This window comes from Cynocephalus volans, chromosome 5, assembly GCF_027409185.1.
Source record: "Cynocephalus volans isolate mCynVol1 chromosome 5, mCynVol1.pri, whole genome shotgun sequence".
Classification (NCBI taxonomy): Eukaryota; Metazoa; Chordata; class Mammalia; order Dermoptera; family Cynocephalidae; genus Cynocephalus; species Cynocephalus volans.
The window spans coordinates 9,289,245-9,433,423 of NC_084464.1; the positions used below are offsets into that span (position 1 = coordinate 9,289,245).

Sequence of the window (144,179 nt, forward strand, 5' to 3'; positions counted from 1 at the left end):
GGATGAGAGGAGTGATGAGGAACTCCAGGTCAAAATGAAAACCAGAGCAAGAAAATCATGGCCTGAATATGAAGCAAATGCACTAGGATGCCTCATAAAGATGAATAAACTGGGTCCAAACAATAGATAGAATGTGCAAGAAGCTGGAAGATAAAGGAAAACATTCACACATGGAAGAGTAAAATATTTATATAATAAATTCATGGTGCAAAAGTATAGCATCTTGGTCCATTTTGTGTTGCTGTATCAGAATACCACAGACTGGGTAATTTACAATGAACAGAAAATTATTCAGCTCATAGTTCTGGAGGCTGGAAAGTCCAAGAGCATGGAGTTGAAGAACACTACTTGGCACAATGATCAATATTTACACCATCAAACGATGTAAATATTATTAGTTGGTTCTTTAACTTATGGAATCAACCTGTATACAAACACTGAAAACTTTATTTAGGCATGTAAAAAATTTAAAGGTTCTGAACCCTGACAATATAAAAGTAAGGATTTGGCTACAACATTGAGAAGTGGAGGGAAGGATATAGATGACAAGATAGTTACTTTACAGAGGGTGGAATAAAGAAAACTAATAGAAGGGCCAATATTAGTGATGCAGATCTGCTAGCGAGGGAGGGAAGAAGAGAAAGCATTACAGATAAACTAGATCATCATCAAGCAGTGATGGAGTCAACAGATAAAATCTGAAGCAGAATATTCAAAAACGAGCTGTATAAATGTAACAGAGGCTTCTAGTTAACTATTTAATATTCATCCCCCTTTTTATACAATAAAAATGAATCAGGGCACATGGCCACCTAGCTAAAACCACATTTTCCTCGCAGCTAAGTATGGCCAACAAGGATGGGAGCTGAAGAAAAGTGTTCGAACTTCAGATCAGGTCCTTAAAATATGAAAAGCATGGCGCTTGCTCTACCTCCCTAGGCTGGAATGCAGCTGAGGCAGAGAGTCTGTTAAGCACGTGGAAAAGGTCCACCTCTCACAGAGGCCAGAGCAGGAAGATAGAAGGAGCCTAGGTCCCAGCACTATCAGAGTGCTCTGAATTGCCTACTAGGGCTATTTGAGAGGAAAATAGCTTCTGCCATGCTAACACCACTATATTTGGGGGGTTGGTGTTAGAATAGCCTGACTTGTATCTGACTCCTACGAGTAATTATCTGGAGACATAAAGGTAAACATGTAAGATTTAAAACAGAAATGATTGAAAGTTTTATTCTGGAAACTAGAATCAGGTGGTGTAGCAGTTGAATAGAAGATAAACATTGCTTTTCATTATAAAGCTATGTTATTTAATTTTTAAGCATGTGCTTGCACTATTTTGATGAAATGAAAGGTAATTTGTTAATTAGAAGAAGATAGGACATATACGGTAGCAAAATGAAAATAGCCCATTCTTTCACCACTATGAGAAAACAACTTGGTGATTTACTTTAAGCTACTTTTCTACACACATTTTTTCTTTGTTTGATTGAAAGTCTACATTTGACATTTAAATTTTTTACCTACATTATTGTACATGTGTTATTTTATTTATTTACTTATTTTTTTGGTGGCTGGCCTTTATAGGTATTGAACCCTGGCCCTTGGTGTTATCAGTACCATGCTCAAGCCAACTGAGCTAACCAGACAGCCCCCATATATATTATTTCAAGTGAACTCCGGATCCTGTGTGGAGATTGGACTCTAGGAGGCAAGATGAAAAGGAAGTTATTGTAGCTGTCCTGGCAGGAATTAATGGTGGCTTGTACTTGGATAATAATAATAATAGAAATGATGAAGGAGTTAGGATTCTGGATACAGTATGAAGTTTGGTTCCAAAAGAGTTTGTGCGTGGATAGCAGGTGGGGCATGAGGAAAGGGAAGAGCTATTGGGTGACTGGGAAGGGAATGATGCTAAATAGTAAGGGAGGAATAGATTTCAGGTAGGAAATCAAGAATTCTGTTTTAGATACATTAAGTGTCAAATACCTATTACACATCTAAGTGAAAATATTGAATATCAGTTGTATATAATAAATCTAAGCTCCAGAAGAGCTTAGAATTTGATGCGTACACACACACACACACACACACACACACGCACACACACACACAATACAGAATATATTTCAAAGATCCTCGGTCTATTAAAAAAGATCCTATATATGTATACATGTACGTTTATTTTTTATTTTATTTTTTTCCCCAAAGATCCATACCAGGTCGTTCACCTTTTGGGAACATTCTAAAAGCCATTAATTCTCCTCTGTACTGGAACATCTACACAAGGTTTTCTTAACCAGACTCAGAAAAACGCCTCTTTTCCTCATTTCCCTGCACTCACATTAGGCGACAGGTAGTTTTTTTTTTTTTTTTTCATTTTCTTTTCTGTGGCGGGTAAGGGGATCGCAACCCTTGGCTTGGTGTCGCACGCACCGCGCTCACCCAGTGAGCGCACCGGCCATCCGCATATAGGATTCGAACCCGCGGCTGCAGCGCCACCGCGCTCCCAGTCGCCGCTCTCTCCCGAGCCAGCCACGGGCCGACCCAAGCAGGTAGGTAATTTAAATCACGTAGTAAAAGAGGGTGGAATCAAAACGCTGTGATCCACAACAAATGGGACGTCAAGTCGGTTCACCGTTGGTAAATGGGGGCGTTTAAATAACTTAATGAAGAAAAAACAAGTTCTCAAAAAGAGGCCGACCCCGACTCGGTGGGAAGTCGCCCGAAGGCAGGGGGAGGGGCCTGCGCCCGCCCCGCCCCTCTCCTGGGGACGCGGGACGTTTACGCTCATGACAGCGCCGGCGCGGAGGAGGAGCGGGAGCCGTTGGAGGAGGAGCGGGAGCCGTTGGAGGAGGAGCGGGAGCCGTTGGAGGAGGAGCGGGAGCCGTTGGAGGAGGAGCGGGAGCCGTTGGAGGAGGAGCGGGAGCGGTTGGAGGACGCACGCGCCTCCTCGTCGCAGGGTGGGTGCCCGCGCCTGCAGCGTCCGCCGGACCGCGCGGCGGGAGGTGGCCGATCGGCTCCCGGCCTCGCTGCCCAGCCCAGCCCCCGGCCCAGCGGGCCTTTCCGCCGCCGCGCCTGGACGAACCGCCCGCCCGCTCCGGCTCCGTCGCGGGCGGGAGAACGGAAAACTCCCAACTTCCTGGTGAGTCGCTGCCGCCGCGGGCGCGGGCGCCTGGGCCGACTGGCCCCTGCCGGGCGGGGCTGCTTGCGGGAGTCGGGCCGGGAGACGGAGGTCGGGACCACGCGGGGCTGCCTCCAGGATCCCCGCGCCCGGGGGATGTGGGGCGGGGCGCGCCGAGGTCGGGCCGGCTGGGGGTTCGGGTCTGATCGTTGGCAGTGGTTGGCGCGGGCGGCAGGAACCTCATGCCGGGTACGGATTCTGTCGCCCCGAGCCGGTCGTGGGCCCCGCGGCGGTGGCAACAGGTCCTTGCTGTCAGGACCCGAGGAACTTCAGTGAAGTCCCGCCCTCGCGGATTGGTTGAGTCCATCTGTCAGGATTCGGCAGCAGCCAGACTTAGAAAAGTGAAGTTCACTGGGAGAGAGAGAGAGAGAGTGGTGGCAGCCAGGGACATCGGGAGGATCTGAAGTGACTGGAGAAGTACAGAGAGGGTGACAGACCTGCTGGAGAATGACCTTTAGAGAGACTCGGGATTAGAAAATGTCAGAGAGAGGAATTGATTGCGAGTTAATGGCGAACATCCGTGGTGATGGCGGTAATGGAAAAGAAATAAATGGAAGTTGAGGCCAAAGTCAGGGAGAGGAAGGGGACCCAAAGGAAAAAGAAAAGTAAGACCACGTGGCTTCAGAGAAGCGTTAGGCAGCGAACACAAGCTAGAGGATGCGGCAGTGAGGTCTTAGAACTCCCGTTGCCACTCCTTTATGCTATAGACTTTGGGAAACGTATCAATAAATGAATCGTGTTCTCACATAGCTGAAGTCCTTGTTAGGTATAAATACTAAAAATATCTAGGATCCTGCCCTTCTCTGCACGGGTGACCCAGAACCCACGTCAGGAACTCCAGAGGCCTCTGTCCCTGCTCCTTCCCAAGGGTGGCCTGTGCTGCTGGTGTGTGCACCTCTGGCCTGGAAGGCAGCTGACTGCAGGGCGGTGCTTGCAGCTTGGATGTGAGAGCTGCGCTGTTCACGTGGAAACCCAAGAGGATCTTTGACTTGTGGAGTGGAGCCGGGGTGGGAAGAGAAGGGGAGATCGTGTGCGGGCTGTGGTCCTCACAGTATGGCCCAGCCTGGAACTGCAGGGTGTCTAAAACTTCTAAACTTGAAACTGACTTTCCAGGTAATTAGGAAGGAAAGTTGTAGGAGGGAGCAGGACTGAAGCCATGTTGGGAAGTAAAACTGCATGGGTTCTAAAAGATTTGAATAGGACACGGATTTTTTTTTTACCCCCTTGGACTTCACTTCTCTGAGTTCTCTCTTTCCCCATGGTTATTTGATATTTTGAACCTCGGTTATGGGGCAAGATGACATTATTTACATGGACGTGAAGCTGTTCTCCGGTCAGCCTGGAGCTGCAGAATTGCATGTGCTATCCAAGGAAGACTCACTAAAGCTATGCTGATTCCATCCCTCCGGCAGGACCCTGAGATAACAGCAAGGACGGGAGCAGAAACCAGAGGGAGGCTGGCTGAGACTGCACCTGGTTCCTTGCACGTGCCCCTCCCTCCTGCTTTTCATTTCCCGTGCTCCATTCCTTCCGCTCCCCCTTAAACTCTCCTGAAACCCTAAAGTGGTAGACAGTTCTAGTCTGTCTCCTTAGACATCTGATAATGAACTTCCTGCCTCGCACCAACATTTGGGACTCACCAGTCTTTTGTTTCTGATTGGTGAGCAAGCAGTGGGACCTGAATGCCAGTAACATACTTGTAAACGTAGGAGGATAGGACATATTTGATTGAACTATTTGCAACTCAAGATGGGGCTCATAGGACTTCAGCTTGTGTTAGTTGATTGGGGGAGGGTTCAAGGAAGGGGTGGTTTTGTTCTAGACTGGGTGCTGTCAAAAAGCAAGAGCAATTCTATGATTATCTTAATTTGTACTTAGAAGCAGGCAAAATAGTGCAAGAAAGGGAGACATCTGGCCCTTTTGTGGTTTGGACAAAGTTCTTGTTTTTGTCTGTTCTTAGACAATTACAGAATGGTCTTTGTTTTTGTCTTGCTCCGTAAAGGTAACAGAGAGAGTGTTCTGGGACATGGTTTATGTTCAGTAGGAGAACTCCATGGCCTGGCTCAGCTATGGTGGTCAGGGGCTGCTTTTTTCTTTCTCAAAGTTCACATTATAATCAGTAGTTTTGTTACATTTTTTCTTTCTTTCTTTTTTTTAAAAGATGATCGGTAAGGGGATCTTAACCCTTGACTTGGTGTTGTCAGCACCACGCTCACCCAGTGAGCTAACCAGCCATCCCTATATGGGATCTGAACCTGGGGCCTTGGTGTTATCAGCACCACACTCTCCCTACTGAGCCACAGGCCGGCCCTTGTTTTGTTTCTTTTAATCAAATATCTTCTGTGTTAGTTCATTCCTGTTCCTTATAACAAAATACTTGAAAGTGGGTGATTTGTAAAGAAAACAAAATCTATTGCTTACAGTTTCTGAGGCTGGGAAGTCCAAAGTCCATCTGGTGGTGGTGACAGTGACCCCGGGGTCTCACATTCCAAGATGGTGGAAGCTGAGAGAGCAAGACAGAGAAAGACAGACTCTCCTCTTCTTTTTAAGTCCTCAGAACCACAGCCCTGACCACGATTTTTAATCCATTCTCTCCTGCATGGTCCTACAATCCAATCACCTCTTCAAGGCTCCACCTTTCAACTACCATAATAGTCCCACCCTCTTAACAGTCACAGTGGGGGCTAAGTTTCTTTCTTTCTTTCTTTTTTTTTTTTTTTACAGCAACCAGGGATTTAATATAAATACAACCAGCATAGAGAAACTCAAAACTATACATAAGCCAAACCCAGATGCCAAGAAGTGGGGATGAAGGCAGGATTTCTGACCCTTTGGTTCAGCCGGCCCCGCAAATAAAATGCAACCAAAAGAAATCAAGAAAATAACTATGATTCACACGAAGCTGTGGGAGGAAGAGGGGTGAGGGGACAAAGGTAGGTGTGGGTGTCACCATGGGGTCAGGTCTGACCCTGGGCTGGGAGGGGGAGGGCTAGGTCCTCCACCACAATGTAAGCCAAACCCGAGCCGCCCAGGTGCTATGAGGCCCTGCCCTAGCAGGGAGGCTTAGTGACACATGCAGCAGGACCCCGCCCCTCCCCCAATGGGATCAGACAGTGGCCACCCAGGCCTGCTGGGCTGGAGACTGACACAGGCTCTGCCTCCTTGTTTAGGCTGCCTGTGGAGGACGGGGTCACTGCTTCATGATGGCACCTGGCTCAGCCCCAGCAGACCACAAGAAGCCGGCCCCAGACTCACTCAGTGCCTCCAGCAGCTGTGCGGACGCTGCATCCTTGGCTACGTCATGCCCGTCCTGCCCATCTGGGGCCAGCACAACCCAGATAAGGCCGCTGAAAGGCACTGGATGACCAGGGATCACCGCCTGGTACCGGAAGTGGTGCCAACCAGCAGTTCCTGTGCCCAAACACTTGGTGAGGAACACCGGGCTGCCCAGCCTCATTTGTTAGCACAGCAGCTGGAGGGCAGCCCGAGCCCCTTGGGACCCTAGCCTGTCCCTAGCCAAGGCCAATCGGCTGCCCTGCGGCTGTAGGCACCGCAGGGAGGGACCCGCAAGCTGCTGGGGGAGTCACTGCTTCGTGTCTGGCTTGAGCCACTCCACAGCCACCTGCTCTCCACAGAGGCGTGATAGCCCTCACGCTAGGGCCTTTGGGTCCATGGCCGCCGTGGCGGTGCGCTGCGAGCTGAACTTGAGCAGCGCGATCAGCACCGGCGCCGCCGGGGCTGGGCAGCGGCAGCGCCTCCTGCAGGCCGGGCCGGAGGCTGCAGCGCGAGCAGCAGCGGTGGCGGCTCCCGTCGGCAGCGACCGGTCCACGCGCAACTCGCTCTTCTCGCCGCAGCGGGCGGCTGTGCAGCGGGGCCATGGCGGCCTGCGCGCCGCGCCGCGAGCTGCAGCGGGCGTCGGGAAGCCGCGGTTCAGGCCGCGGAAGGTCATCGGCAGGCGGATCTCGCAGGCGGCCCGTGCGCTGCCACTTTGGGATCCCCTGGTGCTCGGAGAGACGCCCTGGGGCAGCCGCCGGAGAACACCTCGGAGCTGGCCAGCGGCGAGCTGCCCACCCGGCCTGGGGCTGGCCCGCCGTCCTTCCTCTGTCCCTCCACCTGCACCAGGCGGACGCCCGTCTCCCTGACCCGCGCCCCCAAAGCCGCCTCGTTCTCTGGATTCACCTGCTCACCCCGGATCTCACACGCCCGCTTGCACTCGTAAGTTTCTACTACAGAAAACCTGGGGAGTACAAGTCAAGCCTCAGTGAGTTTGGGGGGACACAATTCAATCCACTACGCTTTCCCCCTACTTAAAAAAAAAAAATGACTTTTTGAAAACCAGGTCAGTTGTCTTATAAAAATAAAGGTCATATTCTGGAGCAATCTGATTATTTCTTTGTGATGGCATTTAACTTGTTCCAATAAGCTGAATATAGGTCTAACGGCTTAGACAGGTTAAATAAAACTTTTTTTCTAGCAAGAATAATTTCTGGACGATGTTAAGAGGTGAAAACATCCTGGCAAGAGGTACGGAATAGAATAGTAGATTGCCTCAGTGCTAGTGATGTTAAATTTGTTTAATTTATTATTATTTGTTAGTGATGTTAAATTTGATAACCTGGTTCAAGTTGACAGCAAACTTCTTCAGTGTAAAGGGTGGTCAGTGAGCCAGCCATTTGTCTGTGGGTACTTTGGTGCTATGCAAGTATCTGCTTCCCAAGACCCTCTTTCCAGCTTCAATTATCCAAACCTAAGTCGAGACTTTATTGTTCATTCTACATTTATTAGATGGCACTTTTTTCTTTTTTTCTTTTTTGGCTGGCCAGTACCGGGATCTGAACCCATGAACTTGGTGTTACAAGGCTGTGCTCTAAACAACTGAGCTAACCAGCCAGCCCCCTGGGTGTCATTTTTCTATAATCAATTTTTCTCTTCTCATCTGGGGATAAATCGCAGTTCCTCCTAAAACAGGGCATACTTCATCATTTTCCCTTTCAAAGTTGAATTTTTTATGTTTTTTAAATCTTTCTTTTCTTTTCCTTTTTTCAATGCTGGGTTTTAAAGTAAGAATTAGCCATATGAGTCATCTCAAATCATGACAAATAAGTGTTTTGCCCCCTTCGTTTCCAGTATCATTAATGATTCATGGATTTTTTTTTCAATGTTTTATAAAAAGTTATTACTATCCTTTCTTCTTGATGCTCAAATTGTCCGAAATTTGGGCAGTGGGAACTCCTTCAAGTTGGCTATGTAATTGCAGACAAGAGACTTAAGTCTATGACTTGACAGAATCCATCTTTCAGGGCCACAGGTCAGATCCAGCCTCCTGTCTGTTCTGGTAAATAGAGTTTCCTTAGAACACAGCCATGCCCAGTTTATTCACATATTTTCTCTGGCTGCTTTTTACACTCTAAAGGCAACAGAAACCACATGGACCAAAAATCCTAAAACATTTTATATGGGGCCTTTTATAGTAAAAGCTTGCCAACGCCTATTCTAGGGGCAATTGATAACATGATATTCTGTGCAAAGGGCTGTTTGTCAGATTACTCTTGTTATTTAATGATTTAAACTATTTTAAATTTATTTTTCTAATTGTTGCTTATATAGAGAAATACATTTGATTTTTGTATAGATTTTGTAGCCAGGGATTTTCTTAACTGATTTATTCATTCTAATAATTTATCTGTTAATTTTTTTGGATATTATATGATTATGTTATATACATATAATTTTATTTTTTCCCTTCTAATCCTTATACCTTTTACTTTTTATTTATTGCCCTAGCTAGAACCACCAGTACACGTGAAATAGAAGTGCTGAAAACCAGTATCCCGTCTCTTTCATAATATCAGGTAGAAAATTTTAATTACTTTATGTACAAAACTTTCATGGAAATACCTTCGTATATTAAAAGGATACTTAATTCTTGGAAATATTTTCTCTTTAAATAATTTTCTGGGGCTGGCCAATTGGCTCCGTTAGTTAGAGCATTCTGTTGCTAACACCAAGGTTAAGAGTTCGGACCCCAATACGTGCCAGATGCCAAAACAGAAACAAAAACCAACTTTTTGGAGTATAAAATTATGTGTTTTATTATAATATAATCTTTTTTACTTAATATATTCTAAGCATTGTCATTAAGTATTATGTTGTTTTTCTTCTACAAGATTTTAATACCTACGTGGTATTCCGTCACAGGCTTAGTTAGACATTAATCCATTTCATCAATCTCCTATTGGAATTTTCTATTCTCTCTAAGTCTGTGACAAATTAACCACATCCCTATTCTCTCTCTCTCTCTCTCTGCTTTTCCTGTGTCTGGTTAGTACGGGGATTCCAACCCATGCCTTCGCTGGTGTTCTAAGACTGTGCTCTAACCAACTGAGCTAACTGGCCAGCCCTCCTGTTCTTTCACAATGACCACTTCTATTTATAGATACTTAGTATGTAGGAACGATTCTAGGTGTCATCTGGACAACAAAGCTAAGTGAGTCCTCAAGAAGTGTACAGTTTGGTTAGAAAATGTTGATACACAGGGAATAGAAAGGGCAAGGGCAGAGGAAGGGCGGGATTGGCACCTTTTGGAACAGAGAGGAGCTGGGAGGAGTGTAATGTGACCTGTCCTGACAGGGACAGGTCACCCGGGTTTGAAGACCAGGGTAAGGATTTGGGAGTTTATCCCAAGAGCAATTGAGAAGTGGGGGGATGGCAAGACACAACTAGCATTTTAAAAAATGCCTCTTCTTGGCTCCTTTTTAATCTTCAGCTTTCTGTGACCCCTTAATTGATCTATCATACAATGTCACCAGTTAGTCTTTGGCCACCCTACCCTCTCACCTCAAAATTAATCTGCACATAATCACACAGCCCAGGAAGACATACTTCTCACATTAAATCATGAAAGAACGTGTGGAAACTTACTGGAAGTTTCTCAGGAAGGAAGAGGAGAGGCTCACACTGTATGTGGCAGCCAAAACTGAATCTTTGAATGTTCTCCCCTAACCCCTGCCCAAAAGCTCCACTACATACATCAGTGGCCTCAAATCACTTTTTTCTCACCCAAAACTGAAAATGTCCACCATTACTCCTTACCCTGCCCCTCTTATCCCCAGCCTCAATTCTTGCCTTCTGTATCCCTGCAGCCCTTTATGTAGGAGGGATCTTGTCCTCTTGTCAATTTTCCCTGTTTTCAATGTTTGTCTGGGTGGGGGAGAAGGAGAGAGGAAGGTCCACAGAAGGGCAGACAAAGATGTGCTGGGAAGGATAGCGGTGATTCTTGGTTTGCTCTGGGGAATGGTTTATTTTGATTTTCAGATAATATCTGGTGTGGCTATTCATCTTTTGAATTATAAACATGTCGTACTCAGATTACCATCTGATAGTCTTTTTACAATAAAGAAAGTTATTTTTTGGTTTGCTTTTGGCAGCTGGCCGATGTGAGGATCGAAACCCTTGACCTTGGTCTTACAGGTAGGCTTTAACCACCAAGCTAACTGGCCAATGAGAAAGTTATGTTGGATGGTACTTTAAGGACACCCAAGTGAGGCTCCTCTTAAGGTTGAGCAGCATGAGTCTGAGCGCCTTGGTCCACCGCTCCTCTGTGTTCCAAAGGGTGGTGATGGAGCAGCATTCCCTGCTGCCCCCAGCGTCCTCCAGCAGGCCTTTGCCCACGTGGCTCTTGTAGGGCAGGCAGAGGCCCTGCTCACCCTTCCCAGCCTCCTCCTTGAACTGCTGCATGCAGTCCAGGAAGGCCTGCATGGCATGGTCAAATCTGTTACTCAAGGATTCACCCCAACCGCATAACAGAACAGGGGCAGCTCAGTGGAGCCATCTGTTAAGGACTTCAGATAGGAGTGGTTTCTACAGGGGACCAGCCTGTACCTCTGAAACGGGAGCCCAATCTCATTAGAAAGGGCAAGCAGCAGCAATGCCGTCTGTCCCCAGGCAGAATTAATCTCATTCCAGTGCATGGGAACAGTGGGGAGAGAACCAAGTGTAAAGTTACTGATGACGCCCAAGGTGCCCTCCTCCCAGATCTTAAACGTGGCATTGAAGATGTTGGTTTACTTCAGCCAGTGCAGCTGCCCATGGGCATGGCACAGCTCATTCTCCACACTCCACAGCTCATCCTACAGTCCCAGCTATTGCCACTCCAGTGCCCTGCAGTCCCTCTGGACCCACCCCTCCCACTGCTGCAGCTCTGCAGTCTCGGCCTGGGCTGCCTGCAGCTCCACAGCCACCCTTGCAAGGTTCACGTCCACGTCCTCCAGCTCCTGGGCCAGCCTTACCTCCTCCCATTCCAGGTCCCCCAGCTCTGTCTGCAGCTCCTCCTGCCCCACCTGCTCGCTGGTGTCCAGGCAGTGCCTGTTGTCCTGGCTCTCAAGCTGTTTCAGACTTCGGGTTATCCGATGGAATAATGCCCCTTTCTCTGATCATGAAGAATTTTCCAATCTGGGGTTTGTCTTTTAAGCTTTGGACTTTATTCTTCGTTTGTTTTGAGCAGGAAAACTCAGTCTTTTCCTCTGTGGCATCTGGCTCTCCACTCATTCAAAAGTAGTTCCTATTTCAAGATTATGGCAATAATAACTATCGGGGCTTTGTGTCTCTTCATATAGTCTTTGAGTTTTCTGTAAATTTCCTCTTACTAGAAACATAAAATAAAAATTAATCATTTCCTTTTCATATTATTTGGCCAGATACAAAAGGCCACATAACTGTACTGATAGGAACAATCCACGATAGGTAAATTCACACACACAGAAAATGGAGTGGTTGTCAGGGACTAGGAGAGGTGGGATGGGGAGTGACAGCTTAATGGCTACAGAGTTCAAGAAGCTGTTCTCTCACTAGACAGAGGTGAGGGCTGCAGCACATGAGAAATGTACTTCATGCCACTGAATTGTAATTTTGAAAATATTAAAACACTTTATTTTATACAAGGGATATAAGTCAAGAAAAAATGATAAAATTTGGGAGATTCAGGACAAAGAAAAAATGAGGACAAGCACAGTGGCAGGGAAGGCGAAGGACAGCTCTGGAGTGGGGACCGGTGAGGGTGTGTGTGGGAGCTCTGGAGCCAGGGCTCCCCTGGGTGCTGGTGTTTCTTTCACTTCTTTTGATGTTTCAGGGGTGGTTAGGTGAGCTTCCTCTGGCTCAGTCTAGCTCTTGCTCGTGCTCTGGATCAGGCTTGGGCTCTAGATCTTCCTCTGGCTCTGGCTCGGGATCAGGATCGGGCTCTTGCTCTTCCTCTGGCTCTGGCTCGGGATCTTGCTCGTGCTCTTGCTCTGGATCTTGATCCTGCTCTTTCTTTTGCTCTGGCTTAGGCTCTGGATCTTGCTTTCGCTCTGGCTCTGGCAGTGGAGGTGGAGCTGGAGCTGAAGATGGCCTTAGCTCTTGGGACAGTTGTTCTGCCTGGCCAGAAGCTAGAACTGGAGTGACAACAATTGAAAATATCAACATGAGTTTCTATGTCTCTTCCAATGACAGTCTTTCTGAGAAGCCCAAGTCTAGAGACCCAGCCTCAGGAAGTCTCCCCACACTGCAGGACACTGCATGATTGTTCTGAGTACTCAGTGCCCCTGTCGGCAGCCTGCTTCTGGAAACTCTGCTCTGTGTGGCCCAGCCCAGCCCCCTCCCCAAACCCTCACAGACACCCACCCTCTTCCTCCTCACCCTCAGTCTCTGCCTCACTGGGCTCCAGGTGCTCCAGCTTCTCCAGCTGCTCCAGAAGAAGATCAGCCTTACGCTCCACCTCTGAACCCGGCATATTGACAGGGACATAGGCCAGCAGAGACTTCAAACAATGAAATTCAGGAGGCTCGTGGAAATCAATGGAATAGAATTCCAGCCAGATCTCTAGGATGGAGGACATGACACTGGGGGAGAAAGGTGGGCAGCAGCATCAGAGGCCTGGCCTATCCCTCTATGCTGCCCTCCCAGGGCTCTCCTGAGTGAGCTGCAGTCTTGTACCCTGTGCCCCTGCCTGACCATACACCAGCCCCTCCAATGTCCACCCCCAGTATGGCAGCCCCGGCAGAGATGGTCCTGGAAACCAAGGAGGGGCTGGCAAAAGCCTCTGTTGGGAGAGCCTTCCATCACTGGTGTGACCACCTTTCTGTTTTTCAGTTAAACCTGACATCCACCTCTGTCTGGGTCCCTGCCCCATCCCTATTGGAATGACCTGTCCATCAGGGCAGGAGGGTGCTGTCTACTCTGGGCATTACTCGCTGGCACACAGGAGGTGTCCAGGAATATCTGATGAATGAGGAAACAGAGGGAGGCTCTGCTCCCCTGGCCTTCCCAGGGCCCTTGGAAAACCCCAAACTTGAGGTGACATGTGGATGTGCTGCCCAACTGTCCCCATCGAAAGCTGCATCTCCTCTTCCCACTGACACTGATCTCTTGACCCTGACCACACTCTGCACCACCAGCACCAGCAGAGCATCCGCATGGGTGAGCATCCCCGAGTGTGAGCGGGATGCTCTGCACACCTGCTCTGGCTCAGCACGGGCTCTGGGGGTGTGGGCAGGGCTGGATGGGAGGGGTGGGGGCAGGTTCTCTCTGGGCTCACTCTGCTCTCCAGCCTCTCGCACAACCTACAGTGCCTGTGGCCCCATCCCCAGCTCATCTTGACTCCATTTCCTGCAAGAAAGCCTCTGCCCTGGGCCCTGTAGCAGGAATCATAAGATGTGTGGCAGCCAGAGTTCTGCCAGCCCCCCCCATCCACAGGCCCCCACCGACCACACACAGTTCTGTGGAGATGGGAACCCCTCCATCTGCACCCAAACCCCACTCACCATTTTATCTGCTCCAGGGGTCCGCCATCCCCATGACAATTGGAAAGAATGCTTCTGTACCTAGAGGAGACCAGGACGGTGTCACATCTACCATATGGTGGCACTACCTGCTTCTCCTGTATATTTTGGTTGTCTGACCTCTGACTAGAATGGAAGCCCAGGAGGGCAGGGAATGTAGTCTCCTCAGTTCATTGGAATATGGTCAGTGCCCAGAAAGTCACTGCACATAGTGTGACTTCAGATATGTTTGTTGAAGGAATGAATGCCACCCAACTCCTCCCAAGATATCTGGGTGCACCTGAAGCCCCTCTGCCAGCCTCCAGTCTCCCTGCTTTGAATACACCCAGAAGCCTACAGATAGAATCTCAAATGTGAAAAGAGTGAAGCCCAAGTCAACGAGGTCAGTGAGGGTGTGACAGAGACTTCCTCGTGGGTGGGGGCAGGAATCCTGAATGAGGACGACCGTGGCCCCTCCAGCAGAACTTTCCACAGGGCTGGACTCAGGAGCAGCACTTTCCATGGGGGACCCACTGGAGCTTGTTCCTGTTACCACCCACTGAACACAGGTGGAAACTGAGGCTCAGAGGGGTATGGTGACTGTCCCAAGACTCACAGATGGGAGGCAGCCGAGTGACACTGTGTGATCGAGGGTCAGAGTGCTCACCTGAGGAAAAGCAGGTGCAGCGCCTGCTGGGGAGTAGCAAAGTTCCTGTAGCTCAAAAGAAATGTGTGGATGTACGAGTTGTTGCCACGCATGACAGCGGGCACCAGGTGCTCCACCCACTTCTGCCGGGTGCCTGCCGGAACATGCCACAACATGTGGGTGGCATCCAGGCTCAGGAAATACTTGTCTTCACTAAAGGACAGGACAGGGGAGAGATGCACAGTGACAGCACCGTGAACCCCCAGGAGGGAAGGGGCTGGAGGCCAGTCTTAACCCCAGGGAGGACATGAGAAGACAGCCTGAGGGCCCAGGGTTCATGTACAGGGTGGTGGTTGCCACCCCCGCCGTCCACTTTCATCCTCCAGCCCTGATCTGAGGTGTGAACGCACCAGGACCAGTAGGTTTATAAACCCCCCACCCTCTGCCCCATTCCCCTCACACACAGGAGGAGGGTGTGCGGTCACCCAGGGAGGCTCACAGTGCTGGCCTGGCCTGGTCCGCCCTCCCCTGGGACACCTGACATTACCTTTGGGGACCTCCTGCCAAATGGCCACAGCAGTCCAGGGTGAGGGCTGACCCAGTGCCGGAAGCATCAGACAAACCTCTCAGCCGAGGGCTGCCTGGGGCTACTGCCCCGGGACCTCGGGATACAGCACAACATCTCACTCTGCCTGTGGCCAAGTGAGCTGGGGAAGGGGCTGTGTATAGAATGTGGGTGCCAGGTTACCGAGTTCCGAGTTCAGTTGGGGTCTGTTGTCAAGGAAGTGAGGTCACTTCCTAGTACCTCATTTCCTGAACCCCTCCTCTGTGTAGAAGCCTGCAAATGCCCCTCTGGGTACCTGACTGCTGACCCTCCTTCCCCATGAACTTTCTCTATTGCCCCCACTTCCACCAATACTGCCTGACCACACCCCTGTGCAAGGCCTGGGTGCAGCCAGCGTCACAGCTCTAAGGAGATACATGGAGGTTCAGCCCCTGCTCCTCCTTCTTATCACTTATGTGACCCTGGACAAGCCACTGTGACTCTCAGGACCTCCCCAGTCTCCTCTTCTGCACAGTGGTGATCATTCTAGCATATCCTTCCTAAGGATGTCATCAGGCATGTGTGAGCAAACGTCTCTGATACCTATGACCGGTGTCACATGTAGCTAATGAACAAAACTAGAGACAAAATTCATGATGGTGTGTAAGGTAGCATGGAATACGACTAATGACAGGCCTGTTTCCTGTCATATAATCTTGAAAATGTTGCTTTTGCTCTTGGCCTGTTTTCCCTGTCTGCACCATGATTATTATTACCCCATTTTACACATAAGCAAAGACGTACAGAGTCTGAGTGAAAACAGCTGGCTGCAGAGTGGCAGTCTTGTCAGTAACCAGTGACATCAGCTTGCATGATTTTTCTCTCTGGACTTTCTTCTTTCCAGATCCTGTTTGGGTGCATTAATCTGGTACAGGTGACTAATCATACCCATTTGCATTAGGATCTTTCGAAGTTGCACAATCAGGTTTTACAAATGAGGAAACTGACAGATTTAACTAACTTCCTGGGCTCCGGGGGGGCAGGCCCATCATTTGAACCTAGATCTGTGCAATTGAGAGAGAGATGAGGGAGAGGGGTTTGGGGGGCACTCAGCTCCTGGCTGAGGCTTGCCAAATATTATTACCACACCCAAGTCTGGCTGCCTCCCCGTAAATAAAAATAAACCACTCCAAAAGTCAAATGTTGGTGAACATGGAAGTAAGACTTTATTCAGGAATATCAGTGACCTGAGGAGACATGTTGGGCTGACCCATCTCTCTAGAAATCCTGAAGGAGAGTGGCCAGGCTAAAGCCATCTCAGAGACTCAGGTTTACTGAGGTGTTTCTAAAGAGGGGGCGGAGTGAAAGGAATGTGGGTGAAGGAAAAGCAGGAGGGAGGGGACGTGAGCTACAGGAGGCCCGTGCAGGGAGCCAAGTGCACTTTCTCACCAAGTCTGCATCTGGCTTCTGCTCCTGCCCTTGCTGTTACCTCAGGTCCTGCTGGAGGGGTGGAATCCACATAGCTTTACTGATGTCTCCCTTGATTTCTCAGGGTCTGGATAGTATGTGCCTCCCAGCAAGTTTGCAGCTTCAGGCTGGCTGGAAACAACTTTACATTTTTGTAAATGTCACCCCATAACCAAGGCTCAAAATATCAAATAACCATGGGAAAAGAGGGACCTCAGAAATGCATGCGAAGAATAAAAACTGAGTCTTTTAAAAATCTTTTAGAGTCTGTGAGGTTTCAGGTCCCAATATGGCTTCAGTCCTCATCACTCCAACATGATTACAATGCCCTGGCTCTTTCCTGAATGTCTCAACTACCCAAGACAGTGCTGGGCCAAGGTATTTGCTCAAAACATGCTTGTTGAATTGGCTTTACCAGATCTGGAAGTAGGATGGACAGAGCTCAGCCATAATTAGGGCATTTTTCCAACAGGTGGGAGGAGAAGACAGTGGTCATAGGGGGTAGTGTTTGTGCGTGTTGTAACGGTGGGGATGATGGGGGTGACGAGAATAACAAGTGAAATGATTGTCAAGGATAGGGGTAGGTTTATTACTTTTACTTGGAGTTGCACCAAATTTTTGGTTCCTAAGGCCAATGGATCACTTCTATCCTTTAAAGGCAAGAAAGCCATAGTTTTAGGCATGGTCATAAGAATGAGCAGTTCTTGAGGTCTTTCTTGGTAAATAAGGGGTTTTGAGTCTCTGTTGTCAGGTTCACAGCCTAATGTTTTGTTTAAACTGTATTTACAGTATAGGGGCCCTAGAACTGTTTTGGGGTTGAGGGATAGGAGTAGAAGTGGGATAATATGTACGAGTGTCAGGGAGTTCTCTCGCATGAGGGATGGTTTGATGCTGTTGATGTGGTGTGTGAGAGCACCTCGTTGTGTTGTGATTAGTATATATAGGGTGCATAGGGCCATGATTAGCATGTTGAGTCCTATGAGGAGATCATGTAGGCAACAAAGCAACAGAGGATCAGTTAATCTGTCAGATGGAGAGAACAAATCTGTGGTTACTAGAAGCTGGGAAGGAGAGGAGTGGAAGGGGGAAGGAGAGGAGGGGGAGGGGAAGGAGAGGAGGGGGAGGGGAAGGAGAGGAGGGGGATGGGGGAGATTGGGTAAGGGGCATAAAGAATAAGTATGATTTGTAACAATGAGAATGCTAAGAGAAAAAAAAAAAACCTAAATCACATTTCTGGGCATTTTCCCTAAAATCTTGGGCCAGTTCAGCTGACATCATCCTGCAGCAGATGCAGTGAGTGTGCACGCTGCTCAGTGATCTCTACTGCTCAGAAATACACAAAATTCCTCACGGAGTCCAGCCCCCAGTAGAAGCAGATAGGAGTCTGGGTCCAAATTCAGTTTCACCTGTGTTCTATTCGGATGGACGATGGTGCCTCTAAGAATCCAAAAAAGGAAAATACCAAATTCTGGTTTTTGTAGGCCAAATTAAATTAGGTAGTTGTTGTTATATGCTTAACTTTCTAACACTTTCCTTTTCTCTGTTCTTGAACTATTCTATTGCTGTAGATAGAGTATTGTGATGGTTAATTTTATGTGTCAAATTGACTGGGCCACAGTGTACCTAGGTATTTGGTCAAACATTATTCTGGGTGTTTCTGTGGCAGTGCTTTTGGGTGAGATAACTATTTTAATTGATCAGCTGAGTAAAGCAGATTTCTCTCCCTAATGGGGATGAGCTTCATCGCAGGAGTTGAAAGCCTGAAAAGAACAAAAATCTGAACACTAGATTAATTATATCATGTTACAGTTTGCTGTCGGGGCTGTAACCAACTGTTGAGTGTCACATGGAAACTAAAATTGTTCTGGGAAAATAACATGAAAATTGATTAAAATGCTCTTTTAAGAGAAAACCCTATTTGTTTAATATCTTCATAGTGGTTCTCAGGTACCTCGTAGGAGGAGTTTGGGGAAGTCGGGGGGCCTATTTTAATGGCTGAAGGGCTCTAGTGACTGTCAGCAGATGGATGGTCAATGTTTTGTAGAGTGGGGGACAGTCGCTCCCTATGAAGAATGAGCCCATCCATAATGCCAGTGGATCCTCCCTTAAGAAATATTAGCAAGAAACTTTCAGCTGATCGCACTCTCGGTTAACCCAGAATTCAACTTTTTCCATATTCTCTCTGACTTCCTTATCCCTTTGGCAAGTAGATATATTAAATGGAATTGAAACTGTTTTTATATGTGTGTGCATATGACTGTATATGTGTCTCTGTGTTAAAAAAATTGCTCTCTGTTCCACTATGAGGTCAGAATTTGGAATTTTCTAAGGGTACTTTTTTATTTTAAGTTTTACATTAGTTGTTCTGTTGTAATTCCATCTTCTTAAATATTTATATATGAAAATATTTTAATCGTCTGTGGTATGTCAGAAAATGTGGGCTGCCATTTTGCCAGAGACAGCTGTCACCATCATTACCAGACAACACAGCCTGAACAGCTTCTAGGAGTAAAACTGAAGATGAAGTTACAGCTGCTGTATTATATGTCATCCACTAAATGTCTGTTTCCTACTTCAGTGACATGTCTCTCTTCCTTGTGAATAACACTTTTACACTTCTAAAAGAAGAAATATTGTGGGACCACCCATTCTTCTGGGACAATATCTACATGTACTGGAGGAGATAGAACATAGAGATATTCTTTTCAAATAGAATAAGCTAACCTCTCAAAGGTAGAGAAGAAGCAAAACAATAGATTGTGTGAATAGGTAAAAAAAAACTACAGGGTAAAACTTAATTCTAAACCTATATAATAAGAATAAAATGGATATTGTAGGGGTGTTTGAAGTTACCGTCTTTTTCCTGTAGTTGCAAAATGACTTGCATTGTGGTGATACCATAATATCATATGCAGAATGTACCCTGAAACATATTCTTGCCTCCACAATTTATGGAGTGAATTAGTTATACTGCAGACTCTGCTCCCTTTCAAATGCAAGTATGAGTTTAGACATACTAATGTCATGAATAATTGGCAAGCAGCTATTGTGAAGTTTACCAAATATAATGACCCATGGTGGACATAGGGTTATCGAAAGGGATATTATTTGGAGAAACTAATGGAAACAAGATATAGAGCTTTATTTAGGTTGCATCATATTCAACAAACAAAGGAGTCAGGTAAGAAAAAAAAAAGAGTTAAGCATGAGGGCAACCACTGGGAGTAATTTCTCTTTCAGAAAAAAGCAAGTCAGTGGAAGGAATTCATGTTAAAGAGGTGCAAGGTTCTTACACGGCTGTACCATTGGCCCTTCTGCCTCATACGAATGCTTGTTACATCTGTAGCCAAGTAAGAAAGGTGAATGTTTCCCAGGCCAGCAGTTCTGACCACTGTGTTACAATCTCTTCACAAGTGTATTTTCAAATTTTGATCCACAAATATTTTAAAAATATAATTTAGCATATATAATGTTGTAGGAATGACTATCCAAGAGAACGTTTAGCCAGATATATTGCATAACACAATACAGAGACAGGAGCAATTTACTGTAGAAATAAGAATTAAGGAAGTAGCGTCAAGTGCATAGAAATGAAAGGCCAAATATTTGTTTGTTGAAAGAGTGAGAATTCTGCCTCTGTCTAATGGAAGGTAGTCAGGGCAGTAAATAGCTCTACTCAGGTCTCATGACAGTGTTGAAAGGTTACCAAACTGATAGCCTGTGACGTCGGACTATTTTATAAGTTCTGTGAGACACTGTCATTCAGTAGTCAGGACTCCCCTATAATTACCACTTCCAATGTAATTACGTTGTTTAGAGTGATTTGAGTTTTTCCATCCATTACAATTCACTGCTAAAAGCGTTGGTGTCTGAAGGCACGTCTCACTGCAACCACCTAAATATTGTGAACCCTGCCTTAGGGCCTGGATGCCACCAGCAAGCTGCCCAGTGTGTGAAGCCAAGAGGCAAGGGTAAGCCACAAGCATGTGGGACAGGATCTCTTACTGCTAGCGAGAGGCCAAACGTGTATCAGCAGTAACTGTGAGGAAACTTCCAGAGCAGATTATAAAAACCTTTATTAACAGCCTAAGGGTTTAGAAGTATAAGCCTGTTGAAATATCTTTGTATTCAACAAAGGAAGCTGTGGTTCTGCAATTTACTTGTTGGAAGTGAATTTTCCAATATCTTTCTGCACCGCAGTTAACTAGATGGATGGGTGGGCTAAGCTGTGTGTGTGATGTGCTAAGAGGCCACAATGGAGAACAACAGGGAGGAGCAAAGCGGAGACGATGGCTGTCACCATCGAAGGAGAAACTCCTGATCCTCCTGGTGGAAATGAAGGGAAAGCCTGAGCAGTGAGGGCTACCAAGTGAATTTTTTTCCCTAAAAAATTTACTTATTTATTTTTGATTATACATATTTATGGAGAATAGAGTTGACTCTCAGTATTTGTGTGCAGTATGTGATAATCAAATCCATATTATTAGCCTGTTCATCCTCCACAAATTGTAATCACTCTTTGCACCCGTTACCCAGTAACTCCACTACTAACCCCCTCGTCCTCCCCCTTTCCCACCAATAGTAACTGTAGGTCTGTTCTCTCCTTCTAAAAGTTCGGCGTTTTACTGCAGTCATTGTTTCTTTCTTTCTTTCATTTATTTATTTATTTTTCTTAGAACCTAGAGCTAGTCCTTTGTCATAGACTTGTGAAGGGTTTTTTTTAGTGTCATTTCTGTCAAAACAAGAGAATCAAAGATTAATATGCCTTTCTGATTGATGTAGCCAGTGGCCTTATGACCATAGCTTAAAAACAATTTTTTAAAAAAAGCAAAACCACTAACACCTACACTCTTAGAACAACTCATAAATAAATGGAAGATTCCCTTTGTAGCACCATAGCAGGTGCTATTGTGACTGCACTGGTATTTTAATGCCATTTTAAAACAACTTTGCTAGGGAACCTCTTTCGAGTTTCATATATTTTCACCAATGCCACACTTCTTCACTGTACACGCATTTCATGGGCAGGGTTTACCTATCCCATTGTACCAGGACCATGGCTAACTCCCTGTTGAAATGTCATTTTCTCAAAGGGGCCCACTCTGACCACTCAAAATTGTGGCTCCCAACACCCCCTCCCTTCACCTGGCATTTCAATTTCCTTTTATCTTGCTCAATTTATTTATTTTTCTTATTTTTGTTTATTTATTTATTTTTAGTTATAGCACTTATCACTTTTGGAAATACTACATGGTAGCATTTATTATGTGCATCCACCCCACCCCACAGCCCCACCCCAAGATTATAAGTACCCTGAGGACAGGGATCTCTGTTTTGTTTTTATTGAATTTAAATTTTTTCTAAAGTTAAAGAAAGCAAACTATCTCAATTAACCTAGTAAAACTGAACAACTACGCTGCAGTTATAAATGCAAAGCAAAGAAAAAGTTTTAAGTTAAGTTCTTAAGGAGTCAATCAGGAAAATAGCTGAGTAAGAAAATTGTATTGTGGATGTGAAGTAAAATGTAAGTCTTTCTGTGGTCTGTTAATTTTCTGAGGAATGCACTTGGCTAATTAGTGGGGCACTGGGACTACTCATTAGCTAAGTGGAGAGAAATATACCATTAATGTCTAACCCAAGGTCCATAATCTACTTTTTGAGAAGGTGTTTATCTTAATTTTTGAAATCACTTATCAAGATAAAAAAAGGGGGGGGGAATTTTCCTTGATTTCAACACATTGATTATTCAATTTATTATCAAATGCCATTGAAAATCTTATCTGCATCTAATATATTTGATAGAACCTCTCATCTTTCCCTCAAGTAATTAGTTTAGGGAGGGTCCTAGGGAATACATGCAAATGCAACAAACCTTCTCACTACATTCGTATTAAGAAGGTTACTTACCAGAGGGGAAAATAACCTGACAACAAATATAGCAGGCATGATTCCATGAACGGCATGTCTTTTCCCCAACACACATCTCAGAAGCCATAGTCTTCAGAGCAGGAGACTGCATTTGGGCTGCCGGTCTCCAACTCCTCAATCACTTTGGCCTCACACCATATACAGGTAGCCCAGCAGTGCCAGCACCGTCCAGCCTTGCCAAAATTCTCTCTCCTCTCATTTCCCAAAGCATTTCTGTTCCTTCCATATGTACAATCCTATCCTGCTGCTTTGTTCACTTATGTGTCTTCAACACTTCGTATTTTTCACACATGTGATCATACCTGATATGCCACATAGTGGTTCAGAGACCTGACTCTGCTAGCAGAGGCTTAGTTTTTAAATCCCACTCCAGTACTTCATGTTTGATCTCGGGCATTACTTAATCTCTTTGTAGTTCGGCTTCTTCCTCTAGGAAAAACGAGGTAAGAGTAGTACTGAAGAAATTGAGTAGTTTTGAAAGAAAAAAGTAATGCTGTGCGAGAAGCACATAGGACAGTGCCACCACATAACATGCACTCAGAAATATTAGTAATTACTATTATTATTACTATTGTTAAGTCTCACGCCCTATGTGGTAGACAATATTAATGCAAATACACGTATGCCCACACGTGCGCACACACAGCTACAAAAAGGCTCTTAAAGGTTAAATGACTTGTTCAGGGTTGTGCACCTTTAACTGGAAGAGCTTCAATTCACAACTCTTGGACTCAGGTTCAGTGACTCACTGGACAAACCTGGACATAGAACTCAAAGGAAAATGTCTGGACCTCCTGTAGAATTCAATCTGACACAGCCATCCAAGAGTGTAACTCTACTATAATGGGCAACGTTGGTGCTCTTAGCTAAGGTGGGCACCAAGCATGAGGATGTCTTTCTCAAGACAGCCAAGTTAGTTTCAAGTTTTTTTATGTGCCATCTCATCCTGAAAATTGAAAAGGAAAGCACTCAATACACCTTTAACTGAACCAGTTATGCATATGTGTGTTGCTTGTTCTGGCTATATATGTGCAATAAGCCACCTTAAAATTAAGTGGACTGAAACCATGACGATGATTGATTTTGCTCATAAATATGAAATTAGGCAGGGCTCAGTAGGGGAGGCTCATCTTTGCTCCAAGTCACTTCAGTTGGGGCACCTCAAAAGTGGAAGACACACTTTCAAAAATGGATTATTGACTTGCCTGTCAGTTAGAGGTCTGTGCTGAGCTCAGCTGGGGCTATGCCCTGGGAGTCCTCTGCTCCTCTCCTGGGGGCGAGGTGAGGCTCTCCATGTTTCCTGGACGGCCTCACAGCATGGTGGGTGGTTCTAAGGGTAAACATCCTGCAAGAGAGAGACGGGCAACAGTTCTATCACTTTCATGACCTAGCTGCAGAATCTTATAGAGGCACTTCTGCCCTCCTCTTTCGTCAAGGCAATCACAAAGTCCACACCTTTCCAAGAAGGAGGAGCACAAATACTTCCTGTTGGTGGGGAGTGGCAAGATTCTGGAAGAGCACATGGAGCGGGAAGTAGAAGAGATGGGAAATGTGTATATGCATGCACACATATATGAATATGTAAATGTATACATTTCATATCAACTGTGTGCTTCTGTATTTATGTGTACATATTTTATATTCAAATATATACTTCATAGTCATGTGTACATATATATGTATACTCATGTGTACATATATACACTCATACGTATATATACACACAAATATGTATGAACTGTTTGAGCTATGTAAAGTAACAACCCCACCCTGGCACTGCCTATCTCTCTTTATTTTTTTCCCTCAGTAATTATAACCACAAGGCATATTATATATTTATTTGTTTATTATGTCTACCCTCTACTAGAATGAAGCTCCACAGAGGCAGGAACTTTATCATATTTTATTTACTGCTATATCCTTATTACCCAGAACATTTCCTGGCATATGGTAGATGTTCAATCTATTTGTTGAATGAATGAATACATGCATAAATGGATACAACCTCCAACATACAGGACCAAAAATTCACCAGCGCTGAAGACGCTGGCTAAATGAGAGGTTCGTGGTGCTCTGTTCCATATGTAACAAACTTGGCATATGATGGAGAAAGAATGCCGTCAAAGCTCCTGACACCTGCATTTCCAATCCCATGAAAAATATAACTTCTATAACCATTTTTCCTTTCATCAACCAGCCATTGCTAGAAGTCTCAGCAGAGGGAATTTTTGGATGGCAGCTATGGAATACTAAAGAAAAGCAGTGCCAGATGCAAGGATTCTATTTGCCTTCCACAAGTTGGAACGTGTGAAGCCTCATAATGTCATTGTTAATAAGGTGTCTGCTTTGCCTTGAGGTTTTTTTCAGTAGCTCATAATAGCTTTTATTTCAGAAAGTATGGGCGTTGCTACTCACAATATATTTTGGCGCATTAAGGGTCAAATAAAAATGATAAGAAAAGACCATGTTTGGATTTAGAAAAATCAAAAAGCCCTCAAAGCATAAGAAAATATAAAAGATTATTATGTGCCTTTTGTTAGATATAAGGTACATTATAATGAACCCCTTACCAATACCTCCACAGCTTTAGTTGTAAACACATAATATTGAATGTTCACTGTAATATCCAATCAGATCCTTGACACGATTATGTTGTCCCTTCCATAGACATCTTGATTCTGATGAAACACTACTTAATAGTGATAGTGGGAAGAAACAATTAGAAAATTCATGAATTACACAATGTTTCTGTGGTACAGCATTTGAAAAAAATTTGATTTTGATTATGGATGCCAAAAGAATAATATTAGATGCTAACATATGATTTTCAACACTATTCTGGGAAAATCAAACATCTCTATACTCAAGATGTCATAAGCAATATTTTTATTAAAGCCCGAAAAAGATGCTTTCATATGAGAATTGTAACATAGTAATAATTTATGAATTCTCTTAAATTTTTTCTCTTAATGTCAACATTGATCTTTGATCACATGTAATCACATAATATACGATTAAAAATATTTATAAAATAAATGCACAAACAAAGAAGATGCTACTTGTTAAACATCAGTAGGCCATGACCAGTCAGACCATTTTTAAGAAGTAGTTATGGATTTGAATCATTATTTCCAGGAAGTTTGTGAATTAGCAGATAAACAAGAGAAATGTGAAACTTGTTCTAGAGAACATTATTCTTTATATTTGGTTCCAGTGGACATGGTGTGGGAGAACAGCTGAGAGGAATGGAAAGGACTGGCTGGCACCCATGGAAAATAGACACCTTTGGTTAAAACATCAGTAAAGGAGTTCGCTACCACCATCGTTATTATAATCATGATATAAAACATTTATTGAGTATTTTACTATGTGCCAGGAACATTCTAAATGCTATATATAATATGTGTGTAAATGCATTATATATATGCATAAATGTAGTAATAAATGTATAACAAGATTCTTTTGAGACAGGTACTATTCTTTTGAGAATACGTTGATTCTTTTGAAGCCGGTGCTAGTAGTAGCCCATTTTACAGATGAGCAAATGAGGGACAGAAAACTTAAGTGCTTGGCCAAAGTCACTGAGCTAATAGATGGCATAGTCAGGATTTAAACTTGGCTGTTGGCTCTGAAGTTCATACTCTTAATCACACTGCTATGTTTCCTCAAGAAGGCACAACATTGCCTATAAAGAAAAATGTTAAGTTCTAACCGAGGAAGTGATATGACAATGGAAATCAGAATGCAGATGATAATGCTTCTTTCATTACTTGATGAGTATTAAGTGACATCATGTATTTAAATGAGCAGTGCTGTACTGCATTCAAGCACACAACTTTTGAAGACCAACCTAGCTTGAATCTTGGATCAGCTATGTCCCATCTGTGTGAGTAAAGCTGTCTCCCTGAACCCTGTTTCATCACTGATAAAAATGAGGGTAGTAATACAAAGCTGGCGAAAGTTGTCTGAGAATTAAATGTAGGGAGATCACTTAATTTATCATTCAAAGAGGACACTTGGACAATAAAATAGAGTGCTGTTAATGATTAAGTTGTAAAACCAGGCATAAACTGGGACTGCCTCAGGCATGAAATGGGATGTACAGTCACTGGACTTAAAGAAGATCTAAGTTCTTGGAACATTTTGGCTCACAGAAGATGGTCAACAAAGATAGCTTGCAAAAAAATAATCCACTTTGAAATGTGAATGCTGGCACAACACCAGCACCTCAGGCCCGTCTGGGGACCTGAGGCATGGATCCAGGGACCGGACCCCCCTCCCACAACCAGGTACATGGCCAGCACCAAGAAGCATGCCAAAAACATCACCTCCATGTGGTTGGCCCACCACAGCCACCACAATAACCACAGCTGCCACGAAACACCACAACCACCATGCAGATGGCCCACCAGCCACTGGAGTGCATTCACACAAGGAGAGTCACCAGCAGACACCAAAGAAAAGAAGTGGATGTCTCTCTCCACAAAGCCCATTCCAGAGTGACAGAAGAAGCATCTGCTCTACGATAATATTGGGGGACCTGAACACACCTCTCAGCATTGGACAGGTCATCTAGGCAACAAATCAACAGAGTAACCATTATTCTTTCAGAAGGAGAGAAGAAATCTAGGGTAATTAGATGGGGGAGGGGGAGGGAGAGGGGGATAGAGATTAGACAAGGGGTATAAAGAATAAGTATGATTTGTAACAATATATGTGCTAGTAATATAGATTTGATCTACATATGTCGACGTTGAACTCCCAAAATATGTATAACCAATTATGATTCAATAAAAATTAATTTAAAAAAAGAAATGTGAATGCTGGATGACACTTTAGGTTGACTTGTTATCTGACTGGCTCTTATGTGCACCTGTACAGCATGTGATTCAAATCTACCCCGTTATAAAAAGAAAAGAAAAGAAAAGAAACAATGATTAGTTCATTCGACTAACTATTGAATGAACACCTGCATCATCCATAAATATCAGAAGCCTCCAGTAGAAAAATCTGAGAGCAGTAAGGTACAGTAGCAGTGTTTCCCAAGTTGTGCTCCAAGGAACTCATGGAGGGTATTGCATCAAGATAGGGTTCTAAGATCAAGTGTGTTTGGGGAGTGTTCTGTATTTTATTCCATTTTAGAAGAGCATATTATACATCACAACATTGAAAACTAAGTGATCCTGCACTAAAGAAATCTATACAGTTCGAGAAGCACTGGCTTGCATTTTATGTACATGTAAGTTGGCCTCATTTTTCATGGAATGAGGAAAGAAAGACGGGCTAAAGGATGCCTTTAGTGATGCGCTGAGAAGGAGTCAGCAACATGTTTCAATGCGCAACTGTGTCATAATTCGCTGACAATGTGTGCCGTGGATATCGGTGTGGGGGTGAGGAGTGGTGGCATGCATGATGCTTATTTTGCATTTTGCACCTGGCTAGCATAGAGTGAAAGATTGAGTTCTGAATTTTGCAAATAATAAAAGTTATTTTCACTCAGAATAAAGTTAATGCAACAACTATTATTTGTCTTCAAAGAAATGAATTAGTAAACATGTCTCTGGATATGACACTATAATTTCCACTGTATTTATTATGCCTTCACATAACATCAAGCTTGGGTCCACTCCACTGGTTTAAGACCACTCAGAGATGCTGCACATTGAAATGTATCAAACTCTGAATCAGTTTCTGAGTCCATGGAATCCGGTAGGATAATTTTGCTCAGGTTGTTTTTTTGCCCTCTTTAGCAATAGGTGACCCTCAGAGGGAAATTAGCCCTCAGCAAATTAACCATCAATTTCTGATGGACTGTCTCTTTCATTTCTCAAGGTGGAGATGGACGTGCTATATCAACTAAAATAAACGTGCTACAGTTTTGCCCCTAGCACTTTCTCATTTCCTTGTTCAAGTGAAAGAAAAGACAAGGGATGCAGGGAAGTGTGAGCTGATGTTGTTTTAACATTCAGGCCTGGCACTCAAGTGGAAGCATCTGCAGTCACGCCAAGCAGCCTGAGCTCCCTTGCAAGACATTGGCACTTGTCGTAACGTTGTGAAATGAGGTGTTCTGCAAGTCAGAAGTAGCAAGTCATTCCCAGTACCTCTGAGATCTTCTAACTTGGGGAATCCTAGCAGATGACCTGTCATTAACAGTGACATTGAAGGGCATAAGGACCTTAATTATGATCTCCATCTGTTCCCTTCACTTTAGTTTCCATAAACTGTGGCACCTTGACTGAGATATTTGTATACCTTCCATTCGAATTTTGGTCACAGGTGATCTTTCTGGGTTTAACATAAAGAACAATGCAAGAAAATGGCAAAACAGCCCCTCTATCACTATAAAAACAATCTGCTTTCTCACCTTCTTAAAAAGACAGCGGATAAGTAAACATTATGTTTTCCCAACCTATTTCATCAATTAAAAAAGCCAGTGTTTATGAAGATTCTGCTCATGTTTCAGCCTCTGAAATAAGAATGGAACAAATAGCAATCTTCTTTGGAATATGACAAAAAAATTTATTTGGAAAGAAGTTGTTTAGGACCACAAAAAAAATGATGGAGGTAGTGCAATTGGTCCTAAAAAAAGAAAAAATATATATGAAATATTCTACAGAAAGTATAGAGAATAGCATGTATTTCTTATGTATACAGTGTGTATGTATGTAGTAGGACCAATCGTGCTACTTCCATCATTTACATTTGCCATGAACTTATAAAAATTTACAATAAAAATATATTAAATATATTAACATGAACTGTGTAACTCTCTCTATAAAATACAGTCAATAGGAAGACAATTCCCCCACATGCCAGAGGCAGCTGAGCCCATAGGCTTCCAATCAAGTGAAACAGACCACAAATTTCCTCCGGGATCACACCATTGATTCATGTCTACTTAATATAAATTTGTGGAGCACCTGCCGTAGGAGGAAGCATACAGTACTGGTAAATGCTCAGTTAAGATATTTAATTAATGATTGAGCCACAAGTGCCTGGATTCAAATCTCGACTCCAATACTTACTAACCGCGTGACCTTGAAAATATGATTTATCCTCTTTCTGCCTCAGTTTCTTTCTTTCTTTTTTTTTTCTTTTTTCTGTTTTTGTGACCGGTAAGAGGATCGCAACCCTTGGCTTGGTGTCGCCTGCACCGCGCTCTCAGTGAGCGCACCGGTCATCCATACATAGGATCCAAACCCGTGGCGGGAGCGCTGCTGCACTCCCAGTGCCGCACTCTCCCGAGTGAGCCACGGATCTGGCCCTCTGCTTCAGTTTCTAATCTGCAAGTATTAATGGTACCTTTCTCATAGATTATGTGAATAAATTAGGTGAATATGGTGCTCAATGAATGCCCTTTATTACTATAATTATTTGAATTTTTATTAATCTTTGCAGGACCACACACCAGGTGCTAGGGGTGCAAGAATAAAATGCTAAGCCAAAACAGAAACACTTCCTTGCCCTCATGGGGATATTAAAAATAGTAATCACAGTAATAAATGTAAAATTATAGCTGTATTAATAGCTATGAAGAAGAGGACATAGTACTATGAGAGTTATGGAAGTGGGGATTGACCTATCTAGGAAAATCAAAGTAACGGTTTCCTGAGGAAATGACAGTAGAGATGAGATCTGAAGGAAGGATGGAAAGAATGAGTGATAATTGAGACAAAAAGGACAAGAAGAATGTTGTAGGCAGCGAGAACAGCAAGTGCAAAGGCCCTGTGGCAGAAGGAAACAAAAAGTATCTGACAACCTAAGTAAGGCCAGTATGACTAGAACACAGAGAACAAAGGGAAACAGAATATACGGGCAGATCATGCAGGGCAATACTGAGGATTCTGTTTTTTCCAGAAATCAAAGGAAATCATAAATGAGTTTTAAGCAAAGAGGATGTCATATCTGCATTTTTTAAAATAAACACCCTCACTTCACGAGGGAAAAGTGGAAAGAATGTAGCAAACAAGATAGGAATCAATTGTCCAAATACAAGGCCTCACATTTGCTCTTAATGTTGAAGCTACAGGTGTTAGTTTTCTGTGCTGCATAACAAATTGCTACAAAGTTAGCAGCTTAAAATAACACATTTATTGTCTCAAAGTTTCCATGGGTCATGAGTCCAAGCATGGCTTAACTGGGTCTGCTGCTCAGGGTCTCACAAGGCTGCAATCAAAGCCTTGACCAGGCTGAATTTTCATGTTGAGACAATACGGGGGAATAATCTGCTCCAAAGTTCATTCAGGTTGTTGGCAGAATTCATTTCCTTGTGGCCACTGGGCTGAGGGTCTCATATTTTTGATAGCTGGAGGCCAACCCTCAGGTCCTATAGGCCTCATGGAATTACTTGCCACATAGGTCTCCTCAGCATGGTGCCTGCCTCATCAAGACCACGGGAGAGGCCCAGGCCTCCCCAAGGTGATATGACTTTTTATTATTTTAAAATCAACTAATTTGGGACCTTAATTACTTCTGAAAAATCCCTTCACCTTTTCCATATTCTGTCATCAAGAAGCAAATCAAAGGTCCCATCAACACCCAAGGAAGAGAGGTTTACACAAGAGATGATCACCAAGGGGCAGGAATCATGGATGCCATGTTAGAATTTTGTCTACCACACCACCAAACACTTAAATTTTATATTACAAATTTTCAAAAACAAATTCCAGGTATTAATGGGACTTTACTATACAGATCTTATTTTTACAACTTAATAAGAACATTGCTAAGAGAAGAGTCCTTTCCTTGAGATCTCCATAATGTCTTTTTCATATCACCAATCATCTTACTCAATTTCTTATAGCAACCCACCAAGAAATGTGAATACCCTGTAACCCTTTGCTACTTTTTGGTAAATTGAAATATCTCTTCTAATGTTTTCCAGTTCTATTTCCACCTTCATCTGCTTTTACATTTGTATTTAGCTAAGTGGTTTTCTCCAACACTGCAACTCTCTCAATATAGATGCACATTTGGCATCAAAAAGAAAGTAATGGAAACCAAAAATAAATGGCTTGAATAATTTCTCTATGACTTCCTTGAACTTAACCAGTTTCATTACATTTGGCAGTTTGGGGTGCTCAGAATTATTCGGACTCATCATGGAATCTGACACTGCTAGCAACGATACCCAGAAAACAACCCAAAATCCCAGAAAATCAAAATTTCATCTTCTAACTTTTACATCACTGATTACTTCCCTGGTAATCAATGCGATACTTTAAATTCTATTTAATACTTAGAGCACGTTATTTTTAGAGTAGCCCAGTGGCAAAAATCTAGGAGGGAGATACACGTAGATTTAAATCCTCCTTCCCTCCTTCTGACCTCGCCTCTCTCTCCCTCCATCTCATTCTGTCTTTTCGTCTTCCCATTTGCCAGATCAGGCACTGTTTTGAGTGCTGGGATAAAGCATTAAACAATACAGTCAAGGTATGTCCCCTCACACAGCTTACGTTCCAGTAAGGTTTGGGGAGAAGAGATAATAACCAACCTACAAATAATGAATAGAAAATATCATAAAATGGTAAGTGCTATGCAAAAAGGTAAAATGGAGTGATGAGACAGAAATTAACTCAGTGGCTACTCAGTTTAGGTGACAATGGAAGATCACTTTAAGAAGAGACATTCAAGATACCGGCAGAATACAGGTGATCCAGCCATGAGAAGAGGAGAAAGAGCAGCATTCAAGGTGGAGGCTACGAGTACTGCCGATGCCCCAAGGCGGGAAATGAGCTGGGCACTTTCTGCAAACTGAAAGTTTCATTTCATGGTCTGAATTGTGTCCCCTCAAAAAAGTCATGTTGTAGTCCTAACCCCCAATACCTCAGAGTGTGACCCTATTTGGAGATAGGATCTTTGAACGGGTAATTAAGTTAAAATAATGTCATTTGAGTGGGTCTTAATCCAATATGACTGTTGTTCTTATCATAAAAAAGTTTGAACACTGACACATAGAGAGGGAAGATGATGTGAGGACACAGGCAGATGGTGGCCATCTGTAAACCAGGGACAAAGGTCTGGAACAGATCTTTTTCTCAAGTCCCTCAGAAAGAACCAACCCTGTCGGCGTCTTTAACTCCAATTTCTAGCCTCTGGACTATAAGGAAATAAATTGCTGTTGTTGCAGACACCCAATCCGCATTACTTTGTCCTTGTTACAGCAGCCCTGGTAAACTAATACATTGTGATCGGAATGTAGTATGAAGGGGCAGAGAAGAAATTAGTTTGCAGTGGTAAGTCAGAGCAAAACATCATGGAAGAAGTTTTAGATTTTATTCTAGGTACAGTAAGAAGACATTGAGAGGTTTTAAGCAGAAAAATTCACTCTGCAGATGGAGAACAGGTTATGAAGAGTCAAGAGTGGAGGTAAAGTGACCAGTCACGAACGAGTGTGGTATTACAGAGATAGTGATGGCTTGGAGTAGGGTGATCCCAGAGGTGACAGAAGAGGCATATTTTAAACATATTCTGATGATGATGTCAACAGGACTCAATGATGGGTTAGATGTATGGGTAAGAAAAAGAATGTGGATAACGCCTGTATTTCTTGACTTGATCAGTTTACGATGATGGTGTTATTTACTAAGAGGGAGAAGCCAGGAGGGTAAGTATTGATGAGTTGTATCTGACATTGGCCAGGTCAATTAATTTATTCTCCATTTCCTGATTAGTAAAATGGAGCTAATAATAGTGCTACTTCTTTGGGTAGTTGTGAAGATGAATGCTCAAGAAACACTGAATTATTATTATTATTATTATTATTATTATCCTTATCATCATCATCATCATCATCAGTCCGTTCTCATCTGAAGTACAACAAACAATTAGGTAAAGCTGGAGTCAGTGTCGTCAGGGACATTACAACTGAAGTAGTAATATTTCTCTTTGTAATAAACACAGAAGCCAAAATTTTACTTAAAATTAATTTTGTACTGTATGTCTAAAGTCTGTTAATCCATGGGAAACTGTTATCAGATTCTGACAGAGTGAAGCTTTAGCCATTTATGAAGTTGCCTTTGAATGTAGAATAGTTTGAGGAAGATTTCCTGATATTTTTGCTCATCTCTGTAAAAAGACCAGAGACTCTTATGGGTCCTCAAAACAGACTAAGTCTTCTGGGTGTGGATTCAGCATCCATTTGAATTTCCTTCTATGAAGACCCTATATTAAAGGGGCTGGAAGGTTAAAGCGTAGGTTTCTCAGGCTCCCCGGCAGGTCAGGGCTAGATGTGACGTGCATCCCATCAGGGAGAGAGTCTCACGTGAGGAATGAGGGTGGAGGTGTCTGCGGCCGATGGGGTCCACATTCAAGTGTCTGGTCACCAGCTTCCTGCGTTTGAAGCAGTTGTATTGACATCAGTGGTGGCAGTAGGCACAGCTGCTTCCTGACCTCTGGATCTTAGCTACAGCAGTGCTCACCTGAACCAACTCCTCTAGGTCTTTAAAAGATTTTATAATCGCTTAGTTCCACATATTAAATCACTTTTTGATTAAAATATCTAGAGTGATTTCTATTTCCTCAATGGAACTCTAACTGGTACGCTGAGTCACATCAAGATGCTAAAGTTAAGTCAGTTTTTTACTAATTAGAATTTTATCTGATAACATTTTTGTTAACGAAAATTTCCAATCTGTTTACCCTGCTACTTGATTCTCATTTCAGGCATCCTCACCAAAGCAGGTGCTTATTTGGTGTTTGTTAAATGAATAAATATTAGGAGCTTATCTGTTGGGTTACCTAATGCATAAAAATATAACTCATTCCTCCTGACATAAGCCCAGCTTTCAAATCAGTCTAATACAATATTCATCAAGTTATTCAGATGTTTATAATCAATTTTAAATCCTTTTGAACTTTATATAATCATGCATATAATAGCTTATAGCTTAAATGGGAAATTTAAATGCCAATATTAACACAGGTGCAGCCAAAACTTTATTCAATGAATACCTAGTTGTGGAATCAAGATCCTGTTAGTTATTTCTCAAGGATATTTAGTTAAACCAAATGACCTTCATTAAACTCATTTTTCATCAAAATCTAAAAATACCAAATTACCAATTCAGGAAGAATTTCACTTGCATCTATAATCAAGGCATCAGCATTAAATTATTCATTGATTAGTTCTTCCTTTGTTTGCTCTGCTCTTGACATAAATATTTTAGATTGTGTTGAATGTTATTTTTTCCTCCTTAAATATGCTCAGACCCTCCCCTCATTATTAATAACCTTATCATCTGATTTAAACCATCCTTTGATGGTCCAGATTGCAGAAAAGCAAACTTAGAAAACCTGGTACCAAATGAAACATTTATCAGAACTGTGGCTGGAGTATAACTTTCTCAGTTTTGTAATATAGTATATATTCAAAGGGAAAAAAATCAAGGAACTGAATACTAGAAAGTGGCCCCTGGTAGTCTGTGTCACAATATCACATGCTCAGATCTGTTTTCCTTCCTAGACTGGAGGGCTTAGAAGAACAGGACTCCTGGCACTAGCACTTCCAGCAGCGTCTCTTCTGTTGGGGTGCAGTGGTCCAAACAGGAAATTCAATACACTTTCGAATCCATCTGCCTTACCTCATAACTAGATACCAAGTATTTTTTAATGCCCAGGGCTGCTACAGGTTTGAAGAAGAAACAATAGACAGTGGAATTCAGGTTTTCTTGAAATGTTACTAGTTACCTGACAGTCACTGAGCATCATGGTCTGATGTCCCCAGAGAAACGGCATGAACTTACCAGAGTTACCACAAAAATAGATACTAACCACTGGGCACAATGTTTTTTCATTTTGTTCTCCACTTTTTGTGACTGCAGAAAGGGAACAATTTCAGATTGGGCAGTGTGCTTACCATACTTTACTGGAAATGCATTGAACATTTGCCTTTAAAATGTCTATGTTCTTCTTTATGTTCAGGTAGCAATCGCCTCTTAAAAGGATTTACTAAAGGAAGAGACCCCTTTCATTTCAATTAAATTAGTTCATCATGGGCGCTTCTTTAGATTATTCTCACTTGTACCAATGCGCATTTACCCACCCGGGGCAGGCTAGGGCATAACAATCTGATGGAATCTTAATATTCAACCAACGCTACATTAGATTTTAACAAATTTTGCAAACATTCTTATTACATTAACATCAGCCACCAACACAAGACATAAGTAACACAAGCACAGTGGTAATTTAAGGACGGACACTCTATAAATTACTGATTCCACAAACATGTTGCATAGAAAACCACCATAAAACTCCAGTGCTATGACTGTTTGTGGGGGTTCAGTTGATCTCTTCAGATTGCGATGATCTCTTGTGGTTTCCCTCCTGGGACTTCACTCATCTGGGGGTTAGGTAGGTGGCTCTGCTGACCTTGCTGGGGCTCCACTGGCTGTGCTGGTCTAGGATGTCCTGGGGGGGCACTTCACAAGCTAGCTCTGCACACCGTGTCTCCTTCCCACCAGCAGGATAGGCCAGGCACAGTCTCAAGGCAAGCTACGGAGAGCAAGAGAGAGGCAGCAATTGCACAGCACTTTCCAGCCTCTGTTGTGCCACATTTGCCACTTGTCATTGCCCCAAGTAAGTCACGCTGCTGACCCAAAGTCAACGCAGAAGAAAATCAAAGGAACGTGGCAAAGGATGTAGAAACAGGGAGGGGTGAAATATCAATTCATCTACCAAAGACACTTCTTAATGTCACTTTATCCCATTAAAGTGCATACCAAACCACAAAGAAAAAGCTACATAATGAGAAGTAGCAAAACCAAAATTAAAATGATAATGGCACACTGGGAAAAATATTTGCAGCTCTAATATGTAAGGATCACATTCAAATCTATAAGGAAAACATTCAGATTTCAATGGTAAACTCCCAAAAGACAGGAACAAAGAGTTCATTTAAGAAGAAACGCAGGCAGTGAACAAGTATGTGAAACGAATGTTTATCCTCATTTGTGACACAAAAATTAAAGATAACTTAAGATAGAATTTTCACTTAATAAATTAACAGAAGAGCAAATAAAATTGATGAGCTACAACTATTGGAACATAGTGTGGCCACAGACAGAGTATTTACTGCAATGGGATTTTTGCACCTGCCGTCTTGCCTGCATCATTTATTCAGACCCTCAACCTCTAACTTCACTTAAGAATTCTCTCCAAACTTAACCTTCTCAGAAAGGTCTTTCTGACATCCCTACCTAAAACAGCACACCTTTCCCTCCCCTTTTTATTTTTCTCCACAGCACGTATCACCATCTTGTCATCTAGTACATATTTAATTTTTTATATATTTATTGTCTGTCTCCCTCACTAGAATAAAAACTGCATAAAGACAAGAATTTCATCCACCTTTTTCACAACTTTGTCTCCAGACATGAAACAGTAGCCAGCACAGACACTTGAATATTTGGTAAATAAGTGAATGAATGAATAAATGAATGAATAGCTAAATGAAAATGATTGACTACATGAAAATGAATGTTTACACTTTATCAGTGTAATCTTAAGGATAAAAATTTAAAATAAGTAAAAACCTACATGCAGTAAGATGTTCATTAGTATATTAACTGAAATAGCAGAAAAGTAGAATCAATCTAAACATCTAACAGGGTTTTAGACATTCATTAATCCATTATTCAACAAGTGCTTTTTGACTTCTTACTGTCTGTGAGGCACTTCTGCTGATATTTGCCCAGCTACATTGAATTTATATTAGTGGGATAAATAACCATTAAGAAATTAATATATACTATGATGCTAGGCAATGATAAATGCTATGAAAAGATAAAAATCAGGAAACGTTACAGAGTAAGGGAATGGGGGACTCAACCCAGCCTTATTATTATGAGGTTTGTATAGAAAAGTGCTCAGAATACAATATGTGAAATAGAACACAGCACTATATAGTGAACATTTTAATAACTATGTAGAAATACATAGTCATGGTAGCATGAATTAGAAAAACAAAATAATTAGCTTAGGTAGCAAAACTAAGGAATTTTTTTAAAATTTCAAATTCTTTATTATTGCATCATTTCTCCACTTAAAAAAAAAAGAAATATGAAAGGAGAAAAGGAATTTGGAACAAGGAGACCAGGAGTTTTGGAGCACCCTGCTCACAGTGTCCTCTGGAAGAGACTCGCACCTGCACACAAAATAGCTTGGAGGTGGGCTGAGACTCCAGAGTTGTGGATGTCATTTCCCGTATAACCAGGGATATTTTCTGCCTCAATTCTCTTGTTTCAACCAATCCTCTGAGCCATCTAGATTTCCTGGTGGACGCAGAAACATTCGTTTCTATTCAGAATAAACTTTCTACAGGAATTATCTACCGTTCATTTGTGGTTGAGGTCATTCATTACAATGTATTTTGTATTTTAAAACTAAATTTTGTCTTCCATTCATTTGGGGGAATTTCATTTATTTTCTCATGGATCTATGCATATTAAAACCCTCTGTGTGAAACCATCCAGCTTTGAAACGAGTAATAACTATCACTTGCAGGTTGTCTTCTTTTTGCCAGGTGCTATGCAAGCTACTGCGTATATAAAATCTCATATCTTCACAGCAGTCTTAGATGGCTGGCTTTATAGATGTAGAAACAGATTCCTAGGTGTCAACGGTTTGTTACTGGTATTCCTTCCAAGACTGGTGGCCAATGGGTGACTTGGAAGAAGACGAAACCCAACGTAGCTTATTTATGGACCTGAGGATTTTTATAAACCTGGAGAAATTGGTCATTTATTTTGATGACATAGACTTTGCCTTCCTGTACCAGACGTTTGTCTTACTTCGCTCCCCAGTGTCTGAATCCCCCTTCCCTTTCCTTATTGGCACTGCCATCGTCCTTTTGAGAAATTCCCACTGAGTGTAGTTTTGACAAGAAAGCAATTCCATCTGACTCACTCCTACTTCCTACACTGAGAGGGGCAGATTCTTCTTCACGCATCCTTGGCACAGCCAGGTGTCTAAACCTACTCATCCAGATACTCATTCCTGGGATGCTGATTCAACAGTGAAGAACAGATTAATCAAGATGCAGAAGAGAACAGAGGCCAGACTGTTTCTGAAACATGCCTTTGGCTGCAACTTTGCCTGCCATCTCCCAAAGGATCCCTGGTTCCTGTCCATTCTCCTAATTCAACCCTCCAGTCTCCCATCTATTATGTCACTCTGACATCCTCACAATAAATTTGCATTTACTGAGATAGGCAGGGTTGTTCCTGTGCTTGTAACCCACACCCTAGACTGGAGGAATCAAATGTATATGTTATGGGTTGAATTGTGTCCCCCACCCTGCAAAAGATTATTTGAAGTCCTAATCCCCAGTACCTGTGAATGGGACTTATTTTTGGAAATAAGATCTTTGCAGATGTAATCAAGATAAGTTGAAGTCATACTGGAGTAGGGTGGGCCTTTAATCCAATAAGACTGATGGATGTCCTCATAGGAAGAGGAGAGAGGCACACAAGGAGACCACCATGTGAAGACACACACACACGGGTAAGAACGCCATTGCCGTGCTACAGCCGCAAACCAAGGAACACCAAGGAATGCAAACAAACCACGGAAGATAGGAAGAGCCAAGGAAGGATGCCCCCCTGCAGGTTTCAGAGGCAGCATGGCCCTGGCAACACCTTAATTTCAGATTTCTAGCTTCTAGCATTGTGAGAAACAAATTTCTGTTGTTTTAAACCATGCAAGTTTGTGGCACTTTGTTATGGCAGTCCTAGGAAATATCTAATTGAAATTATTCCTAAAAATGGTGGACTAACAGGTACCAAACTATGCCATCTTCTCTAAGTGCATCATTGTGCAGTCTATGCATGCATTGAAACAATACACCGTACACCTGCAAATATGTACAAGTAAATGCTAAAATTCTTTTAAAATAAATAAATTATTATTAATGACAATCATGGGCCATTAGGCATCTTATTTGCTCAAGAAACTCATTATATATCTGTAACATAATAATCCTTTCCTAGATAACTGGCTATACTTTTTTTTTTTTTTTACCTTCCTGACCCAAAGTTTTCTATGTAGTAGGCATATAAATAATAACCCAATTGGTAATACAAGCCTGCAGGTGAACAGAGAGCATGATGCAGGGTGGGATTGCCCTAAGAAGTTTATGTATTTTCTAACTTATTCTCAACAACTAAACACTTGACTCTTCTTATCTATTCATAGAATGTTCGTATCATCAACCAGGCCACTTTCTGAATACTCTATGAGTATTTACCAAACAAACCAAGTCCTTGACAAAACCAGAATTAGACACTTCATAGTAACACAAGATTTTTAGGGAATATGAATTTTCACCATGACAACCTTATCACAACCCTGAAATATACATAAATAAAGAAAGCAAGTTATAACATTTCTTTAGTTTTATTCATATTCCGTACTGTGAACTATTAAGAAAGGTAAAACGGAATGGAATTAAAATAGAAAGGACATAGAGATACCCACTAAAAGGAGGATATCCAGAAAGGTTTTAAAAACTATGTGCAACTATCTTGCCAATTGACCAGATAGCCATCAGTGGCAATGATTAGATTTTTAAACTACCTTGAAGTTTCGTTATATTTAATTCAGCAAAGTCAAATATGACTGCAGAATATTGGGCAAACGGGAATGTGTGTTACAGGTATCATGCTGGCATTTTATTTTCTACTGGGACTTTGATTATATATTATTAGCTCCTCAGTCATTCCAAAATTCCTCAGATTTATTTCTGGTACTGCCATTTGACTTAGCAACTAGATAAAAACAGCTGAAGGCATTTCTTGATCTTAAATTAGAGTTGGCCATGACAAGTGTTCCTGCAAGACTATAGGATAAGTCCCACACATTTATCACGGCATGCGAGCCATGTTTGTTTCTGTAGGACAAAGGAGAGGGTAGGCAGGATTCTTATGTTGGTAAACTGGAAGCCTAAGCACTGTACTTGCCATCTGGGCTGCTTTGACAAGAATACCGGCCTGTTCTTCCCACTTAATTTCCAAAATGAAGTATCATCATGCAAAGACAATGATCTTGGTGATCTAGACTTAAGTAAAACCAGTAAGAATAAATATTTTCATTTAAATATGGTTGTATTTGTTTACTATGACATTCAACAAGATTCTAGAGTTTATAGAAAAATTTCATGCATACGTTTAGCCTATCCAAATACAAAGAAGTTACATAAACCCAACATCATTAAAGCAATTTATATAGGGCATAAACTTTATGACATTTACAGTCAACTTGCAAGTAAAGAAGGCAACTAACAGAAATAACTTCTAGAAAAAACACTTACGTGGTTTGCACAGTTCCAAAATACCAGTCTTTAAATATGTACCATTCCACCAAAGTGCCAAAAGGAAAATAGCAAACTAAATAAAGAAAATATGGCCTCAATTTAGAGATTTGGTAACAAAGTAAGAGGAAGACCTACTTTTACACATGCTGTTGCAAAGAATCAGCTTAATTTCTCCAGCATTATAATTTCATTAACTCCATTATGGAATACAATTTCAAATAAATAGCAGGTTTATCTAGATCTATTGAACAATTAAGACAATTGTAATACTTTTGGTGTTAAAGCCACTGAGTTTCGGATATACTCAAACTTTTTTTACTGCAGAATCTCCTTTGTTAAATAATAGAAATAGTGTATTTTTAAATGCTCAATGGGCAACTCAGAAGCATGCTAAGTGGCCGCCTGAGGTCATAATCAGAACAAGGACTCCCAAGTGCTGTCCCTTATGGAAATAGCATTAGATCAGGTTTCTATTACCTGAGTGTCTGAGCAAACTTTAGTCCACACTCCCAGCCCTGTACTGAGCAGATATCCACCAGCAATTTTCTATGAATGTGCTGTCAGGCCTCAAATTTGCTTTTGACAGAATTGTTACAACAGTAAACATTTGCCCTGAGTACCAGTCCGACACGATTCTTTGACAAGCAATTTCTCTCATGCAGAGGAGAGAACAGGTAAATATGATTCCTGCCTAACAGACAATTTCGGAATGATACGGATAAAAACTCACAGTAGCAGCAACTAATTTCCTGATTCTGCATTCCAAAACAGAATTACCATCTGCCTTTTGGAATCAGGTCTCAAAGGTATTTTTTATTAGCGGTATTCTTTCCAATGACAATTATAAGGACACTAATTATCCTGAGGTTCACAGCAATTTATTTTAACTCAAGAATTTTCATCTTTGGAAAGCATCTTTATCTCTGCAGATGGGAGTAGCCAAGTCATGTGGAGAAAACCCTCAGCAAAGGATCTACATCAATAGGTTTAGCCAGATTTGACCCTGGGCTAAATGGAAGGCATGGCTTAAGTGGAATGAAATGACATTTTAAACACTGGGGTGGGGACTTTTTCAAAGCAGTCATCCCTAAGTCACTTTCTTTCATCTTTCTTCTTCAAACTACCCATAATATACATCTTTTTAAAAATTTTTCAATTTAAAAACTGCCTTCCTGGTGCCTCTTCACAATTCTTCCCTCTCTGGGTCAAAATACCCTGTGCTGACTGGCCCTAAGACGAAGAAGTGAGCAAAGCCAAGGAGTCACTTCACAGCAACCTGTCCCCACTTGCTGTCCCAGTTGACTGACACACCACGTTCTAGAAGCAGATGAAACACTGCAGGTGTCTGCAGGCTGGGCAGCCCCTCAGACATGCGGGCCTGCTGGTGTGCTTGGATTTAGAGCTGAGTCTGCGAGGTCTCAGATGTCTCCTCATGAAAGGATCATATTAGAAGTGGAACATTGATATCATCATCTTAGGGAAGAGAAGTGGCTTGTGAGCAGAAAAGCTATCACTTTTTTTGTACTCACAGCCACATCCCTCTCCTGCCCCTCCACGTCTCCCAAACAGGCTGGAGGTGGGGAGCGCACTTCCTAAAAACTGTCCTTATTGTAGAGATGAGGATAAACTGACTTGGTAAACGGTGTGTGACACACTTTGAGGGAAAGGTTTAAGAAGTACTCTAGCAAAAAGTATATCAGAAATAGCACATATTATGCACAGTCTCCACTGTGGGATCCACAGAGATCAATCACCGTTCTTAGATTTCCTTAAGTCACACATCTCATGGAAACAGAGGGCCCAAATGAGCAGAGCAATTTGGGCATAGATGCCAATTACACAGCAAGAAGTGAATGAGGTTTAGTGAAATATTTGCTAAAACTCTCAGACCTTAGTATAGGAACATAAAGACCAATATTAGCAAAAATGCGTGAGAAAGGACAAATTGCTAGAATTCAAAAAGTGGTTGCAAACTTCATATGTTGAAATCCAAATCCTCACGATGATGGAATTAGGCATTGAAGACTTCAGGAGGTGATAAAGTCACCTTGCGATCAGTGCTCTTATAAAAGAGGCCCAAGAGAGACCCCTTGCCCTTTCCACCATGTGAGGACAAGCAAGAAGTCACCATCTGCAGGCCAGGAAGTAGACCCTCAGCAGCCACTGAACCTGCCTGCATCCTGGACTTCCCAGCCTCCAGGACTATGTGAAACAAATTTTTGTTGTTTATGAACCACACATACTATGGAATTTTGTTATAGCGGCCTAAGTACTAGGGCAGTTAACACATAATAGTGTGATATTATAATAGCCACAGAGGTGCACTGCTCAGATCGGCCTTCAAGAGAGGAACTGCTGCAAAGACTGTGGTGAGCTGACAGATCCCCCAGCCTTCAGATCCACACCCTTCCCAGGCTGCTCCAAGCCAGTACTGAGCAGTGTGGATACTGGAGCTGGGCCATGTCTGCCCAGTTCAGGATTGCTCCGATGAAGAACCTTTGCTGTGGGCAGCCCATCGCCCTCACTAAGACTTTGTGGAAGGGGCACTGCAGTCTTCGGCTCTCCCACCGTAATCATTCTTCCCCTGCCCTCTCTTTTCACAGATGCCAGGCACACGGTGGGATCTCTATCCTCTCCCCACCTGTCTGCCCCTACTCCCCCTCCCCTTTATCTCTCATACGTGTTCCCCCAATAAGCCTCTTGCACTCCTAATTCCATCACGGTGTCTGCTTCCCGGAGGACCTGAACTGATGCCAAAAATATGTAAATCAGTGCAGTTTTGGCTATCTTTCTGGGAGACAAAAATCCTAGCTAAAAAAGTTATTTATTTATTTACTTTATTACACGTACATGTGGGGTGCAATGTTGATTTGCAATAATTATGTAGAATGTGTGGTGGGTAGATCAGTATGTTAGCTTATTCATCATTCCAATATGCAATCATTCTTGTGTCCATTGACCAATTCCTCATTAGCACCCCCTTCCTATCCACTCCACTCCCCTTTTCCACTTCTAGTTTTCTAAAAGTTCGACATATTACTGTGACTGTTTTTTCTTTCTTTCATTCTCTCTGTCTCTCTTTATTGTTCATTTGTTTATTTATGAATTCAGCTCCCAGCTATAAGTGAAAACATGTGTTATTTTTCTTTCTGTACCTGGGATGTTTCACTTAGCATAATTTTCTCCAGGTTCATTCATGTTGTTGCAAATGGTAGAATTCCATTCTTTTTTGTGGCTGAGTAGTATTCCATTGCGTATATACACCACAATTTCCTTATCCAGTCATCCATCTATGGACATTTAAGTTGGTTCCATTACCCAGCTATTGAAAAAAATAGAGCTGCGATAAACATGGGAGTGCAGGTATCCCTTTGACTTGATGTTTTCCAATCTTCTGGATATATCTTCAGGGGTGGGATTCCCGTCTATAGTTGTTCAAGGAACCTCCATACTGTTTTCCATAATGGCTGCACTAGCATACAGTCCCACCAACAGTGTAGGAGGGTTCCTCTCTCCTCACATCTTCACCAGCAATTGTTATTCTCTTTTTTATAATAGCCAGTCTGACTAGGGTGAGGTGATATCTCAAAGTGGTTTTGATTTGCATTTCCCTGATAATTAGTGATGCTGAGCATTTTTTCCTATACCCGTTGGCCATTTGTATGTCTTCCTTTGAGAAATGTCTATTTAGCTCCTTTGCCCATTTGTTAATTTGATTACTTGCTTTTTGCTGTAAAGTTGTCTGAGCTCTTTGTATATTCTGGATATCAATCCCTTGTCAGATGCATATTTTGCAAATATTTTCTCCCATTCTGTAGGATGTCTTTTCACTCTGTTGATTGTTTCCTTTGCTGTGCAGAAGCTTTTAAGTTTGATACAATCCCATTTGTTTATTTTTCTCTTTTGTTGCCAGTGCTTTTGGGGTGTTATTCATAAAGTCATTGCCCAGTCCTAAATCCTGGAGCATTTCTCCTAAAACTTTAGGTGTTTTAAAGTTTCAGGGCTTATATTTAGGTCTCTAATCCATTTTGAGTTGATTTTGGCATATGGTGAAAGGTATGGATCAAGTTTCATTCTCCTACAAATGGATATCCACTTTTCCTGGCACCACTTATTGAAGAGGCAGTCTTTCCCTGATGTATGTTCTTGGTGCCTTTGTCAAAGATCAGTTGGCTGTAAATATGTTGGCTGATTTCTGAGTTCTCTATTCTGTACCATTCATCCACGTGTCTGTTTTTATGCCAGTATCATGCTGTTTTTGTTACTACAGATTTGTAATATAGTTTGATGTCAGGAAGTGTAATACCTCCAGCTTCACTTCTTGTGCTCAGGATTGCTTTGGCTATTTGGGGTCTTTTGCTGTTCCATATGAATGTTAGGGTTGCTTTTTCTATTTCTGTGAAGAATGTCATTGGTATTTTGATGGGAATCACATTGAATCTGTAGATGGCTTTGGGAACTATGGACATTTTTACTACATTGTTTCTTACAATCCACAAACAAGGAACGTCTTTCCATCTCTTAGTGTCTTCTTTGATTTCTTTCAGAAGTGGTTTGTAGTTCTCATTGTAGAGATCTTTCACCTCTTTGGTTAGATTTATTCCTAGGTATTTTATTTTTTTGTAGACTATTGTAAAATTTAAATGAATGTTAACCATGAAAAGAATGAAGTAATAATCAGTGCTTTTTCCTTCTATCAAAGCATATACTGTTTCCAAAGTTTAATCTCTTTTTAAAATTGTTGTTTCCCCCATAATAGAACTTTCTCTTTTCTTGGCCTTCCTAATGAATCTGTTACTCTCATCTCTCTCTAGCTGAAAGTAAAATGTATTCTATTGACATTAATATAGCAGATATATGGATTGGGAACAACAGACCTCTTCTAATAAATTTAGGCATTGTCTATGAATAGGTATTACTTAAGAATAGTTGTTCACACTAGGTACGTATAATTCTAAACTGCCATGCTTTGAGGTTTTTCAGTACCTGGAGAGAGAAGTAAGTGTACATTTAGAAGATAATTTAATCTAAATAACCTGGACTTCAGAGGTTGGTAATGCCCAAAAGCTTGTAATTCATTTGATCACAACTATCAAATAAAATCTGCATTAGGACTCACCCAATATTGTGAATTTGCTCTTGGAAAGATCTTTGGAGGCAGTTCTATTCTTCTTCTTTAGCAATTATTTACCAAGCTTCAATTCACTTCAGGTTCATCTGTCACCAACTCCCTTTCTTGCATGGTTCATGACTCTAAATTATCCACTTGTTTCACATCCTGAAAATGCTTATTTTCTTTGTAAACAGAGAGAATGTAGCTCTAGTATAATCAACCTCCCCCACAATGTTGTGTACACTGAGGATGAATTTTCATTACAGGGTAGGGTGGGAGGAGAGAGAAATAGCAAGTGCCTGCTCCATTCACTGAGTGCCACCTGTACTCAAGGGCACCCACACAGAGTGCCCACACATCAGCCCCTACACAGCACCCCTGGAAGCTGTGGGAAGGGGACACACAAGCTGAGACAAACATGGCACCCACTTTGAGACTGCACATATTGTTCATCAAAAGATGCAGAATGAGCCTCAAAGGAAGAAAAATATGAAGCTCATTTTAAGTTTTAAAATTAATTTTTAACTTCTTTCACAAAAATGAGCTAGTTTTTCTTTTTTAATGCCTGCAGAACCTCTAATGCCCAATCTGTTCAGAGACTTACCTTCCTTTACAAACCAACAAAAATGGACATGTGGCCAACCTCTGAAACTCAGTGTAAGAAATAGAAATCATTTTTTCATAGTTTCTTTGCAAATCAACATCTTAAATTAGAGATTAGGGAGCAGGTCACCCTCTCTATATTTTAAGAAACAAGAAAAGATGCTGTCTGGATTTGGTATGAAAACTCCAATTCTTTCTGACTCTAAAGTAGGAAAGGCGTCACTGGCAGGTAAACAAAAAGCCTGATTAATAGAAGGAGGGAACAGGAAGTGGAAGAAAAAGAGAAAGAAAGAGACAGACACACTCATAAGTGGGGGCTGAATCAGTAAACAAACAATAGGGAAAGAGAGACAGAAACAGCAATCCACAATAATACATTGAACTTTTAAAAGGAGAGAAAAGAATAGTGGTTACCAGAGGCGGAAAACAGGAGAGAAGTGGAAGAGGGAGGGGGACTAATGAAGAACTGGTTAACAGACACAAAGAATGATTGCATATAGTAGTGATGAATAAGTTAACTATCCTGATCTGACCATCACAGATTGTACACAGCTGCTGAAAATCAAATTTGTACCCCACACATATATGTAATAAATTATCTTAAAGAGAAAAAGAAGAAAGAAATGGGAAATAAACATTTATTGTAAAGATTGGGTTTTTTTGATTTTTGATTTTGTTTTTGGCTTGCCAGTTTATGTAATATCTCACTTATTCCTCATGATGGCTCGGTGAGATGGGCAGCCCTGTTTCCATGAAGAAAACAAACCCAAAAGATGGTTTGCAAACTGTGTGTAGAAAAAGGCAGAATATAAAAATAGGAACAAAGAAAAAAAGCAACAAATAGAAAACAATAACAAATATGGTAGATACTAATCCAACTATATCAATAATCGCTTTGAACATCAATGGTCAAAGTGCACCAATTAAAAAAAAAAGATTTTCACAGTGGATCAAAAATAAAACCCAACTATATGTTGTCTACAAGAAACCCACTGTAAATATTAAAAAATAAATAGATTAAAAGTAAATGGATGGAAAATGATTTATTACGCTAACAGCAATCAAAAGAATGCAGGAGTAGCAATATTAATTTCAGCCAGGACAGATTTTGGAGCAAGGAAAGTTATCCAGAATAAATGAGGGCATTACATAAAGATCAAGGAGTGAAGACACAACAATCTTTAATATGTATGCATCTAACAACAGAGCATCAAATTACATGAGGCAAGGGCCGGCTCCATGGCTCACTCGTGAGAGTGCAGTGCTGGTAGCACCAGCCAAGGCCACGGGTTCAGATCCTATATAGGGATGGCTGGTGCACTCACTGCCTGAACGTGGTTGCAGACCACACCGTGCTGAGGGTTGCAATCCTCTTACTGGTAAAAAAAAAAAAAAAAATTACATGAGGCAAAAACTAATAGAACTGCAATGAGAAACAGATGAATCCACTATTGAAGTTGGAGACTTCAACACCCCTCTAGCAGAAATCAACAGATCCATCAGGCAGAAACACATTAAGGATATAATTAAATCCAACAATATGATCATCATTCAACTGGATACAATTGACATCTATACAGTATTTCATCCAACAACAGAATACATATTCTTCTCAATTTCACATGGAACATTTGCACAGATTGATCATATTCTGGGTCATAAAATATACCTTAATAATGTTAAAGGAACATAAATCATGTAATGTCTACCCTCAGATCACAATCATTTTACACTAGAAATCAATAATAGAAAGTTAGATGGAAAATCTCAAAATGTATGGAGATTAAACAACACATTTCTAAATAGCACATGGGTAAGAAAGTCATCTCAAGAAAAATTTTAAATACTTTTAGCTTAATTAAAATGAAAACACAACTCATTAAAATTTGTAGAATGTAGCAAAAGCAGAGGTTACAGGGAAATTTTTACCATTGAATATATATAACAGAAAAGAAAAAAAGATCAATAATCTAAGTTTTCACCTTAGAAAATTAGAAAAAGAAGCCAGTCAAGATGGCAGAGTAGTTGGTTCCTGGTGTTGCTCTCTCCCACAGAGCGACCAATTTGGTGGTATTGAGGAGAAGTAATGGAGGACCCAAGATCTGCACAGGAGTGGTGGGGAACAGCACACTTTGGGACTCCAGTTCAGGTTGCTCCCCACTGCATGGAGAGATTTTAGAGCTTCTGGGCCCACATGCCCAGAGCCTGCAGGGCTGGAGAAGGCAGGTGGGGTGGGACTTCTGGCCCAGGCCTTTCCCCAACACTGGGAGAGACTTAAGAGCCTTGGGGCCCCCACACTGTGAGCCAGCCAGGAAGAGAAGGCAGATGGGGCAGGACCTCTGGCTAGGTTGATCCCCACCCTCAGGAGAGACTTAAGAGCCTCAGGGCCCCTACACCCTGAGCCAGCTGTCCCAGAAAAGGCAGGTACAGTGGGACAGCAAGCCCAGGCTAGTTCCTTCTGCCTAGAAGCAGCAGTGACTTCAGGATCCAAGCCAGACCTCAGGGAGAAGAGAGTGTACTATGATAACCCAGGCCACAACAACAGAAATATGAAAAATCAAGAAAGTACATTGCCACTAAAGGAAAATAATAACTCTCTAGGGCTAGATCCTATAGAACAGGAAGTCTTTGATATGAGAGACAAGGATTTAGAGTAACAATTCTACAGAAATTAAATGAGATACAAGGAAACTCAGACAACACAACGAAATGAAAAAAATATAATGGATCTGAAAGAAGAAATGTACAAAGAAATCAATGCCTTGAAACAGAATATAGCTGAGCTTATGGAGCTGAAGGATGCATTCAATGAAATAAAAAACACAATGAAGAGATTAACCAGCAGACTTGAACAAACAGAAGAGAGAATTTCTGACCTTGAGACAGGCTGAGGCAGACAAGAAAAAAAAAATCAAAAAAATTGACGAAAATCTAAGAGAGACTACAGACAACTTTAAGTGCTCAAATATACAAATCATGGGTATTCCAGAAGGGAAGGAAAAAGGAAATGGCATTGAAAACATATTCAAGAAAATAATAGCAGAATACTTCCCAGGTATATGGAAAGTCACAGATCTCCAGATTCAGGCAGCCCAAAGATCCTTAAACACTTTCAATCCAAAAAGGTCCTCTCCAATACATGTGATAATCAAACTGGCAAAACTCAAAGACAAAGAGAGAATCAAAGCTACAAGAGAGAAGCAGCAAGTCACCTAGAAGGGAACCCCAATCAGAATAACATCAGACTTTTCATCAGAAACCCTAAAAGCCAGAAAAGAATGGGATGATATATTCAAAACATTAAAGGACAAAAATTGCCAGCCAATAATACATTACTCAGCAAGGCTGTGCTTCCAAAATGAAGGACAAATAGTATATTTCCCAGACAAAGAAAAACTGCAGGAGTTCACTACCACACTACCACCCTTCCAAGAAATTCTCAAGGAAGTACTGGGTTTGATACCACAAAAACAACCATCACTGCCATGAATATTCAAGAAAGAGCAATAACTACCAGAAAACAAAAATGCTAGCAAAAGAGAAAAAAAATAGTTTATCTACCACCACAACAAACCAACAAATACAGAAGACAAACAGAAAATTAAAAAGAAAGGAACAAAAGGTACTTAAGACAGCTAAACAAAAATCAGTAAAATGCCAGGAGTAAATCAACACCTTTCAATAATAACTCTAAATGTAAAGAGATTAAATTCACCTTTCAAAAGACACAGACTGACTGACTGGATTAAAAAGATAGGCCCAACAGTATGCTATCTTCAGGAGATTCACTTGACCTGTAAAGACACACATAGACTAAGAGTGAAGGGATAGAAAAAGATATATCATGCAAATAGAAATAAAAAACAAGCTGGAGTAGCTGTTCTTATATCAGATAAAGTAGACTTTAAAGCAAAACCATAAAAAGAGATAAAGAAGGCCACTATATGATGATAAAAGGATCTATCCATCAAGAAGACATAAGAGTCATAAATATGTATGCAGCCAATGTCAGAGCAGCCAGATTTACACAGCAAACACTATTAGATGTAAAGAAAGAGATAGACACTAACACCATAATAGTGGGGGACCTGAACACCCCACTCTCATCATTGGACAAATCAACAAGGCAAAAAATCAATAGAAAATCACAAGATCTAAACAATACTTTAGAACAATAGGACTTGGCAGATATCTACAGAACTTTCCATCCAACAACCTCAGAATATTCATTCTTCTCATCAGCACATGTAACATTCTCCAGGATAGATCACATCTTAGGTCAGAAAGCAAGTCTCAACAAATTCAAAAAAAATGGAATTTTCCTGTATTTCTTCCAATCACAAATTAGAGATCAATAATAAATGAAACTCTGGAAACTATACAAACACATGGAAATTAAACAACATTCTACTTAATAAAATATGGGTCCAAGAAGAAAGTAAACAGAAATTCAAAAAATGTCTTGGAACTAATGAAACTAATGACACATCATACTAAAACCTGTGGGATAAGGGAGAAATTTATCGCATTAAATGCTTTCTGCAGAAAAATGGAAAGATGGCAAATAAACAACCTAACACTTCACCTTAAAGATCTAGAAAAACAAGAACAATCCACACCTAAAGTTAGCAGATGGAAAGAAATAATTAAGATCAGAGCAGAATTAAATGAAATAGAAACCTGAAAAACAATACAAAAGATCAGTGAAACAAAAAGTTGGTTTTCTGAAAAGATAAACAAAGTCAACAAATTTTAGCAAGATTATTTAAGAAAAGAAGAGAGAAGACCCAAATAACAAAAATTAGAAATGAAAGGCTGATATTACAACTGACACCTCAGAAATACAAGGAATCATTAGAGACTACTATAAACAACTATATGCCAACAAATGTGAAAATCTCGAGGAAATGGATAAATTTCTGAATGCATACAAACTACCAAAACTGAGCCAAGAAGATATAGAAAATCTGAACAGACCAATAAAAATAAAAGAGATTGAAGCTGTTATCAGAAGGCTCCCAACAAAAAGCCCAGGAACAGATGGGATCACTGTGGAGCTGTACCAGGAACTGATACAGCTTCAAAGAGGAACTGATACCAATTCTCTACAAACTGTTCCAAAAGATTGAAACAGAGACCATTCTCCCATACTCATTCTATGAGGCAAACATCACCCTGATACCAAAACCAGACAAAGTTGCATCAAAAGTAGAAAACTACAGGCCAATATCCTTGATGAACATAGATGCAAAAATCCTCAATAAAATACTAGCTAACAGAATACAGCAACACATACACAAAACTATACACCATGATCAAGTGGAATTCATCCCAGGGATGCAAGGTTGGTTCAACATAAGCAAATCAAAAAATGTGATACATCACATCAATAAAAGCAAAGATAAAAACCATATGATCATCTTTATAGACACTGAAAAATCATTTGACAAAATTCAACATTCCTTTGTGGTAAAGACTCTCTACAAGTTACATATAGATGGAAAGTATCTCAACATAATTAAAGCCATATATGATAAGACGACTGCCAATATCATCCTGAATAGGGAAAAGCTGGAAGCTTTTCCCTTAAAAACAGGAACTAGACAAGGATGCCCACTCTCACCAGTCCTATTCAACATTGTGTTGGAAGTACTAGCCAAAGCAATCAGTGAAGAGAAGGAAATAAAGGGCATCCAGATTGGAAAGGATGAAGTCAAGCTGTCTTTTATTGTGGATGATATGATCCTATATATTGAACAGTCTAAAGTCTCTACAAAAAACTCCTAGAGTTGATAAATGATTTCAGCAAAGTTGCAGGATACAAAATCAACACACAAAATCATTAGCATTTCTATATTCCAACAGTGAACATGCAGAAAAAGAAATCAAGAAAAATAGCCCATTTACAATAGCCACCCCAAAAAAGGCGACTGAGGATGTGAAAAACCTCTACAAAGAGAACTACAAACCACTGTTGAGAGAAACTAAAGAGAACACAAGAAGATGGAAAGATATCCCATGCTCTTAGATTGGAAGAATTAACATTGTGAAAATGTCAATATTACCCAAAGTAATCTACAAATTTGATGCAATCCCCACCAAAATTCCAATGACATTTTTCTCTGAGATGGAAAAAGCTATCCTGACATTTATATGGAACAACAAAAGACCACACATAGCCAAAGCAATGCTGAGCAAAAAAAATAAAGCTGGAGGCATAACACTACCTGACTTTAAACTATACTACAAAGCTTTAATAACCAAAACAGCATGGCACTGGCATAAAAATAGACACACAGATCAATGGAATAGAATTTAGAACCCAGAAATCAATCCATATGCCTACGGTCATCTGATCTTTGACAAAGGCACCAAGCCTATAAACTGGGGAAGATACTGCCTCTTCAGCAAATGGTGCTGGGATAACTGAATATCCATATGCAGGAGAATGAAACTAGACCTGCACCTTTCATCATATACAAAAATCAACTCAAAATGTATTAAAGAATTAAATATACACCCTGAAACAATAAAACTCCTTAAAGAAAACATAGGTGTAACACTCCAGGAAATAGGAGTGGGTACAGACTTATGAATAGGACCCAAAAAGCACGTGCAACTAAAGGAAAAATAAAAAAATGGGATTATATCAAACTAAAAAGCTTCTGCACAGCAAAAGAAACAATCAACAGAGTAAAAAGACAACCAACAGAGTGGGAGAAAATATTTGTAAAATATACATCTGACGAAGGATTAATATCCATAATACACAAGGAACTCAAACAACTTTACAGCAAAAAACCAAATAACCCAATTCAAAAATGGGCAAAGGAGCTGAATAGGCATTTCTCAAAGGAAGATGTAGGAATAGCCAAAAGACACATGAAAAAATGCTCAACCTCACTCAGCATCCGGGAAATGCAAATCAAGATCACTTTGAGATACCATCTCACTCCAGTTATGATGGCTAACATCCAAACGACTGACAATGATAAGTGATGGAGAAGTTGTGGAGAAAAAGGAACTCTCATACATTGTTGGTGGGGCTGCAAAATGGTGCAGACTTTAGGGAAAATGGCATGGAGATTCTCCAAACAATTACAGATAGGTCTACCATATGACCCAGCAATTCCACTGTTGGGAATATACCCAGCGGAATGGAAATCATCATGCCGAAGGGATACCTATAATCCAGCGTTTATTGCAGCTCTATTTACAATAACCAAGAGTTGGAACCAGCCCAAATGTCCATCATCTGATGACTGGATAAGGAAACTGTGGTATATCTACACAACGGAATACTACTCTGCTATAAAAAAGAACAAAATACTACCATTTGCCACAACATGGATGGACTCAGAGAAAATTATATTAAGTGAAAAGAGTCAGGCACAGAAATAGAAATATCACGTGTTCTCATCTATTTGTGGGAGCTAAAAATAAACAAATAAATGAGCACACAAAGAAATAAAGGGTTTGGGGGAAGAAAACAGAATAACCACAAAAATTCCTTGAATTATTTAAGTCAAGTGAACAGATATGATGCCAGGAGGGGAGAGGAGGGGAAGAGAGGAGTGGGTAAAAGGGCATGAATGTCAACTATGATGTATATTTAGAAGGAGAATTTTTAAAAAGAAAATTATAAAAAGAAGAGTAAGTTAAAATCCAAGTAAGCAGAAAAAAATGAATAATAATTATAGTAGAAATCAATTGCCTTGTAAAGAGGGAATGAACAACTCTATTTCCACAAATTTGATAATCTAGATGAAATGGACTGATTCCTTGAAAGATACAATTTGCTAAATCTCACACAAGACAAAATAAAGAACCTGAATAGGCCTATATCTATTAAAGAAATTGAATCAACAATTGATAATTTTCTAAAACACAAAGCAACAAACCCAAATAAATTCACTCATGAATTCTACCAAATATTTAAGGAAGAAATTGTGCCAATTCTCCACAATCTCTTTCAGTGGATAGAAGCAAAGAGAATACTTCCTAACCCATTCTATGAGGCCAGTATTTTATCCTAATACCAAAACCAAAGACATTACAAGAAAAGTAATACATACCTTTAACTCTGAGAAACATAGATGCAAAAATGCTCAATAAAATATTAGCAAATTGAATTCAACTATATGTAAGAAGAATTACACATCAGAACCAACTGTGACTTGTCCCAGTTATGCAAGTTTAGTTCAGCATTCAAAAATCATTTAAAGTAATCTATCACATCGACAAGCTAAAAAAGAAAAATTACATGATCATATAAACAGATGAAGAAAATGCGTTTGACAAAATCCAACATCTATTCATGGTAAACACTCTCAATAAACTAGTAACAGAGAGGGGAACTTCTTCAACTTGATAAAGAACATTTGCAAAAAACCTACAGTTAACATCATACTTAATGGTGAGAAACTCAAAGTATCTCCACCAAGATGAGGAAGAAAGCAAGGATGTCCCCTCTCATGACTTGCCTTACAGCATTGCACTGGAATTCCTAGCCAATTCAAGAAGACAAGAAAAGAAAAGAAAAGTTATACTGACTGGGAAAGAAGAAATAAAACTCTTTGTTCACAAATGATGTTATTTCTATGTAGAAAATCTGAATGAATTTGAAGAAAAAAAAAACTCCTGGAACAAATAGGCAGTTATAGTAAGGTTTCAGAGTACATAAAAAAGCCAACCACTTTCTTGGATTATAATAACAATAAACAAGCAATAAACAAGTGATATTTGAAATTAAAAACACAATACCATTTAAATTAACACCCTCAAAAATGAAATACTTAGATATAAATCCAACAAAATGTGCACAAGATTTATGTGAGGAGAACTAAAAAACTCTGATAACCAAAGCAAAGAAATAAGTGGAGAGATATTCCATGTTCATGGATAAAAAGAATCAATTTTGTCAAGATGTCAGTTCTTGTCAGTTTGATCTACAGATTCAATGTAATCTCAACCAAAACTCCATCAACTAGTTTTGTAGATATCAACAAAGATTGTAAAGTTTATATGGAGAGGCAAAAGACCCAGAATAGCCAGTAAAATGTTGAAGAAGAACAAAGTTGGAAAACTGACACTATTCAACTTTAAAACTCACTATAAAGCTGTAGTAATCAAGCATGTGTGGTATTGGTGAAAGAACAGACAAATAAATCAATAGAACAGAATGGAGAGCCCAGAAATAGACCCACATAAATATGGTCAACTGATCCTTGACAAAGGAGCAAAGACAATACAATGGAGCAAAGATAGTTTTTTTTAAAAAATTTTATTTTGTCGATATACATTGTGGTTGATTATTGTTGCCCCTTACCAAAACCTCCCTCCCTCCACCCTCTCCTCCCTCCCCCCCAACAATGTCCTTTCTGTTTGCTTGTTGTATCAACTTCAATAATTGTGGTTGTTATATCTTCTTCCCCCTCCGCCGGTTTGTGTGTGTGTGTGTGTGTGTGTGTGTGTGTGTGTGTGTGTGTGTGTGTGTGTGTGTGTGTGTGTGTGAATTTATATATTAATTTTTAGCTCCCACCAATAAGTGAGAACATGTGGTATTTTTCTTTCAGTGCCTGACTCGTTTCACTTAATATAATTCTCTCAAGGTCCATCCATGTTCTTGCAAATGGCAGTATTTCATTCATTTTCATAGCTGAGTAATATTCCATTGTGTAGATGTACCACATTTTCTGTATTCACTCATCCGATGATGGACATTTGGGCTGGTTCCAACTCTTGGCTATTGTAAAGAGTGCTTCAATAAACATTGCGGAACAGGTACATCTTCGACTTGATGATTTCCATTCCTCTGGGTATATTCCCAGCAGTGGGATAGCTGGGTCATATGGCAGATCTATCTGCAATTGTTTGAGGAACCTCCATACCATTTTCCATAGAGGCTGCACCATTTTGCAGTCCCACCAACAATGTAAGAGAGTTCCTTTTTCTCTGCAACCTCACCAGCATTTATCGTTCAGAGTCGTTTGGATTTTAGCCATCCTAACTGGGGTGAGATGGTATCTCAGTGTGGTTTTGATTTGCATTTCCCGGATGCTGAGTGATGTTGAGCATTTTTTCATATGTCTGTTGGCCAAAGATAGTTTTTTCAACTAATGTTACTGGAACAATTGGACATCCACATACACAAAAAATTAATCTAGGTAAAAACTTTACATCCTTCATAAAAACTAATTCAAAATGGATTATAGACCTAAATGTAAAACACAAAATTATGAAAGTTCTAGGAGATAATATGGGAGAAAACCAAGATAATCTTGAGTATAGCAACGGCTTTTTTAGTACAACACCAAAGGCACAATCCATGAAAAAAATAATTGATGAGCTTGACTTCATTAAAATTGAAAACTTCTGCTCTGTAAAGACAATGTCAACAGAATGAGAAGACAAGCCACATACTGGGAGAAAATATTTACAAGAGACCTATCCGATAAAGAACTGTTATCCAAAATATACCAAGAATTCTTAAAACTCAACAAGAAGAAAACAAACAACCGGATTAAAAACTGAGCCAAAGACCTTAACAGACACCTCACCAAAGAGGATGTACAGATGGCAAACAAGCACACGAAAAGATGCTCTATGTCATATGTCATCAGAGAAATGCAAATTCAAGCAACAATGAAATACCACTGCACACCTATTAGAATGGCCAAAATTCAAAACATTGACAACACCAAATGCGGGCGAGGATGTGGAGCAACAGGCGCTTTCATTCATTGCTAGTGGCAATGCAAAACGGTACAGTCACTTCAGAAAACAGTTTGACGGTTTCTTACAAAACTAAACATAGTCTTACCATGCAATTCAGCAACTGAGCTCCTTAGTATTTAACCAAAGAAGTTGACAACTTTTGTTCACACAAAAATCTGCACATGGATGTTTATAGCAGATTTATCCATAACTTCTAAAACTTGGAAGCAACCAAGATGTCCTAGGTAGCAAGATCATTAGGGTGGAGGATCGTCTCAGCAGCCAGTTCAGCTGGAATCTAAACATTGCATGGAAAATTAATCTTCAGAGTTTGAAAGTCCATCTTCTCTTTTGGTGAAAGCAGGGTGGATCATTCACAGGGTTGGTTCTAGAAGCAATGAGAAATCAGACATTAAGTACCACAATTTTTAACATACCTATGCAGACAACTGTCAAGACTAAAGAGAAGGGCTCAAAATGAATGGATTCCAAAATTGCTCAGAACTGCACTGAGGAAACCTCTCAGCTACTGACATATCTCTGAGAATATTTCACCAAAGGAACAAATCTTTTTTGTTGTTTTCTATTTGCAGTGTTTTCAAATTAGTTTTACCACTCTATGGAGAACACAAAACTTACTAAGGTATCTGAAAAATCCTTTGGAAGATTTAAGAAGTAATATGCTTTACCTAAACAGGCTCACAGCAGCTCCCATTGTTGACTGCAGGATAAGACATAAAGATTTAGAGACCTGTGTTCTCTGAATTTGCACCTCAGAGTGCGTGTCATTAACCTGTTACACTCAGGTTTCTCTTCACATGCACCTTTCACTCTTGTGCTATCAGAATATGTGGATTTAAACATATTAGAGAAAGCTAATCATAAAACTGAATTAACAGATAAATGGCTCCCCAGTTTAAGATAGGTTGTTAATGCTGTTCTGAGAGTGGTCAGTACCCCTCACGCTTATCAGAAAAAACTGAACTACCTGATCTAGAAAGGCATCTATCTATTTGAGTGTGACTGTGAATCTTTTCAACAGTCACTACCCCAAGACCTCCATTTCTACGATGGAGTTTAACATATTCCAGCCATGTCACAAATGCTTTAAGGCCCCTTTTGAATGAGATCTTTCCGGCTAAGTTTTCTGGGGCTGTGTGCCAGGTTCAGTCTGAGCTAACATTCTCAGAACACACCGGACCTCTGAATAAGGCCGCCTCCGTAGGAAGACAGCGCATCGCAGGCTGCCAGCAAGTTCAGGAGAGAAACTGTTCTCTCGTCCATCTCTGACACACCTAGTCAGGCACGGAGCCAAAGCTTTCTTAAATTGGGTCCAGAAGTGTAGTTATTCCTTAGATTTATTATATAGCTCAGTAGTTTGATGCGTTCTTTCCATCTCACAGATTACTATTGTTGTTCTATTAAAATGAAGGGGAAATATATCTTTTGATTTTTGTCTGAGCTCCCAACAGTGCTAACTCAGAACATTTCCTGCTATGTGTAAGATGGCAAGACAAACCATGTTTCAGTTCTTTGTTATTCCTAACTGCCATGGAGCTAAAATTTGATTTGGACTCTTTTTTCATATGACTGGCCAGTGGGGCAAATTGCAAGGAATAGCCTTATTTGTTTTAGTAAAGGAAGAGAAAATAGTATATGAAGGAATAAGGGAGAAAAAAAAGTGTGCAATAAATGCTGCATTACTATCCTAACATACCTAATCATGAGTAGCCAAGCACTTCCTTCCCATCACTTTGACATTAAACCATGTTCCTACAATATAAAAAGATTTATTTCCTCCCAAATACCATAAAGCTATAGACTGCTTAGAGAAAAAATCAGATAAGCTACTAAGATACTCAAATAAGTAAAAAACTAAAAGCACAAATTATTTTTTACAAGAGCAATTGTTAGAATTACCTTGGAGTTTTCAGTCTCTTTCTTCCTTAGTGCTATTTTGGGGAACTGCCTATGATTTAAGGAAACCTGGAGCCAATGCCTTTCCGGTCTTGGTATCTAACTACAGGATTGCTGGAGACCACACCAAAATAATACCACTTACATTCTCATCTTGGGCTACTCTCCCAGTCTACAGTCACATGCAAAGGTAATGTCATTGAAGCCTAAGGACATGGCTTTGAGTACCTGCTCCTTCCATGACTCATTTCTTGACAGTGTCCAGTTAATGAAATTGAGATTAGAAGTCAAGTTTAATCCATGCTGGGAGCAGATGTCTTCATTCTGTTCTATAGCTATAGGTTGCTGAATCAAATGTGCTTGACCAGAGAAAATGAGCTCCAAGTGAGAAGGAAATTTTCATGAGTGAATGCATAAAATCCTTCCACTTTCAGTGGATAAACAACTCTAGGGCATACCTACACACAGGGGTCATTAGATGCAGCTCTGGTCAAGGGCGAAAGTGTGCTGCGACCACTATGGAATGACTCAGCCACTGAGAATACAATCTGTAGGGGAAAATAATCACATATATTGAGATTAATTACACAACACAAGTTTTTGGTTATCTTTTTTCTAAGTGACCATATAAAAGACTGCCTTCGATGAAATATGTGGTAAATCACAGACAAGAGAAACATCGACTAAATCCCAAGTTCAACTCTCTTCTACAGTGCCAAAGGAATCTTGTAATTCCATATCCCAGACCTCTCTAGCTTTGTCAACCCCCCACACACATGTGCATGCACACGCACACACACACACACACACACACACACACACACACACACATTTGCTTTCCTATCGCAACCACTATTGTAACTCATTCTCTATTTATATATGACATGCTTACTAAACATATGAGATATGAAAAAACATAGCAACACCATATTTTGCTGTAACCTAAAACACTGCTTAATTTTTCATAGGCATATATGATTCCCTTATCATGGATTTCTCATAACCCAAAAGATGAAGCTTCTTTAAGTGACTTTCTAACCAATCTCCAATTTTATTCCTGACTTAGCTCTAGAAGAGAAAATAAATTTAAATGTTTTTTTTAAAAAAGATTATTTTCCTTTTCAGAGTCTCATTCAACCAGGAAACCAAAATGTTTCACCATGTCTTGACAGCCACCCATTCCAAATCAGTCAATTGAACTTGACAATGTTATTAGGCTCTGGCTTCTTTTTCTTTCCTGGTGACAGGTGGGTTCAGGTCTTGGAGTCTGGACAACTGTCATCTCTTCTATGTTGAAGCGGTTTGACCAACTATTCCACAAGAAAATGCCTATTTTATTTATACTGGCCAAATATTTACCTGCATTTTATTACCTGAAAGAATTATTTTCTATTCATCTTATTTTCTTTATTCTTGTTCATGCAACACTGAACAATATTTACTGAGCCCCTGGGAGTCAGTGACTATGCTATGTGATAACCATGAGAAACAACGACGGGATCCCCTCCTCCCAATACATACCCAGGAAGGCAGATAAGTAGAGAGGGAATTACAATGCAGCACGACCCATTTCATTCCTAAGCTCAGGTGACGCTGACCATCATGCTTTGCACAGCAATTATTCTTAACTTCATTTCTGGCTTCTTTATGGTTAAGCACTGTCCAATAGAAATTTCTGTGCTGATGAAAATGTTCTAGAGCTTCACTATCCAGTGCATAGCCACTAATCCCATGTGACTATTAAGCAGGGTTAGTGTGACAGAAGAACTAATTTTTAATTTTATATAACTTTAATTAATTTCAATTTTAATTTAAATAGCCTCCCATGGCAAGTGAGTACTGTGTTGGTCAGTGCATTTATAGACAGACATCCCTGGTGCTACAAACCACATTATTTGATTCAACTATAAATTAGCCTTTCAACTGTAAAAAGTCCAGGGAACTAGTTATTACAGGCACTGTGTAATTCTGGATATAAAATGCATCTGATGGTTCAGCTGCACTGAAGGCAGCTTTCTATCTGAATTGAACGTATAGACATCTTCTTATAGCAATCCATCAGTGGGCTGTATAGTACAAAGGGCATAATTCTTTTTGCTAGATTCAGCTATGTCAAGGAAAAAGAACCCCAAACATTCAAAAGTAAATTAATACTCTTCTTTATGTTTATAGATAATTCTTGCCAACTTGCCTCCAATCCAATAGTAAATTGATACAAGTTTTAATTCACTCAAAGTTATTGAGCGGAAAGATGTTTTATTTAGAGAACCGTTGAATGTTAAATGTGTTCTGAAAGTAGAAACACAGGTTTTTGGCCCAGGATTACAACATTTAAACTACTCATAACCAAAGCACTGACAACATGGTACCAAGGGGGAAAGGCCAAAGGGACATCGATAAAGGCAATGAGCCAGCATGAGAAAGATAAAGATGCGTTATTTTGAGGGTGAGGTGTGGAAGAGCAGTGACGTGAGAGGGATCTGGGTATTGAAGGCAGGCCCTGGCCTCACTCCTGGCTCTGACATGGAGAGCTGAGTGACCACGGGAAGTTTGCTTTAGTTTTCTCATCTGTAAAATGTTAATAATATCTGTCTTACAGGTTGTTGAGAAGGCCATAAGTAATGTGTTCCAAATGCCTCGAGCAATGGTAGTTAATATGAAGCTAAGTATAACTGTAAAATTGCAGTCACAGCAGCCAGTACCAGTTGAATCCCATCAAGCTATCCTTTAAATTCAAGACATAAGAACCTATTATTTATTTATTTTATTTTATTTTTATTTTTAATAGATAAATAAATATACAAACAAATAAACAAGGGTCAGGGGGAACCTATTTTTTAAACAAGTGAACATCTCTAAATAAAATGAAATTCTGTCCCAAGCCAAATGGAGATTCACAAATGGGAGAATTAAGTAGACAGAATGCAGGAGAAATAGCTCCCTCGTCCAGAAGTTTTACCTGATACGATCAAGATTCCTTTCCCCTGCGTTAACACTTTCTCGAATTCAATACAGAAGTAGGAAGAAGTTAAAGAGAGAAGTATATGGGCTGGGTCCGTGGCGCACCGAGTGCGGCGCTGGGAGCGCAGCGATGCTCCCGCCCGCGGCCCCGGGTTTGGATCCTATATAGGAATGGCCGGGTGCACTCACTGGCTGAGTGCTGGTCATGAAAAAGCCAAAAAAAAAAAAAAGAGAGAGAAGTATAAAAAGTGACTGGTTAGTCAAAGAACTGAAACAACACTTGTTTTTATTGCAAACCCAAATCACACGTAATATTTGAAGAGTGGAATTTGGTCTCAGAGAAAAAATCCGGGAAGAAAATGACTCTAGAATCAACATTTAAACCATTCTCATCAAGGCCCCAGTATCTCCACACATTTTTATCCATTTGATTCTGATACTACAGCCTGCCTTTCTAGCTTGTTATCAGAACCAGACATTGAGGGGCAACTGGGAAATCAGTTAACAGTGACAAACGCATACTCCTACTGGCAAAGACAGTGAGACAAATAACCCTGTCCACAACCCATAGTCGGCAATCTTTCTTCTTTCTTTTTTTTTTTTTTTTATAGTTCATGCTCTATATTTTGTTATATTTTGATTTTTTCTACAGTGCACATGCATTATTGCACTTCTTATATAACTTTGAAATATCTCCCTTCTCAATGTCTGTCCTCATCCTGTTTTTTTTTTTTTTTTTTTAAATTTTATTTTGTCGATATACATTGTGGCTGATTATTGCTCCCCATCACCAAAACCTCCCTCCCTTCTCCCTCCCCCCTCCCCCCCAACAATGTCCTTTCTGTTTGCTTGTCGTATCAACTTCAAATAATTGTGGTTGTTATATCTTCTTCCCCCCCCCCCCGGTTTGTGTGTGTGTGTGTGTGTGTGTGTGTGTGTGTGTGTGTGTGAATTTATATATTAATTTTTAGCTCCCACCAATAAGTGAGAACATGTGGTATTTCTCTTTCTGTGCCTGACTTGTTTCACTTAATATAATTCTCTCAAGGTCCATCCATGTTGTTGCAAATGGCAGTATTTCATTCGTTTTTATAGCTGAGTAGTATTCCATTGTGTAGATGTACCACATTTTCCGTATCCACTCATCCGATGATGGGCATTTGGGCTGGTTCCAACCCTTGGCTATTGTAAAGAGTGCTGCGATAAACATTGGGAAACAGGTATACCTTCGACTTGATGATTTCCATTCCTCTGGGTATATTCCCAACAGTGGGATGGCTGGGTCGTATGGTAGATCTATCTGCAATTGTTTGAGGAACCACCATACCATTTTCCATAGAGGCTGCACCATTTTGCAGTCCCACCAACAATGTATGAGAGTTCCTTTTTCTCCGCAGCCTCGCCAGCATTTATCGTTCATAGTCTTTTGGATTTTAGCCATCCTAACTGGGGTTAGATGGTATGTCAGTGTGGTTTTGATTTGCATTTCCCGGATGCTGAGTGATGTTGAGCATTTTTTCATATGTCTGTTGGCCATTTGTATATCTTCCTTAGAGAAATGCCTACTTAGCTCTTTTGCCCATTTTTTAATCGGGTTGTTTGTTCAATCTTTCTTCTTTCAAATGTGGATCTTTGTTTTACTAATAATGAGATTATTTCAGCAGTAACCAAGGGATGACAGTTTGCAGGGGACAAAAGTAATGAGCAAGTAGTGTCTCTAAACCATTTCATTTGACAGCCATTCTCCTCTCTAACAGTCATGGTAGTTATTACCATAATTGTACCAAATTATTAAATTATTCTCAAAGTAATTTGCATGAAAATTCTCTTCCTCTCTCTCCCCCTACATATAAATGCAAATAATTATGTCAGTTTTTTGTTGTAGGTAAGTAAAATTCCTCCCTAAACATCAAAGTACTAAACTAAAGCATACAGGTTTAGAGTACTCATCGATTAAGTAAAACAAATCTGTTTCATGCATATATCACTAGAGAGAAAGGGTAATGGGTTATTATGAGAAAGATAAAGAGTTAATCAATTTGGGTCAGATACTGACTCAGCTTCACCATTTCTTAGCTAAGTGAACTTGGGCAAGTTATGTGTTTTAAATTTCAATTCCTTCATCTCATAGATATGGAAATAACAACATCATCTTTTTCATACAGTTGTTGCAATTGTTAAAGTAATAATGCATAGTGTAAAACTCTGCACAGAGGTTAACATAATAGAATCAATAAATAATACATATCATTGTTAGATATATGTAATCATCATTTCCTGCATGGTAAATAGGCAGATATGAAAAATCATTCATGCAGGTTAACCTGTTTCACATTACATTTATGCAACCACATCTTGCTGTCTTTTTCCAGTATCTAAAATAAAGAGTGCCAAACACAATCAATAAGAAAAAATCCACATCTAAACATATTATCATAAATTATAAGAACATCAAAAGCAAAGCAAAAATTCTATATAGCAGAGAGAAAGAACACACAACCTAAAAAAGAGCGATAATTAAATTGACATCACGTCTCAACAGGGACACTGGAAGCAAAAAGACAATGAAGTAATGTTTTTACACACTGTGAAAGGATGGAAAATTTGGACTTAGAATATATCGGGCAAAAATGTTAATTTTAAGATAAAATAGAAACAAAGATATGCTCAGACATAGAAGGCCTCAGGAAATATACTATACAGGAACTTACTTTTAAAATATTCGTGAGCTGGCCAGTTAGCTCAGCTGGTTAGAGCGTGGTGTTGGTAACGCCAAGGTCAAGAGTTTGGATCCTGTCCCTGGCCAGCTGCCAAATAAATAAATAAATAAATAAATAAAACATTCTTGAAGGAGGCACTCCTGAAAAAAAGAGAAACCAATCTAAAAATATCTTCTGAGAAATGAGAAGCAAGCATGAGAAAACAAGAAAAAAGCCTTCTTGTGGTGTGATATTAATAGGTCATGATCAAACAAGAAGCAGAACACTCACACACAGACAAAAATAAAGAAAAAGAAAATCCAGAAAATCAAAGGCTACATGACACCAACATCAAAAAAATGTATTTGAGGATAAAAATAGAACAAAGGCAGTAAGAACATGAAAGGACTTGGACTTCATTAAGCAAAAAAATAAGCATATTTATTGTCCTTAATAAATTGGGGATACCACTAAAAGAATAAACATAGAAAATACAACTTCCAACTAGTATAAAAAAAAATTCACTTATTCAATGAAATGTAGGAACAAACAAAAAAATATCATGAATATATATTATCAAATAAGATAGAGAAATAAAAACTACTGAAGTGCACAAATTAAAATTGTGACACTCACATTAGATTAAAAAAATAAACAACATGAATATCCTATTATAAGATACACATTTAATAAGAAAAGGATACAGAAAGCTTTAAAATAAAGAGTGAATGAAGATATTTCAGGCAAATGTGAACCAAAAAACTGTGGTAGCAATAATAAAAGCAGACAGGAGACATGAAAATTATATGGCACCAGGACTGTTACATACCTGAGGAAGTAAGAGTAAATTTAAAATATTGTATAGACATATAGACTTAGAAAAGTATGAAATGATTATAGACGTGTGTGTGTGTGTGTGTGTGTGTGTGTGTGTGTGTGTGTGTGTGAGAGAGAGAGAGAGAGAGAGAGAGAGAGAGAGAGAATATGAAACAGGTAAAGCAACAACAGACAGAGTTATGGAGAGAAACATTAATCAATATCACTCAAGTAATACTCTTTCTAATGTCATAATGTATTTCCTCTCTACTGAATCATTCCCATTAATAGAAAATGTCCTGATGTCACTTCTCCCTTTAGCTACTTCTCCTTCTCTCTGCTCCCATTTCCAGCAAAACTCCTTAAAAGTGTGATCTAAATTCCTTGCCTCCCATCCCCTCCTTTTCATCTCAAACCCTCTCCAGGCGGGTTTTCACCCCCATCACTCTACCAAAACTGCTCCTTTCAAGGTTTCCAACGACTTCCACAGTGCGAAGTCAGGGGATCCATGTGAATTCTCATATTTGGCCAAAATTGATCACTCCTCCTTGAAACCATTATGTCACTTGGCTTCCAAAACACCACTCCTTTCCCTAGCTTTTCTTCCACTGCCTTGGCCATTTCTTTCAATATTCTTTGCTGATTCCTCCTCTCTCTTCTGTCATATAAACATCAGAAAGCCTAGAACTCAGTCCCTGGGCTCTTCCCTGTCTACACAAGTTTAATGACTTTAAACACCGCCTATTTGCTGCAAACGTCAAGTTCCTATTTCTGCCTCAGACCTCTCTCTGGAGCTCCAGACTCATATATCTGAACTCCTGTACCATATCTAAAAGGCACTTCACATTAGCATGTCCAAAGTCAAACTCCTGATCTATAGCCCCACAACCTGCTCCTCCTAGAGCCTTTCCCTTCCCAGCAGTTGTCAACTAAATGCGGGTACTTCAAAAAGTTCATGGAAAAATAGAATTGAAAGATAATATGAATCTTTCTGTGAACTTTTGAGGATGTTCTTTGTATTCTTCCACTCACTGTCCGGTCAAAACTCGTGTTGCTTCCTTAATTTTTCTCTTCCTCTCACAGACACGTTCAATATGTCAGTAGAATCTGCTTGCCTTGCCTTCAAAATATATCCTGGATTCTACCCACTTCTTACCATTTTTATGACTCCCACTCTCATCCAAGAAACCATCACATTATCTCTCACCTCAAGTATTGCAATAGCACCCCAACTTGCTCTCCTACAATCTATTTGCACCACAATAGCCTCTCTAGTCCTTTTAAAATCTAAGTTAGATCATGCCACTCATTTCTTTAAAACCTCCAAATAGGTTTCTACATTTCTGACAGTCAACCCCAAAGTCCTTACAATTTCCTCTATAATCAGTCCTTCCATTTCTGCTCTGGCATTGACTGGCCACACTGGCTGCCTGCTCTTCCATACACGTCGATCCTGCCTCAGGGCTTTTGCACCTACTGTCTCCTCTGCCTGGAATGATTTTCCACTAGATATCCATACACTTCACTTTCTTCTGACTTATGCTCAAACGCCATATTCTCAGTGAACACAGTTTCCTTCAGAGAATTCCTACAGATCAATTCATAGGAGAAAACAGAGCATCACCTGAGCAAATAGCTCACTCATCCAACAATACTGATCAAGACAATCTTCAAGATCCTTGACTTGCTGTAGTCACCAAACCTAAACTTCCACAAATTTATACAATCTCAATCAGCTTCCCTCTCTGAATGACCCATCTGTAACCACTTCAGCCCAGGCTAGAGAGCCCTGTAAATACCCCACTTCTGAATTCTCCTTCTGAGACACTGACTCTGTCGAAACGGCATTTTCCCTTGCTGCAGTGAATTCAAATGAACTTAGTTTTTCATTATTAACAAGTTTTCTGGTGGCATTTTGGAGAATTCAATAAAGGACTAGATGATTCTTAACTCGTTCAAGTTGTTCCAAGAAGCAGGAAAAGACAGAAAGGACCTATTTATTTAAAAGGCTGGTTCGACATTGATTCTATAACCAAGTGAGAGTCTATATAAGAAAAGAAATATAAACCCAAATCACTTATTAACACTGATATAAAATTTCTATATCAAATATTATATAGATATATCCAAATTTAAGGACAAAAAAAGCACTGAGATCAAATAGGGTTCATTCCAAACCCCTTCATTTCCATCTACATATTAAATCATATGTAAATATAATTTAAAGCAGAGAATCTATCAGTAGTTATCACATCTTCAAAAACAGAAAAAGCACATAATTAACTTAATTGATCAGAAGTTATAATTTTTTTAAAATATATAAAACTAGAAATAGATTATTAACTTGATTAGTCCTGTCCTTAAAAAATCACATAAAATATCTCTTTGAGATTTATTTTCTCATCATAAAACAAGACAAGAATGCTCACTATTACCTTCATTGTTCAGTACTGGCCTGGAGAAAAAATAAAAAGAAGTAGTAGAATTGGAAAGGAAGAAACAAAGCTGTCATTATTTGCAGATGATATGATCATCTATAAAGAAAAACAGCAGAATCCAAAACTACTAGATGTAGTAAAGATTGATCAACAAGGTATTAGGTACAAGATCAACTTATAAAAATCGACATTTCTTTACACCAGCAATAACACAACAGGAAACAAAACCAGGATAAAACACCATTCAAATAGCAACAAATACAAAGTAACCAGAAGCAAATACCTTCACCAAGCAATATAAAAAGACATCTGAATAAGTGGAGAGCCACTCTGTCGGTCCTAGATGAAACAACTTATTATTGTTAAGTTGTCACATTATCAAAATTAATCTTTAAAGACATTGCATTGCTAATCAAAATTCCAGAAGGCTATTTTGTACAAATTGACAAACTGATTCTAAAATTTCCTAGGAAGAAATAAGGTCCATGAAGAGCTAAAAATTTTCAAAAGGAAGAGCAAGTAAGGAAGATTCATGGATTTAAGAGCCAGACCATAAGATTTTGAGAGCTGACTCTGCCTTCGGTTACTGGGCAAACTGCTAAAGCCTTGCTTTTCTCATATACATGATGGGGGAAGAAAATACTGCCTTCCTCAGAGTACTATTCTGAGAATTAAATGAAATAATGTATGTAAAGTGCCTGAAATGTGGTGAGCACTCAAAAATTTAAGCTATTGCTATTGTTGTTAATATTATCTTAATATACAGTTATTTGTGTAACTAATCTTTCTAGCAACACCAGAACTTCTTTAGCAAGATCTTTGAGTGTTACTCATTTTGTTCCCCTGTAGTTAACAGCCTTACACGAGTCATGTCTGTTTGTTTTCATAATTTATAAAAGGAGAAAAAAAGGACTGTTTCTTCTTTTATTTAAGATAAGACAAGTTGGACTCAGAGACACTGTATTCTTTTCCAGCCTCTAGAATATAACCTCTAAAAAGACAAAAAAAGAAAAAAGAAAGCATGCAAATAGAGGGCTCTACTGGGATTGGATGATGTACAGCATAAATATTGTAAACAAAATTCTAAACTGTCTCTCTTAGAATTTAGTATGCTCATTTAGAAGGAGACAGCACAACTCAGTCAATGGAAAATTCAATAAACAATAACAAACTGGAAACCTGAAGGCCTAGTAACTTGTTAAGGTATTTATAACAAGTTTTTTCCCTTCTGTCTTTCATTTTCCCTATCTGTAAAGTGGGAATAACAATTCTTGCCTTGCTGGAACAACTTTTGAAGAGATTGAAGAAGACAGTGCTATATAAATGCTTATTTTAAAACAGAGACAAAAGGTAGTGGAACAAAAGCCTGATAGTGGAACAATGCTCTCTGGGGTTAAATGGATTGCATATGGAAAAGTTATCATCTGTATTTAAGACAATACCACCACAAGTGATCAACATGAAAACGCATGAATTTATTGTCTACTCTCCTTGGTCAACTTGACCATTTCTACCTGGAGCCGTAGGCTGCTAATGCTTTAAGTGACAACTTTTCATTTCTTGCAGATTGTCCCAGAAGTAAACAGACTGCACCTCTCAAAAATAGAAATTATATTGAACAAGTGGATCCCATCTGCTAGAAAGTAAACATCATGAAGAAAACTGTACTTATTTAAATAGCCATCAGGTGTCATGGAAATTAGACAATATAATCCAGCTTGATCTTATTTAATGATTTCCTTAGCATCCCGTATGTCATGATGTTTCCTGGATTTTGCGAGAAGCAGGCACTGAAAAGCACACAAGAGGCGAGTGCAAGCTTTCACATCACTGTTTGACACAGATATTGACATTCAAGAAGCACTGATCTTAGGTATTAAGGTTTCTCAGGGTCAGTTGTTCCCTTTTTTGCTGCTGTGAATAAGGTGATAACCAAGAGATGTGCATGGCTACAAAGAGGAGAGCAGGCAACAGGCAGAATTGAAGGGCAGCAACCGAAAGAAAATACTTTTAATGGAAATGGACCATTAGCCTTCTGTTTGGGCAATTCTAGCAACTGGGAGGGTACAGAGACCCAATGATGCAAATGATCCCATAAAATGCAGACACGAAGACCTGGAGAAATCTTCCTTGACATCAACGCTGTCCTAACTCCTCAGCAGAATATCTCGATCTAGCTCCATTATTCCTCTCTGGCCCCAGCCATGCAGAGCCACCTGCACTTCTCCTATGTCTGGGTCTCTATGCTCGCCATTACTCTGCTTGGAACTGCCCTTCTCACACTGCTTCCCAACCCTTCCTTCTTCTGGCCAATTCCACTAATTATATTGGTCTCAACTTAAACAGTAGTTGTTGGGCGGCCTATCCTGACCCTTGTCCGTCCCCCATGACTTCAGTAGCTCCCTGTGCTACTTCTTCACATGGAACTTGTCACTCTTCATTCCCTATTCATATGGTCTCCACCCACCCCAGACGATCTGCGAGTTCAAGGGTCGGGCTATCCTTCCAATGTATTCCCAGCATCTTACACATTGGAAATGCTTAATAAATAACTGCTGAACATTGAATGTTAATAGAAGAAGGCTAGTTGAGATTCTGAAACTGGATAAATCTGTCTTTGAATCCTCACTCTAACACTTAAAAATTGTGTGACTTCAGTCTAGACAGTCCTCTTTTCTGTAAAATAGGGCATAAATGGAGATGATGCACAGGTTATAGGGGGCATTATTAGAAGGAAATATATGGAAAGCATTTAGCTCACATATGCTGGCTGACACAGCAAATGGTAGTTATTTTGATAATAATATTATGAGAGATTGCTAAAATTGGATTTAAATATATTTCTTTGCTTTTTAATCATTTACGTCCTAAATTACAGGGGTTACTGTAAATGCATATGTTGAACCATCCTTGCATCCCAGCGAAGAATCTCACTTGATTGTGCTGTATCAATTTTTTTTTTTTTTATGTGTTGCTGTGTTCTGTTTGCTAATGTTCTACTGAGGATTTCTGTGTCTATTTTCATCAAAGTTATTGCCCTATATTTTATTCTGCTGTATCTTTGTCAGGTTTTGGTATTAAGGTGATGCTGGCCTCATAGAGTGAGTTTGAGAAAAAGGCCTGTGTTTCAATTTTTTGGAATAGTTTGAAGAGATGTGGTATTAATTCCTGTTTGAAGGTTTGGTAGAATTCAGTTGTAAAGCCATTTGGTCCTGGGTTTTTGTTGGGAGACTGCTGATTGCTGCTTCAATTTCGTTGCTTGTTACTGGTCATTTACATTTAGGGTGTTATTGAAAGGCATCTTACTCCTGGTATTTTATCAATTTTCGTTTGGATGTTTTAAATATCTCTTGTTTCTTTCCCTTTCATTGTTTGTATTAGGTGATAAGATTTAGTTTCTTTTCTCTTTTTTGGTTGCAATTTTTGCTCTACCAATAACTTTCATTCATTTGTGTATTCATGGTAGTGATTATTGATTTTTTGGATCCTAGGTGCAGGACTTCCCTGAAGAGTTCTTGTAGGGCTGGTCATGTGGTGGTGAACAAGTATAGTTTTTATTTGTCTGGGAAATACACTGTTTCTTCTTCCTTTCTGAAGGATAGCCTTGCTGAATATAGTATTTTTGGCTGGCAGTTTTTTTCTTTCAGTATTTTGAATATATCATCCCATTTTCTTCTGGCATGTAGAGTTTCTGTTGAGAAGTCTTCTGTTAGTTTGATGGGGACTCCGTTATAGGTGACTTAATGCTTTTCTCTTGCTGCTTTTAGGATTCTTTCTTTGTCTTTAAGTTTTGCTGGTCTGACTATCATGTGTCTTGGAGAGGACCTTTTTGGATTGAATATGTCTGGGGATCTTTGAGTTTTGTGATCTGAAGCTCCATGTCTCTCCCTACACCAGAGAAGTTTTCTGCTGTTATTTCATTGATTGTGTCCTAAATAATTTTTCCTTTCTCCTCCTCTTCTGGAACTCCCATGATTTGGATGTCTGTGCACTTAAGGTTGTCTGTTACCTCTCTTAGATTTTCTTCATTTTTAAAAATTACTTTTTCTTTTTTATTATCCTCCTGAGTTATTTAAAGACACTGTCTTTAGGATCAGACATCCTTTTTCCTGCTTGCTCTAGCATGCTGCTCAAGCTCTTAGTTGTGTTTTTTATTTCATCGAATGATTCCTTCAGTTCCTTGAGTTCTGCTACATTCTTTTTTAAGGTATTTTTCTCTTTGTAAATTTCCTCCTTCCTATCCCAGATAGTTTTGCTCAATTCATTGTGTAATCTAACTGCATCTTCTTGTATCTCATTGAGTTTACTCAAGATTTTTACTTGGAATTCCTTTTCAGTCATTTCAAGGGTTTTCTGCTCTGGGGGGTCTGGTACTTGAGAGTTATTGTTTTCCTTTGGTGGTATCATATTTTCTTGTTTTCCCTTATTTCTAGTGTCTCTGTGTTCATGTCTGGTCACGTGGTAGAGCTGTTGCTTCTTCTCTTGCTCTCCTCTGATCTCTGTTGGTGAGTCTTCTTGTGATAAAGCAGTTGAGTGGTAGTTAGTCTGCCTGCACAGCAGTAGCAGCTGCTCCTGTGGTAAGGCCACCCTTGTTGTGGTGGTGGCTGTGGCAGTGGCTTTGGTGGGCTGCCTATGTGGTATTGGTGGCTCCATATGTGGTGGGCTGCTCGCATAATGATGTTGGCTGCCTGGTGACACTGGTGGTGGTGCTACAGTAGTGGCCCCTGCAGCTATTTCTGTAGTGGCCATGGGGTTACTTTGTGGCATCAACAGCTATGGTGGCTGCTGGTGTCTGTGGGTCTTGGTGACAATTGGGTTATATCATGGGGGTGGTAACAGTGCTTGTGGTTACAACTGCCTCCCTTACATCTGTGGTGTCTGCAGCAGCCTTGGGGTTACCTCATGGAGAGGGCAGTGGTGGTAGCAGCTGCATCTCCCTCCCTTGCATCTGCAGTGTCCACAGCAGCAGTGGGGTTATCTCATGGCGGCTTTAACCATCTCTTTTGCATCTGCAGTGTCCTTGGCAGCAGTGGGGACAAATACTTATTGTATCTGCTCTGTATCTAGTACTATTTCTAGGTACTGCACAAAAGTGGTTAACAAGGTGATAAGGTTCCTCTTATTAAGGAGTTTATATCTGAATGAAGAATAATGAAATAAATGAAGGCAATTTCAACAAATGATAAGTACTATGCAAATAATTTTAGGAGTAGAGATTGAATTGGGTATGGGGCTAGGGCTTTGTGTTAGATTGTTGGTGTCAGAAGGCCTTTTGCAGAGGTATCATAGAGCTGAACATGGAGAGAAGGCACCAGTCTCCTGGAGGTGTTTCAGGCAGCTGAAAAGGCGGTGCCAAGACCCTGAGTAGGTTGTATTCTAGCAAAAAAAAAAAAAAAAAAAAAAAGCCTAGGTGGCTGTAGTATACTGTAGGGAGGGAGCAGAGATTGGGGAAGGTAGAAAGCAGGACAGGGAGAGGAGCTATTTGAGGGCAGAAAGTAAGTAGGGGATTGTGTTGGATTTTGTAGGCCAGAGTGTCATTTACATTTTATTCCACTTGAAATGGGACAGCATCTGATTTACATTTTGTAAAGATCTCTGGCTGCCTATAAGTCATTGTGTCAGAAACTTAATTTATTTGGGGTTCCTGTTAAGGTCTAACAGAGAGCTTTTAGTATAATACTTAATTTTTATTGCCATTGATAAAACTAGAATTCTTCGTTAAGTGAGTTTTAAGAAATTTTCAATTATTTAAAAAACAACATCATGTACTGTGGATGTGAAAGTTGAAAACACACAGTAAATCACTCTAAATATTTACACCATTATAACCAAGAAGAAATGAACAATGTTGGATTATCAAGTCTTTTTCTTTTGATGGCTGGCTGGTATGGGTATCCGAACCCTTGACTTTGGCATTATCAACACCAACTCAGCTAACTGGCCAGCCATCTTTTATATGAAGCCAGTCTTTTATATGAAGTAGGAAATTACATTTAAAAAATTGTAGGGTAGGAAAATGAATAGATGGTTAGAACTTACAGATTCAGCAATGTGAATAAGGATACTGCGTTTCTTCTTTAGGATAGCAATAGCAAACTCTTGGTATAAGGATCACCATAGGTAAAGCGAAGAAAGCCATTACCACGCATGAATTATTGACTTCATAAATGGTCCCTTTTCTGCCTCTTCCCGTTCTAACCAAGACTGGTCTTAAAGATAGCCCAGAGACACCTCCATAGATAGACTAATAAAGTTCCACTGATTTAAGATCCATGGTCTCTAACCTTTCTATTCCCGACATCATGAAGTTCAAAATATTTAGTTTTTCTTGAACTTGATGAGAAGCCTGATGTGGTATAGAAGTTATAACAGTTCTAACATTTTCCAGTTTCACACAGAGAATCATAATTTTCTGATTTTATAAAATACCTGATAAAATAAAGTAAAATTTTCCTAACTCAGTTCTTAAATGTAGCTCTACTTTTCTTTATAGCTCAGTTTCCTTGTCTTTTATGTGTTTAATTCAGTGATCTCTGGAACGTGATTAAAAATTTATATAACCTTGGACCTCTGGTCATTGAAGAGTCCCAGCATGCTTTCACATTTTATAAAAGAAAAATAAACAGAATGAAAGCTGTGTCATTGAAGGGGACACAAAATACATTAGTTTACAGCAAAGCCTTCAAAGCCTCTCTTCATGTTTTGGACATATTTCATTTCCTAACAAATAGATTTTTCCTATTTTGAGGCAGGCAGTGATGATACACCTGTCAAGACTGCCCCTTCTTCAGATATTACATATATTTGTGTATGTGTACTTGTATATACATATCCAGATTTCTCATCATGGGCAGGGGATTAACCCTTTAGCTCCTGATATAAGTTCTGCATTCCTTGTTACTTGTCTTATTGGCCCATCCTAGTCTCAGCCTCTAGTGGCTGCTTATGTTAGTAATTCCCCACACCTTCTCATTATTTGGTCACCGTGGGCTTGTGGGGCAGTGTGCATTATTTGCATAGTGCAGACAGGGAGAGGTTACTTTGTGCAGCACCTCCCCCACGGTAAATGACAGAGCTGGGAATTGCCCAGGACTTCTGACTCTAATACCTGTGTTGTTTCTTTTTCTTTTTTGACAGTTTTTTTATTGAAAGATAATTGATTATATATATTCGTGGGGTACAGAATCAAATATCAATACATGTGTACAATATGTGGTGATCAGTCAGGATAATGAGTGTACTCATGTTTACAAAATGTAATCAGTCTTTGTGACCCTTAACTAATTTCTTGCCACCATCCCCTGCTTCCCACCTCTAATAACCATAGTTCTGTTTTCTCTTTTTTTTTTGAAAGTTTATGTATTATTGTGATTGTTTCTTTCTCTTTTTCCTTTCATTTTCTTTCTTTATTTTAGCTCCCACTTATGAGTGAGGACATGCAGTATTTCTCTTTCTGTGCTGGCTTATTTCACTTTACATAATTTTCTCTAAGTTCATTCATTTTGCTGTGAATGGCAGAATTTCATTATTTTTTTTATGGCAGAGTAGTATTCCATTGTGTATATATACCACACTTACCTTATCCACTCCCATCTGTCAATGGACATTTAGGTTGATTCCAACTCTTGGCTATTGTAAATAGAGCTGCAATACATATGGGAGTACAGGTGTTCTTTGACATGATAATTTCCATTCCTCTAGGAATGTAACCAGCAGTGTAGCTGGGTGTATACCTAAAGAAAAATACCCAAAGGAATATACCCAGCTACACTTTAGGGATTGCTGGGTTGCATGGCAGTTCTACCTGCAGTTGTTTGAGGAACCTCCAGACTGTTTTCCATAGTGGCTGCATTAATTTACAGTCCCAGCAGCTGTGTAGGAGGGTCCCCTTTCTCCACATCCTTGCCAGCATTTGTTGTTCTCTGTCTTTTTCATAATGGCCAGCATAACTGGGGTGAGATGATATCTGCGTGTGGCTTTGATTCACATTTCCCTGGTGCTGAGGGACGCTGAGCATCTTCTCACGTATCTGGTGGCCCTCTGCAGATCTTCCTTTGAGAAATGTCTATTCAGCTCCTTTGCTCATTTTTAAACTGGGTTACTTGTTTTCTTACTGTTGAGTTATTTGAATTCTTTGTATATTCTGGATATTAATCCTTTGTCAGATACATAGTTTGCAAATATTTTCTCCCCTTCTGTGGTTGTCTTTTTGCTCTGTTAGTTGTTTCTTTTGCTGTGCAGAAGCTTTTTAGCTTGATATAATCCCATTTATTTATTTTTTCTTTTGTTCCCTGTGTTGTTTCTTAATGACTTCTTGAAGAAAGGTTGGGAAGACTGCTAGTAAAATCTGCCTTTTGGCCCTGCAGTAGGGGCGCTTCCGTGAGAAGGCTCCCGTCCCTGTTGTGCTCAGACCTCACAAAAAAACTGTGCCATTGTTTCTGTTGCAATGCTGGCTGGGTCATGATGGCCCCTAGGTTTAGGAATTGTGGAAGATTAAAGCCATGTTGTTAGAGTGTTTCAGGGAAATGGGACACTGATTTACATTGAGGAAAACGTAAAGCTCATGTTTCACTTTTTGATTTTTTCAGCAGCCCCAGAGCTTCTGTAGCCACAGTGCTTGCTCATGAAGGCAAAGGGTGCAGAACCAGGCAGCCCTTTTACGGGAAATATCATTTTTACAGGCCTGGCCCTTGACGTGGTCGGGTTTAGCAACTTGTTTGAGACCACACGGGGAGCGGAGCTGGAGGAACAGCTGGCAACAAAGCTTCCTCCTTTCAGCCAAATGGTCTTTCCTAAAACTATCTACCTTCTTCAGGAAACTAGTCTTTGAATAGCAGCCTACCCTCCACCGAGAACCTGGGCTGGAAGATGGAGAGAGCTTTCCACTGGGTGAGCTGTGTGGCCTTGAGTCACCGGGATGAGTCAGGAATGGGCAGCAGTCATCGGAATGGATGTGTGAGCTTGCTAAGCACATTTCTCTCTGACTTCACTGGCTCTTCACAGAAGAGATTACGGATGCTTAGAGAATGGAAGTTGCCTGTCCTAGGAAGGGTGTGGGACTGTTCTGCTGGAACAGAGGTTCACTGCCCTGGCCCTTTTATTAGTTAAAAGGCTTACATTGTCACTGGCTCTTTTGCAAGTATTCATTTAGAATCAAGTTTTATACTCATAATCATTAGAATTGTATGGCTCTCGTCTATTGCACTCTAGCTACTTAACTAGTATATTTGAAGCTACGGGCCTTTGGACATATTCTGCTTTTATGAAAATTTGAGCACTCCAAGACTCCCTTTGGGAATTCTTTTGGTGGGTGTAATTCTTTTGGTGGATGTCAGACAGAGTCACAAAAATCAGTGTTCTGCAACTTTCCCCTTGGTGACAGATCGTGCCTCATATTTAACTTTTTCTGTTTTTAAACTATGTCTCTAAGCATCTATTACCACCTTTTTGACAGTTAAGACAGCATCCTTTAGAAAGTTAAATTTGCTCTGTACTGAACTAGCCAAGAGGTAAATAAACCACAGGCAAGCCAGCTTGTACTGTGTGATCTACAGTTTCTTTGAGTTTGTTTTGGATTCACTGTTTAGTGTAGGTGTGGAACACTGCTGAAAAAACATAAAAAACCGTTCTAGAGACCTGCTATGGTAGATTTTCAGGAGTGCCTTCCATACTGAACTTTTTAACAGTGGTTCTTAGTGGAGTCATGCCTTGTGACCTACACTATTACTACATTTTGTAAATGTGAATTCTCTTTTTTCTTGGTACTGAGAGTAAAACATACAGATCCAATTAAAGGTTGTATGCATAGCCCAGTGTTCATCAGTGCAGTGAGGGAAATAAACCACCAGGTGGCTCAAGTACAAAGCCTTTGCATTGCATTTTTTAGTCCCTGATACTTACCCCTAAGTTTTACATTTGATTGTACTTCAGAGAGACTGTTCAGTATAAACTATTACAAGAATTTATTTATTTTTCTCACACAGTCTTAGAATGCTAAAGCAGAAAGTTGATTGTTTTGAATTGTCATTAACATTTACAAGTTTTTGAATACAAATGCGGTGTTTGCTTACGCTGAAATAAGTGCCCAGTTGTCATCTTGGAATGTTATGATACATTGTATATTTACATATTTATTTTGACATACATCTTCCATAGTTGCAAATAAAATGAATAGATATTTAATTTCACTTTTGAAATTTAAACTGTAAGCCTGGTTTATATTGTCTTAGTTTATACCTCACTCTTCAGAAAAAAACAGGAGACACACAATACCTATGAAATCAACACATAATTTTTATAGACTTATTATTATTCCCCAAGAAGAACTTTAAAAACTTATTTTATTCCATGAAAAGATAGTTGCTATATAGATTCCCATTTACATTAGGAGAAAAAGATTAAAATGCAAAAGTATTGGCTTTATTTTAGAATAAATGTGCAATAAAGTTCAAGTAAATTATCCCAGTTGCCCTTAGCAGACCAAGACACGGCATCTTAATTTTGGTTCTCATACTTTTTATTTTCAATCACAGAGTTCCTAGAATTGGAAATTTTTTCCTGATAAGCTGAAGGCATAATGGAATATAAAACACTTTTTTCAAAAATTTAGTGTTCAGTTTCCTATTTATCTAACGTCTTCTTCCTTTTGCTTCAGAATTTTCAGACAAAGTCTTTAGGTCCTGTAACTTCTGTTAGAAGAGGAGGAACAAGGGAAAGAAGGTGAAGTTCAAGTGTTTTTTTCTTTGTACTAATTCTAGTTAAAGTGTTTTTTGAAGAAAAGATGAAATAAGTTTTTAAGAACATGTTTTAAAATTACTATGATTTTATTTACTCTTGTTAATTCCACCTAGAGTATTATTACCTGAGAAAGGAAACCAAGGTCTTTATTGATATTATTAAAAGTAATGTTTTTTTTTTCTTTTTAGTGAAAAAAAAATAAGTCTTTGATAATTCTGAAGACTGTTTGAGGAGTGATTGTGACTCACAGAACAGCATTTGTGGAACATCGCTACTGGACTTGGCCGGCAGCAGTATTACTGTGTCTGAAAGTCGTACATTGACTATGCTAACCTTGCCCCTTTATACATGGTCATCCAAGTAGTAACGAAGCCTTCAACAACGGATCTTTGCTATGGTATTAATTTTTGTCAAGGAAATTGATGTGATTTTAAAGAACTGTCACTGTGTGTGAACTAGGTAGGGGAAGCTATTTGTGTGTTTTCCCCTCCCCCATGATTAGGAAAATAAAACAACCAAAAAGCGTGTGTGTGTGGCACGCTTTAATTCTAGTCATCTTCTATTTGTATTGGTAGCTTGGAACCTTTTTTTGTCCTAATGATAAGGGAACTAGACATGTGAAACATGTTGATCGATAAAGGAAGTAAAATTGGTAGAAAATGCTTAAAGATATAATTTAGTGTTAATATTTTAGCTGTCATGTTTATTTATTGGTTTTAAACAACTATATATATGTGTGTGTGTTTAAAACATACTACATGAGGAACTGACCTTTAAGAATCATGAAACATATTAGGGCACTTCAAAAAGCTCATGGAAAGATTCACATGATCTTTCAATTCTGTTCTTCCACAAACTTTTTGAAGTACCCTTGTATTTTCCCCAAGTTTCTTTTTAAAAAAATGTTTTTTAAACATTTTAAAACATTTTTTAAAAAAAGTTTCATTGTGAATATTTTAATGTCATTTCTTCCTTCTTTAATTTCCTTTTAAATTAGTTTTACTATATATGCTGATTCAGAAATTAGTCATTTTTAAATTACAGAAATTTAAAAACTAAGCTTTGAATCCAAAGGAGCTCATGTATAGAATACAGAAGCACCTGGATCAATAGATGCCTTTCCTTCTCATATACACGCAGTACAAACTGCTGACAATGCTGAGATTAAGTCAGGATCTCCTGAGGCATGGGAGCCATCTCACTTGACTTGCATCACGCTAAATTGAGAATGACAGGTAATATTAATAATGCCTTTTTCCTCTATAGCACTTTCACTAAGCTTCCACTCTTCTAGGGATTCATGTGGCCGTTTCATGTGTATTTGCCACTTTTCTAGTCTTAAAATGAAATTCACGGATAACATATCTTAACTACACACATTATTTAAAAAAAAATCTATATATCGTTTTTACTACCACAAAAAAGGAAATAAAAAGAAACTTGTTTGCCAGGAGAGCCAATGTTTTAGTACACAGAGGTGTAGACACTGCTGCCCTCGAGCCTTTGATGGAGCTCTCCAAGGCCTGCACCTCCGTAGCATCCCCAAGCGTGGGACGGCCGCAGCCGCAGGCTGCCACAGGTGCTGGCAGCGGAGACTCAGTAAGCGCTAGTGGTCTGCTCTTAGTGTCGTCATTTTTGAAATGGTTGAATTTGGAATAAAATAGTAGTTCTTAATACATACTTTGTCCTGAATACAACTTTGGAATAAAGTAGTCATCTTTAATACATACTTTGTAACACATAGTTTGTGCCTGTGTAAAAAATGAGTTAGGTTCTATGCTCAATAATAAACAGGTTTTTTTTTTTACCCACATGAGTATCCAACAAGACTTTAAAAAGTTGTGAGGAATGCAGGACAGTCTTTGGCTGTGTGGACTGTCCTGGGCATTCCTAGTCTCCACCCTCTTAGAGCCAGTAGCATCGTCCCCCAGTCACTGTGACAACCAAAATGCCTCCACAAATTCCTAAAGCCATCCTTAGGGCTGTGAGAGCCAATGGGTAAGCCCTAGCAAGGTACCACATGTCCATTCAGCACCACCGTTAGGAACCTGCCTTGTGGCAGTCAGCGTTAGGTGCTGCAGAGCTGAGGTGAGCGGCACTTGTTTTCTTCCTAAGTGAGTACAGTCCCGTGCTCAAGAAAGCACATGTGCCATGTCAGGGAACGTGGGGTAACGTGGCCACAGGAGGGATCCAGAAAAACAATACCTGTGGATCATTTCAAAGATGAACTGTTTTCCTCCTGCCTTTATGTTGTCTCCTGTATTGCAGAAGCCCCTCGGGGTCCTGGCCAAGAGGCCACTGCCCTCAGGAGCACTGGGTGGGACTCCAGATTTGCCCTCAGGAGAAGAGACCGAGAACTAAAACTAGACTTGTCCAAGCCTTGGTGTTGTCATCTGTAGAAGTGATGGTCATGAGACTACCTATGCAGTGGGATAACTGTGAGAATTATAGATTTTGTGTAAAGACAGCTCAATGTCTTATACATAGTGAGTGCACAAAAAGTTGCCTTTTACTGTTTTTTTTTAACAGAGAGAAAACAGGCCATCAGTAAATAGAATTAGGGTTACTCTAGTACTAAACTAATTTGCTCTTTTATTAGAAACATTTAAAAAATAAAATTCCTGCGGTTTGCAATGTCAGGTTTCCATTTCACATTTGCTCTTTTTTCCCATCTCTGGTTATTTTCTTCAGAAATAAAATACAAAATTTATAAAAAAAGCATTTTGTGCTTTTAATAAAAGTTGCAGGTTGAATGTTTTCCATTGGCTAAGTTGCCTTCCTGAGCTTAATGACCTCTGTGAGGTGGAAAAGGAGCTAGGAGTAGAGAGGACTCCGAGCAAGAAGTCTGCTGAAACGTGCAAAGTGACCAACATCTGTAAAAAGTTCACGTTTCGTTACGTAAGTTGTCCCATAACCTCACTGCGCCTCATCCTTTAGAACAAAAGAACTGCTGCACATTACCATCAGCCTCGTAGTCATGAAGTCATGAGTTACATTGGTCACAAAAGTTTTGGCAGAATGGATCTTTGTGTTGTAGTAGTTGGTACTCGCAGACCTCGACCATCAGTTATACAGCAGAATATCAAAGCCATTCCCATAGCCAGTGGAATATAGACAGAGAAAAAAATTATTTTCAGGTGTGAAGGTATGTTTCCAATCCTCCAGAAAGGTGTACTAGTTCTATGTTCTGCAAATGCCATCAAAATGAGCATGCTCTGGAAGCACACCCAGAACTATAAAGGCCGGAGATTATAGACTGCAAAGTGAGCAGAGTGCCAAGAGCAGTGGCCTCTACTCTTGGTTTCTAAGTAATATGCATTCCTGGCCCTTCCCAGATCTATGTAGTCAGGATTTCTTAGGGTGGGGCCAGGGGGTCTTGCTTTGAACAGGTTCCCCACCTGATTCTGATAATGATATGAATTTGGGAATCACCATAGGGATTGGAAAATAAACTCTCCAAAGACAGGACTAGCCTGCATTTTTGATTGTCCATTTGATCTCTGTACCTGGATGCTCTCTCTAAGTCTCAAAGTCCACACAGCTAAATTCAAACATCTGCACTCCATCCTCTCCCCTCCCCCAACTCCTGGTTCTGTTATCAGCGTGACTTCACTCCCTGGTGCCCAGGCTTGAAATACCAGTTTCCTTGGTATGGTTTTCTGCTTCCCTTTTTTCCTCAGACCAGTCAATCACCATGTGTTCTGTCTCTTCCCTGCATCACAAGCTTTGGCCATAATGGGCACTGGCTCTTCTCCTCCCTGTCTCCTGTCTCTCGAGTGCCCGCACTGAGTGTGGCATCCCCCTGCCTGTGGCCTCTCCTGTTGCTCTTCTGCTGTCCCTCCTAGCCCGGCTCCAGTTTCGTGTGCTCAAGGATGGCTTCCTGGGCCTCCTTCAGCAGATGTGCCCTTGCCCTCCTCTGAATCCTCTGCCGTGTGTTGCAGTTAATCAGTGATTGGCTTTTTGTTATTGGACATTAAACTCCTTGAGAACCAAGACTTGTCATCTTGACATCCCAGCAGCACTTAGTGAAGAACCGTGACCATGGTGGATGAGGTAATGACCGTTTGTTGTATTCTTTATTCCACTGCTGCTAAGAACAAGAATTAAAATCTCTTACTACTTTTTCCTACCTCAGTAGTGAATCTATCCTTATCAAAATAGAACATTTTGCTTCTTGTTTTTTGTTTTAAATCTCAAGGGGGAGGTTGATTATGTGCCCAGCACAGGGCAGTTAGAGACGTCTCAGGTGAAGCACATGGAGAGGCTAAAAGCAGGTCCTGGTGCTGCTTTTATAGGCAGCTGGAAATTACCTTTGGTTTTGGAAGGAAGGTGCTAAATAGAAAAGCTAAAATTATTTGTTTAACCGTTAATGAGGTTCAGCTAGATTGGACTTTGCGTCCAGTCTTTGTGTGAGAGAATTCTGAACATTTAGGTAAAAGAAATCCATAGCCAGTTGTATGCAGCGCAGGAGACTTTGTGCCCTCCCACTGCCCCCTCACTGTGAATCCTCCTCCTTGGGAGACACAGGCATGTTGCCTCCAAGAATGCGGCGGGCTGTCAGCCTGAAGATAGAACCAGCCTGAGGACAGGGTATTGGCTTGTCAGTTATTAACAGACTGGATTAGGCTAATCATAATGGGCCGGTCATTTCTGTACCAACCTGAAAGCTCTGCAGGGAGCCTGAAGACTTTACTTTTCTGCTTTCCTAGGCAAATTACTGTGGGGATTGTTTTTTAGGGTTTTAGAGGCAAAGAATTCTGAGATTTGAATCCACAATATTTTGCTCTTTAGTAATGGACTATACTGAAAACCCTTTTAATAACAATCCCTTTGAAGAAAACAATTTCAGCTTGAAAACCATTGCTCATTCCGTCCCAATGTGGACGCCCTTTTATATTGTCTGTTACAGTGAAAGAAAAGCAGAGGAAAGTCATAGCCTAGAGTTTAAACCTTTACTGTTTTACTTGCTTGGTATGTCATCTTATGCAAAGCTTTCTTAACTTAATTTTAAACCTCAGCCTTCTTTTCAGGAAAATGGGCATAGCGATGGTACTGCCCTCATAGGAGAAGATCTCATGGCAGATGAAATGAAATGGAGCGTAGCAAGCACCATCTCTCTCATAAGTGTTTTTTAAACCGAACACTGGGAGGCATTTCCTGTGCTGCTTTCATTTTGCATTTTGTTGAAGAGCTTGGTACTTCTCCAAGGAGGAGTTTGGGTCTACATGGATAAGAGTCAAGCTTGTGACTGTAACACAGGTAAACCAAATCCACAGAATGATGACTACGTCAGGTGAGAAACAAAAGAATGAAACTTGTTTCTCAAGTCACAGGTCTTGTCACTGTGACTTTGTCCCAGACCAATAGGTGGAGGTAAGCAGAATCTGAAGGCATATGGAGGCCCTTCTTTGGCCTGAGACAGGAGTGCTTTACCAACTGACTAGCTGGAGGCCCCTTTTTCTTAACCGGCTGCAGAGAGGGCCAGCTGAAACCAACTTATTCACCCATTTCTTTTGTGAACTTGGCTGATAAATAAAGAATATCTCTGGTCCTAAATGTTGTTATTGTAAAATTTATAAAGCAGACACGTTATAGAAGAAAATACAAAATATGGTTACCTAGAGAGCAGGAAATATTTAAGGATGTTTTAATGATCTGGCAAAGCTTTAAAACATTTATTGTTTTAAAACAGAGTATAACTAATGTTTAATAGTAGATTCCACTTTTAGTTAAAAGTATCAAATTTATCACATATAACTTTATATATAAATATATGTACATATATACTTATTTGTGAAATGCGGCAAATACCCAAATAAAGACTTCTTTCAGGTGTCTTTGGTTTAAAACACTAGCAACTGTAGCGTATTAGTACATATACACTCAGTAATTTCAGTCCCTCACCTTGAGTGTCAGAATCTTGATAAGGGAAACTGTGTAGGTAGTTTTGTGGTTTTTAGTCCTTGCTTGACAGAATGGATTTTTTTCCTTTAAATTAGTAAACGAACCTAAACAATGGTCCTCAGTGTGTATTACAAGTTAAATGCCATCACAAAGAAATAATCGGATTACTCCAGAATATGACATTTTTTAAGACAACTGACCTGGTTTTCAAAAAGTCATTTTTTTTTTAACTAGGGGGAAAGCATAGTGGATTGAATTGTGTCCCCCCAAACTCATTGAGGCTTGACTTGTATCCCCAGGTTTTCTGTAGTAGAAACTTACGAGTCCAAGCGGGCCTGTGAGCTCCGGGGTGAGCAGGTGAATCCAGAGAACGAGGCGGCGTTGGGGGCGCGGGTCAGGGAGACGGGCGTCCGCCTGGTGCAGGTGGAGGGGCAGAGGAAGGACGGCGGGCCAGCCCCAGGCCGGGTGGGCAGCCCGCCGCCGGCCGGCTCGGAGGTGCTCTCGGCGGCTGCCCCAGGACGTCTCCGAGCACCAGGTGATCCCACTGTGGCAGCGCGCGGGCCGCCTGCGAGATCCGCCTGCCCATGACCTTCAGCGGCCTGAACCGCGGCTTCCCGACGCCCGCTGCAGCTCGCGGCGCGGCGAGCAGGCCGCCATGGCCCCGCTGCACAGCCGCCCGCTGCGGCGAGAAGAGCGAGCTGCGCGTGGACGGGTCACCGCCGACGGGAGCCGCCGCCGCTGCTGCTCGCGCTGCAGCCTCCGGCCCGGCCTGCAGGAGGCGCTGCCGCTGCCCAGCCCTGGCGGCGACCGCGCAGATCGCGCTGCTCAAGTTCAGCTCGCAGCGCAACGCCGCCGCCTGCCCCCAAAGGCACTGGTGGGAGGGTTGTCACGCCTCTGTGGCGGGCAGGTGGCCGTGGAGTGGCTCAAGACAGGCCCGAAGCAGCGACTACGCCAGCAGCTTGCGGGTCCCTCACTGCGGTGCCTACAGCTGCAGGGCAGCTGACTGGCCTTGGCTAGGGACAGGCTAGGGTCCCAAGGGGCTCGGGCTGCCCTCCAGCTGCTGTGCTAACAAATGAGGCTGGGCAGCCCGGTCTTCCTCACCAAGTGTTTGGGCACAGGACCTGCTGGCTGGCACCACTTCTGGTACCATGCGGTGATCCCTGGTCATCCAGTGCCTTTCAGCTGCCTTATCTGGGTTGCGCTGGCCGCAGATGGGCAGGACGGGCATGACATAGCTAAGGATGCGGCATCCGCACAGCTGCTGGAGTCACTGAGTGAGTCTGGGGCTGGCTTCTTGTGGTCTGCTGGGGCTGAGCCAGGTGCCATCATGAAGCAGTGACCCCGTCCTCCACAGGCAGCCTAAACAAGGAGGCAGAGCCTGTGTCAGTCTCCAGCCCAGCAGGCCTGGGTGGCCACTGTCTGATCCCATTGGGGGAGGGGCGGGGTCCTGCCGCATGTGTGACACAGCCTCCCTGCTCGGGCAGGGCCTCATAGCACCTGGGTGGCTCGGGTTTGGCTTATGTGGTGGTGAAGGACCTTGCCCTCCCCCTCCCAGCCCAGGGTCAGACCTGATCCCATGGTGAAACCCACACCTACCTTTGTCCTGTCACCCCTCTTTCTCCCACAGCTCAGTATGAATCATGGTTATTTTCTTGATTTCTTTTGGTTGGATTTTATTTGCGGGGCCGGCTGAACCAAAGGGTCAGAAATCCTGCCGTCATCTCCACTTCTTGGCATCTGGGTTTGGCTTATGTATAGTTTTGAGTTTCTCTATGCTGGTTGTATTTATATTAAACTCCTGGCTGGTATAAAAAAAAAAAAGAAAAAAGAAAGAAACTTACCCCCACTGTGACTGTTAAGAGGGTGGGAAATCCTGTTATGGTAGTTGAAAGGTGGAGCCTTGAAGAGCTGATTGGATTGTAGGACCATGCAGGAGCAAATGGATTAAAAATGATGGTCAGGGGTGTGATTCTGAGGACTTTAAAAGAAGAGGAGAGTCTGTCTTTCTCTGTCTTGCTCTCTCAGCTTCCACCACCTTGCAATGTGAGACCCCGGGGTCACTGTCACCACCAACAGATGGACTTGGACTTCCCAGCCTCAGAAACTGTAAGCAATAGATTTTGTTTTCTTTACAAATCACCCACTTTCAAGTATTTTGTTATAAGCAACAGGAATGAACTAACACAGAAGGTATTTGATTAAAAGAAACAAAACAAGGGCCGGCCTGTGGCTCAGTCGGGAGAGTGTGGTGCTGATAACACCAAGGCCCCGGGTTCAGATCCCATATAGGGATGGCCTCTGAGCTCACAGGGTGAGCGTGGTGCTGACAACACCAATTCAAGGGTTAAGATCCCCTTACCGGTCATCTTTAAAAAAAAAAAAGAAAAAAAGAAACAAAACAACTGATTATAATGTGAACTTTGAGAAAGAAAAAAAGCAGCCCCTGACCACCATAGCTGAGCCAGGCCATGGAGTTCTCCTACTGAACATAAACCATGTCCCAGAACACTCTCTCTGTTACCTTTCTGGAGCAAGATAAAAACCAAGACCGTTCTGTAATTGTCTAAGAACAGACAAAAACAAGAACTTTGTTCAAACCACAAAAGGGCCAGATGTCTCCCTTTCCTGCACTATTTTGCCTGCTTCTAAGTAAAAGTTAAGATAATCATAGAATTGCTCTTGCTTTTTGACAGCACCCAGTCTAGAACAAAACCACCCCTTCCTTGAACCCTCCCCCAATCAACTAACACAAGCTGAAGTCCTATGAGCCCCATCTTGAGTTGCAAAGAGTTCAATCAAATATGTCCTCTCCTCCTACCTTTACAAGTATGTTCCTGGCATCCAGGTCCCACCGCTTGCTCACCAATCAGAAACAAAAGACTGGTGAGTCCCAAATGTTGGTGCAAGGCAGGAAGTTCATTATCAGATGTCTAAGGAGACAGACTAGAACTGTCTACCACTTTAGGGTTTCAGGGGAGTTTAAGGGGGAGCGGAGGGAATGGAGCACGGGAAATGAAAAGCAGGAGGGAGGGGCACGTGCAAGGAACCAGGTGCAGTCTCAGCCAGCCTCCATCTGGTTTCTGCTCCCGTCCTTGCTGTTATCTCAGGGTCCTGCTGGAGGGATGGAATCAGCATAGCTTTAGTGAGTCTTCCTTGGATAGCACATGCAATTCTGCCGCTCCAGGCTGACCGGAGGACAGCTTCAAGTCCATGTATATAACGTCATCTTGCCCCATAACCGAGGTTCAAAATATCAAATAACCATGGGGAAAGAGGGAACTCAGAGAAATGAAGTCCAAGGAAAAAAAAAAAATCTGTGTCATTTTGAAATCTTTGAGAACCCATGCAGTTTTAGTTCCCAACATGGCTTCAGTCCTGCTCACTCCAACAACTTACCTTCCTAATTACCTGGAAAGTCTGTTTCAAGTTTAGAATTTTTAGACACCCTGAAGTTTCAGGCTGGGCCATACTGTGAGGATCACAGCCCGCACACGATCTCCCCTTCTCTTCCCACCCCGGCTCCACTCCACAAGTCAAAGAGCCTGTTGGGTTTCCATGTGGACACAGCAACCAGGCTTGGGTTTAGTGATAATATTTGGCAAGCCTCAGCCAGGAGCTGAGTGCCCCCTAACCCACTCCCCCTCATCTCTGTCTCAATTGAACACATCTAGTTTCAAAAGATGGGCCTGCCCCCCCGCAGCCCAGGAAGTTAAATCTCTGTGTCAGTGTTCTCATCTGTAAAACCTGATCGTGCAACTTTGAAAGATCCTTATGCAAATGGGTACGATTAGTCACCTGTACCAGATTAATCCACCCAAGCAGGATCTGGAAAGAAGAAAGTCCAGAGAGAAAGACCATGCAAGAAGATGTCACTGGGTACTGAGAAGACTGCCACTCTGCAGCCGGCTGTTCTCACTCAGACTCTGTACATCTTTGCTTATGTGTAAAATTTGGTGTATTATAATAATTATGGTGCCGACAGGGAAAACAGGCCAAGAGCACAAACAACATGTTCAAGATTATATGGCAGAAACCAGACGTGTCATTAGTCGTATTCCATGCTACCTTCCACACCATCATGGGTTTTTATCTCCAGTTTTGTTCATTAGCTACATGTGACACCGGTCATAGGTTTCAGGGATGTTTGCTCACACATGCCTGATGACATCCTTAGGAAGGGGATGCTAGAATGATCACCACTGTGTAGAAGGGGAGACTGGGAAGGTCCTGAGAGTCAGAGTGGCTTGTCCAGGGTCACATAAGTGATAAGAAGGAGGAGCTGGGGCTGAACCTCCATGTATCTCCTCCGAGCTGTGAAGCTGGCTGCACCCAGGCTTTGCACAGGGGTGTGGTCAGGCAGTGTTGGTGGAAGTGTGGGCAGTAGAGAGAGTTCATGGGGCAGGAGGGTCAGCAGTCAGGTACCCAGAGGGGCAATTGCACTCTTGTACACAGAGGAGGGGTTCAGGAAATGAGGTACCAGGAGGTGACCTCACTTCCTTGACGACAGACCCCAACTGAACTTGGAACTCGGTAACCTGGCACCCACATTCTATACACAGCCCCTTCCCCAGCTCACTTGGCCACAGGCAGAGTGAGATGTCGTGCTGTATCCCGAGGTCCCGGGGCAGTAGCCCCAGGCAGCCCTGGGCTGAGAGGTTTGTCCGATGCTTCCGGCGCTGGGTCAGCCCTCGCCCTGGACTCCTGTGGCCCTTTGGCAGGAGGTCCCCAAAGGTAATGTCAGGTGTCCCAGGGGAGGGCGGGCCAGGCCAGCACTGTGAGCCTCCCTGGGTGACCGCACACCCTCCTCCTGTGTGTGGGGGCGGGCATGGGGACATGGGACACCCTCCCTGGGCAGGGGCAGAGGGTGGGGGATTTATAAACCTGCTGGTTCCTGGTGTGTTCACACCTCAGGTCAGGGCTGGAGGGTGAAAGGGGACTGAGGGGGTGGCAACCACCACCCTGTACATGAACCCTGGGCCCTCAGGCTGTCTTCTCAAGTCCTCCGTGGGGTTCAGACTGGCCTCCGGCCCCTTCCCACCTGGGGGTTCACAGTGCTGTCACTATGCATCTCTCCCCTTTCCTGTTCAAGACTAGAAACAAGGCTTCCCTGAACCTGGATGCCACCCAGATGGTGTGGCCAGTACCGGCAGGCACCCTGCAGAAGCGGGTGGCGCACCTGCTGCTCGCTGTCCTGGATGGCAACCGCTCCTATGTGCACAGCTTTATCCTGAGCTACAGGAACTTTGCCAGTCCCCAGCAGGCGCTGCACCTGCTTTTCCTCAGGTGAGCACTCTGCCCCTCGATCCCACAGTGTCACTCGGCTGCCTCCCAGCTTCACAGGACTGTCATCACACCCCTCTAAGCCTCAGTTTCCACCTGTGTTCAGAGGGTGGTAACAGGAACAAGCTCCAGTGGGTCCCCCATGGAAAGTGCTGCTCCTGAGTCCAGCCCTGTGGAAAGTTCTGCTGGAGGGGCCACGGTCATCCTCATTCAGGATTCCTGCCCCCCCACGAAGAAGTCTCTGTCACACCCTCACTGACCTCATTGACTTGGGCTTCACACTTTTCACATTTGAGATTCTATCTGTAGGCTTCTGGGTGTATTCAAAGCAGGGAGACTGGAGGCTGGCAGAGGGGCTTCAGGTGCACCCAGATATCTTGGGAGGAGTTGGTTGGCGTTCATTCCTTCAACAAACATATCTGAAGTCACACTATGTGCAGTGACTTTCTGGGCACTGACCATATTCCAATGAACCGAGGAGACTACATTCCCTGCCCTCCTGGGCTTCCATTCTAGTCAGAGGTCAGACAACCACAATATACATGAGAAGCAGGTAGTGCCACCATATGGTAGATGTGACACCGTCCTGGTCTCCTCTAGGTACAGAAGCATTGCTTCCAATTTTCATGGGGATGGCGGACCCCTGGAGCAGCTAAAATGGTGAGTGGGGTTTGAGTGCAGATGGAGGGGCTCCCATCTCCACAGAACTGTGTGTGGTCGGTGGGGGCCTGTGGATGGGGGGCTGGCAGAAATCTGGCTGCCACACATCTTATGATTCCTGCTACAGGGCTGAGGGCTCAGGCCTTTCCCTGCAGGAAAAGGAGTCAAGATGAGCTGGGGATGGGGCCACAGGCACTGTAGGGTGTGCGAGAGGCTGGAGAGCAGAGTGAGCCCAGAGAGAACCTGCCCCCACCCCTCCCATCCAGCCCTGCCCACACCCCCAGAGCCCGTGCTGAGCCAGAGCAGGTGTGCAGAGCATCCCGCTCACACTCGGGGATGCTCACCCGTGCGGATGCTCAGCTGGTGCTGGTGGTGCAGAGTGTGGTCAGGGTCAAGAGATCAGTGTCAGTGGGAAGAGGAGATGCAGATTTTGATGCAGACACTTGGGCAGCACATCCACGTGTCAGCTCAAGTTTGGGGTTTTCCAAGGGCCCTGGGAAGGCCAGGGGAGCAGAGCCTCCCTCTGTTTCCTCATTCATCAGATATTCCTGGACACCTCCTGTGTGCCAGCGAGTAAGGCCCAGAGCAGACAGCACCCTCCTGCCCTGATGGACAGGTCATTCCAACAGGGATGGGGCAGGGACCCAGACAGAGGAAGGTGTCAGATTTCCCTGAAGAAGGGAAAGCTGGTAACACCAGTGATTGAAGGATCCCCGCACAGGGGCTTTTGCCAGCCCCTCCTTGGTTGCCAGGCCCATCTCTTCCAGGACTGCCATACTGGGGGTGGACATTGGAGGGGCTGGTCTATGGAGAGGCAGGGGCAGAGGGTAGAAGACTGCAGCTCACTCAGGGGAGCCCTGGGAGGGCAGCATAGAGGGATAGGCCAGGCCTCTGATGCTGCTGCCCACCTGTCTCCCCCAGTGCCATGTCCTCCATCCTAAAGATCTGGCTGGAATTCTATTCCATTGACTTCCACGAGCCTCCTGAATTTCCTTCTTTGAAGTTTCTGTTGGCCTATGCACACATCAACATGCCAGGATCAGAGGTGGAGCGCAAGGCAGATCTTCTTCTGGCGCAGCTGGAGAAGCTGGAGCACCTGGAGCCCAGTGAGGCGGAGACTGAGGGTGAGGAGGAAGAGGGTGGGTGCCTGTGAGGGTTTGGGGAGGGGGCTGGGCTGGGCCACACAGAGCAGAGTTTCCAGAAGCAGGCTGGGGACAGGGGCACTGAGTACTCAGAACAATCATGCAGTGTTCTGCAGTGTGGGGTGACTTCCTGAGGCTTGGTCGCTGGACTTGGGCTTCTCAGAAAGACTGTCATTGGAAGAGACATAGAAACTCATGTTGATATTTTCAATCGTTGTCACTCCAGTTCCAGCTTCGGCCCAGGCTGAACAAGTGTCCAAAGAGCCAAAGCCATCTTTAGCTCCAGCTCGAGCTCCACCTCCACTGCCAAAGCCAGAGCGAAAGCAATATCCAGATCCCAAGTGAGAGCACGAGAAAGATCAGGAGCAAGATCCAGAGCCCAAGCCAGAGCAAAAGAAAGATCAGGAGCAAGATCCAGAGCAAGAGCTAGATCCTGAGCCAGAGCCAGAGCCCAAGCCAGAACATGAACAACATCCTGAGCCAGAGGAAGAGCAAGAGCAACAGCAAAAACAAGAGCAGGATCAAGATCCAGAGCCTGAGCAAGAGCAAACACTAGAGAGAGCCAGAGCACGAGCCATGGCCAGGGCCAGGGCCAAGGGAAGAGCCAGAACCAGAGCCAGAGGAAGAGCCAGAGCAAGCTCACCTAACCACCACTGAAACATCAAAAGAAGTAGAAGAAACACCAGCATCCAGGGGAGCCCTGGATCCAGAACTCCCACAAACACCCTCACTAGTCCCCACTCCAGAGCTGTCCTTCCCCTTCCCTGCCACTGTGCTTGTCCTCATTTTTGTCTTTGTCCTGCATCTCCCAAATTTTATCATCTTTTCTCTTCACTTATATCCCTTGTATAAAATAAAGTGTTTTAATATTTTCAAAATTACAATTCAGTGGCATGAAGTACATTTCTCATGTGGTGCAGCCCTCACCTCTGTCTAGTGAGCGAACAGCTTCATCAATTCTGTAGCCATTAAGCTGTCACTCCCCATCCCACCTCTCCTAGTCCCTGACAACCACTCCATTTTCTGTGTGTGTGAATTCACCTATCGTGGATTGTTCCTATCAGTACAGTTATGTTATGTGGCCTTTTGTGTCTGGCCACACAATATGAGAAGGAACTGATTAATTTTTATTTTATGTTTTTAGTAAGAGGAAAATTACAGAAAAATCAAAGACTATATGTAGAAACACAAAGCCCCGATATTTACTATTGCCATATCTTGAAATAGGAACTACTTTTGAATGACTGGAGAGCCAGATGCCACAGAGGAAAAGACTGACTTTTGCTGGTCAAAACAAACCAAGAATAATGTCCAAAGCTTAAAAGACAAACCCCAGATTGGAAAATTCTTCATGGGCAGAGAAAGGGTAATATGCATCCTAGTGGTACAAAGAGTTTTCATTTATCCATGTTTTTAAGGGGAGAAAGGATATGTTCCTGCAGTTCCAAAGGGAAGCAATTCACATGGCCAGTAAATGTCAGACATCCGCGACCTCCCTTATGATGACACACAAAAATTTACACACTATTGAGATGTCATTTGCCCCATCAGATGGGCAGGTCTGTATGTCTGGTGATGACCAGCTCTGGTGACAATGTGGGAGAAGAGGTGCCAGCGGATGTCCTGGGAGACATGTTCGTAGATACCCCATCTCAGGAACCACTCAGCAACTTCTATCAAAGTGAACACGCGTGTCCATTTGCCAAGCAGTGGTAATCCGGGGAGGTTATTCCACAACCACAGCTGCCCAGGTTTTCAAGATTTCTGTTGAAGTGTTTTCATCACAGCACTGGTGGAGGTAGCAAGAGGCTGGCCACGTCTCTAACATCCTGTACAGGGGCTGGGTGTTCAAACCTGGTCCACATGGACCAGGGAACATTGAGCGGCTGCTGAGCTGCACACAGAAATTGTCATGTAAACATGTCATGAAGGCCAGTCTGTATTGAGGGTCTCAGGTTGAAAAACATCTATGTGTTGTCAACATGCATACACACCTGTAGGTAAATGACTGTTTAGGTGAGAGAGTGAGACAGACAGACACAGGACAGAGGAAGTCAAATGGGAGAGACAGCCTGGGAGACGTGACCAAGCCATGAATGAGGACCAGCTCTGCTGGGTGGGACTTTCAAAACCTTTTATTCTCCTTTACGAGACATGTGAATATTTTTAATATGCACATTATTTTATATTTATATAAATATTAACAGCACATTAAATAATATCCACTAAACACTCACCTACTAAGTAAAGTACATTACCCGGTTTCAATTTTTGTAGGCACTTATTACAAAGACAAAAGATAATTATTATACATAAATCAGTAGTTCAATATGAATGAAGAATAACATTAAAAACACAGTCCTTCCACCCAGAAGCCCAGTGGGTGTCCACTGTGGTGTTCCTCTTTCCTGTTCTTGCCCTGTGTGCAGGCACGTGTGTGTGTGTGTGCAGGTGCGTGTGTGCAGATGTGTGTGGGTAGGTGTGTGTATGTGCAGGCGTGTGTGCAGGTGTGAGTGTGTGGAGGTGTGTGTGGAGGTTTGTGTCTTTGGGTGTTTGTGTGCAGTTGTGTGTGTGTGTGTGCAGGGTTCTGTGTTTGTAGGTGTGTATGTGCAGTTGTGTGTGTGTAGGTGTGTGTGCACATAGGTGTGAGTGTGCAGAGATGTGTGTGCATGTGTGTATGTGTGTGTGTGCACTTGTCTGGGGAGAGGGTGCTGTATGCCTGCAGAGGACCTGCTGCCCCAGTGTCAGGTGAACTCAGGCATGCCGAGGGGACATGCATGTGCCATCAGCAGTTTCACCACCCTGGTGTCCTGTATCCAAGGCCAGGACCCTTTGCACCACTTGACAGGCCAACTTCTTCAGTCAAAGCACCACTTCCTCTGCACAGTCCTTCGTAGTTCCCAGCTTGCTCTGCATCGTGTGATCACACTCAGACCAGCCTTGGAGGAGGTGGCCATCACTGGGTGTCCCCAGCATTATAAACAAGGAGCCCTAAGATCACACTGAGGAAGAGACTTCTCCACAGTGACAGGGCTGCAGTGACACAGCATGGTTCCAGTCCAGCTGCTGCCGCCTCCAGGTGTGGCTGCCCCATGCCGCCACCTGCACTGAAGTAAAAAATGCCCAGCACAGTGGGGGGCTGCCACCTCTGCTGCCCTGGACTCTTGTCCCCACATGAAGCACAGGAGAGGGTCGAGGAGGGCCTGAGGGCTGCAGCTCCAGGGAGCTGGAAGGTGAAGAGGAGCAGCCACATCCAGATGTTCAGTCTGGGAAGAGAGAATTCTGTCAAAACGCAGAGCTGTGGCCAGTAATTACCTCGTGTCTTTGTGAAGTGTATTGCTGCACATCCCTGCTCAGCAAGAACTGCTTCTCCCCAGCCTGGACATCTGGGAAGGGAAGGGCTTGGAGCCCTGGAGAGAGGGGCCCGTTGGGTCGGAGCTGGACTCGTGCAGAAGACAACATTCTACCTCCTGAGCTCAAGGGGCCGGGGTGGGTGTCTAAGAACAATGCTTCCCTGAAATCCTCTCTGTTTTATCATTTATCTTTCTCCTCCTGAAGAATATACTTTCCATTTTAAGATAAGACAGGGTTTGCCAAGATTGCAAACCACACTGAGGAGTCAGTTCTGAGTTTGGCAACCCCAGTACACCCACGTGATCTAGGACCTACTTGTCTAAGCTCTTTGTTCTGTTGTCTGGCAGCTGTGGTAAGACTGGAATAAGAAACATCTGCAGTGAGCAAACGGCCTACGGAGAGGAGGGATGGGCGCCTTTCGCCTTGATGACACTTTAAAATTGCAGATGGGGGTTCTTGGAAGACGTAATTATTAAAATGATTAAAATTCAGTGCCTGCCCCCTAATGATGGGCATCCTATCCTAGCACTGAATTGCTGTTCACTCCTCTATGAGCCAGTTCGCCACTTTCCAGTGGTCCGTGACCACAGCCTGTCGTAGCCGGTCCTACATGGTCCATGGTGTCCGTCTGGCTATGGAAGCAAAGTACTTGCCATGAGGACAAACACATGAAGCCCTGGAGTACGGGATGCCCTCAACCTGAGGGAGCCTCAAGGACACCCTCCGTGCACACACCAGGGAGACAGCCATTTTCTACTCAGAATCATTCCAGAACCTCCCCCAATATTGCTGACATTCTCCTTGATGCCTAAAACAGGAAGCAAAGAACTATCTGGATGCGTCCAGAAGATACCGCACTTCCAAACGAGCCCCTGACTTGACTCACGGCAATAAAAGAGGCTTCAGTCTCCTCATCCACACCAGCCCTTAAAGGCACCAGAACCATCTCTAGGAGCCACAATCGATGTTCTCAACTTTCACACGACACATGACGTGATTCTTGTGTCGATGACTGTTCTCAGGAGAGGGCTGGAAAATCTCAATAACTGTCAGGATTTTCTCAGTAAAACCAGTGAATGTCCGTGGATCTAGTGACAACCAGCAAAGAGGAGGAGGTGGTGAGCTTCCTCACGCTGGATGAGGAGTGACAGGAGGTCAGCACGTTTACCAGCCGTGGTCAGCTCTGATGACTTTCCAGGGAGATGTTTTCAGTGGCTGTGTCATTACACTCTTTCATGAATTTGAAACGGAGCCTAACTTTAAACAAGAATGTAACCAAGAAGGGAAAGTCAAGCCCAATAATGAGCTCACCTTCAGCAGAGGAAAGTGGGGTACAGCTGTGCAGAAGGACTGAGGGTTCTCAGCCCAGCCCGGGACAGGAGAACCCACCTCTTACTCCTAGTCAGGTGCTGGGGAGGGTGCAATGTTGGACGTGTGTTGACAGATGCTCCATGAGGCCTACCCAGCATCTGGGAGAATCACAGCAGAATTCCAAACTAACTGTGAAACAGACTCCGCTGATAAAATAAATAGGCCCCAATATGAACATCCAGAGACAACCCCTTCATACCAGACCTCCACCCTTGAAGTCCTCTGATTGCTGAGATCTTCTCTACGACACCTGGACTCTGCTTCCACTTCAGGCCACCCCCCCAGCCCCTATCTGTCCCCCACCCCTTTCATCCAGCTCCTGCCTCTACCAAAGTTGAGCTTCCCCTTCTGAAAATAGGTTGGAGACTCGATTTGTCCATAGTCACTCTGTACCCTTCAAGAACAGCCTACTTATCGGCTGCTCCTCTGGTCTGAGCTGCTTTCACCTAACATCACAGAAAGAAAACCAACCCCTGCATCAGGGGAATCGATGGTTGAAATGTAACAGACATAGGCAGGAAAGAAACAGAGCTAAGTGGTTCCATTTAATCTGCCCCAATCTTTGGTGCTAGGTGTCACAATCCAGCCACACCCAGAGCTTAACAAAAGGGACTATGAGCTTCAACCACAGCAGTCCCACGTTCTTTTTACCTGGAGCCTGTACAGCTTTACAGATAGTAACTTGACATGTACACCCCTGATGAATTTAGTCCCCCGCTTTATAGCTTAGAGCATATAAAATGGGATACTAGATGCAAAGACTTGGAGGATGAGGGGTAGACATGGAGGGAACAGGAGGCTGTTGGTGCCAGACCACCGGTAGCAGAAGAAATGAAGTCATAACAATGGATAGAGGAAAAGAAACCTAGAAACTCAACATTTTATTGTCACATAGTACCATGATGGCTGTTTGTAAAATTTTTATGTCAAAAAATAGTTAATTTGCTTCTGTACACTCTAATTAAGAAAGTACCACGCTATGAAAATAAATGCTTCAGTGCCTTTCTGGATAAAGAGAGTGAGGTATGAAGAAGAAAAGAGTAAGTATCAGGATGTCAGCAAAGGGGCTTAGAACTAGGATGTTTAAACAACTTTCCCTTCATTTGCCAAATCCATTTCAGTTTTAGGGGCTTCCTGGAGCACTCCCTGAGGTCTCGGGCCCCTCCTCTGAGCTCTCCCCTGGAGGAAAGTAACTGTTGCCAGTTAGACCTATTTTTAGCACCAAGGGGAAAATGAGACCACAGGGGCCTGGCTTGTGCAATCCGGTGGCTGGGCCTGCTCAAGAGAGAGCACAGAACATTCTGATTATCACTGCTTGGCTGTTACTCTTATTGTTGTTATTTTTTTTTACCCAAGGGAGAAAGACAAAAATACTGTGGGATTTATTTAACATGATCTTGGCAAACGCCTTCTGCCTCCTTTTTAGGTGAGTACCTGCGGGCGGGGAGCAGCGAGGTCGCGGGGGCGTGCGGGGCGACGGTGGGGGACCGGCGGGGACCGAGCGCCGCGGAGCGAGCGGGGCCAGGCGGCGAGGACGCGGGCGGAGCGACGGGAGTCGCGGCTGGCTGGCTGCGCGGGGGACTGGGAAGGAGACTTCAACGTCCAGCCATCCCCGCGCACAGACAGCCTGGCTCGCTCACACGCCGCGATCGCACATATTTCCTCCAAATTAATGGGTTCACATTGCGGCAACTTAAGAAAAAAATCCAACTCTTGATCTGGAACAGGGGAAGGAGAGGCGGGGCTCAGAGACTGGGAGGGAAAAGTCGTGCCAGGCCCACCGTTCACGGTCGGCTCCCGGTCGCGGTCGGTCGCGGTGCAGGGCCTGGGTTTGTCCAGGAGCTCCTGGTTGGACATCAGCGGGGGAGCGCGGGCAGTCACCTGCCAATCAACCTCTGGAAAATGCACCCCGTTTCCTCCCTCCCGGAGCCCCTTCCCAGCGGCTCCACCCCCTGGAACACTTTTCAAGTGTGTCCCCACCGTTTCCCTCCCTCCCACCCACCGTGACCGGAGCCAGACGGGTGGGCGGGAGTGGAGGGCTGCGAGGAGCGGTACCGGCCTTCCCTCGCCCACCTCTGGGGACCCGGGACCCCGTAGTTGGTGGGAAGAAGAGGCAGGGAGGCCAAAGTTTGCTTCCTAGGGTGAAGAAGGTGGGGGGGAAACGGATCCGAGCAAAGACCGCTGCCCCTTCTGTAAAGCCCCCTTCCTCCAGGGCAGGGAGGAGGGGCTGCCCGGTGCCCCCGATCCCCACAGCAGCTTCTTTCCCACACGGAACTCTCAGGCCCTCGCCCCCTATTATCCTATGGGAAATGGCTGCTTAGGAAGAGGGTCTAGAGAAAGCAGTCGCCCAGCTGAGTGCGGAAGAGAGTGTGCCAGGCTGTGGGCTGAGAGGAGTCCCAGGCACGGCTTCTGCCACCGAGTAGGTGCCTCATAGAGGGAGCCCGGGAACTACTTGGTGTGTGTCAAAGAAGCACATGTGCTTCAGTGCCGGTGCTGCTGCAGCCGCCCTGCCTGGCTGTGTGGCCCGCTGTGAGCCCGCTGTGAGCCCGCTGTGAGCCCGGCACCATTTCTTTCCTGCAGGAGGGGCCCGGGGAAGGCAGGGGTGGGGGGAGGCAGGTGCTGGTTACAGGAAGAGGTATGCCGTCTAAGAACTCTCCAGACTGGACAGGGGATTCGGAGTCAGCGAGGGTGGACGTTGGTCAGGCCCCGGGCCCTTGGCATGAGTTCCCAGGGGGCATGGCCCGGCTCTGGGTGGCCTTTCCCACCTCCCTAAGCGGCAGGCAGCGTCTCTCTGGGGTGGGAGGGTGAGTAGGGAAGCTGGAAGATGCTCTGGGCCCACTGTGATCCCCCAGCCCTTCCAAGCAGCCCTGGGGAGGTGGCCTCTCATTGTGAAGGGGCTATTATAAAACCTGACCTTTTCTCCCACTGCTGATTTGAAAACCCAGCTTTCTGGGTCTCAGAATGATCAGGGCCAATAAGAAAAGAAAACTGTATTTCAGGCAAAACAGCCAGATTGCCTGATGCTGAGCTGCACCCCCCACCCCTTGCCTGCAGGGCTCCCTGGTGGGGGCGCCTTCTGAGGGCTGCGGGTGGAGGAGAGCAGCGTGGGCCCCTTAGCCCCCTCCAGACCAGACCCCCATGCTGTAGTCAGGCTTTCCCCAGCTGAGGAGTCGACTCTCCTGTCCTTCCCAGAAGTGGCATTGGGGATCCTGCTCACGGTGGGTGTGTATGTTTGTGTGTGAAAGTGTGTGCATGGGGGGTTGGTCGGAGGCTCCCACCTGGTGTCTGTGACTTGAGTGCTGAGTAGTGGTGGTGGCGGGAGCAGGAGAGGAGCAGGGGCAGCATCCCCTCGGGGCACAGCCCTTTAGTTCTCTTTCCTTTGAGAACTCCTTTTCCAAAGCTGGGCTGAAGGCTTAACTGAGTGGCTGCAGGATATTGAGAGGCTCTGGGTCAGGCCAGCCAAAAGAAAGGGATAGGTTGGGGGCAACTTTAGCCTTAAGGCCTTTTTCCTGGCAAGGAGCCCATAGTTGGGAGTTGGTTGGAAATTCCACGTGCGGGAGAGGTTTTCCTGGAGCTTGAGTGTTGGTAGGCAGTCTTGGCTGGGGACGTGGTGAAGCGTCTTTCCAGGAGCAAGGGCCTTTGATGTGGCCTTCCCAAGGTTCTGAGTGAGGTCTGTGGGTGGAGGACCGTTGGTGGAGAGAAGGGCCTTCCTTGCCCAGCCCGCTGACCTGCAGCGTTGGCATACCCAAAGAGAGAATGAGCTGGGAAGGTGGCTTGGAGCAGCGGAGCTGGTCAGAGGGCCCACTTCCAACTGGCATTCTAGCTGTTGTGGGGACCTCAGGAGGGCAGGTGTAGTTCTGTGTCATCTCAGTTGACCCATGTCTCTAGAAGCTGCTCCACATGATTGTTCCTGGTGGATCTGAGTTTCCTCCTGACCTAGGATTAGGAAACATCACCAGGATACCCTCTGCCCTTCACTCTCCTAGGATTCTGCTGAGGCCTGCAGGTTGCTGCAATTCCTTTCTCTGGCTGGGCATGATCGGTTCTGGGGTCACAGTGTGGTGAAAGGATGCCTGGACCTTTGCAGAGCGTGTCCCTGCCCTGGGCACACGTGCCTATTGGCAGGATGGGCAAGCCTTCTTTTGGTTCGGGAGCCTACCTAAGCTTGTGTGAGGATCATCCCCTGGGGTCCTGGGCCCCACCAGGGCAAGGAGAGTAAGTAAGCATCCTTATTGTCCACCCCCCCTTGGCTAATAAATACCCTGACCTTTAAGGGTGCTTTGAATTCTGAGCCTACAGAAGGCCGAGGATGAGAGGATGTCCCATTCCCAGACCTCCTCTGGCTGTGCAGGCTTTGACTCAGTCAAGGTGGGAGGGGAGAAGCCTGCCGGGACACTGGGCGGGGGTCGCAGGTGCCAGTGGCCGTGTCGGCTCAGCTGCTCCTGAGTGGCCCAGATACACCCAGGTCCTGCTCAGGGATGTTGGAATCTGCTGAAGCCAAGAAAGAAAGATGCTGCCTCAGCTTGTTGCAGGACACCTCTCCAGCCCGCGCTTGGGCAGATGCCCCGCTGCCCTGCCTGGGCCTCACACTCCACTCTGCGATTTCTTCTCTGGTCCAGTTCAGTCTGGCCTTTAGCTCTTCTTGTTCTGGGGCAGAGGTATGGTCACTGAGAGAAGGAAAGGTCTTTTGCTGTGGCCCTGAGGTCTTCTCCATCCCAGGCCCTCCCCAGCACTCTCTCCATGTGGTCTCCTTGTGGCGTGGGTTCCTTTTCCCTCGGGGCTCTGGGGAGGGACAGGCTTGCGGTGCTGTGCTCTGCCTCTAGCTGTCGCTGTCCCCCTGCAGTAGCTCCCCCCTGAGCAGGGCCTCCTGAGGGAAGGCATGGCCCTTCTGGGTAGGACGAGGGGATTCTGCAGTATTCTGAGGGGGAGACTTGTGGCCTACGATTTTATTATGCTTTGGGGTGGGACGGAGTGGAGGAAGTCTCCCAAGTCACTATTTGCATCTTAGAAAAAGCAGTCACGGCTCTGGGACATGGGATGGGCTTTTTCTGCACAGGATATGGAATCAGAGCCTTAGGAGAGGACAGGGGGGCTGGGAAGAGGATGTCTATGTCTGGAAGAAACCATTTGGGAGCTTGGCCTTGAAGGCATCAGGCTGGCCTCTCCCTGCCCTTCACCTCTGTATAATCTTCTCCCCCAGTGCCCTCCCTTCTGAAGCACCATGGGTTTGGACACCAGGGGCAAAGGATGGAGAGGGCTGGCTGATGGGTGCTTGCTCATTTGCGGAGAAGCGAGGGTCGGTCTTCCAGGCCAGAGTCCAAAGGAGGTCTGGGGGGAAAATTTCCCTTTGCCATTGATTTATTTGGCTTTTGGAAGGCAGAAAAGAAAGAGAGACAAGGAGAGAGGGTTTCAGGGGATGGGTGGGGAGGAGAGGAAAGAAAATGAGAAAGAGAGAGGAGGAGAGAGAGAGGGCCCGTCAAGTACGGATAAAAGGTGGTGGAGAATCACACCCCCTGTGAGGTGGCAGGAGAGGTGTGAGAGGCAGAGACAGGAGAGGCAGGGCCGGAGGGAGGAATGGGACTTGCTCTACAGGCTTGCCTAAAGCACTTGCTTCTGGGAGAGCTGGGGGGGAACTTGTCCCATGGAAGGCAGAGTTCAGGTCTCCATCTGGTGCAGAGTCGGGCTGGGCTGGAAGGGAATGGGGCAGCCCCTGCCTGCTGGACACGCCTGGACCGTAGAGTTTGGCTTCTCTCTTCCTGTCTTCTCTTACAGTCTAGCAACTCAGAATGAGTAGAGTAGGGGTCGGAGGGGCTTTTCTGCTTCTGTGGGTGATCTTGAGTTGTCATCTCTGTTCTCTGGGCCTCAGTCTCCCAAGGGTAGAATGTGGGGGCCGGACTGCGTGTCTCTCTAAGGTCCTAACAGACTGTGCAAGTTCAGTGACTTTCTGCTGCTTTCACGGCTTCACACAGCGCCTTGGATGGGCCTCTAACTGGAGTGGGGTTTGCAGGAGGCCTGGGGTGGTGTTGATCTGAGAGTTCCCCTCTGCACCCCAGCAAGCCCTGCAGCTCCCAGCTCTGTGCTGAGGCTGTGACATTCTTCTCTGGACTCCTGGTGTCTTAGACTGTCTGTAGTCTCAAGCGAGGGACTTCTTGGCTTTCCTGTGCTGTGTTCCTAGCCCCCGTGCCGGTGCCAAGGAGGAAGCCACCCTGGTGGAGCCAGGGGAGAATGACGGCTGAGTTCTAGTTGGGTTTGAAGAGGACTATTCCACTATGTTGGCCTTGGTGTGCTTTGGTGTAAAGTGGGCGTGAAGCCCCAGAAGGGCCCCTGTCCCTGGGCCGGCCTCTGGGGTCCTCACCTTGTCTTCCCTCCCCACCACCCAGACGAGACCCTCCGCTCTTTGGCCAGCCCTTCCTCCCTGCAGGGCCCAGAGCTCCACGGCTGGCACCCCCCGGTGGACTGTGTCCAGGCCAATGAGCTGTGTGCGGCCGAATCCAACTGCAGCTCCCGCTACCGCACGCTGCGGCAGTGCCTGGCGGGCCGCCATGGCAACACCATGCTGGCCAACAAGGAGTGCCAGGCGGCCCTGGAGGTCCTGCAGGAGAGCCCGCTTTATGACTGCCGCTGCAAGCAGTGCATGAAGAAGGAGCTGCAGTGTTTGCAGATCTGCTGGAGCACCCACCTGGGGCTGACCGATGGTAAGCCCGGGAGGTGGCAGTGGTGGGCCCGGGGTTCAGGAGGGAGGACTTGGTAATGGGGTGACTGGCCAGCTTTCTGTGTCTATCCTCCAGGGGACTCTAGAGCCCAGAGGACGTAGCCACCCCACCTGGGAGGGTGGTGTGGGAGAAGGCCAGGAGAGCTAAGGCTGGAGGAAGGGGAGATGAGCAGGGTGGGGAAAGAGCAGGACCACGGGATTTATGCAAGGACGGTGTGAGGTGGTCCCAGAGAAGGCGAGAGTCACCAGGTGGGTGGAGAAGTAGGAGGGAGGAGAGAGAAGGCAGGCCGTGAGCACACAGAGCACTGATGCCCAGAGCAGCCAGCCCCTGGCTCTCCCCTGCCCTGTCCTGCCAGGCAGCTGAGCCCAGAGCTGGCTGCCTCATCCATCCTTTCTGCTCCTGCCTCCTTGCTCCAGGAGGCCCGCCCTTCATGTGGCTCTGGACCCTATGGCTGGCCAGGAGCCTTCTGTAGCTGGTGTGTGGGTAGCAGGTCCCACATCCCTTGGCAAGCCTGCCTCCAAGTGCAAGGTAGAACCTGTGAACCCCTCCCCAACACCCTCCATTTCCTCTCTCTCCAAACAGGATATTCTTTAGGAGACATTCATTTATTAATTTAACAGCTGTTTATTTGGAGTGCACTCAGTGTCTGCTAGGCATTGCAGGAACAGTCGAGAACAAGTGGCGCAGCCTTCGTCTGCAGGGAGCTTGTAGTCTGGGGTGGGGTGCAGGTTAAGGAAGGGGACGTGTGTCTGAGTCTGAATCCTGACTTTACCACTTATTAGCTGTGAAAATTTTAAAAACCTCCTGAGCCTCTGTCCCTTCACCTGTAAACCAGGAATAAAAATACCCACATCACAGGATCATTGTGAGCATTAGATTACATACGTGTGTCCAAAGCTTAGCGCAGAGCCTGGCATACAGGGAATGCTTGACAAGCGTAGCCTTATTCTTAGGAAGGTTTTGTTTTTTTGGTTATAGCGAGTTGAAATTTGGCTCCTTATATTTCTTATGTTTTTCCTGATTGTTGTTAAGTATACATTGAGCCCCCAATGTATGCAGTGCTTGGTTCCAAGGTCTGGGCACAGTGTTCTCCCAGGAGCACACAGTCCAGCAGGGGAAACAGACCAGGGCAGCAGTGATTCCAGTTCAGTGGGATGAGGCGGTGGGCTCCAGAGGAGGGAGAACAGGGGAGCGCTGCTGCCTCAGCCTGGGGGTGTGTGTGGGTGGCTCTTGAGCTGAGCCTTGGGAAAGAGAAGGAGAAAGCCAGGGCACGAGTCAGCTGGAAAAGCATACACAAAGGCTAGAGAGTAGGAGAGATCCTGGGTTTCTGGGGAGCTGCAGGTGGTGGCACTTGGGGCGGGCTGTGACATGAGGCTGCAGGAGACTTAGGGACTGCAGTCGGCATAGGTGTCTGCAGATTGCTTGCTATGTTCTGGACATATGGGCTTTATGTCTCATTTACTCCTTGCAACAGGGCTGTGAGGTAGGTACTGTTATCACCTTTACCTGCCAGATGAGGAAACAGACACAGAGGAAGTGACTTGCCTAAGGTCACACAGCTCATATACCTCAGAGCTGGGGTTTGAGCTCTGCTGCTTTCTTTCCAGTGTGGCATAGTGCCCTGGACTAAGATAGTGGCTATGGGGATGGAGGAAGGTGGATTGTCTGAGAGACTGGTAAGTAGACTTGACAGGACTGGGTGACTGTCTGCAAGTCTCCTAGAGGCAGGAACAGTTTCTGTTTTGTTTACTCACACCTTGTCCTGTACAGACAGCCTGGTACATGGCTCATTGGGAACGTAGTAGCTAAATGAAGACTAGGATGAGCTTAAAAGATAAACAGGAATTATTAGAACAACAATAAAAAATGGACAAAAGCATACAGTCGGGATCACACTTGTCAGCTGGAATCAATACATGTGCAATGGGAGGCCAGATAGTAGGGAGGAATGGAATGTTAGGTTAACACAGTGCAGTGTAGAGCTCAAAAACTTGGAAATCAGATGGGCAAAATTCAAATTCCAGGCTCACCTTTTCTACCTCTGTTAGTTTAACATATAAACTTCTCAGAGCCTCAGTTTCTTTAACTGTCATAAATAAATAATGAATAGTAAAATAAATAATGAATAATAATATCTACCTGGCAATGATGTTGGGAAAATTAATTTCAGAAATTTGCTGATATGCAATTTGTGACTTCACCCATGTAACTAGCCACTGATCATTCAGAACTCCTTTGGGCTGTGGTTTTGGCATCTGTTGTGACTTATGCCCTAGGGTTGAAATTGTGATATTAATTAGCTATGTAATCAGGATTGTCATTAATAATATACATATGAATTTTGTAGAACTTTTGATAAAGAATTTGGTATAGGTTTCATATTCTGAAAAGTATTTATCTCCTGCATTTTAAACACTAATCAACTACAAAAACAAAAGTATCTCAGAAATGAATTGACTGTCCCTAGGGGAGACCTAGGCAGGTTTTGAAACCCGGTTAGGGTTAGGGTTAGGGCTAGGGTTGGGGTTCGGGTTAGGGTTCGGGTTCAGGATCGGGTTCGGGTTAGGGTTCAGGTTATGGTTCCGGTTCGGGTTTGGGTTCTGGTTCGGGTTTGGGTTAGTGTTAGGGTTAGGGTTTGGGTTTCGGTTATGGTTATGGTTAGGGTTAGGGTTAGGCTTTGGGTTCGGTTTAGGGTTATGGTTTGGGTTAGGGTTAGGGTTTGGTTTAGGGTCAGAGTTAGGCTTAGGGTTAGGGTTTGGGTTAGGTTTACTGTTAGGGTAAGGGTTAGGGTTAGGGTTAGGTTTACAGTGAGGGTTAGGATTCAGGTTAGGGTTAGGGTTCAGGTTCGGTTTAGGGTCAGGGTTAGGGTTAGGCTTAGGCTTAGGCTTAGGCTTAGGGTTAGGCTTAGGGTTAGGGTTAGGGTTAGACTTAGGGTTAGGCTTAGGGTTAGGGTTAGAGTTAGGGTTAGGCTTAGGCTTAGGGTTAGAGTTAGGGTTAGGCTTAGGCTTAGGGTTAGGCTTAGGGTTAGGGTTAGGGTTAGACTTAGGGTTAGGCTTAGGGTTAGGGTTAGGGTTAGGGTTCGGTTTAGAGTTAGAGTTAGCATTAGGGTTCGGGTTCGTTTTTGTGTTAGGGTTACGGTTCGGGTTCGTGTTTGGGATAGGGTTAGGGTTAGGGTTGGGGTTAGGATTAGGGTTAGGGTTTCGGTTTACGGGTAGGTTTAGGGTTAGGGTTAGGGTTAGGGTTCGGGTTCGGGTTCGGGTTTGGTTTGGGGTTAGGGTTAGGGTTAGGGTTCGGGTTCATGTTCAGGTTAGGGTTAGCGTTAGGGTTAGGGTTAGGGTTAGGGTTTGGGTTTCGGTTAGGTTTAGGGTTAGGGTTAGGGTTACGCTTAGGGTTCGGTTTAGGGTTAGGGTTAGGGTTAGGCTTAGGATTCGGGTTCGGGTTAGGGTTAGGGTTCAGGTTCGGGTTCGGGTTTGGGTTCAGGTTAGGGTTAGTGTTCAGGTTGGGTTCGGGTTTGTGTTGGGGTAGGGTTAGGGTTAAGTTTAGGGTTAGGGTTAGGGTTCGGTTTAGGGTTAGGGTTTGGGTTAGGGTTAGGGTTCTGGTTCGGTTTAGAGTTAGGGTTAGGTTTCGCTCATTCTTAGGGTTAGGGTTAGGGTTAGGGTTAGGTTTGGGTTAGGGTTAGGGTTACGGTTAGGGTTGGTGTTAGGGTTAGGGTTAGGGTTTGGGTTCGGTTTTGAGTTAGGGTTAGGGTTCGGGTTCGGTTTTGAGTTAGGGTTAGGGTTCGGGTTCGGGTTTGTATTGGGGTTAGGGTTAGGGTTAGGGTTCTGTTTCGTGTTCGGATTAGGGTTAGTTTTTGTGTTAGGGTTAGGTTTTGGTTAGGTTTAAGGTTAGGTTTAGAGTTAGGGTTAGGGTTAGGGTTAGGTTTAGGGTTAGGGTTCGGTTTAGAGTTAGGGTTAGGTTTAGGGTTTGGGTTCGGGTTTGTGTTAAGGTTAGGGTTCGGGTTTGGGTTTTTTATTTATTTATTTATTTATTTATTTATTTATTTTTAAATTTTTATTTTGTCGTTATACATTGTGGCTGATTATTGCTCCCCATCACCAAAACCTCCCTCCCTTCTCACTCCCTCCCTCCCCCCCAACAATGTCCCTTCTGTTTGCTTGTCGTATCAACTTCAAGTAATTGTGGTTGTTAAATCTTCTCCCCCCCCCCCCCCGGTTTTGTGTGTGTGTGTGTGTGTGTGTGTGTGTGTGTGTGTGTGTGTGTGTGTGTGTGTCGGGTTCGGGTTTTGATTGGGGCTATGGTTCGGGCTATGGGTGGGGTTAGGTTTAGGTTTAGGGTTATGGTTAGGGTTAGGATTAGGGTTCGGGTTCGGGTTAGGATTCGGGTTCAGGTTAGGGTTAGGGTTCGGGTTTGGGCTTCGGGTTCGGGTTGGGGTAGGGTTAGGGTTAGGGTTAAGGTTATGGTTAGGGTTTGGGTTCTTGTTCAGTTTCTGGTTCAAGTTCGGTTTAGGGTTCGCGTTCGAGTTAGGGTTAGGTTTAAGGTTTGGGTTTGGGTTAGGTGTAGTGTTAGGGTTAGGGTTAGGGTTAGGGTTAGGGTAAGGTTTTGACTTAGTGTTAAGGTTTGGGTTAGGGTTAGGGTTCAGGTTCGGCTTAGGGTTCGTATTTGGTATCAGGTTAGGTTTATGGTTAGGGTTTGGGTTTTGGTTAGGTTTAGTGTTAGCTTTAGGGTTAGGGTTAGGGTTAGTGTTAGGGTTACAGTGAGTGTTAGGATTTGTGTTAGGGTTCGGGTTGGGGTTCAGGTTCGAATTCGGGTTAGCGTTTGTGTTCTGGTTAGGGTTAGGGTTAGGGTTCGGGTTAGGGTTGAGGTTATGGGTCGGGTTCGGGTTCCGGTTGGAGTTAGGGTTAGGGTTAGGCTCATTCTTAGGGTTAGGGTTACGGTTAGGCTTAGGCTTAGGGTTAGGGTTAGGGTTATGGTTTGGGTTCGAGTTAGCGTTAGGGTTTGGGTTCGGTTTCGGTTTCGGGTTCGGGGTAAGGTTATGGTTCCGTTTCGGGTTCGGGTTAGGTTTCGATTTTTGGTTCCGGTTGGGATTAGGGTTAGCTTTATGGTTAGGGTTAGGGTTTGGGTTTCGGTTATGGTTATGGTTAGGGTTAGGGTTAGGCTTTGGGTTCGGTTTAGGGTTATGGTTTGGGTTAGGGTTAGGGTTTGGTTTAGGGTCAGAGTTAGGCTTAGGGTTAGGGTTTGGGTTAGGTTTACTGTTAGGGTAAGGGTTAGGGTTAGGGTTAGGTTTACAGTGAGGGTTAGGATTCAGGTTAGGGTTAGGGTTCAGGTTCGGTTTAGGGTCAGGGTTAGGGTTAGGCTTAGGCTTAGGCTTAGGGTTAGGCTTAGGGTTAGGGTTAGGGTTAGACTTAGGGTTAGGCTTAGGGTTAGGGTTAGAGTTAGGGTTAGGCTTAGGCTTAGGGTTAGAGTTAGGGTTAGGCTTAGGCTTAGGGTTAGGCTTAGGGTTAGGGTTAGGGTTAGACTTAGGGTTAGGCTTAGGGTTAGGGTTAGGGTTAGGGTTCGGTTTAGAGTTAGAGTTAGCATTAGGGTTCGGGTTCGTTTTTGTGTTAGGGTTACGGTTCGGGTTCGTGTTTGGGATAGGGTTAGGGTTAGGGTTGGGGTTAGGATTAGGGTTAGGGTTTCGGTTTACGGGTAGGTTTAGGGTTAGGGTTAGGGTTAGGGTTCGGGTTCGGGTTCGGGTTTGGTTTGGGGTTAGGGTTAGGGTTAGGGTTCGGGTTCATGTTCAGGTTAGGGTTAGCGTTAGGGTTAGGGTTAGGGTTAGGGTTTGGGTTTCGGTTAGGTTTAGGGTTAGGGTTAGGGTTACGCTTAGGGTTCGGTTTAGGGTTAGGGTTAGGGTTAGGCTTAGGATTCGGGTTCGGGTTAGGGTTAGGGTTCAGGTTCGGGTTCGGGTTTGGGTTCAGGTTAGGGTTAGTGTTCAGGTTGGGTTCGGGTTTGTGTTGGGGTAGGGTTAGGGTTAAGTTTAGGGTTAGGGTTAGGGTTCGGTTTAGGGTTAGGGTTTGGGTTAGGGTTAGGGTTCTGGTTCGGTTTAGAGTTAGGGTTAGGTTTCGCTCATTCTTAGGGTTAGGGTTAGGGTTAGGGTTAGGTTTGGGTTAGGGTTAGGGTTACGGTTAGGGTTGGTGTTAGGGTTAGGGTTAGGGTTTGGGTTCGGTTTTGAGTTAGGGTTAGGGTTCGGGTTCGGTTTTGAGTTAGGGTTAGGGTTCGGGTTCGGGTTTGTATTGGGGTTAGGGTTAGGGTTAGGGTTCTGTTTCGTGTTCGGATTAGGGTTAGTTTTTGTGTTAGGGTTAGGTTTTGGTTAGGTTTAAGGTTAGGTTTAGAGTTAGGGTTAGGGTTAGGGTTAGGTTTAGGGTTAGGGTTCGGTTTAGAGTTAGGGTTAGGTTTAGGGTTTGGGTTCGGGTTTGTGTTAAGGTTAGGGTTCGGGTTTGGGTTTTTTATTTATTTATTTATTTATTTATTTATTTTTAAATTTTTATTTTGTCGTTATACATTGTGGCTGATTATTGCTCCCCATCACCAAAACCTCCCTCCCTTCTCACTCCCTCCCTCCCCCCCAACAATGTCCCTTCTGTTTGCTTGTCGTATCAACTTCAAGTAATTGTGGTTGTTAAATCTTCTCCCCCCCCCCCGGTTTTGTGTGTGTGTGTGTGTGTGTGTGTGTGTGTGTGTGTGTGTGTGTGTGTGTGTGTGTCGGGTTCGGGTTTTGATTGGGGCTATGGTTCGGGCTATGGGTGGGGTTAGGTTTAGGTTTAGGGTTATGGTTAGGGTTAGGATTAGGGTTCGGGTTCGGGTTAGGATTCGGGTTCAGGTTAGGGTTAGGGTTCGGGTTTGGGCTTCGGGTTCGGGTTGGGGTAGGGTTAGGGTTAGGGTTAAGGTTATGGTTAGGGTTTGGGTTCTTGTTCAGTTTCTGGTTCAAGTTCGGTTTAGGGTTCGCGTTCGAGTTAGGGTTAGGTTTAAGGTTTGGGTTTGGGTTAGGTGTAGTGTTAGGGTTAGGGTTAGGGTTAGGGTTAGGGTAAGGTTTTGACTTAGTGTTAAGGTTTGGGTTAGGGTTAGGGTTCAGGTTCGGCTTAGGGTTCGTATTTGGTATCAGGTTAGGTTTATGGTTAGGGTTTGGGTTTTGGTTAGGTTTAGTGTTAGCTTTAGGGTTAGGGTTAGGGTTAGTGTTAGGGTTACAGTGAGTGTTAGGATTTGTGTTAGGGTTCGGGTTGGGGTTCAGGTTCGAATTCGGGTTAGCGTTTGTGTTCTGGTTAGGGTTAGGGTTAGGGTTCGGGTTAGGGTTGAGGTTATGGGTCGGGTTCGGGTTCCGGTTGGAGTTAGGGTTAGGGTTAGGCTCATTCTTAGGGTTAGGGTTACGGTTAGGCTTAGGCTTAGGGTTAGGGTTAGGGTTATGGTTTGGGTTCGAGTTAGCGTTAGGGTTTGGGTTCGGTTTCGGTTTCGGGTTCGGGGTAAGGTTATGGTTCCGTTTCGGGTTCGGGTTAGGTTTCGATTTTTGGTTCCGGTTGGGATTAGGGTTAGCTTTATGGTTAGGGTTAGGGTTTGGGTTACAGTTAATGTTATGGTTAGGGTTAGGATTAAGGTTATGGTTCGGGTTCGGGTTGGGGTTGGGGTTAGGGTTAGGGTTAGGGTTAGGGTTAGGGTTAGGGTTCAGGTTCGGGTTAGGGTTCGGTTTCGGGTTATGGTTACTGTTAGGGCTCGCGTTAGTGTTAGGGTTAGCGTTCGGGTTCGGGTTGGTTTGGGTTAGTTTTAGGGTCAGGGTTATGGTTAGGTTTATTGAATGCTGTAAAGTTAACACACCCAAATGCTAAGGCTGCCAGGCGGATTGAACAAACGGTTTGAACGTGGTTCCCTCGGTTGGGTTCTGCCAGTGCTGCATCGGGGCCCGCAAGCGTCGGGCAGGCCAAGACTGCAGAGGGAGACCACAGAGTGGAGTTGAACATCCTCCCGGCGCAGGCGTCTGAGACAGAGGACACTTGACAAACCCCAAGTTTTCTCACCGGAATTTCCAGTGACCTGTGTGTGTGTGTGTGCATTTGTGTACTTTTATCTATTGTATACTTTTCAGTTACTTACTTTTTCCTGTAACCTAGAATCCTATGAGCTTCTGAAGGAGTGGAGGTGACTTATCCTGACCATTCAGTACAAGAAAAATGTCACAGAGTGCTAGGAGGGGACATGCCTCTCTAATGAAGTGGCCCGCAGAATAATTACCTGAGGAACTAAGTTCTGAAAGGGTGCACTGACATAGGTGTTGGAATTATATTCAGTTAATTTTACTTATTTTTTAATGTAATTCCCATTTGATGAAATTTATTTTTTTACTAAAGCATAGTTGATTATACATATTTTTGGGTTACAGTGTTGACTCTCAGTATTTGTGTGCAATATGTGGTGATCAAATCAATACTATTAGCATATTCCTTATCACAAACCATAATTATCCTTTGTGTCCCTTACCCAATTTTCCCCTCTCCCCTTCCCCTTTTCCACCTCTAGTAACCATAGGCTTGTTCTCTCCTCCTGAAATTTCCATGTGCTACTGTGGTTTGTCCGTCCGTCCGTCCTTCCTTCCTTCCTTCCTTCCTTCCTTCCTTCCTTCCTTCCTTCCTTCCTTCCTTCCTTCCTTCCTTCCTTCCATTAACTCTCACATACAAGTGAGAACATGAGGTATTTCTCGTTCTGTGCCTGGCTTATCTCACTTAACATAATTTTCTCTAAGTGCATCCACATTGCTGCGAATGGCAGTCTTGCATTCTTTTTTATAGCAAAGTAGTATTCCATTGTATAAATATACCTCACTTTCCTTATCCACTCATCTGACGATGGGCATTTAGGTTGGTTCCAACTCTTGGCTATTGTAAATAGAGCTGCAATCGACATGGGAATACAGGTGTCCCTTTGACATGGTGATATCCATTCCTTTGTGTGTACACCCAGCAGTGGGATAGCTGGGTCACATGGCAGTTCTATCTGTCGTTGTTTGAGAAACCTCCATACTGTTTTCCATAATGGCTGTACCATTTTACAGTCCCACTAACAGAGTAGGTGGGTTCCCCTTTCTCTGCATTCTCGCCAGCATTTGTTATTTGTCTTTCTGATAATAGGCAGTCTAACTGGGGTGAGATATCTCAATGTGGTGTGGATTTGCATTTCCCAAATGCTGAATGATGTTGAGCAGTTTTTCTTGTGTCTGTTGGCCATTCATATATCATCCTTTGAGAAATGCCTGTGCAGCTCCTTTGCCTGTTTTTTAATTGGGTTACTTGTTTTTCTTATTGTTAAGTTATTTGAGTTCCTTGTATATTCTGAATATTAATCATTTGTCAGATGCATAGTTTGAAAATGCTTTCTCCCACTCTGCTGGCTGTCTTTGTGCTCTGTTAATTGTTTCTTCTACTGTGTAGAAGTTTTTTAGTTTGATGTAACTCCATTTCTTTATTTTTCCTTTTGTTACCTGTGCTTTGGGGGTTGTATTCATAAGTCTTTGTGTAGTCCTACTTTCTGAAGTGTTTCCCCTAGGTTCTCTTTCAGGAGTTTTATTGCTTCAGGATGAATATTTAATTCTTTAATCCATTTTGAGTTGATTTTGGTACATGGTGAGAGGTATGGCTCTAGTTTCATTCTTCTACATATGGATGCTCAATTTTCCCAGCACCATGTATCAAAGAGGCAGTCTTTTCCCCAGTGTATGTTCTTGGTGCCTTTGTCAAAGACCAGTTGGCTCTAGGTAGGTGGGCTGATTTCTGGGTTCTCTATTCTGTCTCATTGGCCCATGTATCTGTTTTTATGCCAGTACCATGCTGTTTTGTTTACTATAGCTCTGTAGTACAATTTGAAGTCAATTAGCATTATGTCTCCAGCTTTATTTTTTTTGCTCAGGATTGTTTTGGCTATTCAGAGTCTTTTGTTGTTCCATATGAATGTTAGGATTGTTTTTTCTATTTCTGTGAAGAGTGTCATTGGTATTTTGATGGTGATTTCATTGAATCTGTAGATCACTTTGGGTAGTATGGGCATTTTTCACAATGTTAATTTTTCCAATCCAAGAGCATGGAATGTCTTTCCACATTTTTGTGTCCTCTTCAATTTCTTTCAGAAGTGATTTTTAGTTCCCAATTAGAGGTCTTTCCCCTCCTTGGTTAAATTGATACCTAAGTATTTTACTTTTTTAGTGAATATTGTAAATCGGCTTGCTTTCTTGATTTATTTTTCTGCTAGTTCATTACTGAGTATTAAAATGCTACCAATTTTTGCATGGTGATTTTGTATCCTGCAACATGACTGAAATTGTTTATCAGCTCTAGTAGTTTTTTGGTAGAGTCTTTTATGGTTTTCTATGTATAAGATCATGTCATCTGGGCCGACCCCGTGGCTCACTCAGGAGAGTGTGGCGCTGGGAGTGCAGCGGTGCTCCAGCCACGGGTTTGGATCCTATATATGGATGGCCAGTGCGCTCACTGGCTGAGCGCGGTGCAGGCGACACCAAGCCAAGGGTTGTGATCCCCTTACCGGTCACAAAAAAAGAAAAAAAAAAAAGATCATGTCATCTGAAAAGAGGGCTAATTGCAATTTTATTTTATGTGTGTACTTACAAGAAGCCACCCAGGGTAAACTTAAGACTGTTGAATTCACACATTTAGTCCTCACCACTAGAATGCTGGTGACCACGTGAAGAGTGGATGCAGTCTCCTTTGAATGCTGTGATGCCAAACCTTGCCATGCTTACTCCAGCACAGATAGTGATGCTCTCCAGTACCTTTGGTAGAGTGGGGGCGCCCCAGGCTCAGCATTAAGAGATTTCCTGAATTTGGTTTCATGCTTACTGAGAGTTAAGATTGCAGATGTCCAGATCATTCGTGTGATTTGCTTGCTCAGTTCCCAGGAACAGATGTGTGGGATGTTGGCATGGTGAAGGTGTGGCTGGATTCTGAAGCAAAGTCTGTGATGAGAAAATAAATTTCTAAAAACTCCAAAGGGGTAGCAGAAACCCTCCTTGTTTCTTTGGACCTATGATGAATGCCACTTGATTCTCCTCTCTTCTTCCTCCTTTGCTGACCTGGTTGTTCTCCCATGACATTTGGAACCTCTGAAGGGTAGTTTCCTGCATGTTTAGTGGTTGCTAAACAAACGGGTGTTGCACAGTGAGTGTCTGAAGTAAACTGAAATTTACAAAACTATTTGTTACAAGTCAGGACCCTGGAGAGAAGTGGTATCCCAAACTGCCTGATTACACAGATATCTTCCCTGCTCAGGCTCCTTTGAATGTCTGTGAAGCAAAATCTATTTGAATCTCAGTCAAATCCCACCTGCATATCAGGGTGTAGTTTTACCTTCTGCAAAGTAGTTTCACAGAGGAAATATTCCAGGTCTCAACACAGCATTGAAAACAATAACCAGTAATATTTAAAAGAGAAGATCATCAGAACAGTGATTTGGCAGAAGGCTGCTTGATTTCCTGGCTATCTTGCTTCATAAAACAGGGTTGTTCAAGGAGTGAGAAGCAGTCATGTCCTCCTCTCCTGAGATTGCTCAGGAGGCAGCAGACAGCTGGCGAGGCAAGGGCGAGGTGGGGAGCACCCACGAGGAGCCGACAAGGAGAAGGTCGGGACTCTGAATCCCACCCCGAGTCAAGAATTTTGAAAAGAGAAATCTTTTTTTTTTTTTTTTTTGGTTTCTTTCACCAATTTTGGAGTCTCACAAGCTTGTAAGGAAATTGTCAAAGATGACCTTACACAGGCTGTGATCAATTAAGTATAGAGTTATTTCCTCGGAGCTCTGATTCCAGCGTCGGCGACCCACCTATAATCACCTCCTCTGGGCTCCCTCAGCCCTCTGAACTCTCTTTAAAACACTCATTGTCTGGTGTGGTGATGATTTATTTGTTTCCATCTCCGTTACCCAACTAGACGGTGATCTCCAGGGCTGATACCTTATCTAATTAACCTCTATATCCTCAGTAGCTAACAGTGACAGGAATACAGTAATAACCTATTAAATGTTTTTCAGTGAATGGATGAGTACATGGATGGATGGAATGAAGTAAAATGTTATTCTCTCCATTCACTAGCTGGAGCTAGGAACCGGTAGACGAGTTACAGCCGCCCTTCAGAATACGTGGGGAATGGGTTCAAGGACCCCTGTGCATATCAAACTTCAGGTCTGCTCAAGTCCATCAGTAGGTTTGGTTTTGGGTTCAGGTTAGGGTTAGCATTCGGGTTAGGGTTACGGTTCGGGTTAGGGTCGGGTTCGGGTTCAGGTTCGAGTTTGGTTTCGGGTTCGGGTTAGGATTAGTCTCAGGGTTAGGTTTAGGGTTACAGTGAGGGTTCGGTTTAGGGTTAGGGTTAGGGTAAGGCTTAGGGTTAGGTTTAGGGTTAGGGTTAGGGTTAGTGTTAGGGTTACGGTGAGGGTTAGGGTTAGGGTTAGGGTGAGGTTTCGGTTTAGGATTAGGGTTAGGGTTAGTGTTTGGGTTCGGTTTAGAGTTAGGGTTAGGGTTAGGCTTATGCTTAGGGTTACGATTAGGGTTAGTATTAGGCTTAGGCTTAGGGTTAGGGTTAGGGTTACAGTGAGGGTTTGAATTCGGGTTAGGGTTAGGGTTAGGCTTAGGATTAGGATTACAGTGAGGGTTAGGGTTAGGGTTAGGATTAGGGTTAGGCTTAGGGTTAGGATTACAGTGAGGGTTAGGATTCGGGTTAGGGTTAGGGTTAGGGTTCAGGTTAGTTTTAGGGTTAGGGTTCGGGTTCGGCTTTGGTTTGGGATTAGGGTTAGGATTAGGGTTAGGGTTTGGGTTAAGGTTAGGGTTTGGGTTTGGGTTAGGTTTCGTGTTAGGGTTAGGTTTAGGGTTAGGGTTCAGGTTCGGGTTAGTGTTCGGGTTTGGGTTAGGGATAGAGTTAGGGTTAGGATTAGGGTTAGGGTTAGATTTAGGTTTATGGTTAGGGTTCCGTTTTGGGTTTGAGTTAGGTTTAGTTTTAAGGTTAGGATTAGGGTTAGGGTGATGGTGAGGGTTAGGGTAATTGTTAGTCCGAGAGTTTGGGTTAGGTTCTGTGTGAGGGTTAGGTTTTGGGTTAGGGAGACGGTTACTGTTAGGGATAGGGTTAGTGTTAGGGTTCGAGTTAGGGTTAGGGTTAGGGTTCTGGTTACGGTTAGGATTAGGGTTAGGTTAGGGTTAGGGTTAGTGCTAGGGTTAGGGCTAGGGGTAGGGATAGGGTTAGGGTTACGGTTAAGGTTAATGTTAAGGTTCGAGTTTCGGTTCGAGTTAGGTTTAGGTTTAAGTTTAGGATTAGGGTTTGGTTGAGGGTGAGGGTTAGGGTAAGTGTTAGTCCGAGAGTTAGGGTTAGGTTTAGGGTGAGGGTTAGGGTTCGGGTTAGAGAGACGGTTAGTGTTAGGGATAGGGTTAGTGTCAGTGTTCGGGTTAGGTTTAGGGTTCATGTTAGGGCTAGGTTCGGGTTAGAGCTAGTGTTAGGGTGAAAGTTCGGGTGAGGGTTAGGGTGAGGGTTATTGTTAGGTTTACGATTAGGGCTGGGGTTAGGGTTCGTGTTAGGGTTAGATTTAGGGTTTGTGTTCGGTTTAGGGTTAGGGATATGGTTACACTTTGGGTATGTTTCGTGTTAGGTTTAGGGTTCGGGTTTGGGTTAGGGTTAGGGTTAGGGTTAGCGTTAGTCCTAGGGTTAGTGGTAGGGCTAGGGTTAGGGTTAGGTTTAGGGTTATGGTTAGTGCTAGGGTTAGGGCTAGGGTTAGGGTTAGAGTTAGGTTTAGGGTTAGGGTTAGGTTTAGGGTTAGAGTTCGGGTTAGGTTTAGGGTTCATGTTAGGGTTAGGGCTATGTCTAGGTTTAAGGCTAGGGTTAGGTTTTGGGTTTGGGTTAGGGTTAGGGTTAGGGTGAGGGTTAGGGTCGGGGTTCGGTCTAGGGCTAGGGCTAGAGCGAGGGTTAGGGTTCAGGTTAGGGTTCAGGTTAGGGTTCGGGTTGGGGTTAGGGCTAGGTCTAGGTTTAGGCTTAGGGCTTGGGTAGGATTAGGGCTAGGGCTAGGGCGAATGTTAGGGTTCAGGTTTAGGTTTGGGTTAGTGCTTGGGTTAGAGGTATGGTGAGGGCTAGGTGTAGTGTTAAGTAGGGCTATCTTTGGCCCTAGGGCTAGGGTTAGGGATAGGGCTAGGGTTAGGGCTATGGTTAGGTTTCGGTCTATGGTTAGGGTTAGGGCTAGGGTTAGGGTTAGGGTTAGGGTTAGTGTTAGGGCTAGTGTTAGGGTTAGGGTTAGGTTTAGTGCTAGGGTTAGGGTTAGGGTTAGGTTTAGTGCTATGTTCAGCGTTAGGGCTAGGGTTAGGGTTAGGGCTAGTGTTGGGCTAGGGTTAGGGTTAGGATTAGGTTTACTGCTATGTTTATCGTTAGGGCTAGGGTTAGGGTTAGGGCTAGGGTTAGGGTTAGGGCTAGGGTTAGGGTTAGGGTTGGAGTTAGGGCCAGGTATAGGGCTAGGGTTAGGGTTAGGTTTAGGGCTAAGGCTAGGGTTAAGGTTAGGGTTAGGGTTACAGTTAGGGTTTGGGTTAGGCCTACAGCTAGGGTTAGGTTTAGGGCTAGGGTTAGAGCTATGGTTAGGTCTAGGTCTATGGTTAGGGTTAGGGTTAGGGTTTGGGTTAGGGATAGGGCTAGGGTTAGGGTTAGGGTTAGGGTTCGAGTTTCGGTTCGAGTTAGCCCACAAAGATTTGTAACTCGGAATAAAGGAAGCACACAAAAGGGATAACTGCTTCATACCGTTGCTATCCCAAAGTTTCCAGATGTTAAGAATTGTCTGAAGTACTTTTGAAAAATATAAAATTTTGCCAGAATAGAAGTTATGGTTAAAAATACAGAATCTTCTTAAAATTACACCTTCCACCTCAGAGCTACTGACTCAGAGTCTCCCAAGAAGGAACAGGAAGCTCTATGCTCAGTGTTCCCAGTGATTATTATCAACGTGGAATTTTGTAAACACTTATGTGATACCAACAATAAAGCCTTTTAACAATGGAAATAATTGACTAAAATAAGCTATGTTTTTGCCTATAAAATTCTGATAGTAAACAATTATTTGGACTTCTTCCCTTCCCATCCATCTCTCTTGCAAAAAGGATTGAACATATTAGCAACATAAAAACATCAATTCCTTAATGAACACTGTAGAGCTAGGGCTAGGGCTCACAGACCCCTCAAGCCCGTTGTACAGATTGGGTCACAAAGCCTTCACATGCAGGTCTATGAGCTCGGTAAAAGGAAAACGTCCTGGGAGCCGTGGGTGAAAAACTAATAGGCTTTATTCAGAGCTATGAGCAGCCGCCTTGGTAGCTTCCAGGAGTGTCCCAAGAAAGACCGTCTATCAGAGCAATTATTAGTCCTTTACACTTAAATACATAACCCAAAACACCTGGGTGCACATGTGCAATTACATTAGACAATAACAAGGAACACCTGGGTGCACGTGCATGTTTACATTAGATGCTCAGCAAGATTCTGAACATCTGAGTTCCCTGACCATTTTTCTATATTTTCCCAACCACACACAGAGGAAAGTTTTAAAATTAAACTTTACTGGGAAAATTGAATCATTATATATAGTCATGATTTGCCACAAAAAATTCTGGAGGAATTAGTGATCATTTTAGCAAAGAAATCTCTAATATGTGTGCATGTGTGTGCATGTGTGTGTGTGTGTGTGTGTGTGTGCGTGTGCGTGCGCACCTGTGTGTGTGTCTGTGTTGAAGAAATCAGTTAAAATCTAAGACATGTCAAGGGGCTGCCAGTCAAGATGGAGGAATAGATGGTCCCCAGCATCACTCTCTCCTACAAATCAACCAATTTACAACTATAAAAAAGCAACAATAGCCAAGCTGGGGCTGATAGAGCACAGGGTAAGAGGAGGAGAGACCTACAGAGTTCATGAAGGCAGAAGAAACCATGATGAGAGAAAGAAAGGATTGCTCCTACCATTTTGAGCCCTGGCTGCTTCAAAGCTGGAGCTGGTGAGTGCACAGAGCCAAGAGCTAGCAAAAGCTGCTTCTGTGCCCTTCAGATAAAGTTACTTGGAGGCTGCAGGGGAGAAGGCCTTGCTGACTCTCAGGCCAGCAAAACCACTAACAGGGCTCCCATTGACCTACATAGGAGTGAAGAGCCACAAGAACTGAAAAAAGGAGCCACTGAGAGGCTGGTGAGTCATCACAAGGGACCAGCACATGGCCTGTCCCATGGGAAGTGTCGGAAGTATGGGTGGTGGGGGAGATGGGCCCACCAGGGGAACACTGGGGCACAGAATAGACAGCTGATCAAACCCCAATCAGCACAGGACCAGTCAGTGGAGACTGGTCAGGAATACAGATCTTCAGGGGGTGCAGTTTGCTGAAAAGTCTCAGCACCAGACCAGAATTTCCATACAACCCAGGTGTACCAGAACTCGCAAGACCCAGAAGTCAACAATTAAAACCTGAGGTGCACAAAAAGCCTTCCCCAGGGAATCAGCAACAAAGCAACAATTTAGCTCAACTACAGGGCTCAAGAGCTGGTCCCCACAGGAAGTTCCTCCATTTCAGAAGTAAGCAAAGAACAACAAATTACTTCCAGTGCAGGGTTTAAGTGATGGGAATAGTGAATAATCCAATACAGAATTTAAAGAAAACACAAAAAACCCACAGATCAGAGACAAAGTTCTGATATTAATTAGCAAAGGTCTAACATCACCAAAGAACACCTATAAAACCTATAAGGACCAGAAGCCCCACGGGCTCCAAAGCCAGGGAGCAGGGAGGGCTGGGGGCCACAGCCATGCCTGCCAACGACATCCACAACCAGCCCAATGATGACAACCAGGCCTCCGCAGAAAGCACCCCAGGCTCCTAAGTTGGGGCAGTTGTGGGCTGAGGGGCTCGGCCATGCCTCCCTGACACCTGCAACCAGCTCAGTGACCACCCAGCCACTGCAGGAGCCTCCTTGTCTCCCCTACAGGAATGAGGGGGCTGCCATGGGTCTCAACCATACCCCCCCTCTTTCCTCCTTCTTCCACCCTATTTCCTTTTCCTTTCCCCTTTCCCCATCCCCCATCCCTGCCAACTGCTCCTCAACATCTTAGAATGTAAAAAAATAATAAAAATAATAATAAATAAATAAACTTAAAAAAATTAAAAAATAATTTTTTAAAAAGTAAAGAAAAGGGGGGGAAGAGGTAAATCAAGAATCACGACTTTCTGACTGAAACAGCTTCACACTTGAAATAAGTAGGAGGTACATGGAGATCGAAAATACTATTCTCTCTGCGATGTGTATATAAACATTTTTATCCACAATGAAAAGTTTTAAAATTCATATTTCAAATTATAAGCAAAATAAAGTTTAATTTTATGGAAAAAAATTAAGACATGGAAAAGAACAAGAATATTCAAATATTCAGTAGTACTGCAATTCCTAAAAATCTTACTATATAACTGAGGGAAATAAACATTATATTATGGAAAGTAGGTTTTAGCAAATTTAAGTCTTAAATTGAATTTCTATTAAAATTACTTTTATATTTCCTTGTCCTGTTCCACTGAAAAAATTTCCTTTGAAAATTGTTTATCTACACATTTCTGAAAGAAATCACAGGAATGCTTGCCCCAAGCATATGGTGCAGTGGTAGATATCGTGTGGACTATATGACTTAGCCCTTGCTTGCTGGATGTTCACAATTTAGGTGGAGAAAGAAGGGTCACAGACACCCAAAAAATAAAATAACAGGAACAGTCAATAATATATGAGATTACAAATAATTCTATGTCATGCAGTATGTAAAGACTGTATACCATCCACATGAGGTACCTAATAAAAAATAAAGTGATGGGTTTTCATGTATGTGAACCTTGCTTGATCAGCTAGGTCTGCACATAGGAAGTAGTGATTGAGGTGAACTTGGTAAAATGGAGAAATTCAGGGATGCAAATAAATGGATGGGGGTACTCTTGGATGTAAGAGTTCTTAATTTTCAAGCAAACTTCTGGGGTTAGGAACATATATTTAATATTGTTAAAAATATTGTTAAAATAATAGCTATCTTTTTAAATCACCAGTTACACATCACGCATTGTGCTAAGCACTCTTCATCTCATTTAATCCTCATATTATTAGTTTTGATTCATTTCCTGTAATAGTATGGAAACTAAGTTTCTTCTGATTAGTCCTTATTTCCAACATTCTTTTAGTCTGTCATGGACATGACTTAAAAGATAGAATTGTACCTGATAGCAGTTTAATTTAATGGCCAAATGCTTACTGAGAGCCTTGCTTAGTAGAGATCATCAATAGGCATGTCCTAAGAATGATATAACAATACTCACAAGTTCTCCCTGCAACAATGACTGCAAGATAAACTGGGTAGCTTAGTTTTACAACTCATTTCTAGTTTACTATGTACACACACACACACACACTCATCACTCACAAAGAGCCTCTGTTGCTTTGTTAGTGCCAGTAGACAAGAACCAGAGCTGATTGGACCAGAGATGGACCAAAGGTGGACATGAGAAAACAAGCTAGGAAAAATCGATCTGATTCTATTTCTTTCAAGTATTTGAATTAAGTATATGAGTTAAGTGACATCTGAATGAAAATCATTAAGTGATTCCTGTTAGATAACTCAGGCTAGGATTTACCTACTCATCTGGGACTATGTGAAAGCAGACATAGAAGGATGGAGAGAGATAAAACACAAATAAGTAGATGAGAGAGAGAGAGAGAGCGAGTGAGAAAGCATGTACACCAGTTTTGTCCTCAAGAGACAGAGGAATTATCTTTTGCAATTTTCCAATTTCAGTTCAGTCTCTCTGTGAAAAGGCTGTGCCTCTCATTTACAAGAGTTGGATGTCCATGGGATAACTTTGTATCATCTTTCAACTTTTGTTAGAATGGATGAGTTCCTCTTCTTTGAATTAGGAGGTTGCCTTTCAAGAGGATTGTTATTTCAAAGTGAAGTCTACAAAACTGTCTTCTGAAATATGTGTGTGGGGTGGGGAGGGGTACGCATACATACAAATGCACATGATATATTTAATATAGTATATTATCAACATATTACTATCATGTTAATAACATAATATAAAATTATATATATGTGTGTGTGTGTATATATATACATTTCTTCCACAAGTATCTTCAATATCACTTTCTGAAGCTTGTGCTTCACTGTGCACGGTGTAAGCCACAGAGGAGATTGTGGAGGGAAGGAGGAGGAGCAGCTGAATCTAGAAAGAGCAAGGCCAAGTGTTTGGGACACACCACCAACTCAGGGGCTGCGGAGCAGAGTAATTGTAACTAAGGGAGATGGACAAGGTACCGCTAAGAAAGGAACTCTGTTCTTTAAATGGAACTAAGATGACAAATTACTACCTTCTCAACAAAAAGCCACCAAGATTTATTATAAATGCCTGCCAACACTGTAAAGAGGAGAAGCCAAAACAAGGCTGGCAGTTAGAGAGGGGGAAAAAAATAGAGCTTCCCGGTATATGAGAAAGGTTTCCTTCATCCGCATCAAAGACTAAGCATTAGTATTTATCAACAGTTGACTATGGGTAGGTGAGATAAAAATAATGGCATACAAAGTACATGTGCTGCAGGAATGAAAAAGTAACACAATAAAAGTCTCCAGCAAATGGAAATCTGGGAGTACAGGGACATGAATCTTGCAGCGTGACATCCAACAAGGGCTCTGGGGAAGGAGACTGTCACCTTTCATCCTCCTCCCTCCATTAATATGCCCTACAATCACATGAGCGAGGGCATCGTTTAAAGGTTTTGATAGCGTGGCATAATTTTCAATATTCAGAAGTAGCTAAAGAGGCAGCAGAATGCAGTGGGTAAATGGATGGTCTCTTAAAGCCACACTGCCTGGGTGTGAGTCTTCATTCTCCCACTTACCAGCTCTTTGACCTTGGGAAGTCATTTAGCCCTCTGTGCCTTAGTTGTCTTATCTGTAAAGCGAGGGATAAATGAAGTTGTTCTGGTGATTTAATGAGAGAGAGAGAGAGAGAGAGAGAGAATGTGTTTAGAACAGAGCCTAGCACATAGTATTTAGTATTATTTAATATTTTAACCTTGTTAACTGGTCTTATGCAAGACAACTCGTATGAAATAAACCTTAACTCGATACTTAAAACAAGAGTAAAGCAAAAACTCTATTAACACTGTGTCTGTCAGTTAATGAAATATCCATATAAATATGGGGCAAAAAGTGGGAAACACTGTATCACAGGCTAAGGAAACTGGACCTTATAGTAATGGGTAGTTAGGGAGGGTCATAGCTTACAGGGGTGGCTTATTGAAAGTGATGTTAGTTTTGCATTTCTATCAGGTAAGTACAGGAGAGAGGAAGAGCCAAGGAGTAAAGGCAATCAGGAGAGTGTTGCAAAAGTCTAATCATCCCAGTATTTCTAGGTGGGTAACAGTGACAAAGGCAGTCTTAAGATGGCCTCAAAACCACCTCATGAGACCTGGTTCAATTTTCTAAGGTCCTGCCTTCTGTGACTTTCTAAAGACGTCTCAAAGTAATAAAAGAGAGATAAATAGATTTGTTTTTTTGTGTGAGTTAAAAACTTAATATAATTATGGCAGCTTCAAAGTAGATGGACACTCCCAGTGGCTGTCTTGCCCTTCACCTCGTTTTTAAGTTGAAAATTCTGACACCAATTATTTGCCCCGATATGCCAGAAAACTCTTAATCAGAGCTGAGTGGAATCCGTAGTTTTTCTTTCTGAGGGCTCTTCAAGGAAAGACTTACATGGATAACAACTCTGATTGTAATGAGAGTTGGCAGGTGAGGCCAAAATTAATCCAATTCTAAATGATACTTAATAAATCAGCTACAATAAAGGTAGTCTAGAATCCTTCGCTATGCCCAGAAAAGCTGCTCCTGATATCATAAATTGTATTTCTCATGGTGAGTTTTTTCTTTAAAGTGTTAAAATAGCATTAAAATAAAGCTTAAACCATTGGGGAGATTTTTTAAAGTTTATTTTAGTTAAACTTGACAACTCCTTTGGATATAAATGCCAGGTGCATTGCTTTTCAAATGACTTCAGCTCATTGCAAGGTGTCTAAGCACATAGGGAATCTTGAGAATTTACTGTGCAAATAATAATCACTAAAATTGCCTTTGAAATGTCAAATCTGCTTCATACTGAGGGCTGAGAAGTTGAGAAAGAAAAAAATATATATATTTAGGTTTTACATCGATGAGAAGGCTCTAGAAATAAATGATTCCATTCTATTTGATTGCTATATACATGAAATACTCCAGAGAAAGATGAAAATCATGCCTGATGACCTACATGGTAGTATGATATAAACATTCAAAAACTGCTATCTCCATAGGCTTATTTAACATTATTTTTGATTAGATTCGAACAGAAGTTAGCACCTTTTTTTGTTAGAAGGACAATGTGAAAGCTAGTATCTATAAAGGTACGTAAAGGGGGTTTGCCCTCACACTTGTCTTGTCTCTCCTTTGTATAAAAGAAAGCTAAAAAGTGCAAGGAATTAAAAGTCAGCGACACCACGGGCAGGCTCAGTGTAAGGTTCAGCCCCATCACGGGGGCAGCTGGCAAATTTTATGAAGTTCCCCATGGGACTGGCTTCTCCAGTTTCCTGGGATTTCCACTAAAAGATTGCCCACCAATTCTGTTAGGATTAAGCATGAAAAATTCTCCCAGGAGTAGCTGTTTCTAGTGCTGAAATTGGCATTAACTAATGAAAGCATGAAAGTAAATTTGATTTTATACATAGCTAAGAAGACAACATTTTTCCCCTAAAGTTTATAGTGTAAATTTTCAGAGAGTGAATTCACATGCTATGATTTACCAGTCAGTAACAGGAAATTTATTTACAAGTGACATCTCAAGTTTGGTGACAAGGGGAGAAAATGAGGAAAGATTATTGAACTTCTCTACTTGGGGTGGTTTGGAGAAGAGGTTCTCAATCATACACACCACTGTTTTAGTATTCCAAAATATTATGGGTTGACAGTGCAATAAACAAGTGTTTTGTTTTGTTTTTCTTTTTTCTCTCGCCAAGTAAGTGCCAAATGGTTCTTAGAATAGAAATCAGAGGGGAAAGGGAGATATTCTTCAACATTATTCTATTTTCTGTGACTAATGGTATTATTGGAAGGTTCTTTTTTTCACTAACAGACCCTAGATGCTGTCACTTTACCAATATTATACAAAGTCTATGCTAATCACCTAGTAGTGACAAAGTTGTAAAACTGTCTTGAAATTTAACAAATATCACCTTATCTCTATTCTAGATTAGACTAGTTGGACATGTTTTAAAATAAACTAAACCAAAATGGGGGGGGAGGACTGTATTAATAAGTCTAAGAAATATAATTTAGTAAAATGCTTATTTATTCAAAAAGCAATTATATCATGGCAACGATTTTCCCATTTTTAGAATTCATCTTCTCTGGCAAAATGCTTTTTACTTTTAATTTAGAAACACATAATCTTGTTACATTGATTTACTCAAATAAAATACAATAACTAATATTAGCTGTGGTTACTTGGTTAGGGTTCAAATAATTCTAAATTTTATAATTGTATCAATCTTTTTAGTGGCTTAGTTACTCATTGGAAATTAATTTAGTAATAAACTCTATGAAATCAAAATACATTAAATGGTTATCAAGTACAATAGTTCTTGTGTTCCATAAGGGTTCCAATTTTGTATTAGAACAATTATTTACTAAATTAGAAGATGATAGCTAAAAAATCATTTATAGCTCTTTCCAAATAACTTTAAACCTGCTATGAGACCAGGCTTCCATAACTAGAGTGTTTACAGTGTATTATATTTTCAGTGAATACAATATAAAATTATTTTTATTCAATAAGCAACATCAGGGAACAGGAAATAAATAGAAAACAACAATGTGATTCTCTTTTTCCTTTTAATTGTAAAAGGAGCATATCAAAACTAATAATCCAGAAGAAAGAAGGAAAAATAACACATAACCCCACTAATCCAGCACAATTATTTTATTACTTATTCCATTTTAAGCTATGCCTATATGCATAATTTTAGCTGTTAAATAAGTAGCCATATTCATAATATACAAATAAGTTTACAGTTTTGCATTTTATCACTAATCATTAATCTCATGTTTTTCCATTTTCGAATGCCATTAGTAATGACTGCATGCTATTGTATTGAACAATTAGTCTATGACTTTTAACTAAAATATCCACGATTTTTTAAAAAGTGAAATGATGATTTAGAGTAGTATTTATGCAATTGTAGTTTTGTGATAATTTATTACCAGAAATCACAATATGGTATGTAATTAAAAGTGCTTACTTTGTGAGAGTTACTGTGTTACACTGGATGACAAAATGATTTGTAAGACAGAACTCTTTTCAATACATATATGTAATTTATTCCACAAAGGTAAGGGAATGAGCCATTAGTTCTGCAGCCACAACAAAGTAAACTAGGTTCAGTTAATCCACTGGTGGTTAAGGATGGAATGGCTAGAGGAGACTGAGTACAATGGTGGCAGCAAAGCGTAAGGCAAGGTTTGGGGAATGTGACTATCATGGAGCATAGAAAGAGGGGTGAAGATGTTCAGGGTAAGAAGCTGGGGAGAGGGCTCCTTCTCCTACCAACTGCGTATGTGTATGCAAATGATTATAATAATACCTACCTTCATTGAAATGCTGTGAGAATTAATGATTTTATTCATGAGGGGTATTTAGGGGAATCTCTAGTATATTTAAAACAAAACAAAACAAAACAAACCTCAAAAGTGTTTGTTGTTGTTGCTGATAGTATTCTTCAGCCAATTAAAGAGCCCAGTCCCAGGGTTATGTCAGTGAGGATCAGAAGCCAGAAGCCAGGAGTTTTGGCTTTGGGAAATATGAGAAGCATAAGCCTGCCCCAAGGAAAGAAAGACCTACAGGAGTCAGGCCACTCATAATGGAGGACATCTGGAAACAAAGTTTGCCATGAGTGTAGCAGAATAAATGGAAGGATATGACAAAGCAGTTACAAATAGAGTCACTGATCAGAGCACGGAGCAGGTTACAGAAGCACAGGCCCCAAAGGCTATGCCCATTGACGGCCCTGCTCTGTGCTTCCAATTCCACAAACTTTGGGGTGTTAAGGCACCAGAGGTCCCTCTCCAAGTCACAGAGTGGGACAGGTTCTAACAATAAGCCACGAATGTAACAACACTCACTTGTCCTGTAAACAACAACCACAATAATAATACAGTTAATTTATAATAGCTTTACTGTTGCCTGAAGAAAATATACATGCACTCCAGAACAATTTTTGTGAGAGCAAGGCCTTTCATATTATAAAATGAAATTCTTTGAAACCAAACGCAGAAATCAAAAGGAAAAGCACCAGGAGACTTGAATACGTTAATATTAACATCTATTAAACGTAAAAAAAAAAAAAAAAAAAAAAAAAAATCACCACAAAGAAAATTGAAAGGATAAGAACAAACTGGGGAAAACTGCAAAATAAAAGGTCAAGGGTTAATATCATTATATTCAAAAAGCCTTACAAAGCAAACTTTTGAAATGAATACTCCAAAAGAAAAATGAACAAGCTTCAAAATTAAATGTTTAAAAAAAAATTGAATGGCTAAAAAGCATAAACAAAACCCTTCAATCTGAGTATTAGTCAAAGATCCATAAACGTAAACAACTTGTCAAATTGTCAAAAAGATAAAAATCTGCATGTGTACATAAAATCTAGTGTTGGACATGGAGAAAGGGGCAATCATACTTGTAGAGGAATAAAAACTAAATATTTTGGTGCACAATTGGCAAAATGTGACAAAGCTCTTAAAAATATCTATAAAATTTAATTAGAATATTCTAAACAATAAATTGAGTCCACTAAGTTTTAAATGCAATGGTAATCAACTTAAAAATTTTGCAGTAGAAAGATTTAGAGATAAGATAAATACTGATACGAGATTGGTTAATGAAATAGCATATAAAATCAGTGAATTTGATCTCAGATATTTGCAGACATATAAGGATATTCCTGAGTGAAGGAAATAAATTAGAAAACATACACAGTAGCATTTATTTTTTTATGGGTAAATTTTTCATAAGTGTGTGCCTAGAAAGGACCTGAAGGACACAGAGTTTATCACACAGCATGAGATTATATATATTTAAATTAATCTTCTTTTCCCTAATTTATATTTTGTAAATTTTCAATAACAAATGTGGATATACGTCTATAGGTCTTTAATGGAGAAAATATAGTTAGGTGTAATAATATGTCCTTTGGACACAGTCAAATCTGGCACTGAGAGCCAGTTCTACCATCAACAATCTTCTTAAGCTCTTCAACACTCAGTGCTCTTACCTAATAATAGTATCTACATTATAAAGTCATATATCTTAAATGAGATAATGCATGCGATAAAGTGCTTGAGACAGTCATTGCCACATGGTGAGTGTTCCATAAATATATGGTTTTTTTAGGTCTTAGACATTTGAGTTGTAAGATTGAGTTGTTTAAGATTCTGGATGTTAGGAAACATGTCTTTTAATACTATCAAATACAAAGTAATTCACCGTGAAATGGAAGGAAGACTGAATGCATGACATGGAAATCACGTTCCTGCTACATTCAATGGGTAGCATTCAACCAGAGTCCATACACTGATTCTTTTGATTTTGCCAAGTCCTTACCCAAGTTTTCATTTATGACTCTCTCATTTTGCTTCATGGAGCTTTTGTCTTTACCTGATTTAAGTAATTACTAGTTTCTTAACTTTGATCTCTGCCTTGGATTTTAGTTATTCTTGTATACCAAATTTTACGTAATATTTGACCAAATCTCTCCAGCATAGCAACTTTTGTTTCTCTGTGCTCTCTATCTGGGATATGAAAATTATATTCATTCATTCATATGTAAAGAGAGAGAAATTCTAATAAAATTCACGTATTAGAAAGATCTTGCCTAGCTCTGATCAAGAAGAAAATCCATGATATTCCACAGAGACTCTCAGATAAACATAGCGCCAAGAACCCTGTCATATCATAGAGTACCACTTTTGTTTATAGAGGAAGAAACTTTGCCCCTGAAGGGTAAGTCATCTGTTCATGGTTAAACAGCTAATTAGTCAGAGAACTCATTTCAGGCCTTCTTATTCCCAGGCCATCGCCCTTCCCACTATATCTTGCTGCTTTAAAGGTACTTAAAAATAGATTTAATGTTGCTGAAACATATTCCTTTTGTTTTTAAAATGGACAAAGACTTCTGGTATTCTAGTTCACAATGCCTAAGGCAAAACTCAACCTTACATATTTTTACCAAAGAAAAGAAAACTTAGTTTAGCTTTAAAAAGTTGCAGTTGACTTAGTAGAAATTTTGTCTTCCATGTGACAAAATTAGAAACTTCAATACAGAGCCTTCTTGTAGGAGGCATATCTTTCAAAATGTAGACAGATTGCATGTATTCTAGATGAGCACATGGATCACCAAAACAAAGACAGTTATGCAAATGTATTCTATGATGCTTTTACTGAAAATCCAATTGTATTTACAAATGTTATTTTGTATATGTTTTCATACTCAAGAGCAGTATCTCTCCAATGACAATGACCTCGAGGGACCCTTCTCCAAAAGGCAAGAACACATTGAGAAAAATCTGTGAGTTAACAATATTCTCAGTGGAGAATATTTCACCAGTGAATGACAGATCATGCTAAATAGATAAGGAAAACACATGGCCTTGAAGTGTTAGAAATCTCTTGACATCTTGAAGGTTTTGAATGGCCAATTTCTAAAAAGCCTCACCTTTGGCTTTTTATAGGCAATTCAGATTTAGCACTAGTACACTGTACTCTGCTCCATCAAAATGAAATATCCACAATGCTTATTTTAAAACAATTATTTCTGAGAGTGATAGTAGCAGACTCTCTCTGGTAACAATCCTATATACATGGTAATTTTTTCTCAATAAAACTAAATTTTCAATGTGATCTGCATATAGAATGCTAGATCCTGATATAAGCTCCAAAATAGCTTGAAATAAATAACATCATCCCTTTTGAAATATAAAGTGGAACAATGATAATTTAAATGGTAATCTGTGGTGCTAAATACAATTATTTAGTTTTCAATTAAGGCTCGAACCATTTCAAAAGCAGGTTTTACAGTGAGGAACACATTGACAATATTTTTAATGCTGTAGTCCATAAACCCAAAGCTGCAAACTTTGCAGTCTAATGAAAGACTGCATGCCTCCTCTTGACATCTAATCCTAATTACAGGTATATTTCCTAGAAGCAATTATTGCCCTACACATAGGACATAAAGATTTAATGATGCAAATATTACCATTGGTGAAACGTTTTTTTCTAAACAACCACTGGTAAACATTCAATAGCTCACAAGTAAGGAAAAAAAATTCACATGGGTATAAAAACCAAATTATTCCAAATAGTAATTATTTATAACATGTCCTATATTCCTTCCCTTAGTGATGGCATCACTTCTGCTAACCACACGAAAATCTCAGAGTCATTCTTACACCACCAGTTTACAGCTTCGACTTCCTACGATATCTCTAAAATCAATCATGTCTGCTCCATTTTACTGCCCTTGCCAATGTTCAGGTTCACATCTTATCATCCGAAGGTTATGTAATCACATCCTTTCTGTTGTCTCCCTCCAGGTTCATCCCTTTCAAATTTCATATGCTAAACTGGACAGAAACATCATAAATAATGTGGTTCCTTTACAGAAAAAAAAAAAAAGATTTGATGTTTCAATTATTTAGAAATTTTTTCATACCTAAAAATTTCTTTCCTTGATATTTATCTTAAAACTTCTAATGGTCAGCTCATTAAAAATTAGTCAAACTTTAGCACATATAAAATTAATTCATAAACATACACAGAGAACCAAACATTTCCAGAGAGAACTGAACATGTCAATGTTTACAGTTAAACTAAGAACTGCATGAATTGAACTAAAATAGTTTGTAGTGGTATTTAACTTAAGCATTCGGATGACTATTTTAATATATCAGAGAATTGTTCCTAGCACCTATCTGTTAAGCCTAAGCAGCAATAGTACTATTAAAGTAATACTTATAATTTATCTAAAATAAAATAATTTCTACCAATAGTGGTAATATTTAGTTGACAATTTATTTTATCGCTTGGTAAAAATGATAAGAATCAGCATGTCAAGCAGCAAGTACCAATAATCCAATATTTTTTTTTATCAAAAACATATCTGGGATAGTTAACAAGACATTTATATTACGAAAAAGAGAAAAAAATACTGTTTTCTCACATTTTCACATACCTTTTTTTTTCAAAAGTGATGAAGATGCAGTTCATTTTCTAAATATTGTTCAGAAAACAGGAAGGAATAGATAAATTTAGTCCACCAGAATTGGTCCCTGAACACCTCTTGTGACTTCTGAAACCTTAAAGTATTTAAGATAAACCAGAAAAGAGAAGACTTTTTTTTTTTTTTTTGCCAAAATAGGAATCTTTAAGAATGGGATACTGTAAATCCTCCTGTAGTAACTAAGACAACGTGTTATTGTAAAAATTCTCAAACTATAGGATGATTACATGATTCATTTTTACACTGATAGGGAGAAGAACCCTAGAGAATTGTGCTGATAGTAATAATTACCTTGCTATTATAATGGTAATCTTCATATTGTATGAGAGTAGAAATGGAGAAGGGGAAAAAACTCTGAGTAATTAGAAGTCTTCATGTAAGAGCATCCTAACACTTGAAAACAATTAATATCCTAAAAGGTACATAAGTAATGACATTGCCACTGCAAATACAAGTTAATGAGGACCAATTCCTTGCCCTAGTTAGTGTGATGCTGAGAAAAGGTACTAGCCTTATTCCTCCTAACTTTTTTTACTCCCTTTGCCTCACATAAAGTGATTTCCAGAGTGAGGAAAACAGTTTCAACTTAGAAACTTTTAAATCAACATCTAAATAGAATATCAGAGTTTTGTTTAACAGCGTTTGCACGAGGCACCAATTTACAGGAAGTGAAATTTGCAAATGATATGGTCTGCCCGTAATGCAAAATAAGGTTTATAGATGCAAGGTATTTTGTCCAACATATTAATAGTCAAGAGGAATGAGTTCTAACAGACACTAATATCCTGAACTGACAGTATAATGTTTCTCTGTGTCTTGATACAGAGTGTAAAACAGTCTTACTTCAAGAATACCCACTCTTTACCTACAGACAAAAAAGTAATCAAATTATCCCTAGTCATATAATCATTTATCAGTGACCAAGCTGCTCAAGTTCTTTTTATTACCAGATAAGTTAAAACACATAAGAGAAATGATGTTTGCTTAGCTTCTCCATCCTAGGTAGAAGGCCCTCAAAGACATAGAAACATTTATGGTCCAGAAATAATTTATATTTGACTTGGAAGTTCTGCAATAAAAAGATTAATCAGGCTTATTTCTCCATCGGTGAAAATTAAAGTACTACAAAAAATACAGAGCTTTCCCTAGAAGTGCAATAGATTAATTCTGAAAAATAAGTTCTAGAGGTCTATAGTAGTGCTAGGTATCTATAATTAATAATTTATTGCACATTTTCAAATTGCCAGAAAAGAGGGGTTCAAATGCTCTCATCACAAAGAAATGATAAATTTTTGTGATGATAGATAGGCCAATTAACGTCATTTGATCATCAGAGATTGTATACATGTATTGAAATGTAACTCCATATCCCATAAGTATTCACAATATGTGTCAATTAAAAAATAAGTTTAAAAATATCCAAAATTTACTGTATATGAGGTGCTACATAAATTGTTAGAAACAAGAAACAGTTAAAACTTACAATGATGATATTGTTACTACAAATTTTCATAATTTTAGAAAATGCAAGGGTATTTTAAAAGTTTCATGGGAAGATCTGTGTCATCTTTCAATTCTATTTTTCCAGGAACTTTTTGAAGTAGTCTTGTATAAGGGCTGTAATACAGAAATCAGTCTCATTTGACATAATATTAGTAATGTGTTATAATTAATAAAGTCTATGAAGGTCGAACCTATATTTTCCAGCTAGAATTCATCATGGGTTTATAACAGTGAGTAAAGTATAGCTCCGCTGTTAGTTCTTAAAGGCATCATAATTTCTAGGTGAAAAGCAAAACAAAGAAAGGAAGCTTTAGCTCTGGATGCTTTGACTCCCAGGTACAGGTTTAGGTTGGGGTTAGTGCTTGGGTTAGAGGTATGGTGAGGGCTAGGTCTAGCGTTAAGTAGGGCTATCTTTGGGCCTAGGGCTAGGGTTAGGGATAGGGCTAGGGTTAGGGCTATGGTTAGGTTTCGGTCTATGGTTAGGGTTAGGGTTAGGGTTAGGTGTAGGGCTAGGGTTAGGGTTAGGATTAGGTTTAGTGCTATGTTTAGCGTTAGGGCTAGGGTTAGGGTTAGGGCTAGGGTTGGGCTAGGGTTAGGGTTAGGATTAGGTTTACTGCTATGTTTAGCGTTAGGGCTAGGGTTAGGGTTAGGGCTAGGGTTAGGGTTAGGGCTAGGGTTAGGGTTAGGGTTGGAGTTAGGGCCAGGGATAGGGCTAGGGTTAGGGTTAGGTTTAGAGCTAAGGCTAGGGTTAAGGTTAGGGTTAGGGTTAGGGTTAGGGTTACAGTTAGGGTTTGGGTTAGGCCTACAGCTAGGGTTAGGTTTAGGGCTAGGGTTAGAGCTATGGTTAGGGCTAGGTCTATGGTTAGGGTTAGGGCTATGTCTAGGTTTAGGGTTAGAGTTAGGTTTAAGGTTAGGGTTAGGGCTAGGGTTAGGTTTAGGGTTTGTGTTAGGGCTAGGGTTCGGTTTAGGGTTAGGGTTAGGACTAGGGTTACGGTTAGGGCTAGGGTTAGGGTTAGGGTTAGGATTAGGGGTAGATTTAGGGTTAGGGTTAGGGTTCGGGTTAGGTTTAGGGTTCGTGTTAGGGTTAGGGCTATGTCTAGGTTTAAGGCTCGGGTTAGGTTTTGGGTTTGGGTTAGGGTTAGGGTGAGGGTGAGGGTGAGGGTTAGGGTTAGGGTTAGGGTTAGGGCCAGGGTTAGGGTTAGGATTAGGTTTAGTGCTATGTTTAGCGTTAGGGCTAGGGTTAGGGTTAGGGTTAGGGTTAGGGTTAGGGCTAGGGTTAGAGTTAGGGCTAGGGTTAGGGTTAGGGTTGGAGTTAGGGCCAGGTATAGGGCTAGGGTTAGGGTTAGGTTTAGGGCTAAGGCTAGGGTTAAGGTTAGGGTTAGGTTTAGGGTTAGGGTTAGTGTTAGGGTTAGTGTTAGGTTTAGGGTTTGGTTTAAGGTTAAGGTTAGGGCTAGGGTTACGGTTAGGGTTAGGGTTAGGTTTAGGGCTAGGGTTAAGTTTAGGGTTAGTGTTAGGTCTAGGTTTAGTGTTAAGGCTAGTTTTAGGATCAAGGTTCGGGTGAGGGTTAGGGTGAGGGTTATGGTTATGCTTACGATTAGGGCTGGGGTTAGGGTTGGTGTTAGTGTTAGATTTAGGGTTCGTGTTCAGTTTAGGGTTAGGGACAGTGTTACATTTAAGGATAGGTTTCGTGTTAGGTTTAGGATTCGGGTGAGGTTTAGGGTTAGGGTTAGGTTTAGGGCTAGGGTTATGGTTAGGGTTACCGTTCTGGTTAGGGTTCATGTTCGGCTTAAGGTTAGTGTTAGGGCTAGGGTTATGGTTAGGGCTAGGGCTAGGGTTAGGGTTAGGGTTAGGGTTACGGTTACGGTTACGGTTAGGTTTAGGTTTAGGTTTAGGGTTAGGTTTAGTGCTAGGGTTAGGGCTAGGATTAGGTTTAGGTTTAGGGTTAGGGTTATAATTAGGGTTACGGTATTGTGAGGGTTAAGGCTAGGTTTAGGGTTCGGGTTAGGGCTAGGGGTTGGGTTAGGTTTAGGTTTAGGGTTAGGGTTAGGGTTAGGGTTTGAGTTTCGGTTCGAGTTAGCATTAGGTTTTTATGTTAGGATTAGGGTTTCGTTGAGGGTGAGGGTTAGGGTAAGTGTTAGTCTGTGAGTTAGGCTTAGGTTTAGGGAGAGTGTTAGGGTTAGGGTTAGGGAGATGGTTCGTGTTAGTGATTGGGTTAGTGTTAGAGTTCGGGTTATTCTTAGGGTTAAGGCCAGGGTTCGGGGTAGGGTTAGGGTTATGATTAAGGTTAGGGTTAGGGTTAGGTTTAGGGTTTGGGTTAGGTTTAGGGTTAGGGTTAGGGTTAGTGCTAGGCCTAGGGCTAGGGCCAGGGTTAGGTTTAGGATTACTATTAGGGTTAGGGTTAGGGTTAGGGTTATGGTTAGGGTTAGGGCTAGGGTTTGGGCTAGGTTTACGTTTAGGGCTAGGGGTATGGTTACGGTTAAGGTTAGGTTTAGGGTTAGGGTTAGGGCTAGGGCTATGGTAAGGGCTATGGTTAGAGCTAGGGATGGGGCTAGGGCAAGGGTGAGGGTTAGGGCTAGGGCTAGTGTTAAGGTTAGGATTAGGGTTAGGGTTAGGGCTAGGGTTAGTGTTAGGGCTAGGGTTAGGCCTAGGGCTAGGGTTATGTTTTGGGCTACGGTTAGAGCTATGGTTAGAGCTAGGTCTATGGTTAGGGTTAGGGCTAGGGCTATGGTAAGGGCTATGGTTCGTGCTAGGGATAGGGCTACGATAAGGGTTAGGGTTAGGGCTATGTCTGGGGTTAAGGTTAGTGTTAGGATTAGGGTTATGGTTAGGGTTAGGGTTAGGGCTAAGGTTTGGGTTAGGGTTAGGGTTACGGTTAGGTTTAGGGCTACGGTTAGAACTATATTTGGGCTAGGTCTATGTTTAGGGTTAGGGCTATGTCTAGGTTTAGGGTTAGAGTTAGGTTTAAGGTTAGGGTTATGGATAGGGTTAGGTTTAGGGTTTGGGTTAGGGCTAGGGTTAGGTTTAGGTTTAGGGTTAGGACCAGGGTTAGGGTTAGGGCTAGGGTTAGGGTTAGGGTTAGGGTTAGGATTAGGGGTTGATTTAGGGTTAGGGTTAGGGTTCGGGTTAGGTTTAGGGTTCGTGTTAGGGTTAGGGCTATGTCTAGGTTTAAGGCTTGGTTTAGGTTTTGGGTTTGGGTTAGGGTTAGGGTGAGGGTGAGGGTTAGGGTTAGGGTTAGGGTTAGGGTTAGGGCTAGGGTTAGGGTTAGGATTAGGTTTAGTGCTATGTTTAGCGTTAGGGCTAGTGTTAGGGTTAGGGTTAGGGCTAGGGTTAGAGTTAGGGCTAGGTTTAGGGCTAGGGTTAGGGTTAGGGCTAGGGTTAGGGTTAGGGTTGGAATTAGGGCCAGGTATAGGGCTAGGGTTAGGGTTAGGTTTAGGGCTAAGGCTAGGGTTAAGGTTAGGGTTAGGGTTAGGGTTAGGGTTACCATTAGGGTTTGGGTTTGGCCTACAGCTAGGGTTAGGTTTAGGGCTAGGTTTAGAGCTATGGTTAGGGCTAGGTCTATGGTTAGGGTTAGGGTTAGAGGTTAGGGTTAGGGCTAGGGCTAGGGTTAAGTTTAGGGTTTGGTTTAAGGTTAAGGTTAGGGCTAGGGTTACGGTTAGGGTTATGGTTAGGGTTAGGGCTAGGGTTAAGTTTAGGGTTAGTGTTAGGTCTAGGTTTAGGGTTAAGTCTAGTTTTAGGATCAAGGTTCGGGTGAGGGTTAGGGTGAGGGTTATGGTTATGTTTACGATTAGGGCTGGGGTTAGCGTTAGTGTTAGTGTTAGATTTAGGGTTCGTGTTCAGTTTAGGGTTAGGGATAGTGTTACATTTAAGGTTAGGTTTTGTGTTAGGTTTAGGATTCGGGTGAGGGTTAGGGTTAGGGTTAGGTTTAGGGCTAGGGTTAGGGTTAGGGTTAGGGTTACAGTTATGGTTACGGTTAGGGTTAGGTTTAGGTTTAGGGTTAGGTTTATTGCTAGGGTTAGGGCTAGGATTAGGTTTAGGTTTAGGGTTAGGGTTTTGGTTAGGGTTATAATTAGGGTTACGGTAGGGTTAGGGTTAAGGCTAGGTTTAGGGTTAGGGTTAGCGCTAGGGGTTGGTTTAGGGTTAGGTTTAGGGTTAGGGTTAGGGTTAGGGTTCGAGTTTCGGTTCGAGTTAGCATTAGGTTTAAGGTTAGGATTAGGGTTTGGTTGAGGGTGAGGGTTAGGGTAAGTGTTAGTCCGAGAGTTAGGCTTAGGTTTAGGGAGAGTGTTATGGGTAGGGTTAGGGAGATGGTTCGTTTTAGGGATTGGGTTAGTGTTAGGGTTCGGGTTATTCTTAGGGTTAAGGCCAGGGTTCGGGGTAGGGTTAGGGTTATGATTAAGGTTAGGGTTAGGGTTAGGTTTAGGGTTTGGGTTAGGTTTAGGGTTAGGGTTAGGGTTAGGGTTAGTGTTAGGCCTAGGGCTAGGGCCAGGGTTAGGTTTAGGGTTACTGTTAGGGTTAGGGTTAGGGTTAGGGCTAGGGTTTGGGCTAGGTTTACGTTTAGGGCTAGGGTTATGGTTAGGGTTAAGGTTAGGTTTACGGTTATGGTTACGGTTAGGTTTAGGGTTAGGGTTAGGGCTATGGTAAGGGCTATGGTTAGGGTTAGGGATGGGGCTAGGGTAAGGTTGAGGGTTAGGGCTACGGCTAGGGTTAAGGTTAGGTTTAGAGTTAGGATTAGGGCTAGGGTTAGGGTTAGGGCTAGGGTTAGGCCTAGGGCTAGGGTTATGTTTTGGGCTACGGTTAGAGCTATGGTTAGAGCTAGGTCTATGGTTAGGGTTAGGGCTAGGGCTATGGTAAGTGCTATGGTTCGGGATAGGGATAGGGCTAGGGTAAGGGTTAGCGTTAGGGCTATGTCTGGGGTTAAGGTTAGTGTTAGGATTAGGGTTATGGTTAGTGTTAGGGTTAGGGCTAGGGTTAGGGTTAGGGTTAGGTTTAGGGCTAGGGTTAGAGCTATGGTTAGGGCTCGGTCTATGTTTAGGGTTAGGGCTATGTCTAGGTTTAGGGTTAGGGTTAGGTTTAAGGTTAGGGTTAGGGCTAGGGTTAGGCTTAGGGTTTGGGTTAGGGCTAGGGTTACATTTAGGTTTAGGGTTAGGACCAGGGTTAGGGTTAGGGCTAGGGAATGGGTTAGGATTAGGGTTAGGATTAGGGGTAAATTTAGGGTTAGGGTTAGGGTTTGGGTTAGCTTTAGGGTTCATGTTAGGGTTAGGGTTAGGGTTAGGGTTGGGGTTCGGTCTAGGTCTAGGGCTAGAGCGAGGATTAGGGTTCAGGTTAGGGTTCGGTTTAGGGTTCGGGTTAGGGTTAGGGCTAGGTCTAGGTTTAGGGTTAGGGCTTTGGTAGGATTAGGGCTAGGACTAGGGCGAATGTTAGGGTTCAGTTTTAGGTTAGCGTTAATGCTTGGGTTAGAGCTATGGTGAGGGCTAGGTCTAGTGTTAAGTAGGGCTATCTTTGGGCCTAGGGCTAGGGTTAGGGCTATGGTTAGGTTTCCGTCTATGGTTAGGGTTATGGCTAGGGTTAGGGTTAGGGTTAGGGTTAGGGTTAGGGCTAGTGTTAGGGTTAGGATTAGGTTTAGTGCTATGTTTAGCATTAGGTCTAGGGTTAGGGTTAGGGATAGGGTTGGGCTAGGGTTAGGGTTAGGATTAGGTTTACTGCTATGTTTAGCATTAGGGCTAGGGTTAGGGTTAGGGATAGGGTTAGGGTTAGGGCTAGGGTTAGGGTTAGGGTTGGAGTTAGTGCCAGGGATAGGGCTAGGGTTAAGGTTAGGGCTAGGGTTAGGGTTAGAGTTACCGTTAGAGTTTGGGTTAGTTCTATGGCTAGGGTTTAGGTTTAGGGCTAGGGTTAGAGCTATAGTTAGGGCTAGGTCTATGGTTAGGGTTAGGGTTAGGGTTAGGGTTAGGGATATGGCTAGGGTTAAGGTTAGGGTTAGGTCTAGGGCTAGGCTTAAGTTTAGGGTTTGGTTTAGGGTTAAGGTTAGGGCTAGGGTTACGGTTAGGGTTAGGTTTAGGTTTAGGGCTAGGGTTAAGTTTAGGCTTAGTGTTAGGTCTAGGTTTAGGGTTGGGGTTAGGGTTAGGGGTTGGGTTAGGGTTAGGTTTAGGTTTAGGGTTAGTGTTAGGGTTAGGGTTCGAGTTTTGGTTCGAGTTAGCATTAGGTTTAAGATTAGGATTAGGGTTTGGTTGAGGGTGAGGGTTAGGGTAAGTGTTAGTCCGAGAGTTAGGCTTAGGTTTAGGGCGAGTGTTAGGGTTAGGGTTAGGGAGACGGTTCGTGTTAGTGATTGGGTTACTGTTAGAGTTTGGGTTATTCTTAGGGTTAAGGCCAGGGTTCGGGGTAGGGTTAGGTTTATGGTTAGGGTTTGGTTTAGGGTTAGGTTTAGGGTTTCTGTTAGATTTAGGGTTAGGTTTAGGTTTAGGGTTAGGGTTAGGATTAGTTCTAGGCCTAGGGCTAGGGCCAGGGTTAGGTTTAGGGTTACTGTTAGGGTTAGGATTATGGTTAGGGTTAGGGCTAGGTTTTGGGCTAGGTTTAGGTTTAGGGCTAGGGTTATGGTTAGGGTTAAGGTTAGGTTTAGGGTTATGGTTACAGTTAGGGTTAGGGTTAGGGCTAGGGCTATGGTAAGGGCTATGGTTAGGGCCAGGAATGTGGCTAGGGTAAGGGTGAGGGTTAGGGCTAGGGCTAGGGTTAAGGTTAGGATTAGGGTTAGGGTTAGGGCTAGGGTTAGGGTTAGGGCTAGGGCTAGGGTTAAGGTTAGGGTTAGTGTTAGGGCTAGGGTTAGACCTAGGTCTAGGGTTATGTTTTGGGCTACGGTTAGAGCTATGGTTAGAGCTAGGTCTATGGTTAGGGTTAGGGCTAGGGCTATGGTAAGGGCTATGGTTCGGTTTAGGGTTATGGTTAGGATTAGGTTTACTGCTATGTTTAGCGTTAGGGCTAGGGTTAGGGCTAGGGTTAGGGTTAGGGCTAGGGTTAGGGTTAGGTTTAGGGTTTCGGTTCGGGTTCGGTTTAGAGTTAGGTTTAGGGTTAGGCTTAGGGTTAGGGATAGGGTTAGGGTGAGGGTTAGGGTTCGCGTTCGGGATAGGGTTAGGGTTAGGGTTAGGGTTTGGGTTCAGGTAGGGGGAAAGCGTAGTGGATTGAATTGTGTCCCTCCCAAACTCATTGAGGCTTGACTTGTATCCCCAGGTTTTCTGTAGTAGTAACTTACGAGTCCTAGCGGTCGTGTGAGCTCCGGGGCGAGCAGTTGAAGCCAGAGATCGAGGCGGCGTTGGGGGCGCGGGTCAGGGAGACGGGCGTCCGCCTGGTGCAGGTGGAGGGGCAGAGGAAGGACGGCGGGCCAGCCCCAGGACGTCTCCGAGCACCAGCGGATCCCACTGCGGCAGCGCGCGGGCCTCCTGCGAGATCCGCCTGCCCATGACCTTCGGCAGCCTGAACCGCGGCTTCCCGACGCCCGCTGCAACTCGCGGCGCGGCGCGCAGGCCGCCATGGCCCCGCTGCACAGCCGCCCGCTGCGGCGAGAAGAGCGAGCTGCGCGTGGACGGGTCGCAGCCGACGGGAGCCGCCGCCGCTGCTGCTCGCGCTGCAGCCTCCGGCCCGGCCTGCAGGAGGCGCTGCTGCTGCCCAGTCCCGGCGGCGAGCGCGCAGATCGCGCTGCTCCAGTTCAGCTCACAGCGCACCGCCGCCGCCTGCCCCCAAAGGCCCTGGTGGGAGGGCTGTCACGCCTCTGTGGCGGGCAGGTGCCGTGGAGTGGCTTAAGCCAGGCCCGAAGCAGCGACTCCGCCAGCAGCTTGCGGGTCCCTCACTGCGGTGCCTACAGCCACAGGGCAGCCGATTGGCCTTGGCTAGGGACAGGCTAGGGTCCCAAGGGGCTCGGGCTGCCCTCCAGCTGCTGTGCTAACAAATGAGGCTGGGCAGCCCGGTGTTCCTCACCAAGTGTTTGGGCACAGGACCTGCTGGCTGGCACCACTTCTGGTACCAGGCGGTGATCCCTGGTCATCCAGTGCCTTTCAGCGGCCTTATCTGGGTTGCGCTGGCCGCAGATGGGCAGGACGGGCATGACGTTGCCAAGGATGCGGCGTCCGCACAGCTGCTGGAGGCACTGAGTGAGTCTGGGGCCGGCTTCTTGTGGTCTGCTGGGGCTGAGCCAGGTGCCATCATGAAGCAGTGACCCCTTCCTCCACAGGCAGCCTAAACAAGGAGGCAGAGCCTGTGTCAGTCTCCAGCCCAGCAGGCCTGGGTGGCCACTGTCTGATCCCATTCGGGGAGGGGCGGGGTCCTGCTGCATGTGTGACACAGCCTCCCTGCTCGGGCAGGGCCTCATAGCACCTGGGGGGCTCGGGTTTGGCTTATGTGGTGGTGAAGGACCTTGCCCTCCCCCTCCCAGCCCAGGGTCAGACCTGACCCCATGGTGACACCCACACCTACCTTTGTCCCCTCACCCCTCTTTCTCCCACAGCTCAGTATGAATCATGGTTATTTCCTTGATTTCTTTTGGTTGGATTTTATTTGCGGGGCCGGCTGAACTAAAGGGTCAGAAATCCTGCCTTCATCCCCACTTCTTGGCATCTGGGTTTGGCTTATGTATAGTTTTGAGTTTCTCTATGCTGGTTGTATTTATATTAAATCCCTGGTTGGTGTAAAAAAAAAAAAGAAAAAGAAAAAGAAAGAAACTTAGCCCCCACTGTGACTGTTAAGAGGGTGGGAAATCCTACTATGGTAGTTGAAAGGTGGAGCCTTGAAGAGCTGATTGGATTGTAGGACCATGCAGGAGCGAATGGATTAAAAATGGTGGTCAGGGGTGTGGTTCTGAGGACTTTAAAAGAAGAGGAGAGTCTGTCTTTCTCTGTCTTGCTCTCTCTGTTTCCACCATCTTGCAATGTGAGACCCCGGGGTCACTGTCACCACCACCAGATGGACTTTGGACTTCCCAGCCTCAGAAACTGTAAGCAATAGATTTTGTTTTCTTTACAAATCACCCACTTTCAAGTATTTTGTTATAAGCCACAGGAATGAACTAACACAGAAGGTATTTGATTAAAAGAAACGAAACAAGGGCCGGCCTGTGGCTCAGTCGGGAGAGTGTGGTGCTGAGCCATACCTGGCTTCACTCCACAAGTCAAAGAGCCTCTCGGGTTTCCATGTGGACACAGCTACCAGGCTAGGGTTTGGGTTTGGGTTAGGTTTAGTGTTAGGCTTAGGGTTAGGTTTTGGGTTCGAGTTAGGATTAGGGTTATGGTTAGGGCTATGGTTCGGATTAGGTTTAGAGTAAGGGTTAGGGTTAGGTATAGGGTTAGGGTTAGGGTTACAGTGAGGGTTAAGATTCAAGTTAGGGTTAGGGTTAGGGTTCGGGTTCGGTTTAGGGTTGGGGTTAGTCTTAGGCTTAGGGTTACGGTTAGGGTTTGGGTTTGGGTTAGGTTTACTGTTAGGGTTACGGTTAGGGTTAGGGTTTGGATTCGGTTTAGGGTTATGGTTACGCTTAGGCTTAGGGTTAGGGTTAGGGTTAGGCTTAGCCTTAGGCTTAGGGTTAGGGTTAGGCTTAGGGTTAGTGTTAGGGTTAGGCTTAGCCTTAGGCTTAGGGTTAGGGTTAGGTTTCGGGTTGGTGTTAGGGTTAGGGTTAGGGTTTGGGTTAGGGTTAGGATTAGGATTCGGGTTTGGTTTAGGGTTAGGGTTAGGATTTGGGTTCGGGTTTGGGTTTGGGTTACGTTTACTGTTAGGGTTAGGGTTAGGCTTAGGCTTAGGGTTAGGCTTAGGCTTAGGCTTAGGGTTAGGGTTAGGCTTAGGCTTAGCCTTAGACTTATGGTTAGGTTTAGGGTTAGGGTTTGCATTGGTGTTAGGGTTAGAGTTATGGTTCGGGTTTGGATTGGGGTTAGGTTTAGGGTTAGGGTTAGGTTTAGGATTCGGGTTCAAGTTAGGGTTAGGGTTAGGATACAGGTTCGGGTTCGGATTCGTACTCAATATCAGCTTAGGGTTACGGTTAGGGTTTGGGTTTTGGTTAGGTTTAGGTTTAGGGTTAGGGTTAGGGTTAGGGATAGGGTTAAAATGAGGGTTAGGATTCAGGTTAGGGTTAGGGTTTGGGTTCGGTTTAGGGTTAGAGTTAGAGTTAGGTTTAGGCTTAGGCTTTGTCTTTGGGTTAGCGTTAGGATTAGGGTTAGAGTTAGGCTCAGGGGTAGGGTTCGGGTTCGGCTTAGTGTTAGGGTTAGGGTTACGGTTTTAGTTTGGGTTAGGTTTACTCTTAGGGTTAGGGTTAGGGTTTGGTTTAGGGTTAGGTTTAGGGTTACGGTTACAGTTACGGTTACGGTTACGGTTAGGGTTCCGGTTCGGTTTAGAGTTAGGGTTACGGTTAGTCTTAGGCTTAGGCTTAGGCTTAGGGTTATTGTTAGGGTTAGGGTTAGGGTTAGGGTTACGGTTGTGGTTAGTTTTAGGTTTTGGGTTAGGGTTATGGTTAGGCTTCGGGTTAGAGTTAGGTTTACAGTTGGGGTTCGGGTTCGGGTTCGTGTTACGGTTAGGGTTAGGGTTAGGGTTTGGGTTTGGGTTAGGTTTACTGTTAGGGTTAGGGTTAGTGTTAGGGTTAGGGTTCGGTTTAGGGTTAGGTTTAGTGTTAGGGTTCTGGTTCGGTTTAGAGTTAGGGTTAGGGTTGGGGTTAGGTTTCGGGTTAGTTTTAGGGTTAGGGTTTGGTTTAGGGTTACCATTAGGATTCGGGTTCTGGTTAGGGTTCGGGTTCAGGTTTGGGTTCGGGTTTGGCTTAGGTTTCAGATTCGGGTTCGGGTCCAGGTTGGGCTAGGGTTAGGGTTAGGGTTAGGGTTTGGGTTCGGGTAGGGGGAAAGCGTAGTGGATTGAATTGTGTCCCCCCCAAACTCATTGAGGCTTGACTTGTACTCCCCAGGTTTTCTGTAGTAGAAACCTACGAGTCCAAGCGGGTGTGTGAGCTCCGGGGTGAGCAGGTGA

General features: G+C 42.8%; 3 pseudogenes; 1 reads left to right on the forward strand and 2 right to left on the reverse strand.

Annotated features, from left to right (window-relative positions):
* Nucleotides 1–6,368: 6,368 nt before the first annotated feature.
* LOC134378279 (dead end protein homolog 1-like) lies at nt 6,369–9,523 on the reverse strand (annotated as a pseudogene).
* A 1,164-nt stretch (nt 9,524–10,687) lies between these two features.
* On the reverse strand, nt 10,688–83,397 carry LOC134378280 (beclin-2-like; annotated as a pseudogene).
* A 694-nt stretch (nt 83,398–84,091) lies between these two features.
* Nucleotides 84,092–86,109, forward strand: LOC134378282 (dead end protein homolog 1-like; annotated as a pseudogene).
* Nucleotides 86,110–144,179: the final 58,070 nt, after the last annotated feature.